Source organism: Thermobia domestica, chromosome 6 (genome assembly GCF_964235325.1).
Source record: "Thermobia domestica chromosome 6, izTheDome1.hap1.1, whole genome shotgun sequence".
Taxonomy (NCBI): Eukaryota; Metazoa; Arthropoda; class Insecta; order Zygentoma; family Lepismatidae; genus Thermobia; species Thermobia domestica.
In genome coordinates this window covers 19333601-19477779 of record NC_137459.1, presented here as the reverse complement: position 1 = coordinate 19477779, position 144179 = coordinate 19333601, and the positions used below count along the sequence as shown (strand labels likewise).

At 36.2% G+C, this 144179-nt stretch overlaps 1 protein-coding gene across 3 annotated transcripts; it reads left to right on the top strand.

Annotated features, from left to right (window-relative positions):
* The first annotated feature begins 35266 nt into the window (after positions 1 to 35266).
* LOC145687868 (FYVE, RhoGEF and PH domain-containing protein 2-like) lies at positions 35267 to 91861 on the top strand. Of its 3 annotated transcripts, none has more exons than XM_081761372.1 (13): positions 35267 to 35674; positions 51059 to 51735; positions 58127 to 58448; positions 58829 to 58997; positions 67002 to 67138; positions 69338 to 69476; positions 77192 to 77397; positions 83232 to 83416; positions 85104 to 85335; positions 86329 to 86514; positions 89714 to 89890; positions 90304 to 90419; positions 91178 to 91861. In XM_081761372.1, the coding sequence occupies exons 2-13, from the start codon at positions 51143 to 51145 to the stop codon at positions 91251 to 91253; spliced, it is 2538 nt and encodes an 845-aa protein (XP_081617498.1). In that variant the 5' UTR covers positions 35267 to 35674; positions 51059 to 51142; the 3' UTR covers positions 91254 to 91861. The 3 variants fall into 3 exon arrangements, with proteins under 3 accessions (XP_081617498.1, XP_081617499.1, XP_081617500.1); XM_081761373.1 differs by lacking the exon at positions 35267 to 35674 and adding an exon at positions 35714 to 36116; XM_081761374.1 differs by lacking the exon at positions 35267 to 35674 and adding an exon at positions 36171 to 36429.
* Positions 91862 to 144179: the final 52318 nt, after the last annotated feature.

Genomic DNA, 144179 nt, shown 5'->3' with positions numbered 1-144179 from the left:
AGCTTGATACACGAACACGTATCTTTAGACAGGCGTGTAAATAAGGGCCCCGCAGACCCCGCATTGCGGGGGCCCCAAATCGTGAAGTGGGACGTAGAAAGGGGCACCACATATGCTGTCTGCGTAAGGGCCCCCAAACCTTTAGTTACGCCACTGTTTTTAGAGCATCTTCCGCCAACGAAAATGGAGAAAAAGAAGGACGGAGAAAACCAAAAGAAAACAAATGATTTTCAAATCATTAGTTATAATTGCTATTTTTCAAAGCGCATATCAACTTTAATCACTTTTCATAATTAGATAATAATAATAATGATAATAATAACGAAAGACAGTAATCACCATTGAAACACTTAAATGGATAACTCACTTTACATATGTACTTTACTTCTACGCTTCTTGTTACTGTCTGTTATTTTAATCGGCTGAATCATTATTATTCCATTTAATGAATGATTTGCAAAATTTGCTTTTTTTCTTTTCCACATAAAAAGTCAATGATCTACACAAGGACAGAAAACAACAATTCCTCGCTTCTTTGATGCGAATTGCATGATCATCAATGACATCATACTCTATAAACATTATATATATATATATATATATATATATATATATATATATATATATATATAATCAGGCTCTTCATTACTATATAATGGTTGACCAGAAATTCAAGCTGTTCATAGTCAAACTTTTTTCTTCCAATATGAACAAGATAATCATACCAGTGACTTCAACAACATTCATAGTACTTGTATTTTTAATCACCCTCTGTCTGCTACACTGTCGACTCCATTCGTCGCGCTCACCAGTAACGAACCGTCAAGACTTGACATTTCGGCACCTATCCCTCTCATAACAATACTCCTATTGATGTGCAATCTACCCAAACAGCTGTTTCACATGCCACCATCAGTGAGTTGGCGTACTTATGTTGAATCCGTACACCGAACCCCAAAAACAACCTATCCCTGGAATGAAATCAAGTGCAGCCCATAGATCCTGCTTGGGCAAAAGAACTACCTGCTTCATGTTTTCTCTCTTGCAACTGTATTTATTATACCAGTCTTTAATGCTTCTCTCAAGTGCTTTAGTGTTCAGCGCAATTATATATATTTAGTGTATATTAGTGTATTCCAGGAATTTTGGCTCACCAATGGAAATTTTTGAAAAATAACCCTCTGCGTTATTTTTTAAAACTGGCCACGGGGTTTAATATTCTGCAAATTGTTCTATTTGCAAACAATCAACACATGTTGTATGTATAAACAACACTACGTGCGTCCCTACTACAAGCTACTACAAGAGGTAGACGACGAGAACACGGGCGCCACCGCTACACAGGAACATCTATAAAATCCAGAGCAGCACTGCATCTGGGATCAGTCTTTGGCTGGTCAAACTTCCCTCTCTTAGCTTGCATGGAGCTCTGAGAGATTCCTAACCCAACACAAGCCTTCTAGCTTAGTAGTATAGAAGCGTATAGTCGTAACACGTAAGCATATTCTAAACTTATTTTCGAGGTCATAAAACGGATGTGAAAGGTAATGACATTAGTATTTTGTTTGTTGGTCACCCCGCCGCCCCTACAGGTTAGTAGGTCAAGTAAAAGTTATTATTTGGCCGTTAGATGGTTAGACTAGTTTCCGGAAAGGATAGATTGTTAGGAGGGATGGCCTAGTTTATAGAAAAAAGGTTAAATGACATATATATATTTTTATTTTTATAATTTATTTGATGTACAATTAAAGATTGTGATTATTTTATTTGTTCGTGTTATTTATAATAACACTCGAGTTAAAATTAGAAGCTCATAAAGAGAAACTACGTTTTTAGTTGGTACGCTTTTTTTGTAGAAATCCTTGAAGTAGTAAGACTCAAACCCAAAATATTTTAATTAATTATTCGAACACTACGTGTGAGCCTACTAAAATAATTTATTTGGTTCGTATTTTTTTCATTCCTTCGCTTCATTGGAAGCTTCTTGTTAAAATAATATGTTTGAACAATATGTGCAATTTTAGTTGGTTAGTTTTTTATTTTTATATTCTCCTAATAAATTAGTCGGAGCAAATTGTATTTGCGAACTTGTAAATAAATCATTTGCATAGCAACTTGTATTTTTTATTCTTTCGCTTCATTAGAAGCTCATATTTTTACGGATCGTATGTTAATTATTTGTTTGTTCATCTTATTTATAATAACATTCGTTGTTAAAATTGGATCGTTTGCTGTGCAAACTCGTTGTTAAAGACGGGAGGGAATAAACTTGATTCATGCAGGACTTTTTAATTTTTTGCTTTATTAGATGGTAATAATTTGAAAGAAGCTGTGTACGGAGTACGTATACTGTTGAATATACAGAGTATGGTTATTGGACGTCCTTTCCTGGTGAACTTAAGAGACGAACTGAAGTTTTGGAAACCGAATGGGTAGAAGTGAAATTTGGTGCTGCACACACATAATAAAAATAAAAATAAACAAAAGAAAAGCGATACCGTGTCGGGTAGACATCACAGAATACCGACAGAGTAACAAAAATAAGTTTGGCGTCGTTATGATTAAAAATAAGACATTGTCGGCGAAGAATACAAAGAAAATTGAGGATTCACTAGGTAAAAATGTTGAAACTTTCTCCTATGCTAATTGACAATAGGAAAGAAGAAGTATGGCGCCGCTGTGATTAAATATAAGACATTGTTGGCGAATAATACAAAGAAAATTGAGGACACGTTAATAGACAAGAGGAAAAGAAGTACGTCGTCACGAATGTTGAACACGTGATTACTTTGCGTGTACGAAAATACTTTAAATACGGAGTAACGCTGGAAAAGATATATATATAGAAACATTATGCAGTCGTATCAGAAGAAGGATCACTGCGATAGCAATATAGAAGCATCATCCTCTGATGATGAAATAGAAATATATGAATCATCGGCAGATGAAGAATATGATTTTGATTTGATAGAATCACCAGTACTATCGGTTTCACCAACACCACCATCATCTCCAGTTGTATTATAAAGAACATTACGATTTTGGGGTTTAGATTGTTGTTGTAATAATCAAAAGGTGGATCATGAATGTATAAAGCAAGATATTGAAAAATGGGGTTTTAATGATACATTAATATGCGACGGATGTAAAGAAGGATCTCTTCATGATTTTGAGCATGATTGTAGGAATGTGCATCCAAAATCGTTGTAAATCCGAGCTTGGAGTATTATAGCAAGTCCTAGTGTTGAAGAAGATGTGTTTTACTTGTATGCAAACAGGCACATTATAGGAATATTTACAAGGGAAAAATTTCATGATGCGTATGTGGATTTATTATGTGATACAGACTATGTACCGGAACTATTGGACATTTTCATAAGAAAAGACAGACGGAAATCGGATATTCCCGAGTAAAAAAATGTATTCAAATAGAGTTAGTGTTTCATGTGTGTTATGTAGTAATGAAAACATTAATGTGAATTGTGTATTAAAAACTATAAAAGTATACTTACGTAACAATAATCCAGTTGTATGTATGGAATGCAAAGTAAATCTTTTTCATGATTGTACACATCTTCATAATATTGGAACATTTGCAGAGAAGTACTTATCTCTTGATAAAACTCTTAGTGAACTTTTTGAAGTTTTTGAACAAGAACATAGTGAAATCTCATTTATATGTTTTATGCATAAAATTTGTGATCTTTTAAATAATACAGAATTTGTTGGACAGATTATTATGTTTTTTATTTTTCATACAAATGAAATTTCACCATGTGTAAATCAGTATATTATTGATATTCAAGGTTATAAAATGTCTGATAACGAATTTATTCGTGAGTTTTGTTTAACTGCATGCGATGATACAGTAAATTTTTATTGCTTGGTAAAATCACCAATAGATTATAACTTATTATCACTAGGTTGTCAAAAACAAATTGATTGGTTAACATTAAATTTACACGGTTTGAAATGTAATAGCAAAACTGGATATACTGTATCATACATACGAAACCTTGTATATCAATTATGTTTAAAGAATTCAACCTTTTATTGTAAAGGTTTAGAGAAATCTCTTTGGATTAAAGGAATATTTGCATTAGATAATGTTATTGATTTAGAAAAAAACATTGTCCTTCATTAAATGAATTATGTGGAAACACATTTAATGAATATTGTAATTTTCACACAAAAATGTTGTAAAGAAATCAGGATGTGCATATCGTAATGCACATCAGTTGAATTATTCGTGGAAATATGAAAGATGAACAGCATTAACTAATGCATTATCAAGATTGTAATGAGGAATTGTAAATAAAATGCATGGATGTAACTTTAAAAAAATTATTGAAAATAAAAAATTCTATATAAGAAAAAAATAAAAATTAATATAAAATAAATATAAATATAAAATATAAAAATATATTTTATATTTATATTTATTTTAATAAAATAAAAAAAGAAATATAAAATATAAAAAATAATAAAAAATAAAAAATAATTGTGTTTTCTTTTTTTAAAAAATTGTTTACATGTTTATAAACGATATCATCATTCTTTTTTAAATTTTTCTTACTAAACATTTTTAAACACTTTTGAAATGAATGAGTGCGAATAATATGGTGCAAAAAATAATACAAAATATCCGCACAACACAGATTGTTGATATTGATGATTATTCGTAAAGTACATTTTAGTGTTTTTGATAAAAAGTTTTTTATTTCCTTGCGAATGTTCATAGCAAGACTGTCAAAGTAATAGCCATGTTTTTTTCTTATCGATGTACACTGCAACCCAATAGGAACCAGCAGAAGCAGATGTATCAAGATTAATCACAAGCGCAGCAGGAGGTTCTACCGTTATAGGAAGTCTGTCAATAGGATGAATCCCTGTAACACTTGCACCAGTTACTTTATCAGTTAGTAACACTTTTAACAATTCGTCACTATACATTATTATTATTATTATTATTATTATTATTATTATTTAATCGTAGTAGGTATGTAATTATCACTGTTATTCGCATGTAACACATAGTCATACACTTTTACATATTCACTATACAGTAATGCTTCATGAACACTGAACCTATATTGTCCAAAACGATGTTTATTATGTGCACATTGATGAACGTGAAAACTTAATGCAGTATACTTTGGACAGTTTATTTCTTCTAAATTTGTAACCTCTCTTTGAAGAATTTCTTGAAGAAAACACTTTCTAGTTATTCCATATGTGTATATGGTTGTAGTATTTGAACAATATGTTTGAAGTATTTCCTTAAGATGTGAATATTCTACATCGCCTTCGTGCCAGATAATGCCATACACATTCTCACTTAGATATTTGTTTGTACTTATGATTGGCTCAGGCAACTTATTTAAAGGAAATGGTGGTTTAAAAATCCAATTTTGTAAAAAGGGAACGTCAGGATTTACAATGGCTAGCTCTTTTATATAAAACTCATCATCTTCGTTATCGTGATACGCCGAGAAGTGTACAACAATCCTCATTGTACGCAAATGATTAAATTAGAAGGTGTTATCAGTATAAATATTTCTATCTTTGTCTACTTCTGCTAATAAATCGAATTGTGCATACACAATACATGTAACAGGTTTCTAAAAATGATACTTTTAAATTTACAGGGGAATCGCATACTACATCCCACGTGTTATCGTCTAAAGTTGTTGTTGGAGATAGAATAAAAGCATACACAGCATATCCGTTTGGATATTCATCAAGAGTAACAGTATGTGAATAATTTTGATAATATATACCAGTACCTGATATCAAAGTATAGTAATTTAGAAGGTATAAATCGGTTTTAAAATCAGGAGTGAGGGGGTTAGGAAAAAATGATTTTGAGTTGCAGTTCGTTAACGTTAAAGTTTTGAAATTCAAAGGGATTAAAATGTGATTTTCCATTGAAGGCTGTATTGGAGATGAAACTAATAACCAGGCCTTTAGGAACATTACCCAAAAAGAGATTATCAATGTTGTAAGACTTTACTTATGCAGGTATAGTATAAGACCTTGTCTCCACTCTCGTTAGAGGTAACTTGGCCGTTTCCAAACCCATTTGTGTATTTAATTGCATAGCTAAATCTGCAGCTACATCAATACGTCGTACATGAAGAATTGCTTCCTCAAGTGCAACTTTATAACTTTTATTTTCAGGAAACATTAAGCAGAAATTATCTTTACTATGGTGTAATTTTACACGTACACTTACTTTGTTAGGGAGCATACGATCTAAACTTACAATATCAGGATGAAGACGACCATACATTTCAAAAGATTTACTATTTTTCACCTTATTAGCACGTTTTTGAAAACCAGCATTTGTATTATCTAATTTATTAAAATGTTTTGCAGTATCTTTATGCCACATGGCACATGCTAAATGTGTTTGACAAGCATCATAAGAATAATTTAATAATATTTCAATGTATGCACGATAAGAATAAGATCCTGATGAAGAACTAATTAATTTATCATTTAATGAAATATCAATTTGACAAAATAAAGAATGTAAAAAATTATTTACTGGTGCAACAGTATCATCTTGAGTTAAAGTTGTACCATCGGGTTTTGTAATTTTACAGCGTACATAAAGATATAGATATGCAGGATGAATACACTTTCCTATTTCTCCCGGAATAACAAATTCAATAGATCCTTCTGAGGTTAATGTAGAAATAGGACGATATTCAGCATTTGTAGTTGCTTCAATAGCTGTTTGTGTCATTGGTATAGAAAAGAAATCAAATTCAGTGGTACAACATTCAGAACTATTTGAATTTAGGAGCGCCATTAAGAAAAGATGTGGTGTATTTGTTTACGTTTTGTTGGTGGTCCAAACTTTACAATTGCATGAGCTTTTCTCTTGTGTGACCGTCTCTTGCCGTTACCAGTTAATAACTGTCCGACTGTATTAAATGCTTTTGTCTTTAAACTATCACCAGCATCTTTTACACATGCACTAACAGATTCTTTAAATGGTCGATTTTCTAACACATCACCCGAAACTTGCATACCGGTTTGTAATGCTTGACGTCCCACAGTTTTTGCACCTTGTTTAAGAAATGTAAAGCAAAACGAAATAATCTTTTAAATAAACTACCTATACCATGTCCCCTTTGATATACATGTCCTGAAAAATATGGTATTCCACGACCACGGTGATAAGTAACACGTCTTGCTCACATCTTTTACTATTTTTATTATTATTATTAGTTAGCAAATGTGGGGGAGCGTTTAAAATGTAGTGTTACGGTCAGTGTCCCGGAACGAAATGGCAAATTTCGCCCTGCATGATCTTTTAATAGTATTTCAATTATGTTAAAACAAAATTTTGCATGTGGCATATAATGAATACCTTCAAAGGTAATTTTTTGAACTTTTCCGTATTTAATATCAGAGATTGTTGCTATACGTAATAATGGTGATTTTGTATCACCTAAGAATTGATATTGTATAATATCTGTATAAATAAAAATTTGATGTGGATATCCAATATCTACGTATGATTGTTTGAATCCATGAGATTCTTTAACAAGATCTGATTTTTCAGAAAAATTTAATTGTAAAGCTAATGTAGGCGACAATGTTATTGATTCTACACGTTCATCACATTTAACATGTACAACATTTGAGAAACTAAAACTTATAAATGTGGATACTGTATTTAATTCCTCTAGTAAATGATGAATGGATGGATAATATCCAACAAGAATTTTACTTTTCATAGGTTCAGCATTTTTAAATTTTTACTATACAACATTTTCACCTTCGGTAACATTATAACATGTTAATGGAATATGTACTTCACTTAATCCTACATGACAATTGGATTCTGATAAACGAATATTATTTTTTAGTTGAAATGTTAATTTTAACCCGTGTTCATCTTTTAAGTTTACTTCTATCGCATCAAAATATTTCTTTTCAACTTTGACATAATGCGGTGTGTGAAACACAAAAGATTTTACATGAATGTGTTGTACATTATATACACTAAGTTTTCGAACTAATGGTCCTATGTTTTGTTGTTGTTTTACAATATCAACGCACACATTAATTGTATTGGGAATATTATAATCTAAATCACATAGAAATTTTCCACGTGCTAATATTAAATCTACATTTCTAACTTTTGCATATATAACATTTTTAAAATCAGTTGTATTTTTATTAATAAATCCAAACATATATTGTAATCCCGGTGTAATACCAATCATACATTGATCTTCTAATTTTAAAAAATGTTTAATAACAATTTGATTTTTATTTTGTAAATAATGTAACATACGAGCATTTTCAGGAATCAACTGTAGAATAGATTCATTTGATGAATAATATCCCGGTGTTATTTGAACATGACAACGTTCTACTTTATCATCGATAACAGTAGTAATTATAATTTCTTCATTTTCACCAACATTGTAAAAACTCCACGGAATATTAATTTGTGTTAATGCAACACTCCATTCTCCATTACTTAAATCAATAGGTTGTGCCAATTTAACTCGGAATGATGATGGTAAAAAGATTGCTACTTGCATTTGAAGGAAGAGTAAATTAAAAGTCGTGTGTGAAGTTCGAATTCATTTTGCAGACTGAATAGAATTTGATTTAATCCACGAATTCATACTTGATGGATATCCCAACCATTTTATAAACATCCACCCATTTTTACCTTTTTAATACTTTCTCAATGAGATATGTTTCCTTTGAATTTCTAATAAGTTTTTGTATTTCTTGTGCATAAAATATTCCTTTAATTTCTTCACCATTCTAAACTTTTAATTTATAAGTGACAATACATTTACCAACAATAAATTTCCTTGTGACCATTTATGTAAATATCCTTTTTCTAATTTATGTTTATACTTACTAACACGAACATAATCACACGAACTAAATTTACAGGTTATATTTTTCTAATTTTTTTTGTTTCCGTCTAATGTTTTCCACACTTGATTCACATTGGAATCATTTACTTGTGCAGGTGCCATTTTAATATTTGAATATTATGAATAATTATAATTATTTACAATTTGATCTATTACTTTTATATAACGATAAGTGTTCTTTGCAGTAAAATAACGATACAATTTTTCTTTTAATGTACGTATAAACCGTTCTGCTAAAGCTCATTTAATTTCGGAATGAACGCTATAATGATTAATTTCATATTCTTTAAACAATTGTTTAAAATGACGATTATAAAAATCACCGCCTAAATCTGTTTGTACGTTAAACACAGGTAACTTGAATTTTTTATTTTTTTATTGCTTTTATCATTTCAAGACGTTTCTTTGTTTTTAACGGTACACAATAAGCATAACGTGAAAAAATGTCAATACAACAAAATATATTTATAATTATTATTATTATACTTTGCAATATTTTGCATATCTGCTAAATCCATTTGTAATGTTTCATTTGGTGCACTAACATAATACTTTTTCCGTTGAAAAACTTTACGAGCTGGTGCGTGTAATGTATATGCATCTTGAGAAGCTAACCATTTTTTAATTTTCTTTTTAGATATCTTTGTTTTACGTTGTAATGTTTGTATACTTGATAAAGAATTAGGATTTGAATAATCATAATATATTTTTGATAATTCTCTCATTTTACATACTATACTCTTTCCAGTATTTAAATAAATTAGCTACTACAGTAGGACTAGCATATTTTTTTAGTTTACGAATACGATGTCTACTACTGCTATTACAACTATTCACTTTTGATGCTGGTGTGCTAATAGGTGTACCAATAAATTCTTTAGGAACATGAAGATCTTCTAATAAATTTTTAAATTCATGAATACCTATAGGATTCTTGAATATTTTCTTGTAGGAATAACATCATTTATTAAATCTATAATATTTGAACCTGATATTGTTTTTCCATGAATACGTACTATACGAAGTTGATGATGATTTTTCTTTTTCTTCTTCTTGAATGACAGGTAAAGTAATAGGTTTATGTGAAGAAGATGTATACTGTAAATAACGATGCAGAGCTTGTTGATATAATTTTCACTTTTGTTGTACACTAAGATCATGACGTTCTAAGATGTTATTCATTTCTTCATCTAAACGTGACTGATGTGAGTGTATGGATTTCAGATTTGATTGAATTTCATGTACAGCATTTTCAGGAACTAAAATCATTTTACGTCATTTTGACATTCTTAACGACTAAAAATACTGCTTCCCGCTGCTGCAAGAAGTGTTCCCAAAATTTATGGTAGAAGCGCACCACCCTTTTGTATTAACAACTTTTTCTTTTTCTTTCATGCAGTGCGCTGCTGAGATAGAGCACGTAAGATCTTTTTATATCTACGTAAACGTTGTTTCTGATGAGAATTTAAAGGGATGTTTCCTTCTATTGTGTTTTTAGCTACTTAAGAAATTGTTATTAAATCCCCTGAAGCATTTTCTAAAATTTGTTTTCGTTTTGTATATTTGCATTTGCACAGAGCACGAAGCGGGTTGTAGTGTTGTTTCATCTTCAACATCTTGATGCAGACTAAACAAAATTTCTGTATGCATGTCTTTTACGTTAGCGTACACATACATGATTTCATTATTAAAAATATTTGTACGTATTCGCAATGCATCGTTTGTTTTTTGCGTTAAGTCAAATAATAAATAAGTGTGAGGATCCGTGTTACTTCATCGAAAACACTCACGATTTCTTTACTATACCGAGGCATAATTTGCCTTGCTAAATATTGTATTTGTAATTTATCACTTGGATTTTTAAATACTATAATATAATGTGCATTTAAACTAATATCACGTGCATGTTTTCCTTTTGGAAATAAATTTTGAATAATAAATATTGCAGTAAGCTTTTTATGATGTGCATACTTTGTAAATAAATTAGCAACACCACCATTAGTTTCTGACATTAAATCATCATATATTAGTCATGAAATTTCTTTAATTTCAAAATTATTCATGTCAGGTATTCCCTCTACAAAACGTATTTTTGCATTTGCATCTAATTTTGGTATTACTGCACCATAACACCAAACAATATCATTAAACTTTATACTAAACATTTGATCACGTTCATTAAGTAAACGATTTAAAAAACAAACTTTACCAGGCCTTGAAAGACCAGCAATTAAAATAGTTGAGGGATGTTGAAACTTTAACATCTTGTAATAAAATGAATGTACACAATAGAAATTTTGCTTTAAATACATACACACTCACACTTATACATTAAATATCGAGATTTCGTAGGAATTTTTAATATTTTCACAAGGAAACTAACGAATACAAAAGCAGAGTTTATACAGTAAACGAAACGGTTAAAAATCACTGGGATATAAGGTTAAAGCTTGAAATGACTATTTCATATATATATATATATATATATATATATATATATATATATATATATATATATATATGTGTGTGTGTGTGTATGTGTGTGTGTTGTTTGCACGGAAAACGAAAATATAAAAAGAATAAAATGAATTAAAGACAAATTAAAAATAATTCAGGAATAAATTAATAATAAATATTTTTACAATCGATGATTGTTCGGGGTTCATTGCACGAAAGAGACATTCATACAAACCACATTCACTCATTTGTGGGCCTATAACCGTAAGGTACACTTGCACGTTTTTGTATTGGTTCATCGTCAATCGCGTTTGGTTCGTCAATACGTTTTCGTTTTTTGTTAACCTCACGGTGTCTTTGTCTCTCTACAGCTAAAGATACGGAACCCCGGTCTACAAACGATGCTATTTGGGTTTTCTATTACTGTGGACTCTAATTGTCCAGACACTAATTTATAAAAACTCTCAAAATTAATTTTTTGAGAGGTCCTATCCTTTAGTGTTATCCCCCTAATTTTGAATATATGCCGGACATTCCCTTGGGCATTTGTTAGCCGCAATAAATAATTTTTGCAGCCTAAACTGATAAAGGTTGTAAACTCCCAACCTTCAGGAATTTCATTTGTCAGATCACCCAAATAGTTTCCGAGCGGTAACAAGGGTTCCTCATCTTTTTTCTGTAAATACATGATGCTGTCAGTATCACAGTAAATTGCTTTGTCAGGTCCTACAGTTGTTAGCAATTCGTAAAGTCTAAGTCTAGCCCACGAAGTAATAAATGCGGCTAGTATCACATTGGAAAACTCTAACGGAACGTTTTCATTTTCAATGTCTCTGTATGTGAGAATAAGATTGTCATCATCAATTGGTATCACACTTTGAATTTCATACCTTGTCGTAGTTAAATACCTAAGAAATTTGACCTCATAACTAACAATTATACTCTGCGACATATCTGTGCGTTGCCCTCACTTTCCGTACAATGAATTGAGGTATAATTTTGCACATTGCCTCAATCCGGGGATCATCCTAATATTGTCATAATTTTATCGTATGCCTTCATGGGCATAATATTCGTTGATATATTTTTGTTTTTCTTCTTCAGTGGTACAGTAAGCAATAAAACCAGAGGCTTCCTGCTTCATCTGAAGGAAGGAATTTACATAGGTTCCGAACAAACCACCTGAATTCCCCTCTTCAGGATCTAAGAGTTCAAATTCCCACATCTCATGTATATCAATTATTTTATAACCTTTTTGCAGAGCAAGGTGTAACTCTGGAGTGCAAAATGTTCCCGTGAGAGCACACTCAGCGTCACTATGGGTACATTCGTTAGTGTTTTCTTCTTCCATGCATGTGCGGCAAAGACCAAAGAGTAATCGACCTCCGGCAACGTATGGTAAGATTGGAAAATAGAGTAGGGATGGCCTTTTTCGAAAAATCTGTTTTTCGATTTTCGGAAATTTCATTTTTCGTTTTTTCGTTTTTCGTTTTTTCGAGAAATATTTCGTTTTATGTTTTTTCGAAAAATTTTTCGTTTTTCGTTTTTCGAAAAATTTTTCGTTTTTCGTTTTTCGTTTTTCGAAAAATTTTTCGTTTTTCATTTTTCGAAAAATTTTTCGTTTTTCGTTTCTCGAAAAATTTTTCGTTTTTCGTTTCTCGAAAAATTTTTCGTTTTACGTTTTTCGAAAAATTTTTCGGTTTTCGTTTTTCGAATAAAATTTCGTTTTTCGTTTTCGAAAAAGCCATTTTTCGAAAAAGTATTTTTCGAAAAAAGTGGCCATCCCTAATCTCAAGATTAAAGAGATTCGCAGTCACGTCCGGATGTGTGCAACACTGGCACTAGTACCCGTAGAGTATATTTTTGATGGTTTGTTGATCAACATGGAGGCTGTCCGATTAGACGAAGAGTCGAAGTCTTCAATGATTACGGAGCAATGGCTGGAAAATCCAAATTTTTCTCCGGAAAGTTGGAATTGTAGCAGTCACAGGAATCGAACAAATAAAGCAGTAGAAGACTGACAAACGCTTAAACAAAATATTATCCAGAACCCCTGCACATTTCCAGTCTTGTGAAGACTATTGAGGGAAGATTCTATATGTAATCATGTTTTCAGAAGAATGGAAATGCTGAGCATTACTCAAAAGAACGGAAAAGCCATGTATATGAAAGTTGACGATAGGATACAGTCAATACTTCATAATTTGAGAGAACATGTTGACCTGAGAAAATGTCTCAGTCGCTTGAGCGATGTATGTACATAACCTTGAACAATTTCCTATGAGGGCGCGGTGGCTCAGTGGTAGAGCGTTCACCTCCGGTGCTTGGGGTCCCTGGTTCGATCCCAGCTCGCGCCGCGTGGACTTTGTGGTTGACAAACACCGTGTTCGTGGGTTTTCTCGGGGTTCTCCCGTTTCCTCCCACTTTCTTCATTTCACTCATTTCTCATTATCACCGTCTCCTTTAGCCTAACCGGCATAACCGTAGGACGTAAAATTCATGTTCATTTCATGTTCGTCCATGATGATGTCTCCTGGCTTGTTTCATTTTAAAAAAAGAATCGTATTCTTTCATATTTCAAACTGAACTTCGTATCCTGGCGTATTTACGTCACATCAATCTGTATTAATTCAGTTTCCGTTACTTGGATTCAAATTGCAATAAGTGTCAGAAAAGGATATGTGCCGCTCCTCATGCTGGAAAATTGTCTCAGCTGTAGACAGGGCACAAATCCCAAGGAAATGGGGGGCCTGCCCCCCAATTTCAATACATTAAATTCGTCTTTAATTATTGTTAGTCTATTTATTTAATTCCTGTAACGATTCCTATAATGCTATTGAGATCATCATCATTTTTCTCAAATAATAGTATTCTTGCGTCATACATAATTGATTTTCTTTCTTCATGGTTTTGGGAAAGTCATTATTTAAGTTATTATAAAATAAGTGTCCTAAAATTTAATGCGCTCTAAGTAGAAGCATACCAATTACAAATATGCATGTATTCAGATCTCAGAATAAGTTCATGGCATTGATTTGTAATACTGATATGTACCACTATTTCATCTACATCGCCTGATATATAATATACAACATGTTCACCTCAGAAAGCAGATTCATCTGAGTCTCATCTGCCCCTTCGCCACCAAAAAAAGCCTTAAATCTGCCCGTCTCCCAATATTGAAGACAACTGTGCTCCCTCAGTTTCTTTGGGAGTCACCTTTGCACCGCCACTGCACTTTATCCGATTGTACACTAATGGAATCTATGACTAAAAATAATGGACATTCACTTTTGCCTAATTTCAATCCGACATTTTGTTCTGGAGTATGGCTGTTTTTGCATTTTTCCGAAAATTTTCGGGTGGTCATCGCTCCGAGGCATTTCTACACCCAGGTTGGTCTATACTTTTCTTTTTATCTTGGAGACAGGAATTAAATCTTCCAAAAGACAGACACACACACACACACACACACATATATATATATATATATATATATATATATATATATATATATATATATATATATATAACGTAATCACGTTTGTATGAGCGCCCTCTTGGTAGACTTGTCCACCGCCCTCATTAGTAAGCCAGCACGGGCCTGGATCTTTGTGGATGTTTGTGATACTGTAGCATTCTTAGTTTGTAACAAAATTTCAGCCTTTTTTATATTATTCTAAAAGTTACAAGAGTGTAAAGATAAATAGTCCACTAAGTGTGTTCGTGTCACGTTATTTTTTTATTTTTACTCTAAGAGTGTCAAACACGAGTGTCCTCTAAATAAATTTTATCTACCCCACTCGTGGAGGGGGCTAGAAGATTCAAATGACACCAATGTACAATCACTTATCTCTGTTTCTTTTGTGGCTCCATCTCTGGATCACCCTCGGCCTCAATAATCTCTTCCAGTGACTGCTATCTTGATGTTTCGTGTATAACACCAACGTGTCGTGATCTTAAATGGTACCACAAGCTAGTCCTTGAATTTCGATTATGGATAATACTTCGACAGTAATTGCATTTTGAAGAAAAACCATCATTTTCACGACTGAAATGTTCCCATATATTCGACTTTCCCATTGTAAATACTTCCCGAAAATATCTCTTCTTGCAGTTCTCTTATATAGTTCGAAACAAGCTCTGCTTTGGTAACTGATATAATGAACTCGGTTGGGTATTCCTCATAACGAACTAATGCTTCTCCCACTAGGCCAATAAACACATCAGAAGTGTTGATATCGTAGGACACGTGTCCTTTCTCTAAACAACAATATTTTATTGTTACCAAAATATTCAGTCACAGCGAATACGAAACCACGTACCGTATCAGCAAAGGCGAGTACGAGATAGCTAGCTAAAAGCAGTCTCAAGTAGCTATTACGATTAGAACACGCCGCATCAGCGAAATAAGATGCTATTCAATTTCAGTCAGGGAGTAAAGCTTATCTGTAAGTAATGATGCGTTTCTTTTCTTTTGTTTATAACTTCAATCAAACCAGGCAGGGAAGGAAATGTTGCTCTTTCCCAACTTCAAATTTCTCTTCAGTTTCGTTTCGTTCCTTCGTGTTCCATCTCCAAACTTTGTCCTTCTGTTTCGATTTTTTTCGTTATTCGAAAAATTTTTCGTTTTTCGTTTTCCGAAAAATTTTTCGTTTTTCGTATCTCGAAAAATTTTTCGTTTTTCGTTTTCCGAAAAATTTTCGTTTTTCGTTTTTCATTTTTCGAAAAATTTTTCGTTTTTCGAAAAATTTTTCGTTTTTCGTTTTTCGAAAATTTTTTCGTTTTTCGTTTTTCGAAAATTTTTCGTTTTTCGTTTTTCGTTTTCGAAAAAGGCATTTTTCGAAAAAGTATTTTTCGAAAAAATGTGGCCATCCCTAAAATAGAGGTCTTTTGCAGGCAAAATAGTGCATTTCACTACACCGTGAATACTTTCCACATCTGGAAAGTCCGGCCTCGTATAAATCTTAGGTGATTTAACCGGCATAGCTTTACGTGTCATCACCATGGATAAAGACTACTTACATCGGCGTAGCCAATTCGCTCATTTTCGAACAATTGACGTAAGAAAGAAAAACCTCCGTGAGACCACCGTTGTAACAGTTCTTAGGAATAAGAAAATCAGGTAAATTAATACGTTCTTGAACAAACTTTTGTACTTCCTTATCCGTCTTTACTTTAATATCCCAAGAACATTCCCATATTTCGTATAGGTGTACACCTAAACTTTTTAGGTACCTACGACGCCGCATGGTTTGCTGATATCGTTTTTCCATCGTATTGTACGAGTCTTGAGCATCGTGCAAAACCGCGTCATGATTAAAGGGAAAACAAAGCCTACAAGGATGTAAATAACATCCATAAAAGTCAAAGACAGTGTTAAGTCCATCGTGCCATCCATCGACCTTGTAACTACCAATATACTTTTCCCCACCTCTCATAGCATGCTGGTTTTCTATCTCTAATTGGTCTTCCATATACATAGGCCATTGCATAGATTTTGTACTATACTTGGTCTTATGATGAAATCCCAACGCGGGAATGATAGCAATATTATTTTTTGGTAAATGCAAGGTACCATATGTCCGCATCGCAAGACTTGCAATGGTGGATGAAGTGATAGAACATTGCAAACCCTCCGTTTTCTCTTCAATAATATCGCTAAATTTAATGACCGCTTCTGTTAGAATTCTAACATCATTCTCACAATACGCCAGCATATCTTTTTGCAGGTTAAACTTTTCGCCACTTTCCACACGTTCTTGGTGCCAGGCATCCAATTGTTTTTTTCTTCGGTGCTTCGCGGCTCAGGGTCATAGTACTCAAGCGGAGGGTAGGGACCGACATAATTTTGATTTTCTTTAGTATTAAATAAATATGGGAAATCTCCCTTCCTTAAATTTTGACTAAGGCCTAATGTTTTTGTTAATTTGGATAGTTTTACGCCAAGGAAAAGGAAAGAATCACGAAAGAAAATACGATTACCTATGTTAATATTAAAAATCTTCTAACCCTGGGTAAGAACACTAAGTACAATATGCTTGTCATCTATTAGAGTTCTAAGACAGAAGAGACCATCGTAGTGACTACCATTATGGGCGATTTCAATTATTTTCTGAAAGACAGGACGCTCTACTAACACGTGGTTAATAAAATCCGTCATTGTCTTAAAAGAAAACGAACGATTTCCATTATTATCACCGCACGTTTTACAAGGCTCATCGATACCTTTCCTTATACAGGTGTGACAAACATGATTACAACACACTAATACAACTTCGTGTTCCCTTTCACCGCGCTCATTCGGTGCTTTCAACATCGTCTCAAAATCATAGGTAATGTACATAGACCTTTTCGTATGAACAGGTCGCTGTCTCTGAACAAAAAATGTATGGTTTGTATCAACATACGCACGACACGTTGAACAAAAATTTTCGCCACACATGTGATCAGATTTCCGCCATCTTTTATCAAAGATGACACCACAATCGATGCAAAACTTTACATTATCACATACAGATCTACCCGCTTTATTACTGTTCACATGGTTCTCAAAACACACACCCTCAGCAAACTCTCTATTGCATGCATTGCATTTAATTTTGTTTGCAATATTATCATGTTTGTGAGTATGTTCGCAAAAAATACAACTAGTTTTACACTTGTGTGTACGATATCTCTCATCAAAAGCTTCCAAACAATAATAACAATACTTTCGTGCCTTAAGAAAAGTTCTAATGTTACGAATGGGTTCGAAATGACCAATACTGTTACCTCTTTGATAAAGGATCAACATCTTTTTTTCTGCAGGTTTTCCCGCGTAACATACTATATATTCTCGGTTCTTTTTTTCATGCTCCTCATAAACCACGATTTGATACTCCCCTTTCAAATATGATTGAAAAATGTCTAAATCTGAAAAATCACAACCGCTCTTTGCCTCAACGCTAACACTTGCCATTTCGCAAAGAACTTCTTCTTTAACAATGCATGTATCGCGATCATCTCTTTTTAAATTATACAAATCATGTTTTGTACCGTGAAGCTTTACTTCGCCCCATACTATAGCCAGAGGTAAACAGTAAATCTTTTTATTTTCAATTCGAATTAATCGCTTTTCCAAGTAATCTTGATATTTAGCATATTTATCAACGGCACTCGTTATATTACTTCTTCCCTGGCCGTGCATACTCTCCGCTATCTGGAATCGAAGCAATACTTCTTGCCCCAAAAGGAGCACTTCATTTGAATTTAATACACGTTCAATTGAAGTAAAAACTGTCCTAGCAGAGAAATTGCCCTTTTTTCTAAATGGAACATACACTAGTTTGTTGTTGGCACTATTACTACTGTCTATGTATAAGCCAATGTAGTCCGAGGGACGTGCATTGGAGATCATATGTTCCAACGCAAAATTAATTAAACTTTCGATATAGGCCTCTGGGTTATTAATATTTCTTTCATCACCCACACGTCTGACGGCAATTTCATCGCCCGTAAGATGAAACTTACGGAACCTTTGTCTGCTTTCTCTTACTACTTCCAAATTACTATTTTTTGATTCTGTCCGTCATTATTGTTATTACTACTACTAATACCACTTGTACTACCAATATTAAAACTACTAGTAGTACCACTTGTTTTATTGTTGTTTGTGTTGCAATGTCCAATCATTGCTGAAACACTAGCATATGACGGACCAGTTTGAGGAGAAAAAAACATTTGGTCCCCATAGTCATAATTATCCTGTACACAGTGTTGAGGTGGATTGTATACAGGATTTTCTCCCTGGACTTGTTGCGCGGGTATAACCACAACATTGTCCTCATTTTGAACCTCATATTATCAACTGGTATTTCAACGGAATTTTGAGTGCCAATCCCATCTACTTCATTTAAAAAAGCTAAATCTTCATTAGTTAATAAATGTAATTTATTATTATTATTATTTTCACTCAAGTTATGACTTTCTTGAGGGGACATGAGTATGGCATTATTTTCAGATGGAATTAAGCACGGTTTCGAAACCAACCGCGAGCCAAAATCAAAAATGTCTGATAACTCTGCATCTTTTATTCTATCCACCTGACCTTCCCCACAAGATAATAAATATAAAAGTTTTATTTGCGCCAATTCATAACTATCATAAGTACGGAAAATCCCATACAAAAATAAATCTATTATATCAGCACTGCTTACGCAATGCTGGACAAGTAGTGTATCATTACCATCAAAGGCACGAAGGGCGACTAAAAGTGCGTCACATCTCCCCGACCCCCGATGTCCCAGTCGCTCTAATTCCATTATGGCTTTCCACGTACTGAAGACTCTCGGGTAGTCATTAAAACCGCGCACCACTTCTTGCAAATAAATTTCGTCCACCATGTTAAGTTTTTCTTATCGGCAGAAAAAATCCATCTAAAAAAACAGAAAAACTATTTTGAGTTATCAAGTTCACTTTAATATATTAGTTTCATAAGAAAAAGAGAGAGAGCATTCAATTACTTTTAACCTATAGTTAAATTATGTTGATATGCAAAAAGAGACTAATCACTTATTGATATGTAAATAAAAAGCAGTCTGTTTAATTTATGAAAAAATAAGTAAATATTCACTGTATATATTTTAATTGTAAACTATTTTTTTAAAATATCCACAAACAAATAAACTCTCTCTATTTAATAATATTAATTAATTGATTAAAAGAAATGAAAAAGTATTTGTAAGTACAAAAAAATCAATAAGCATATATATCATACACACCTTTAAAGTGTTAGTTAATCTTTAACAAGTCCACAAAAAAGAAGAAAAATGGTGTATTCCCCTCGCAATCCAGTTGAGCAAAAATAAAAGAGGTTGTTTTTTTAATATCCAGCTGTTTTTTTAATATCAACAAGGCTTCGTTCGTTCGTTCTCTGAAATGCAATAAGCTTCAATAAATACCAATATAGTTTACTTCGTAGTACTACAATTTATATAGTTCAATAAAAATAGGATTTGCGGATAAGGCAAGCTTCTCTTTAATCTTTATCGTAGGGTAATGTAAAAGAAAATGATGACTGTATGCGTAAAATGTATGTTATATCATGTTCTATTATGTATTGCACACCCACCGCTACTACTCGTGACACCTAGCGGCAAAAGTATAAAATAAAGCTTAATATAGCGAAACCTGTTTTACAGTGAGGACGTTTGACGGACCGTGTCCGTATAATTTTATATACATTTTCAAGGTAAAGTATAATATTGTATATTTCATTTCTTAACCATTAGTTAATATTTAAAAAGACAAAACATGTTTTCCATATCCTCATAAATATATATATATATATATATATATATATATGTGTGTGTGTGTGTGTGTGTGTTTTAATGTTCTTAATAATCACCTCGAGTATTGTGTATCCATACATATATGTTTTGGTGATCTTAATATACACCTCAAGTATTGGTGATCCATACATATATGTTTTGGTGATCTTAATATCCAGCTCGAGTTATGGGGATCCATACATCTATGTTTTGGTGATTACTTTATCCATTAGTGGTCAATACATGTATAAGTACAATAAACATAAATAAACCTACGTTCCTTTAGTAAGGAAACCCAACATCGTTTATTTTCCCTAGTCCTTAACGCTCTTGCCTTTCGGCCAAGCAAATTTGAGTTCAAATCCTGATGCAGTGAATTATAAAGTAACAACTCTTCTTTTTCAAGCTATTCATCCTAAATGAAGCTATCCTACACTTTCATTATTTACAATAGGGAAATAGCAATGTAATACCTTACTTATATATTTTAAACCGCTTTCCAATCCTTTCTTTCTTTCTTTCCTTTCCCCGGATTATGTGCACCCTCAAAACATAACATGGTAAATATCCTTAAATGCCAAAACCTAAAAATCTAAATTCTTTCATTTGCCAGGGGCATATTCCCCCTGTAGCACTATTACCAAAAATAATAAAATAAATAATCTAGGGGCAAACCTCTCAATAAACTAGCCTATCAGTTGAAGCGCCCCTCACGTATTATTATCAAAACACATACTAAATAGTCTTCAGTTATAAAAAGTGTGGAAAAAAATTAGCTAAAAATATAAGCGGGAAAACTCCACCTTTCAGTTGCAAAAATAGTTCTGCATATTCACTTCTCATTGCCAAAGGTACCGTTCAATTTACAAAGGAAATTTCCACCAGTAGCTGTTCATAACATTAGTTTCAATTGCCTATATCTTAAAACATGTCTTACACAAAATTTATAATGGGTAACGCAAATCCTGATTAAAAAACTACGCAGTACATTTTTTATGTTCATTATTTCTTGTATATCAAGCAATAAGCTAGAAATTGTTTTCTTTCAATCTATCTCAAAAAAGCGCGCCTGCCAAAACACTTCCTAAACACATATTAGTAACTAATTTTTAATATAATAATATTTTTTCTACTCGATCAAACTGTTCATGCAAAGTAAGACAAACAGTAAGTTTTCTAATAGAGCAAATTATTTCATAGTACAGTAAATATATAAATATTTATTACACATGTCATTCAGACATATATCAAGTGTCCATATGTGTACCGAGCACATTTTTACCAAATCTAAACCAATATTATTTAGTTATGATTCTACAATAAGTTAAAAAATTCAGTGACGGTTCTTGAGGGACCACATGTTTCCTATAATAGAATACATTATAGAATAGTTTTATTTAGCTCTACCAATATTTCATGAAAAAAGGTTACTCATCAACTATAACGTAACTAAATTAATCTTTCTCTCTCTCTCTCTCTCTCTCTCTCTCTCTCTCATTCTCCCCTAAGTTTTCGTAAACACAAGAAATAGCCTTCACGCAATCTAATGATAATAGTAGGGTCCTCCCTTCAACAAGTAAGTTTCTAATGCAGAAATACAATATATGTGTCCTAGGGAAGCAGTGAAAAAGTACATATTCTAATGCCAAATGTAACTTACGTTAATAATTTTCATAATATATATGTGTAAATTTCCTAGGAATAATTCTCCCTAAATAAATCAGGGGGTCCCCACTTCAATTCCAGTTCGCATCATTTCCCTTAACAAACTCATTCGTAACTAAGCAATTAGCGTACATCCCTTTAACATAAAAACATAAACGCGTGCCGTACGCGTTCGGTACCCGCGTGCCATAACCGGCAACATCCGCGCGCGGGGCGGTAAAACTATCGCGTCACGGTCGCATTTGGCACGCGCGGGGATCCCGGGCCCAGGTCAGGGGTTAAATTTCTAATGAAAACTTATATTGTCCACCTCCTGTGTGAACATAAAGGTCCACGTTTCATAAACTCAAGCAAAAATCTTTAAGTTTTACGTCCCACAATTATGTCAACTAAGCTTGAAATAAAACTCACGCACACGGTGTTTGTTCATCACAACGTTCACTTGGTGCAAACTAAAATGAAACCAAGGTCCCCAAGCATTGAAAGTAAACGCCCTACCACTGAGCCACCGCGTATCCAACAATCATTATCATAACTTAATCGTAGATATATATATATTTCTTACCTTAATCAATAAAACAATTTTGGGTAACACTTTAAAATTACACAAACAACACAAACTTCTACCTCGTTAAGAACACAAGTAAAAAATAATCAAAGAAATATGGTCATTCATATATTTATAACGTGGTTCATTCAATCATCCTTCATTTTCTGCCTATTACGGAAATCATCATTTTCCAATGGACAATACCGTATCATTTCCTGAAAAGTAATCAATACTTTTATCATTTTCCATGTACCAAATACTTCAGTTCTATAAACAATGTTAGCGGGTTATACTAGATAATAGCATGAAGATTGTCTTCTGTCATTTTCTGGGAAAACGTGTCATAAGGATACAACTTTATTTTCATCTTATATTCTCAACAAAATAAGAACACCAAACAGTAATTTTCAAAGCATCATAAACATTGCCTCGTGTTAAATTTTATTCTTGGTAAACAAGAACACCAAAAATGGATATGGTACCGTAAAAACATTTAACAAAGAATTTGGTCAGCATCAGATAAATGTTCAGTGAAAGTCATTCAACGTACAAGGAAAGAGGATGTCAACCATCCACTTTCCAACCGGGAGGGAGAAGAAAATGTCTCCTGTTAACGTCCAGTAACACGCATTCATTGTGTTATTATTAAAACAAGGAAAGTGGTTGTCAGCCAAGTACCTTTCAACTAGGTGGGAGGAGGGGAAAAGATGCATTCTGCAAACGTTCAGTGACACGCATTCAATGTGTTATTCTTAAAACAAGGAAAGGGGTCACCCATGTAGCTTCCAGCTAAGTGGGAGGGAGAAAATGCATCCTGCTATCTGTACAACAAGAACTATGTTAAGAACAGCCAATCGCGTTCAACTTCTTATTAGTAGGTCACTAAAACTTCAGCACTATAGATGGGGGACTTTCTCGCATTTCAAAGAAACGTTTCAACAACATCAAACTATACATATTGTGTGCGTTTCTGTAAACAAAGATTTTCACGTCTCGCAACTATGAAAAGAAAAATCTACATAAATCAAATAAAATAAAATGAAATATACACCAACTAAATAAATAAATAATCATTCCTCCCTCAACCACTTCATCAACTAAATAAATGAATAACCTCTCATCCCATCCCTTTAAACGGTTAGCTTACGTACATACATTTCACACAAAAGGCCTGAGTTCAATTCCCAGGTTAATCAATAGGTTCCCGTCTTACATAGCCGCGCTGCTAAACTTAAATTCAACTCAACTCATCATCACATCTTTTTTCACTCCATTACAAAACAATACCTCTTCTGTTAAAAATACTACACAGTTGGGGCGGTGCGGTAAGGAACGGGTTCAATTTCACGTTAATCAGTAGGTTCACGTCTCACATAGCCTCGCTGCTAAACTTAAAATTCAACTCAACTCATCTTCACATCTTTTTTTCACTCCATTACAGAAAAATACGTCTTCTATTAAAAATACTACACAGTGGCGCGGCGCGGGAGGGGCATATATTCAAATATGTTATTCTTTCACAATTTTTTCAAATGTAATTTCTTCATATTTCTGCAACCGCCTAATATTATTCTTCTTATCCAATTACGTACTAATTAATTGTTCATTAGGAGGGGAAAAGCTTCTAGGAGCTACAGATCATGTTTCAATCAATTTCAAATATGTTTTAACGTATCACAATCATTATTATTAGGGGAAAAGCTTATGGGGACTAGAAATCATGTTTCATTCAATCTAAAACATTTTTTTAATTATAATTTCAATTAAACAAACGTGTAGGATCATGTTTTCAACAGAAGGAGGTCAATATTCACTTCTATATCCTTCTCAATCCGTTTTCTCATCCCAAAAAAATTTAGCATGTCCTACTAACCCTGTAGGGGCGGCGGGGTGACCAACAAACAAAATAATAATGTCATTACCTTTCACATCCTTTCTATAACCTCGAAAATAAGTTTTGAATATACTTACGTGTGACGACTATACGCTTCTATACTGCTTAGCTTGCTTGGAACTCTAGGGCCTCCTGTCCACTTAGCTCGTCTGGAGCTCTGTGGGATTCGTAACCGCAACCACCTAGCTTGCATGGATTTCTATGGTTTTCTAACCTCTCTTTGCTTTTATGGAGTTCTATGGTTTTCTAACCTCTTATTGCTTGCATGGAGCACAGTGCCAGACTGGTGAACTTGAGGGCCCTTGCTGCGAGTTTTTGAAGGCCTCCACCTACACATATATATTAGCGTGTCCCTTATTTTGGATAATTTCCTGTTGCGATCCGCACCCTTTCCCCAAAATGTATTCTATGTGACCATAAACACGCATTAGTGAAATAGCAGCTCTCTACGAGAACGTTAACCTGTGCCGACTTGACGACAAATTCATGAAATGATGTTTCCACATTATAATTTAGAACTTTCAACCGTGATAACGGAGAAACCAAAGGAAACAGAGAAACGAAACTTTGCACGAAGCAACTAGAGAAAGGGCGACATCTGCTCGTGTATTGACAAACAGCATCGGATGTACAGTGTTGCCAATCCAAGACAAAGTTGTGTTTTTGTAAACGGAATGGCCTAAATTGAATATCATCATTAGAAGCAGCAGTAAAAGTAAAGACAAAAGAGATTGTAAAGGCAAATGAGTGTTCCAAACTTTTCGAGAAATAACGAGTAATATGTGTTGGCGCACACAGGGAGTAAGGTACTAACGTTTTGTACACCTTAAATCAGATATTGACAAGAATTGTTTGCGTTGACTCTACGTCTAGAAGCATCCGCTGAACAGTGTTGCCATCAACAGAAGAGAAAAATTGAGTTTGGAAGAGATAGAAAAATTCGGAAAAGGTCACTAGTGCTGTATGCTTTAAAACGTATAATGCAAGGAGGTAGAGCATGAGGAGTAGCACCGTTGTTATGTGAGATCGATTACTGACCGAGATATACGATATCTTGTAAAAACTGACAAGTAATGTTTGTGGAAGGTTGCAACGCCGCACAGCGGGTTGAATCCCAACAACCTGGTTAAAATATGAAAACAGCTTTCGATTTGCATGGGTTTATGTACTCGTGGGCTTTTGAGGACGCTGATAACCATGATGAAATCAAGAGTAAAAAAGCTGCTGCTGTCCAGAGTTGGCATCTTGTACAATCCGCGGCAAAAAACCTGCAACATGAGCATATAAGTTTATTGTGAAATGACGAAGTCTTTTGCTCCAAAATAAGTGTGCACAGGAGAAGGCCAAGGTTTATCCTGGAGTGATTCTTTCCAGTTAGACGTTATGTTCATTCCCTGTGCTGTTAGGCGTAGTTTCACAATAAACTTACATCCTCATGTTGCAGGTTTTTTGCCGCGGATTGTACAAACCTTAGTTCTCTTCTTTAACAAGATACCGAATAAATCTGTCAGTACGTGAGTTATCAATTTCACATAACCACGGTTACTCCTCATGTTCTTCTGCCTTGCATTATAGGTTTTAACCACACAGCACTAGTGACCTTTTCCGAGTTATTCTATCTATTCCAAAATCAATTTCTCCCTTCTGTTGATGGCAACACTGTTCAGCGGATCCTTCTAGACTTAGAGTCAACGCAAACAATTCTTGTCAATATCTGATTTAATGCGTACAAAACGTTAGCACCTCACTCCCTGTGTGCGCCAACACATATTACGCGTTATTGCTCTTAAAGTTGCAACACTAATCTGCATTTACAATCTCTTTTGTCTTTATTTTTATAGAAGATTCCAACGATGATATTCAATTTAGGTCATTCCGTTTACAAAAACACAACTTTGTCTTTGGTTGGCAACACTGTTCATCCGATGCTGTTTGTCAATAAACAAGCAGATGTCGCCCTTTATCTAGTTGCTTCGTGCAAAGTTTCGTTTCTCTGTCTCTTTTAGTTTCTCCGTTATCACGTTTGGAAATTCTAAATTATATTATAATGTGAAAATGCCATTTCATGACTTTGTCGTCAAGTCGGCACGGGTTAACATTCTCGTAGAGACTTGCTATTTCATTAATGCGTGTTTATGGCCACATATAATATATTTGGGGGTGTGCGTATGGCAACACGAAATTATCCCAAATAAGGGACACCCTAATACATACAGTGTGATAAGTAACTCCACCGACAAACTTTGGGAGGTGATTCCTTATATGAAATGAAAGAAGAAAGTTCTAATAAACATGGGACGAAAAACGTCTCCTTTCAGAGTTATGAACCGCCGAAAATTCGAAAATTCACGTTTCGAAACGCTCTGCCTTAGAAAGTACAGGACCGATCCCAAGCGGTTTAAGGAATTACAAAGGAACTAGTATGCGAACTATCTAAATATCCATGTTTTACCATCCTCCGTTACCGGCGAAACGAACTATAAAAAGAAAATTGAGGTATAGGGATACTCCTTTAAGTACTAAGAACGCGTTCGTTTCGCCGATAACGGAGGATGGCGTTTTATACCGTATTTTGCCGTTTTATCCGGTGTAAAGCAGGACTGAAGCCCATTTTATCCAGTGTATATCTGAGCGTCAAGGGGGGGTCTATAGCCTCTATAGCCCTCTTCGATCCGCCACTGTATGGTGTTTAATATGCAATGCAACCCGGACTTTGGGATAGTAGAACTTTTGAACCTGAAGCGATACACAAATAATGGTTATACCAAATTGAAGATTTGTTCAGGCATATATTTTTAAACTAAGAAGCAACGATTGAAGTTCACTAGAAACTCCACAGTGTTTCCAGATGTAACCAATGGTGTAAATCAATTTTTTTTTCAAAACACGTAAATTGACTCATAACTCATACGTATGGATGTTCTGTCGTTACTTTTCAGTTTATTTACTTGCAGTAGCTTGTAAACTACGGAGCAGAAAAAAGAATTGTTCATTTCCACGAATAACTAATCGGATAAGGCCTCTGTAAGGGGGAACTAGGGAAATCGTAGTTTTCATAAATTGACACTCTGAATTGGCAACTGTGCTGATGTTTCAGTGCATCAAAAGGTGTGTTAAGAATCTGTCTACATTATGCAATTCCTAAAAAAAAAAAAACGAAAAAGAAACTTTGTAATTATCGTGATAAAACTTGTACTTACATTCACCTGGCAACACTATACAGCCCGGATTTATATGCAAAATGCATGTTTATAGTAATACGCAGAAACGTATGGAAAGTAATTTTTAATTTCCGGCAGACTTGTAGGGATTCGTTTGTAACACATATGATAGCTCATACAATTGCATATTTTGATTGACAGACGAGGATCCAAGGGGTGGCTATACGGACTATAGCCCCCTTGACGCTCAGGTATACACTGGATAAAATGGGCTTCAATCCTGCTTTACACTAGATAAAGCGACAAACTATGGTTTAGCCCCTCCCTTCATCATATTCTGGATCCGCCACTATATATATACGGAATACAGGAGGCCTTTGCTAAGTATGAAGTTTTACTGGCTCACGGGGCCGTACTGATATGAGCAAGAGGGCCCCCAAGAAGATTTCTTTTGGTAGGCTTCCGCAATGTTTTGGTAGGAAGACTCAAGAAAGCATTTGCGATGGCGAAATTTCGACCAAGGCGTTTGGGCCATTGGCGATTGCCAAGTAGCCAACGTAGCCAGTCCGGCACTGGTGGAGCATTGAGAATGCTAAATCCATTCCACTTAGTTTACCTGGAACTCTGTGTGGTTCCTTCCCTAAGCTGTCTATGCATTGGGACACCCGCTTATCTTATATTATTATTGAATTTTATACTTGCATAGTGAAACTGTGTTACACTGTTGTCTGAACAGGAAATTTTATAATCAAATTGGTTGGGAGAAAATCAGTTTCCATGTACAATTGCTATACCTTCTACCTGCTTCGGCATAATTTAACAATATACATATAATTGTATACATTCCGGGTGCTTGTTTGCAGATGCGAATTGACTTATGTGGCAACGTCGCAGATAAAAAACAGAGTAGACTTACCAATTCATCAAATACTTGCGTTGATTCTTTCCAAATGACACTTGAATTCGGTAAGCTTAGACATTGACACTAGCATCACGTATTAGAGCAATGCTAATGGCACCAACTTTTCCCACATCGTGAAATTTTTGAGTCCTCATGGCAGCTAAAGGAGGTCTCGCAGGAAATAATATTATATAGCATTTTAGCTTTATTTTGGCCTGAATAATAGTGGTCTGTTGTTCGTGGGCGTCATTTTTAGAATATCCGATATACGTATACAGGGTGTTAATGAACTATACCGGTACTGTAAGAGGTTATTACTTACGCTAAAGAAAAGAGAAAGTTTTCATATCGACTTGTGGGGAAAGTGCCTAGTCACAGCTAGGGCTGTCCAAAATCATCAAAAAGCTAAATTTCAGTAAGCGCTATATCGAATTCGAGCAATGGCAATCCACATTAACATAAAGCAGTGGCGTAGCACACTTTTGCAGGCCCCCCTCGCAAAGTATAGAGAAGGGGCCCTAGTTGTAAAGCCGATAGAGCAAAGGTTGAGATTCTACTTCTTTAAATCTTTATTCATCGCAAAGCTTCGGGGCCCCGTACATCTCGCCCCCCTCCCGCACTGCGGGGGTTGCGGGGCAGCTGCTACGCCACTGTCATAAAGGAAGTCATACATACACAATCCAAGAGTGCATATTTCGTCAATGTACGATGGGTGTGGAAGGGATTCTCTACAGGGTATAATTCCCAGACATGCTCTCAAGAGACTTCTCAGATATGCTCTGATTTCATGTAAATTTATCATTATCATCATAGGGTAATTATTGCTTCAATGCGGAAAACTTTCCAGATAGACAGGTGGCCAACTTGCAGAGTAAACGAATGTCTTACGGGAAAATGCAGATTCAAGACGAACCAGGCCAAAATAAGCAAATGGCCAACTTACAAGAGACTATTCCGATTTGGTGAATTCAATTGCTGAAAATGATTGCTAGCACTGGATTCAGCACAAAGAAAAAAAAACAGAGAAAAAGAGGGTGCTTAGTGGCAGACCGTATACAGGGTGGGAGATAAATGAGAGCAAAGTGCGAAGATAGAACGTAGAAAATGTCTAGAAATGTCATGTTAATTTTGAAAAGAGTTGAGGGATTGAGGTCAAATGTTGGATATGAGGAATACATGTAGAGCTCCAATGAACATGCGTAATGTGAATCATGGGGGACATCTAAAAAGCCGTCATGTTGGACTTAGCGCAAGAAGAAGCTATGGGAATGGGGTCAGTGACATATGGTTCTTGACCCACACCGTCTATTGAAATCAAAAGTGGCCAATATAGTTTGAGACCTCTGTAACAAGAGGCGTTCCACGCTATGGAAATGTATCAATACTGTCGTAAAGGTGACGTGAATGAGCAACTAGAGACCTTGTAGTACAGTCTATGATCCCCTTGTATGCACGATTGGTAGAAAGAGATAGAATTGAATCCTGTAACATTAAGAAGAATGTTTGCAACGTGTAACGGAATGAAAAGTAGTTCCACTGGATGAATGCTGGCGTGGTACCTTGCACCAAAATATCTGCCCCATTAAGTTTACGTATATTAATGACCCCCTTCAACAAACCGTGTCGGTTGTAACACTGGTGACTCTTCTTATAACCAGTTACATACAACTGGCAGTTGAAACACTGTCCGCATTACTCCTATTCAGTGGAGCTCTACATGTATCCCTCATATGCAACATTTGACCTCAATCCCTCTATTCGTTTCAAAATTAACATGACATTTCTAGACATTTTCTATGTTCTATCTTGGCACTTTTCCATCATTTATCTCCCAACCTGTATACGATCTGCCACTAAGCCCTCTTTTTCTGTTTGTTTTGGTGCTGAATCCAGTGCTGGCAATCATTTTCAGCAATTGAATTCACCAAATCGGAATGGTTCCTTGTTAGAGAGGTGGCTAAGTTGACAGGTTTTACTGTATAGAAATTTTAATTCCGTCGGCAATTGAGATATTTCCTCACCAAATTTAGTTAAGAACTAGCCAGTGGTTACCTTTAAATAAAGTACCACACACAAGGAGAACCGAGTCTGTCCTGATCAAGCGCGAGCACCGAATAAAGAAATTTTTACCCCCTATACAATAGGCTACTTATTCATCAAATTTGGTTCAGATCCAGCCAGTAGTTACGCAGAATTAAAGTACCACATACAAGGCAAGTCTAGTCGACCCAACCCTGTCCCTGGCCACACTAGCGTGCGCAGGACATTGGGAATGTGCGTGCCAGATCTAAAGTACCACCATATGGAATGTCGTCCTCCCCCCCTCCTTCCTCTAAGAAAAGATAACATCATTGCATCTGACGCTGCGTCGGCGACGCACGGCACAGATGCAGACGGGAAATAATTTACACTTAATCTTTTCTCAGTTTGTAATAATTCTACATAAAAAGTTTGTATAATGGGGGTGCCAAGGCACCCATGGCACCCACGTTGCGCACGCCTGTGCCTGGACAATCCCGACTACCATATGTAGCGATCTTTATTCCTTGGACGATGGGCTACTAGCTTACCGAACTTCGTTCACATCTGACCAGTAGTTATTGAGATATAAAGTATCACATACAAGTCGAGCCAAGCAGAGTCTGTGTCTTGCTAAGACTGACAACCAAATATAACAATGTTGACTTTTTTTGCCATGAGCTATTTTCCCACCAAATTTGGTTTAGATCCGGCCAGTACTTACCGAGAAATAAAGTACCACATTCAAGGAGAGCCGAGCTAGTCTCTGACCAAGCCCAGCTACAAAATATAGCAATGTTTATTTTCTAGACAATAAGCTACTTGCTTATTACCGGCCAGTGATTACTGAGAAACAAAGTACCACATGCAAGAAGAGCCGGGCCTTCCCCTGGCTGTGCGTTTACCAAATATAGCAATTTATATTTCTTAGAAAACTATCTATTTGCCCATCAAGTTTTGTTCAGATTCGGCTAGTAGTTACCGAGAAATGAAGTACCACATACAAGGCAAGCCGAGCCTGCACCTGGCAGAGATCTGCCATCAAAAGTCATCATCATCATAGGTATTGTGCCCTTATTGGCAGGTCACTCGCTGCAGCTGAGAAGCATCCATGCTCCACGGTCTTCCGCTAGCCTGTTCGTCTTCACGTATGATCTATTTGTTTTTATATCATCCATTAATTGTAGCTTCCTTCAACCTTTCCTTCTCTTTCCTGCCACCATACCCTCTAGCACGTCCCTCATGATACAATTCATTCTCAGGTAATGTCACAACCAATTTCTCTTCCTTTTCTCAATAATGTCTAAAAGTGTTATTTTTCCCCTCATCATTTCTAACACCCTCTCATTCGTTTTCCGCTCAACCCAAGTAATTCTTTCCATTCTTCTCCACATCCACATTTCGAAGGCTTCCAGTCGCTTTTCGTCACTTTTACGTAATGTCCATGTTTCCGCTCAATACAGCAGCGATCTTTATTTCCTAGAAAATGGACCATTTGCCCATTAAATTTCGTTCAGTTCCGGTCAGTAGTAACCGAGAAATAAAGTACTAATGCAAGGGACAGTCGAGCTTGTCCCTGGCCGAGCCCGGGCAGCAAATGTAACATGTGTGTGTTTGTGTGTGTGTGTGTGTTTCTTTACTTTACATAATGCTAAGATTTGTTTTCAAAACTATGGTATTTTTGGTTCCATTCTGTACATACATGTTCAAAGTTCATATTCTACTGATAAAATGCAATTCTTAGCATTAAACCAATGTGTCTTTGTTATATTTTCAGTACTTTTCATTTTCTTTCCAAACTTTTGGCCTTGGGTATATATATTAATTTCTGTATTGTGTTGAGCTGGATGAATTCCCAGGCAGTCAATAATTGTCTCCACAGTTCCTGCTTCGAAGTGGGACACGTTTTTTCTTATATCCCTGCCTAAATCATCCCACAAAGATTCAATGGGACTCAAATCAGGCAATTGTGGAGGCCAAACCATTATTGAAAGGACACCTTGGTCTTGTTTTTGCTTCAGGTAATCCTTACAAAGCAGAGAACAATGTTTCGGAACATTCTCTTCCTGAAACACGAAGGGAGCGCCATTCAGTCTAATACCAGATGGTATAGCATACTCCTCTTAATATGGCTTTGTAACCTTGCTTTTGAGAATACCCTCCATCTGGAACAAATCACCGACTCCACACCCAGAAAAACATCCCCAGATCATAATGGAACCCCCACCATGCTTTACCGTGGGCACCACACACTGAGGCAATATCTTTTCTGAAGTTGAACGGCGAACGTAAACCGTGCGTTTTGATCCAAACAGCTCAAACTTTGATTCATCGGTCCACAAAACATTATTTCACTGCTCTAACGTCCAATGTTGATGCTTTGTAGCCCAAGCTAGCCGTTTCCTCTTGTTCTGAGGGCGCAGCAGTGTTTTCTTAATGGCTACACGTCCCTTTAATCCAGCAGAACGAAGACATGATTTGAATATTTGTATATCAATCTTAGTTTCTGTGGTTGTTTCTAAAACTTTGTTTGACTGGGGGTTGTATAACTAATAGGATACTATATTTTTCAGTTAAAATACCTATATCGTATTTCATATTTTATTAAGTAAATTGACAAGACCAACGCAAGTAGGTAGTAGGTACTAGACCTTTGTACTCTTAAATAACGAAAGTGTAAGAAGAGATTTCATTTCTTGCTCATGAACATCTTAAAATTCTGTCTGGAAAATTGTGATCAGATTATTTAATAACAAATTTACAAAACAAATAAATAGAAAGGATAATATTAATCATAGTAATGAATAATGAGCCTTGTTTTGTAGAAGTCATATATGTGAGGATTAATGAAAAACTTATATTTTTTATTCCACACATGCCATTAAATGTATGTTATTACTCTCAGAAAATGAAAGACAGTAAATACTACAAGCATATGCTACGACATTTAAAGAAATATTTTCTTTTGCAACTTCCCGAAACATGTTCGTTGCTATTAGGTGCAGTTTTCACTTTCTTGGAACAAGTCCAAATACTTAGAATCACTCCACACTACAGTTATACAAAATAATCTTAAAACCTAGAATTATGTTGAATCACTAAATTTAATTGTAGCCTATACACACTTACAACCTAAAGACACACCACTTTACTCGTATATTACATTACAAAACAATGTAAAAGGTAGAACTTGTTTCTTATTACGCTCTTTTAAATCAATATTCCTTACTTTAGAAAGAAGAGAAGACATTTTAGGAATTGTCAATTTTTGTGCAATTAAAGAATAACTTGTGAAATACTTCTTTTTTGCGAAATGTCCTCTCAATTAGTTTCAAAGCGGCTAACTAACATTTCGAACCCTTGTAAGAATGGAATATAGGAGCAAAACCTGCTAATTCCATTTTTGAATTCAGTGGTAGAGCGTTCACCTCTGGTGCTTGAGGTCTCGGGTTCAAACCCTGTTCCCGCCAAGTGAACTTTGTGGTGGACAAACACCGCGTGCGTGGGTTTTATCGGGGTTCTCCCGTTTCCTCCCACTTTCTTCATTCCACCCTTTCATTCATCTCTCATCATCACCGTCTCCTTTAGCCTAACCGGCATAACCTTGAGACGTAAAACTTAAAAATTGCATTTCATTTTTTTTTCATTTTTGAATTTTGTCTGGGAACGAAGAAAAAGTGCCGCCCTCATGTTTTCAGAATTGTTGAACAACTTTTTTTTGTTTAGAAGTTGATTTCACTCATTTGTATTAAGTAGGGACCACTAAATAAGAAATTGTTCAACAATTCTGAAACATAAGGGCATCACTTCTTCGTTTCCTGTCAAAACTGAAAATGGATTTAGTATTTTTGGGGATTCATACCTGCGGGTAATTTTCTCTTCAGTTATTCTACTACGAAAATGTATTGTCGGCGGAAGCTCAAAAGGTTCGGATTCCACGTTAATCAGTAGGGCCCGTCTCATATAGCCTCGCTGCTGAAAGGGACGTTGAACTTAAAATCAACTAAATTCAAAATGTATTGCAGCCTCTTGAAAGTTTCAATTCGAGACGTAAACTTCAATAACTCTGAATTTGGATGATATTTCGACATAGTTCCAAGGATTATACAAATGTAAAATGTCTAAAAAGTTATTTTTATTTAGTAGCTATACTATTATTTCATAAAAGTTCGCATTAGTTAAGGACATTACGGTTTGAGGGTGGAGGATTGGGAGAATCCTTTAGATCTACCGGTAGTATGAGTTACCCGAAGTTACGAAATATAAATTAACGAGATTTGAGGTTAAAGCAATGGGATCCCAATCTCCAGCACCCCCTATGGCGGGGTCCATTTTTCGTTTCTGTATCTGTATTATTCCAACCATTAACGCGGTTTTCTCCTCGTAACCTTGACGCATTTTTCATTAGATATATTTTGTTTCAAAACGCGATAGGAGAAACAAAAACGGAAATGAATGAATTACGACATTACGTTGGTATTCTAGTGGTCGTTGATAGCGGAACCCCCTCCCCTCCTAAATGACGTCATCATTGAATTTGTCCGTCTCGGACAAGTTGATTAATAGTGCTGCTATCATTAGAAACATTCTGCCTAGATACTTGGTGGGCGGGTCGGGCAAATGTGATGATACAATGATACGTAAGCGAGTGTGTGTTAATTCCACTTGTTAAAACTGGTTGAGAGTGATCTCCCTGTGTTTTAACATGCTTTGCCAGAGATAGTGAAACTACATGTTGATATACGTGTATATAATTTGTAAATGTGCAGGAAATGCATTTGTGTAGTGGAACGAATAGGTATGTGTATTTCATGAGTAATGTCATAATTGATGTAGTTTTAGCCCTCCTTTTGTTTATTGATTACTAACTTCTTATTCATAATCATCATGTTGATGATAAAGATCTAGAAACCTGTCGATCGTCAAAGAAATACTTTAAAATCTCTCCAATTGGACATTAAAAAAAAAAAAAAAAAAAAAAAAAAAAATAGAAAATTACACCAATACTATTTAAGGTATCCCGTTGCATATTTATAACGCACATGATACCGTATAAATTCCGTGTAACTGTGCCTGTATCATGGCAGATAAAAACTGTACTAATATCTGGGCGCAATATCTACCTCATGTTAATCACCACAAATGAAAAGAATGATATAATTTGCAGTTTAGTATAGGATTAGTCTATGCATTTTCTCAAACAAAATTGATTCATCGGAAATAAGACAAAATAGAGTGAGGTTAGGTTTAGTTATGTTACATTACGATAATTACATAATTAAGTTCTAAACTGTTAAGACATAACTATTATGTTATACATACAGTATTAGTATACATGCCTTACATATGCCTCTATAGTTAAAGTGTAATTACGTTTCTCCCCTTGTTGTATGTATATTGATTTGCGTTTATGTATTTTCCTACGTACGTATGAATCATCATAACAGCCAAGATCTTTAAACTAGGTCTGGTTATTCGAAAATTGTCCATTCTTGGTTTCGTTTTCGGCTTCTGTGGTTTGAAATTTGTTAGCCGCTAGCCTTAAGACATCAGGTTTGTAGAATAACGGATATTGCATATACCGTAGAAAACATTGTCATACGCTATCCGTACATTTTTACTGTTTATTCTTTTCTCGTGAGGAAAAGGGAAGCGTTTGATATGTGGTAGTTTAGTTTCAAAAGGTTACATTATGAAAATAGTGCACATCATACCTTGCCATTTTCCTGAAACTTTTAAATTCTAAAATTCTCGAATAAAGACAACTTTTTAATGGCATTTTTGCCGCTTCGCCGGACCACTGAAAACAAAAAAAAAAAAAAAAAAAAAAAAAGCACCAAAATGTATTGCATTCGGTTATGTTTTGTTGGATTACATTAAGTTATATTAGATTACGTTACATTAGCTGTGCAGTATTACTTTAATACAGATCCATAGTATAAGTATTAGTAGTAATAAAAGCAGGAGCAAGAGTAGTAATAGTAGTAGTATGAACGGGTTAGAAGCCCCGCAGGGGGAAGGTTCTAGATTACTGGTCCCCCATGTAGGTTAGTAGCTTGGCTGGTTTCTTTCTGTATTTAAGATTATACATTTAATTTACACAGTATTGCCGAGCGAGCGTTAGCGAGTGAAGGCGGGTTAGAGCCCCTCAGGGCACGTTGTTTTGTGTCTTTATTACTGCTCAATGGGAAGGGGGCCAATAATCTAGAACCTTGCCCATTTTACGATTTATGGATCCGTAATGTAAAACAAGTGTACCTCTCCGCGAAATAGTCCATCCGCCTCCACATACAGTGCCGCTAACAACATCAAAAACAATCAACAAATATAACCACTTTCGTAACTTTTACTATTCCCCTTACCTGCCTTGTACTTCTTCCTCACAAACTTAAATAAATTCTCCAATTGACCCGGTAAATTTCCTAAAATTGGTCCGGCGATACGGCACTTAATCCGGTTTAATTTGTTGCTGATTTACAATAGGGGACCTGGTGTCACAAGCAAGTAAACTGTGTGTTCCGGTTCAGGGCAGGGTCCGCGCGGATTGAATAGGCGTGGAAACGATGGGTATGTGCGTAAACGAAGACAAATGTGAAAAATACGCACTAACATATTGATACCATTTTTAGCACTAGGATTTATGAAGCATGATATGAGTTCCACCATGTTGCACATACGTGATAGTAACAAGATTACAAAGGGAAGGACAGGTTATTAGCAGAAGTGCAGGTTATTTAAAAAATACATTACAGCGACGCCCATTATTATTATTATGGATATTATTTAGTTTCTCCCCAAATTACTTGGTAGTGATTACGGTTTATTTTTTGTAATTGTGATGAGTATAAATATGGGGGCGCGGTGGCTCAGTGGTAGAACGTTTGCCTCCGGTGCTTGGGGTCCCTGGTTCGATCCCAGCTCGCGCCGTGTGTACTTTGTGGTAGACAAACACCGTGTTCGTGGGTTTTCTCGGGGTTCTCCCGTTTACTCCCATATTCTTCATTCCACCATTTCTCATAATCACCGTCTCCTTTAGCCTAACCGGCATAACTGTGGGACGTAAAACTTAAATATTTCATTTCATGAGTATAAATTCCAAGGTTGACTGGTTTAAACCAACTGTTTAAAAAAAAAAAAAGTGGTTTAAACCAAAAGACGAAAAATGTTAGTAAAAGTGTAAGTGTTCGTAGAGTCTTGATGAATACACATTTGTGAGTTATTAGGTTTCACTCCCGTATATTATTCGTATTATATTGACCTAAATTCCTCATTCATTAATCACAGAGATTATACTACAAAAGCAGCGTTTTTATGTATAAGTTTATGAATGTTTCTTTTGTGATTTTTTTATAGTTTATTATTATTGTTGTGCAATTGCAATCAAATGAAAATTCTAAATATTGTTTCCTTTTAATAATGATTACTATTGATAAAATACATCGAAATGCCGTACTTTTTTTGGGAGGGGGTCATACAAAACCCCACGAGAAGCATTTATTGAAATCAGAAGTATTTTTGGTATCTATTTATGTATAAATGGGTCAGAGCCAAAGTGACAAATAATTCGTATCTGTATTCACTTTTCTTACTGATATGCAAATTAAGTCGTTGTATTTCTTTAATTTGGACTAATAAAAGTCGTAGTAAACTAACGTGGAATAAATTATTTCTTCTGTACTCTGCAGACTTTGAAATTGCCATATGTAATTCTGTATATTGGTTTCACTTGTGTAATTGTTTATCTTTTTGTCCTTCTGATATGACTCTTGACAATTACATAAACAAGTATGTAAAGATCAGTCCAACGTAATTTTATCAGGAGTCCTTCGTGAGTGAGTCGGCAGACGTATCGCATTTGTGGCCAATTAGTCATGGTTTCGAGTTAAGCTGGAGGACAATTTCTCTCGAATGTAAGCCGAGAAGCGGTTTGGATTCCGCTTTAAGCTTATGTGACCCCTTCCAGCATAACCCTGCTGTTGCATAATAACACCAAGGCGAAACCAACTTGTTTCTGTCCATATGTGATATAAATATATGGAGAAAATTATTTAAACAAAAAAAAAAAAATCAATAAAAACCATGGTTTTTGCCAACCCTGACAAATACATACCCTCACAAAGGGCATATGGGTTATATAAAGAATCACACGCTGCGATGTGTATCAAAGATTTGTGCATGGTACTCTTACTTATTGAACAAAGAGACATCTTTAATTACTAATATCTCTCACTCGGCTCTCGAGGCATTAAGAGGTCACATGTATTTTCACGTAAGCTTCGTAATTGTTGGTCTATTGATCTGCTCTACGTATTTGCGCAGCACTAAGGTTATGAAGGACGCTACTTTGTATTTACGTGGATCTAGACTTGAACCTGGGTGAGAGCTCCTCGTGGCTAAGCGGTTAGCGTACGCGCCTTTGGCGTGGGAGACCCGGGTTCGATTCCCGGCGGGAGCTCATGTGGTTCGGATTCCACGTTAATCAGTAGGTCCACGTCTCATATAGCCTCGCTGCTGAACGGGACGTTAAACTCAAAATCAACTCAACTCAATTGAACCTGGGTGAAGTTAGTAGGTGTATAGATCAGGGTTTGTAAAACCATGGTTTTTATTGAAAAAACAAAAAAAAATGTTTTTTGGGTTTAAACTAGTGGTGGGCACAAAAACCGGTTTTTCGGTTTTTAGAAAAACCGAAACCGGTTTTTGAAAATTTTCCGATTCTGTTCGAATTCTCCAAAACCGGTTCGGTTTTCCACCTGATCCGGTTACGGTTTTCTTCAAAACCGATTTCGTTTTTTTTTTTTCAAAATTTGTTCTATTTCTGACCAGAATGGTGTTTCGTTGTTCTCCGGAAACCGAATCCATTTCAACAGAAATAGTTTTGTGTGTTTTCGAAAAGTTTTCACCGAAACCGGTTTCGGTGAAAAACGGAACCGGTTTTGGAGAAAACAGAAATTTCGGTTTTTATAGAAACCGGTTTTCGGTTTTTATTAAAACCGGGTTTGCCCATCCCTAGTTTAAACCCGTTTTTTTGGTATAAATAATTTGCTCTATGTATTTATATCACGTGGACAAAACTAAGTTTGTTTCGCCTTGGTGTTACTATGCAACAACCGGGTTATGCTGGACGAGGCCGCATAAGCTTAAAGCGGAATCCAAACCGTTTCTCGGCTTACATCCGAGAGAAACTGTCCTCCATTTGAACTCGAAACCGGGAGTAATTGGCCACAAATGCGATATGTCTGCCGACTCGCTTACGAAGGACTCCTGATAAAAAATACGTTGGACTGATCTTCACATACTTGTTTATGTAATTGTCAAGAGTCATTTCAGAAGGACAAAAAAATAAACAGTTGCACAAGTGAAACCATTATACTGAATTACATATGGACAATTTCAAAATACTGCAGAGTACAGAGGAATTAATTTAGTCCAAGTTAGTTCAGTACGACTTTTACTAGTCCAAGTTAACGAAATACAACGGTTTAATTTGCATATCAGTAAGAAAAGTGGATAAAGATACGAATCGAGTTCACTTTGGCTCAGACTCATTTATACATAAATAGATACAAAAGATACTTCTAATTTCAATAAATGCCTCTCGTGGAGTTTGTATGAATTCTCTCCCCCCCCCCCCCCAAGTGCTGCATTTCGATGTTTTTTATCAATACTAAACATTAAAGAAACGAAAGTTATTTTGTAGTATAATCTCTTTGAGTAATGAATGGGGAATGTAGGTCTGAATATAATACGGGAGTGAAACATGATAACCCACAAATATGTATTCATCAAGATTTTTCGAACACTTACACTTTTTCGAACATTTTTTTTTTGTTTTGTTTAAACCAGTAGTTTTTTAAACCAGCTGGTTCAACCCACCTTGATTTAAACCAGCCAACCCTGGTATAGACAATTCAAGATATCTCGCGTAAAACAGAATCCTTTCTATCAAGGCGTCGGAGCCCTGGTTCAATTCCTGGCGGGAGCTCATGTGGTTCGGATTCCACGTTAATCAGTACGTCCCGTCTCATATAGCCTCGCTGCTGAAAGGGACAAACTCAAAATCAACTCAACTCACCAGGAGTTTGATTATCCAATCACCAGGAGTTTGATTATAGGACTATGCACGTTATAGGATATAACGGTGATGCTCATTCTAAGCAAAGAATGGTTTTGATGCTGCTAAACTATTTTCAGAATCAGTGCCTTTAGACATCGTCATATCCTATATCACACTTAGGCATTTACGCCCCATATATCGAGTTTAGCTAGGGACCAAAAATTAAGGAGCACAGTAAATAATTGTAAAATAATATTTCTAGAGTGAGCAGCCTTTGATTTGTTATTTTTTTTAAAATAATACATTAATAAGTATACTCTTTTACGCCAATTTTTACATTATAAATATTAAATTAATGAAAAATAAAGCGTGTAACTTTTTGACGTGATGTTGTTCAAGAGCTTTGACAATCTATACATATATATTTTAAAAAAATGCAATTCATATTGGAAGACAGTGTTTCATTATTGTGTTTAGGCTGTAACTTCAACAGTTTAGTATTATTTCTTACACGTTGTCTTGAATTGAAATAAACTCTCGTTAACGACCATGGGCGTCTCTGGCATGTTAAAATTTGGGGGGGAGGGGACGAAGATGTCTAGAATGCTGTTATACCCTAATTAAATTTAAGTCAAAATTATGAGTAAATGTGAATTTAATTGAAGTATGAACTAGCGGGATCCTCATACCTTCACCAATATCATGAACAGGTTAAGTATGCATATTTTCGCTATAATCTGTTTCGTTTGTTTTCGCTGGGTTCCAAAGTCGTGAGCTGCAAATGGAAATTACTATGGTTCCCCATATCAGAACATGTCGCGATCTGGAATGTGATCGCAGAAAATTTACCACACTTGTGCAGAAAAATTGCCAGAGGAAAATAATAATAAAAAGGAAACCCTAGCCAATAGAAATGTATAAAAATATGTCTGCTACGTGTAGATGTCTTAAATGCACGGACGATTCGCATGAATATAGTTTGAACGTACGTACGTACATGTACGCGCGCGTGTGTGTGTGTCTGTTGCAGTAAAGCTAATGATGTTTCGTTTGAGTATACCATTGTCTGAGGCCACATGTGAAAGCTGGGTTCAGTGGTTACTAATGTGATGGAGAAAAGGCCAGCAGCAAAGGATGGACTTAGTGATGATATTGGAACAACAGACTAGGTTACACACATTATCCTAAATGTACTCCCATCAGGATATATTAAAAATATATATATATATAAATTCTTAAAGCTGCCCTCATTACAAAATACCGTATCGTATCATAAGTATTTTAAATCTGCTTCTTTTAGCAAAACTCTTTCAAGAAATGTGACTTCACAAGTTGTAACTTGAACTAGGGATACCGCTGAAAAAACTCTTTCGCCTTGATATAGGAATTACATTTTTAATACTGTCCATCAATTTAATCTTTCTGTACCTTTTTTTGTGATCATATGAACATTAAACAGTCAATAGCTGAAGATTAATCTACCATCGTGCGTTCCTTTCGCACGATTACTCGTGACGGCTGCTCATCGCCAAGGACGTCTTCAGTGGTATCAGGAGAGACGGTAGTGGGAAGGCAAATGGAAGATTATGGTATTTAGTGTTGAGAGTAGTTTTTGTTTTGAACACAGTGACGGACCTGTGCTCGTATATGTAAACTGGTAGGTGAATGGGAAAATCCGGCGTGTTTCTATTTGTCATATAGAGCCTACGTTAGACTTTCTGGTAATTAGTGAGAGAGGGGCCATAAAATAAGCTATATATTCTCTTTCCTTTAGGAGAATATCACCAGTACGTACTACCTTCGTGGTATTGTCAGTACTATCCTGAGATTTTGTCTGCGCAATTATCAGCACAACGCGCGTCCCCATACTGCCAAGTGAATCCATCACCTTCTATCCAGAACACTCCTTCTTCCCTAGCCAACTGGGTCTCTAAACCTAAACCTTATCGAGCACTATGGGACATGGTGGGAAGACACTTGACCTCCAGTCAGGCCCTGTAGTGACCATCTCCCAGATACTTACATCTTCTATAGGACCAGATACGCATTTGAACTGTTGCTTACGTGGATGCTCGGAGTAGTTACACTGGGTATTAGGGGAAGTGCTGTACGTTTTAGAACAGTCTGTATAAAACATTTAGGATCTTCCATGGGTATTATGTTGGGAACAGTACCATCTACAATCACTTTCTTCTTATTTACAATTCTTTGCCAAACCTATGAATTCCTACTCCGAGTTCTTAAGTGCACTTGCAGCAGTGCAGTTTTACAGTTCTCAAATATATTTCAATATTACTTTGCAGATCGACTTTCCATACATTCTGTTCCTTTCTCCAGTCTTTCTTCGTAATGGAATCCAATCATTGCTTGTTAAGCAATGAGGAAAATTGGAACTGCCCGCGGCCGAGAATATTTTAAATAACCAAGAAGTGTAGATTAAAAAAAAAAAAAAAAACTTTCCTTAAAAGTGGCACACGTTTGTTGAACATTTCAGTCACACCAAACTAATACTTAACAGATAATACTTCTTCCATATAGATAAGCATTGATCCATTTCATCTCCACAAAATAATGAGGGGACGCCTCCCCTGCCCCTTCCCCCGCCAGAGACGCCCGTGTTAACAACACCTTTGGAATCGAAACAAAGTTCATTCGCACTATTTGACCAAGCATAGTTTACGCCCTACGTGTGACCTCTAAATAAACTTAATTTATGGGGCGTAAATGAATAATTGCAGAGTGTCTACTGATACTGGAAATACTTGAAATACTGGAATTTAATTTTAATACTAGAAATATTGAAAATATACTGGAATTTTGATCCACATACTGGAAAAATTATCAAATATAGAAAATTATCATTCTTTATAATCTACCCTGTATTTTTGAACTCCAAAAGTCCAGGATAATAACAATCTTGCATTATAACTAGACCAGAATAATATACAATTATTTATACAAGCTGCGTATATAACAATAAAACATTTAGATAATACAAATAATGCCCTTGGCTTACTGGGTCAGGCCTGCGAGCAGAGTGTCTACAGGAGATGAAAGTCATGAATTGAGGTTGTCGGTCAAAGGAAAGTAATGAAATTCATGAGAAAAGATGATTTTATAGAACAGCAATACTTACGTAATACAGTACAGTTACTGAAATAATAGATTGTGTTAAGACGTGACGCCATCTCTCTTGGGGTTACAGATAGTCACTAACTCCCCCTTTCTACTAATATTGTGTTCAGTTTCCGCTTTTATCTTTCTTTCTTTCTTTTTCTTTTTTTTTTTTTTCAGTACCCCACGATAATAATAATGAATGCATTATATTATATGCAATGCTTCAAGTACAGCATACAGGTTGCAAACTAGTCAGTAAAGTTAGTAAAAATATGCGCAGTGATGGAAAACTGAGGGCCAGTTTTAATGTATGGTGTGGATGTGGCACATTGCTTGTGTAAAGATTTCAGCGTTTTCGTAAGCAACTATATATACCTAATCATTTTTATTTCAAAGAAATCAAAGCTAACTAAATTTATTAAAAATAAAATATTCATTTGATGCTAAAACAATTACAAACCTGAAATCATCAAGAGTGTGATTATTCCTTTTAAAAAAAGCTTTAAAAAATCATTGTATTAGGTACTGCAATTTTGCTGATATTTGTACTGAATATACTGGAATTTTGAAATTGAAATTCAGTAGACACCCTGAATTGTGAAATCATTGGTGGAATGGAAAATTAAAAAAAAAAAAATATGAGATTCCTCAGGATGTTCCACGCTTCACAAAGACAATATAGCGTAAACTCTTTATTTAAATTCAAATATGGATTTCCGTTTCGCGGTGCATAGTTTCAGAACTATCGTCTTAACAAATCTTCGCGTAGAACAGTTATGATAGGTCCTAGGGAAATATCCCTTTTGTGCAAGGTGATCTTGCACGATTGTTTGTGGACCATCCAAATACATCAGTTTGAATTTCCGGCGCGGTTGTGAGCCTTAAGAAGTTTCATCTGCCATAACCATGTTGTTAAGTAGTACAAAGAAAGATCAAGAAACTATTGTCGGATGATATTTAGTATCTCCCTCAAATCCATCGACGATTCCGGAGCCGGCACTGTGACTTATAGTGAGCCGTTGCAAACGACCTCGTTTATGCGTATACCCACCTTCGCTGCCGCTCGGGCCCTGCTGTTGCGCTCTTGCTTTGACTCGGTTAAATAGTATTCGTGCTTTTTAGTGGTCACTTAGCACAAGTTGGTTCGTGTTTTATGCACTGTAGTTTTCAGTCGTATGCCATATTTATATTCACCAGTTACAAGTAACGTACCATAATCACTACTAAAAGGGGCCAGAATTACTACCAAGTGATTTTGGGAAGAAACTAAATACTACCTCTATTATAACTTAATAAATAGAGGTATTATAACTAAATAATACCTCTAATAACTAGCGTATATAGGGTGTTTCAAAACAACACAACAACGTTTCGGAGGTGATTCTTGATACTAAGATAAGACAAAAAGTATTGACCAACGTGGGTGCACAAATGCTTCTTTTCGGAGTTATAGGCTGCCGAAAACATGAAAAATTGAAATTTAAAGATCCATAGCTACAAAGCTATGGGATCTACCGTAGTCGGGTCAAGACTTCACTGAGGAACTAGCATGTGCTCTATCTAAATATCCAAGTTTCAGAATCCTGGGGTACGTCCGCAACAATTTTATAAAGGTAGTTGGGGAGTAGGCCTACTTCAAATTATATGCCTCTCAAAAATTGTTGCGTGAGTACCTTAGAATTCTGAAACATGTATTTTTGGATAGCGCACATATTAGCTTCTAAGTGAAGTCTTGACCCGACTACGGTAGGTGCCATAGTTTTGAAACCATGAACCTTTAAAGTTCATTTTGTTTATGCTTTTGGCAGCCTATAACTTGGAATGGAAGCATTTGTGCACCCAGGTTGGACTATGCTTTTTGCTTTATCTTGGTGTAAGGAATCACCTACCAAACATTGTCCGTGTTGTTTTAAAAACCCTGTATAATGAAGTGATCTGGAGTAACTTTACCCCTGTAAAGCAGAGTGAAAGGAACTTCTCTAATATTGACGAATGGAGGAAACAACCGATTATTACACACCAATAACTTTATAGGTGCGAATTTTGATTGCATTTCAACTCAGCAAACAGACTTCCTAAGAAAACATTTGATTCGCCTTGCTCTTCGGGTGTAATTCCTAGTAAGTCCTTTATGTACACTATTCGAAGCGTTGCGTGGCTTTTTTTGACAGTGTTTTTTTTTTTTCTGTCTGAATTGGGGACAAAAATGACAATATCTGAAACCGAACAAAATCGAAAAAATGTTTAAAAACTGCTTTTTCTTAACCTATTAAAATAACATTTCATAATAGAAAGAATTATATTTTAAAGTTCTGCACGAGAAGTAATTGAGTAGATTATATATCCAATTCGGACCATCAGAAACAAGTACTATCATCTGTTAGTTGTGCTCTCCACTATGTATCCTATCAACGACCTTTTCACTTCTATAAATTGCCCTGATTTCTGCACTTCCAGTATAGTTACTGTTCTTAAATGCGTCGTGTGACAGCTGTTTAACATTGAGCCGCTAACTCTCTCGCTTTCGGTGCAAGCGGTCCTGGGATCGATTCCCGGTGGGGGCACTCCATCGAAAAAGTGCGACACGTTTTTTCAGGCCAGCCACCCTGAATGAGTTTTTTCTGGGTTTTGCTCACTGACACCAGGCAAATACCGGGATGGTACCTAACACGCAGGCCGTTTCCTTCCTTCCTCAGTCTTTTCCTCCTTTCCTTTCCCCGGATAGTGTGCTCGCCGAGGGACATCATTCCTCATACGTGACGGGCTAAATGGCCTTAGATGCCGAAAGCCCAGAAATCTAAATCCTAACTCCCTGTTTAACATTGGAAAAAGATATATATAGAATGAGTTTGTAGTAAGAGAAGCGTTAGGTTGATTCAGTAATGATATGTGGCTTCGAATTCTAAACAGAAGCACAACCTCGTGCTGCATCATATACATAGATAAATCACCTAGTTGCAATTAAAAATGGTGACAAGGTTTTAGCCAACGTAAAGTTAGCTAGAGTTTGATGTGAGTCATTACAGCATTATTGAAACTTTAGAAAGTGTTACAAATAAGTTGTGGAAATTCTTGGTAAATGGAATAAAGATCTTTAGTCTTTACTTAGTTTCTATGATAACTAGAAAGCTGATGATTGTGTGATTAAATAAAGTATTATTATCTAGTACCCTCATCTTCCTTGTATAAATATTAACGCTTGTATTAATTTTAAGATTACGGTTTTATATATTTACTAGCTGCGGGTCCCACCCCAGACCCCCGAGTCTGCTCGGCCCACGGCCACGCATTTCTTATCTATCCACCTTTGCATCAACAGTGAATTTCGTGAACATGCTCTTCATATTTCCTGAATCCTCCCATCCGGAAGCTTCACCCCCACACACTGTCTTTGCTCGGACTACGGCCTCGCACCCCTTCAACCCACAATTCTATCGTTTCTTTTCCTATTTCAACTGTCTAAAAGATCAGATTTTGTATCCCAAGAAAACGCCCATTTAAATAGCATGGGAATTTCTTCATCCCCCTGTAGACCCCTAAAAATTAAAAATATTCACTTTTGGCAATTTTCCTGTCGGTTAGTCCTGGAAGGCTACAATCATGCCAAATTTTATGATCGTAATCATGCCGGAAGTGCCTAAACACTTTGGGGTGCAGAATACGTCTCATATAAATAACATGGAAAAGATTTTTCAGTTCCCCATAAAACCATTCTACGGTTGGAAATTTTTAATTCTGATAATTCATTTAGGTAACGCTAACAAAAACGAACATGCATACAAAGTTTCAAATTTTTATTCCAATTCTAAGTACCTAAAACATAAGATTATAGATAAAAAAAAGGCCCATTTAAATAACATGGAGAAATTTCTTCATCCCCTCTTTAGACCCCCTAAAAATTAAAAATATTCAGTTTTGGCTATTTTCCTGTGGGTTAATTCCGGAAAGCTATAATCATGGCAGATTTAATCATTGTAGTCCTACACGAAGTGCTCAATAATTTGTCAGCTCTTGTAGTTTTATATATATAGTTAAGAAATTTTAATCGTCTTTTGTTTTATGCAATACAGACAAGTTTTAAAGTTACAGTTGATTATGAAACCAGCTTCACTCGGAACTTCTAGTATTGTTCTTTCATTAGCATTCAAATAGTGGTGTTATAAAAACAAGATTCGTGTGTAAGAGCCAATTGTCACCTCTGTGCCTAACGGTTTAACAATTTTAACCAGGCTAGAATTTATGTATTTGGAGGCCCTGAGATAAGAATGTTCCGTGGACTCTATTTACTAGAAATATTTAAATTCAGTAAGACAATATCAATTAATCATCCAGAGAAGTTTTACAAAGTAATAATGAAGTTTTTTTTCTTTCTTTCTTTTTTTTTGCTAGTTGTTCCATATTATATATCTGTATATACAGGGTGTTTCAAAACAGCACCGACAACGTTTGGAAGGTGATTCCTGACACCAAGATAAGACAAAAAGTATAGTCCAACCTGGCTGCAGAAATGCTTTCTTTCGGAGTTATAAGCTGCCGAAAACATAATAAAAAGTGAACTTTACAGGTCCATAGCTCCAAAACTATAGGACCTACCGTAGTCGGGTGAAGACTTCACTTAGGAACTAGTATGTGCCCTATTCAAATATCCAAGTTTCAGAATCCTGCGGCACTTCCTCAACATTTTTTATAGAGTTAGTTGGTGAGTACTTCAAATTATATGCCCGTAGCCAAACTGCCTCTAAAAAGAAATTGTTGCTTGAGTACCTTAGGATTGTAAAACATAAATTTCTGGATAGGGCACATATTAGTTCCTAAGTGAAGACTTGACCCGACTACGGTAGGTCCCAGAGTTTTGGAGCTATGGACCTTTAAAGTTCATTTTGTTTATGTTTTCGACATCCTGTAACTCCTAAAGGAAGCATTTGTGCACCCAGGTTGGTCTATACTTTTTGTCTTATCTTGGTGTCAGGAATTACCTCTCAAACGTTGTCGGTGTTATTTTGAAACATCCTATATAATTCATAGTCAGGTTCAGAACTTTTTCATAGTTAAAAGACTTACCATAGTCAGTAAATAAGCGAATGTAATTTAAAAGGTTATATTAATAACTTAGAGAGAGAGATAAAGTGAGATAAAGGAAGAAAATGAGAATGAATGAAAAAATATGATTGAGTTTTTTAATTACTGTAAAGACTACAAATATAACTCCTAGAAAAGGAGTCAATATTGCAGGATCTTTAGATGTAAATGCAATAAAAAGTCACGTAAGTTAAAGGAAAGTGAGAATCAAGTAAATAAAATAAATAAAGTAAGGGGCCAAGTAACGTGAAGCATTTTCGTGTAGAGTGTCTTTTATAGCCTTTCCAGCCTTTACTGTTAGGTGTAACATCTGACCCGAAAACAAGGGCACTGTCATGTTTAACTCCTTAGGCCGTAAAAGAAACAAAGTTTTATCGAACAACTTACAAGTAGTCTGATAATTGACTCTTTCCATTATTTTTGACGTTATCAGAAATACGTTGTACTTGTCCAGGGCAGGCGTCTTGGAATGTACCATCCAGAACATTTGCAGCAAAACTGCCTCCTCATCTGTGGTTTTATCAATGGAGACGAACTTTTTCTTGTTCCGAAGTTGATTGCGAATCCTCCCCATGGTCTCCTTGTATCATGTGCGCAGAGTGGACTTGTCAGGAAAATTTCGTCTTATACATTTTTTTCAGGGAACTGACGTAATGCCGGGTTTTTCATCATCTTCAGCGGGATGTTTGCAGAAATCATACCTTCGGAAAGATCCTGGAAAAACAGTTTTCGAGTACACATAAGTACTTTGTCCGAGGAGTTGTTGAAAACAAGTCTCTCCCTCTCTCTTCCGCCCGCGCTGCTATTTTCAAATGTTTTTGCGTCCGTACATGTTACTGTACTGTGAAACGTTTCTCCGCACTTACCTTTACCTCACAAAATTTACAAAATAATACACTGCTGTCTGTCCGAAATACCACATGGCTCTGTATTCATTCAGGAGTTGACGCAACAAACACACTGTATTCTATTTTGCTTTCGACATGTTTACACAATACACGACTTGCAACTGTTGAAACTCTAGAACTGGTGTGGAGGTGATTGACTTTAGCGCCTATATATTTCGGAAAAATTTCGCTAAGACCTGCACCACGAGCCAGTCTAGTTTCAAATTATTTCTTATCTAATCTTATGTGCCGGTTTCAACCTGACGCCTGGCATTTTCTGCTTGACAATATAGAAGCAGAAACTAATATCTTCAGTTCGAATCTTTTGTTCATAAATCGTTTTTATTTGTGTGCAAAATCTCAAAAACAATACTAAAATTAAGAGAGTGACAAAAAATAATAAAAAATTGCCGAAGCTTAAGATAAATAAAAAAATCACCGAAACTCAAGTAAAATGACCTAAAAGCTAACAATTTGCGAGATATGAAAATAAATTAAATTTCCATTTTATTTTTATTTTATTTTTTTTTTTCAGAACGAAGTGTAATATCATGTGTATTTTGATGGGTACTTTATCCACGATACCAGAAAAATGTTGACATATCAATTTTCACCCCTTATTATATATATGGGAGCTAGTATATTCTGTTACTTCAACATTTTGTGGATTCCTTGACGGGGAAATTCCATCCAGGGGATGAAATGTTAGATGTTTTTTTTTTTTTTTTTTTTTTTTCAAATCTGCTGGGAAGGACTGAAATGAAACTTATATGTGTATCATTTGAAAGATGATGAAGACTTGATTCCATGATTTCTCACTCGTAATCAGGAAATCTCAGAGTAACAGAAATGCAATTACAAGATTTTCTTTAAGAAATAATTTTCTTTTGCTTTACTTTTGTTTCTTTCACTTCTTTTGGTCTTAAATTTTGCAGACGCAACTAAAATGATTTGTGTCAGCATTTAAGTAGGCAAATACCTTTTTTTTTTTCCTTTGCTTGATACTTATTTTAATAGTATAACATTTTTGTTTGTTTTTCAGTGTTCGAAGAATGGTTTATTATGACGTGTAGTAGTTTGAAGTAGACTCAATAAACAGGAAATTGAGTAGTGAGTTTGATAAGCGATGAAAATGGAGGATCATTTGATACAAGAGAGGTTTAATAAAATGACTAAAGAATCGAAAGAGAGGTTTCTTCAAATGGCGAGCAAACTTGATACAAATCTCTCAACGAATTCAATGCTAATGAGTTCCCACGGAGAATTTCGTCAGTTCTTTCAGGAAGCTTTTGGGAATTTCGATCAATCGAGTAGTGCGATGTTTTCTAAGTTCGTGAAAGAGCACCAGCAGCAGATGTCAGTGAGGACGCAGAGTGGATGCTCTCAGTCAGTTCGATCTTCATCTATGGATTTCGATACCGAGGAATGTGAATTACGAAATGATTTCGCCCGGAGTTTCTCTTCAACTTCTGGGTTTAACGGCAATCTCTCTTCATTCCAACAACATCAGACAAACTTTCCCAAATTTACCCAGTTACAAAGTAGTGGTACTTTCACACCCACTGCGAGCTCATTTCCCAGATTCAGGACTTACAGTAGCATCCCTAGATTTAAATCATTTGTCATAGCATCACCGATGAGTATGAAAGGCGCAGGGAAGATTCAGATGCAAACTTCGAGAAGTACATTTGAGTGCTACAATATAAATAATTCTTTCAGGTAAAATGTTTTCTGATATACACCTATTGCCACAGTTCTAATTAATGTGTGTCCTTGTTAAAATTCTTATCTTATTCTATGTAGTTAGCCTAAGAATATGTTTATTTATTTATTTATTTATTTTCAGCATCACCTTATAGCTCTAGCATGTAAAAATAATCTTTGAATGAGTACTTTTCTTTTTTTAACATCCTTATTCAAGTTGATTTATTAAATTGATGTGCATTCCTTATGTAAAATCTACCAATCGCAATTTTTCTTGCTCTTCTTCTATTATATACAACATGATTGTATGCTGACGTTAAAAGATACTGCAATCCTTACACTTTAAGAATCACATATGTATACTAGTATGCGAATCTACAAAATGCATTGGTAGGCTAGTATTTGTTGGTCTTTCGAAAGTGTTCATTACAACTTCAATTACATATTTATATGTAGGAGCTAGGGTAAAACTCCCATGTTTACATGTAGGAGCTAGGGTAAAACTCTCATGTTTATATGTAGGAGCTAGGGTAAAACTCTCATGTTTATATGTAGGAGCTAGGGTAAAACTCTCATGTTTACATGTAGGAGCTAGGGTAAAACTCTCATGTTTATATGTAGGAGCTAGGGTAAAACTCTCATGTTTATATGTAGGAGCTAGGGTAAAACTCTCATGTTTATATGTAGGAGCTAGGGTAAAACTCTCATGTTTATATGTAGGAGCTAGGGTAAAACTCTCATGTTTATATGTAGGAGCTAGGGTAAAACTCTCATGTTTATATGTAGGAGCTAGGGTAAAACTCTCATGTTTATATGTAGGAGCTAGGGTAAAACTCTCATGTTTACATGTAGGAGCTAGGGTAAAACTCTCATGTTTATGTGTAGGAGCTAGGGTACAATTCTCACGTTTATATGTAGGAGCTAGGGTACAACTTCTCATGTTTATATTGAGTGAAACGTCCCGTTCAGCAGCGATACTATATGAGACGTAGACCTACTGATCAACGTGGAATCCGAACCTGGATCTCCCACGTCAAAGGCGCGCACACTAACCGCTTAGTCACGAAGGAGCTCTCTCATGTTATATGTAGGAGCTAGGGCACAACTCTTATGTTTATATGTAAGAGCTAGGCTACAACTCTCATGTTTATATGTAGGAGCAAGGGTAAAACTAATGTTTATATATAGGAGCTAGGTAAAACTCTCATGTTTATATATAGGAGCTAGGTAAAACTCTCATGTTTATATATAGGAGCTAGGTAAAACTCTCATATTTATATGTAGGAGCAAGGGTAAAACTAATGTTTATATCTAGAAGCTAAAGTACAAGTCATGTTATTCCTAGGATCAGTGCAGGATTTACATATAAGCTAAATATTCTATAGCTTATGCCCCTCCCCCCCCCCAAAAAAAAAATTAAAGGAAAACCCACAAGTGGTTGTACATTCCCAAAATATAAGATAAATAAATTGTAACTTATACATCAACTCTGCCTAGGAGTCAGTGTACGACTAGGCTATAAAATTGCAATATTTTTGGACGTGAGCCTGTAAATGCCAGCAAATAACCTTATTCAGGCCGCCCATCAGATACTTAATAACTTTCAAACGAATAGTCCATTTGCAGTACAGGTTTTTCTGTGACTTCTAGATAATCATGGTTTTTCTATTTGAAATTGTAGTCAAAATTTGTTCCTTTAGAAGTCCTTGGCAAAGGAACATTTATTGGATGGGAAGGCACTTTTGCTGAAATTGCAGGTGTAACTTCACTTCTGAAGCTTTATTAGACTCCTCGGCAACTTTAATTTTAAACTGAGTTTAAAGGAGCGCTAATAACCAATAAATGGCACCATGTGTCCGCTTTTTTTCTAATGTATTTTCAAGGGAGAGAGAAAAATATTTCAATTAAATCCCAGAGTTAAATATTCAGACTTCATACAGAGACAAGTTGAATAAGTAGAGACACGATTTTGTGGTAAATAAGAATTCATAATTTCGTTATAAAAATATGCGTAAAGCGGGATAAAATCGGTGAATAAAAATTCAATGTAAGAACACTATTTTCCTTGGCAATTACAATTAGTTACCTTTTATATCACCTTAATTTCCACTCATCAATCATCATGACATGAGCTCACCAATATTTAAGTTTTTAAAAAATAACACTAAGCATCCTCATTGAACAAAACTATCATTAAAAAAAAATAATAACACAAAACATTAATAAAAAAAACTTCAGTGTTCACAGTTTATTTACGCAAACAACACGTAAGCATTGTTTCAGTGTTTTCTGGTGTTAAATTTATTCTTTTCTTGGTAACACAAAACAACCTCTTTTTGTGATTTTCGCCTTCATTGTGCTTCACACATGAATCGCGTTGCTTCCAGGCTATAGTACTCGCGCCGAGTCATGAAGCTTGGGCTCTAAACCAATCATAGAAATAATTTGTTTGTGCTCCAACACATCGGAAAACTTCGGTACAATTCGTGAAGCCGCTTCCCGAGCGCACACTTGGGGAAACGTCAAACAGCTGAAATTCACCAACAATGTTGCCAAACTTTGAAGAGATAGTAAATGAGTATTAAAAAAAAAGCATTTTAAAATTAACAATGCACAACATAGCCACTGTAACAATTATTGTAAAACGGTAACAGTAACGCAACAAAAAGCAACTAACAAAACGGAATTTGACGCCAATCCAACAATGTACTCTCGGGAGATGTTTTCCGTATAGCGCGAGAGAAGACACTGACAAAATTTGATGGGTGGGGGTTGACTGCCAGAACACACCCTCGCGTTCTATTGGGTGGTGAAATCGGTAGATCTAGGTCAAGCTTCAGGACTCGGCGCGAATACTATAGTCTAATATTACAAAATTTATACACAAATAATTTTTAACGTGCATCTAAAATGTAGTAACCATGATCTTTAAATTCTTGTGCTCTATCAAAACTTAAGATTTTGGCATTGTTCTGGTTGCTTCGCCGTTCAGAAGGACACGAGGCAAATGTGGGGCCACACTCGTTGCAGCCAAGAAAAACTGAGGGAAGGCTGGCGCCAGACATCTGGCAGTCCCATATTTCATTGTGGTAGACAAATGACGAACTAGTAGCGTTTACTGACGGCCAGGTATGCAGAAGGGAGAAATAATCGTAATGAATAAATTGAACAAGCATCGAAAAGTCGTCACTTTTGCGTAAATTTCGTAGAATGTTGAGACTTGTTGCAAATTTCGTTAATTCGACAGAATTTCGCGTTTAATCGCGAGCATTATATGGCCTAACAAATAGTGAAATATATATAATATATATATATGTGTGTATGTGTGTGTGTGTGTTAGGTACAAAACATTTTCATACAAAACTGATAATTTTCGCGTGTCACCAAAAAAAAAAAAAAAAAATGTCTCTCTATGAATAAGTAATGAGAGAATAAGCCGTGCAGTTTTTTTTGGTGTCTTCTTTCTTTAATTGTTTAGAAAGCTTTATTATTGGGAACATATTTTTGAAGAGTAAAATTAAATGCTTGGGACAATGGAAGAGCCAAATAATAAATTACACGAATTATTGTTTGGTTATTTATTCAACTTGTGTTTGGATCAAGTTTGAATATATATTTCTCGGATTTGGTTCAGTTATTTTTAATTTTGTCTCTTCCTTCAAAATACGCTGGAAGGATAAGGGACTAAGGGACACATGGTGTGCCATCTATTGGTGATAGTCGAATCTTTACAGTTACCTTAATGAAATGTGTCTAATAGGTTACTTTTGTTTCTCGTACTGGTGATGTGTGTACATTTTTCAGAAAAAGTGATTTTAACATGATTTTCGTTTTCATACAAGTATTCTCTTTATTTTCCAATAGCTGTAAGCACCCGTTGTTGGCCGACCTTAATTCAGAACCTCAATAAATGAGAGTAAGAAAAATATTTCCACAACCATTCCATTACCCGGATGTTTATCTGCTGTTATGTAAGGCCGCAACATCAAAACAATACTGGTTGCGTACAGCCAGTCGTTCTTAGAAAACAGCCAACAATGTGAATTCATTTTCACCTTGTCCCGGGAAATCCATCGGAGCCAAAAATCGAAAAAAAAGGCCTTCGTACACGATTAGATCTAGTAAAAATCTATCTGTGCACCAAATTTGGTGGCTCTAGGTGACTCCTTTCTATCCGAGAAGCTGATAGTACATTATTTTATTATTATTAAAGACAATCACTTGCTAACTTAGATCTGTTCAAGAAATATCCCAACAAAACTGATCTCTTTTTCCTTTCTGAACGGGTATCTTAATTCTCACTTCCCCATTCATGTCTGCTCCTTTCTTGCAAAATTTTAACTGTGTTGGTATGCTACAATAGATATGCACGTATTTTTAATGTTTCATTATATGAGATATGTTGGGAAGGAATGAGTACCTTTCCGGGCGGTGGACAGGAAAATTTAATAAAAATGGAACTTTTCGCCCTCTTGTACTTTGCTGAAATTTGTCTCTTGCTTATTATTAAATGTGATTCTCAAGAATTACATGTGAATCCTATTACACGAGCTGAGCCTTCTTTGTGCATTTTATTTAATTCTTTTACTTCTCTTGGAATGCATGTTCACCGTTCTTCCACAGTTGCTAAATCTAAATATGTGTATTAAGAAATGACAGACAAAAGCTTGGCTAGAGTGATATAGAGTTGTGCTGTCTTTTTATTAGAATTTTCAAAGGAACTAATTTAAAATACGCTGCAAGGACGACTCTTTCACCGTAGCTATGCTTTATTGATACGAACCTAATAAGATTATCCATAGAAAGTGTAATTTTAAAATCCCATAAGATACTGTACTTTTGCATAAATTTTGAACTCACCCTACCGGGTTAGAAAACGCTCATGAATCATTGTGATTTGATAATAAAAATTTTGAGGCAGAAAGTATGTTCCAAGATTCGTTTGAAACGGGTAACCCGTTTTTCACTGATGTGATTACAAACAACAGACGACATTTGTTCCAATATGGCGAAAAAATGATAGAAGTTGCATCCCCCCCCCCTTGAAACCAGAGTTTTGTAAATGCTAAGTCATGTGTCCACTTATTTGCAATTAAAAGTTTATTTACAGATTTTTCATCTTCCTAACTCGAGAGTCTCATGAAATACTCTCATTTTTCTCATAAATTTTGAACCCTATACTCCTTTAGGATACGCCCTTGAATCAAAGTGGTTAGTTGAAACCTATAGTACAGAAGGTATAACGTCGTTGGCTTCCCGCGAAAAGTTGTAGTGACGTTTATGAGGAGTTGTCAGCTTGGTTACTCGTGGTTCGCTGAGCGCAATGAATGTTGGGTGGTGATTGGCTACCCTCTTACCACACCCCCAGTGACGAGCAGGTCTAAGCGCGGGAAGCCAACGACCTTATACATTCTAGACTTTAGCTTGAGATAAACAGAAACTATGTTCCAGAATTCACAAACAACAGACAACGTCGCTTTCAATATGGAGGGGGAGGAGAAATGCCCCTTTTTATCTTAATACGGTGTTTCCAAAAACGAATGGTGGGGTTTGGTTGGGTTATTGTGAATCGTACGTCACACGATACAGTAAAGTCGGGATTACTTTTTTTGCATTCAGCAGTTCAAACCGTGAACTCCATGTTCTTTACATGATCCCACAGGAAATAAAATCGGATTAGGTCTGGACTTCCCGTTTCCCAAGGAATGATCTCGGGGAAGTGATTATCCAACACACGTCGCACAAGTTTCAAAGTGAAGAGACACACTTATCTCTGTGCGTCTTATACAGTTGAAAGATTACAAGAAATATGTGTCTTTCCAGTTTGTCGGTCTTCTTAGCACGGATTGTTAACGGAGAGTTTGTGAACGTCGTGCATCACACAGGCCAAAAACGTAGGAAATGTCGCCGTAATTCAACTACTTTCGATGCTTCCATATATTGTCCCGTGTCGTTTGAAAAATCCTTTCCAAACCCAACCTTTCTTTTTAGGAGACCATAGATTTGCTTAGAGTATAGGTACGCTTTAGAGTATCGTCCTTGCAATATACTTTAGTTACTGTCTTTGCACAAATTTCTGTTTTTAAGTTGTAGTTTTATACGGCAGAATTGTGCAATATTGTTTAATGAGCACGGCTTCTGCCGTGGCTAGGACAAGGATATCAAAGGCAGGCGTAGTTATTCCCTAATAAGGTCCGTAATTAACAATAAAAGAAATTGTAGAGGAGAATCATGAAAATAGATAATTTTGATAAATGACAGAACTTCTATAGCAACCAAAGCTTTCGACGTTATAGACTTTTTCAGATATGAAGCTAATTTTTCTTCCGATTTGCGTATACAGTTCTTGTTTCAAACTCGTTGTGGCAAGTGAATAGTTTCTTTAATCGTTCTCTTTGTATTTTAGAATCAGTAGTGAACATGTAACTCAGTCCTACGAGGAGACCTTTGACGTTTCCGAAACAGACAGTGATGATGAAGATGATGTTCACCCCGTCACGGGTCTTTCTTCCCCGTCACGCATCACCGCACCTCCACGAATGCTTAGTATTGCACCGAGCGAAGCGGATGATACTGGTTCTATAACCTCTTCGGATACAGAAGCTTTTGGTTCGGTACTGGCAATTGAGGCTCCACCAGATCCCAGGAAGGATCGAGCTTACAAAATAGCGAATGAGCTGCTCACAACAGAAAGAAGCTATGTCGCTATTTTGCATCTTATCGACCAGGTTAGTCATCTTATATTCTTTCCAATTGGATTTCCTGAATCTGTGTAGATATACTTTATTTTAAACTACGTTAAGGACCTGAAGGTAGCTGAAAATATGACTAAGTACTCGAATTCTTATTTACAAAAGCATTTGACTGTACAACACAGATCACCTCAGATCTGTCTATGATCAATTCCTTAACACTTCTGTGTCCTACGCCATACGTATGATGATACTTTATTCCCAACATATTCTTGATTCTCAGTTATTGCTTGTTAATTGTTATAAGTAATTTCTCTGGAAACTATTAACTATCATATATCGTAGATAAAGATGATTATTATTATTTTAATAAATTGTATGTAGATAGCTATCTTGTTAAAAGTACTTTGTTTTAGGTATTCCACTTCCGTGTGGACCAAGAGAATCGAGCTCATGCTATGTTTTCACAAGAAATGATTCCTCAGATGTTCTCCAATATTAAATCCATTTACAAATTGCACAACGACTTTCTCTTGCCGCAGCTGGAAGAAAGGATGAACAATTGGGAGACGCAGAGGCGAATAGGTAAGTTCTAAGTTAAATATTTGTTCACGGAGTCCCGAGCGCAGCTTTGTATGAGGCCATTTTACACTGAAAGTGTTAACGGGGCATGAGAAGTTATCAGAAATTGACCACAGCGTATTTTATGAAAAGATATTCGTAGCAGTCGCATGCTGGGTGAAGGAAAAAACTTTGTCAAGACAGCCGACCTGGGATTTAAACCCCGCGATTTTAGCAATTACGAAACAAGATAGCTGTTCTGTGACATATTTCAAATGTGTAATATAAAGTCCTGTTTTCAGGGTTATTTATTTTATACAGGGTGGTGTGGAGCCGACTGACACATTTCAAACTTGAATCTTCCACAGGCGTAATGACTTACATTGGTTGTCGGGGTGGGAACTGAAAAAGGAAAGAACGCCACGTTATATGGTCAGTCGCAATCAGGGTTTGCCCAAGTGGGTCCAGCCCGAAACAACCTGCTGGGTTTTTTCGGGTTGGACCCACCTGGAAAAACCCACTTTAAAACCCACCTGGGTTTCTGAACTTTTTGTTAGTATATTATTGGTACAACTAAGGTGATCACATTGAAAGTTATTATCAGATTTTGAACTTTCATTGGACGAATTATATGCTTTCACGTTAAAGTAGACAACATCATTCAACATAAGACCTTTATAAAGTTCTGAATGCACTGAATGAATGAATAAAAATCTCACCTTAGATTGATATATTTATAGAAAAAATTAATGTATGGATTATGCTTATAGCCTATTTGAAGTAAAATATGCAATTTTATATTTTAGAAAATACTTTCCGTGAATAGTGTGTTCCCTGGGCGCCGCCGAGGGACGTTATTCCTAATACATTGACGGGTTTAAGGTCATAGGTACCGGTACTAACAGTAAATATGTAAATACATTAGTAAAACTATTAGTATTATTTCTTACCTTTGATGGTAACAAAAGTATTCAGTAAAATTTGGTTTTCCAACAACAGTAGTTTAGTTCAGTCATTTGTTGCTACTCTTCAAATAAGCATTCTGTAGAATCAACACCAGCAATAGCGTAAAAATTCTTGTCAAATTTAAGAAGCTTAACGCTCGGAGTTCCGAAAACTATGTAACCCTACTATTTCAGGTGCTGAATTCAAACTTCAGTATTAATGGAAGTTTCGATGTACAGTAAAACAAGCTGCATTTTCAGGGAAAACCCGTCGTGAAAGAAGTGTTCGGGAAATTCCCGCAATTGAACCCCCAAAGCATCGGAAGTGAATACTTCAACAATAAAACTATTTACTTTACGCTGGAAGATATTTACTTTCATTTATGACATTTTGAAACATTTACTTTAATAAAATATGAATTATAGGCCTATCTTTGTTAATTGTTTTAAGTTAATTTTCGGAAAAGAACCGTCTTGCAAGGTGCTCGAGAAATTCCCGTATTTGAACGCACAAAGCATCGAAAGTGAACTTCAACAATAAAACCATTTTTGAAAAATATTTATTTCATATAAGACATTTTGATGAATTATGTCTTTGTTTTAAATTAATATAACTATTTGGTATTCATATTTGGCGAACGTCACTGAGGCTCCTGGGATGACTCGATCTACATTTGTTCGTTTGTCTGTCTGTATCACACAGTGTTCAACTTTTGATCGTTTAAATTTTCAGGATACAATCCGGAGACACTCTAAATTTCCTGTAAGGTTTTAGCAGTATACCAACGTAAAATTACAAAATGGATCTTTTTTTTTTTTTTTTTTTTTTTTTTTTTTTTTTTTTTTTCATAATAGTGGATATTCACGCAACAAAGCGCAATTTTCGGACTTTCAAGTTGAATTTTCAGAGTAGAAGCACGAGAGACTAAATTAGCTGTATATATTTTGGCGGCATAAAATTTCAAAATGGCGGGTATCCATGCTACAGAGTGCAATTTTCGGACATTTTAAGTTTAAATGTTCAGGGTAGAAGCACAAGACATTCTAAATTTGCTGTATAGATTTTTTTGGGCGATCTAATATAACATTTCAAAATGGCGGCCATTTTTTCAAAACAGCAGTGAACAGAAAATTATTGCAAGCTGTGACAATGACAATCTTGAAATGTAAATCATGTTTTAACATTTTTACCCTAAAAGACATTAAATTACTTCGAAAAAACCCCAATTAAACCCAAAAATACCCGAAAAACCCACATGGGCCCAAGTGGGTTGGGTTTTTTAAAAAATACCCGGGTATTTTCAAAGCCTGGTCGCAATAAAGTATTGGAGCACAGTACATCACGAATATCACTGTCACAAGACGAGACAAGACAGTGACATTTGTGATGCATCAAAAATATGCTAATATAAGCAAAACTGTGTGTATTGTGACAGTTGCCTCATATTCATTTTTCATTTAATTTTAAAAATTCATTTGATTTAATTATGCATGTGATTAAAACAACTTTAGTGAATTGTCATTTTAAATTTTGTGGAGGAAACAAAAAAGCAATGGGAACTGAAACAGTATTCTTTATTTTCTTTCCCTATCCAAACGCAAGATTCTTTTATTATTATTATTATTATTATTATTATTATTATTATTATTATTAATATTATTATTATTATTATTATTATTATTATTATTATTATTATTATTATTATTATTATTATTATTATTATTATTATTTGTATACCTCTTGTGGCTGCAAGAAAGGTAGGCTACCTTTCTTTTGTTCTTATAACCATGCCTACGCTGAACGTCTAAGCCACGCGACCACACCCACACACAGAGGGCCGTTCATGAACCCAAGCAAAGAAACAGAAGAGCTTTTAACATCCTTCTGTGGAAAAGGAGAAAAATAGCAAGGTCTACTCAAATTGAATAGAACCGAAGTGGAAAATAATCCCTACGAATTTGTTAAACGCAGATTCGAGTCAGGGTGTCTCCAACCAAAAATTAGATAAGATTTTTGCATATCTATTGAAATCTATCTAAAAGCACAAACCCAACGACAAGACTCCAGATGAAATTCCATTAAAATGTTAGATACAACTTGTGAAGTTTAAAGAAATCACGTACTTTGGAAAACCGACGCTCGAGCACCGTAAATGGGCGGATACGAAGAAACTAAAATTGAGGACGAACAAATAATTCGACGAATGAGAGAAAAAAAGAGGAAATCAAAAAATCTGTTAGAGGCGTGACCCAAAAGATCGGCAGGTTGAGAATTCAAAATTTTAGAAAGTTGGAAACAGGAATTGGAAGTGAGTCGCAAGCATTTAGTGATACACCAAATTTAACTCACACAACAAACTAACATATACACAACACGTTAAGTACAAGATAAAAATGAGCGGCTAATTTAGAGAACAGCCCAGTGTACGGTCTTCGGCGACACTAAAATACAGACGTTTTATACGTAAATTTTCTTGAATTTAAACTCAGAAAAACATTAAAGTATTTGCATACATTTTTGTGTGGGTGATACAGTTTCACGTATATAAATATATCTAGAAACATTCCAGACAACAAGCGTCAACGGACTTGTTTAACTAAAATTAATAAGGAGTCAGGAAAACAAACTTAAAAGTTGCTGACACATTTCCAAAAAGCATTTAAACCAGCCTTAAGAATACACGATTAGCTTGCATTACAATGAACACTTTAAAATCACTTAAAAAAAAAAAAATAGTCCGTGCAACACTATACACAGTAATGTTGGTACAGTGTGGTGATCGAAAGTGCTTGTGCACAAAAGTGCATAATGAAGAAATGGATCAGCGGAAGCCCTGTTCCATTGGAGAAAGGCCAGAGCTCGTCGCCCCTTGCAGATTATGAGGAAGGCGCATCAAAAGTCCCTCGAGAGAACCCAGCATCCAGAAAGATCGTCGTGCAGGCCTGAAACAAGGAAACGCGAGGACCTCTGTGTATGTGTGGTCAGCGCAGTGGTGACAACGAAAGGTAGGACCCACCTAAATTATTTCTTGGTCATGAGATTTTTGGCATTAAGTAAAGATGCAAGACATTCACTGTACAGAAATTAAAGCCACAAATAGCTGCTATTTCAAGAACTTAATTTCATCGCATTGAAAGTAGGTATTCCATTTCGAACCTTAGATATCAAAGAGTAGAATTTTACTTTGAAGTTTGCTTACATTGAGCTATAGAGACACTTTAGCAATTTTATTTACATATTTATGTGATATTAATAATCGCAGCGTCTTAATTAAAGACATATTAATTCCTATAATTTTGTTTTTGTCAGATATGATTCAAAATTGTGGATAAAGAAAGATCAACCAAATGTAAACTAAATAACATGTAGACTTTTAGTAGCTCAAATTCTGAATTTTTTGATAAAAGAAAGCAATCAAATTATTTAAATTAAAATGCTTAAATTTGCATGGAGTGAAAGTGTGTCATCAATGCTGTTGACAAGCACTCTTTGGATGTAAAGTAATTAAAAACAAAGCTTGATATATATTTTCTAGAATTCCATTTAGTGCATTGTTTAAATTGTATAAAACAGCTATGTTTATAAAGTTATTCATATAATAGTTGGCAACCTAATGAATCTACTTCAATCAATACGCTAATAAGAGCTTAGTGAATAATCTGTAGTAATGTTCCAATAAAAGCACATAACGTGGAGAGATTAAAAGCTAATCAGTGATTAGAAAACGCAAATAATCCCAGAAGCAGTTCTTTGTGTTAGAAGTACGGAATCCGTCGATAAGACAGAACAGACATTATATTCTGTCCCGACGAACACGTATTGATAAGTAACCAAAAAATAGGCTAAGCAAAGCCGCATTCAATGTATCATTCTGATCCTTTAAACAATAGAGAGATCAAATTCTATGCGCATAGATCACAATAATGGCAACAGCCTACTGCTGTTGTAACATAAGAAAAACCATGGAAAAAAGCACATTTGTCTAAGAATTTTTTTAAGTAAAAGACATCTTTGCACTGAATATGAATATTTAAGTATTAATTGTCTTCTATGTATGCATGCCTATATTTAACTCTCTTATCGAAGTCATGACTCATTTCACGTATTCAAGGTTATTCCACTTATTTCCTAAATTTCACTCAACCTGAACCGTATGTATTTAAATTCAGATCCCATAAAACTATATCATTCTTAAATTCATAATTCTGGTAATGTCACTAATTACGAAGTATCAGCTGATCAACGTTAATCATATGTTCATCATCTCATATCACGTGAATAAGTATTGCGAAATGTAAGGTTGTAAATTAACCATTTTTATATTGTACATGATTATGAAAGCTCATTATGTAAGGATAAACAAACATAAATTTCACTTAGGACTGGTTATGAAAAACAATTTCATTACTTTGTGTGTCAGATCACTTATAAAAATTCATTCAAGCTATAGATGAAGATGATGATAAGAAAATATAATTTACTTAAATCGATATTGGTGCTAAGGCCTTATGCCTTATTTCTCATCTTTGTTATTATAAATTCCAGATTCAGTGTTAATTTTCGTCATGCTTGACTTTTTGTAAATTTTTGTTTCATTAAAGCTTTTATTTCACTGTTAACCTAGATTCGTGAACTTTCTCTTTGATGAACAAGTTGTATCCCTGGCCTCAAGAATAACATTTGTTTTTAAGGGTTTGTTAGACTAAAACAATACGGCAATGCAGGCAATTTTCCAATTCAATCTACCATGGACTGAATTGAATTGATTTTCGTGACTTTCAGTCAAAATTTTAAATTCAGGATTATTGTTTACTTGTATTTTAGTTTTTTAAATTCTATTTTTTAAAAAATTAAAATTAGTCTAGTTCGTCCCTACAAACCAGAAACTAGAGCAAAAATTCTTTTTCAGCATTGCAGCATGTCAATATGCGGATACTTTAAGGAATAAAATCTTCACTTGCTCTTACGGTGTAGGAAGATCTTATTTTCCTAAAGCCCTGGAATACCACAGGGAGATAGGATTTTCTTTTACCGTGAAATCAGTCTCCAATTTTTCTTTCATTATTACACAATACTTTAAATAAAAAGGGTCGTAGGTTCGAAACCCAAACGGGTCACGTACCCTTCGAAGTCCGATGCTTCTATGGCAAACCTATTTTTTTGACGTCATATCCAGATCGGAAACAATGGCGTATCGGGTCATAAACCATTTTAGCTCGAAGAACGGAGACTTTAACGGTTGTGATAGTAGGTAAATTTTAGTTCCCGGAATCTGAACCATGCTTATATTCAAACAAGGAATAGCACACCACAATCCTTCTTCTCCACACCTTGTCACAATTTAGACTTCTACAATATGAATTGTGTTAGCTTGTATAATAACTTCCTATGTACTTAAAGAATATGTGACTAATGTTTCCGCTTTTCGTAAGAAGCTATTTAACCTACTTCCTCTAAAATGCTATTACATTGTTAAGAAATATTAAACTAATTCATTAAATGAAGAATTAGTAACAGATACTTCTCTTCAGTACATGCCAGGTGTGGTAGAAATGGTCCTAATTAACATGTAAATGGTCATGTTTATATACTTAATAAGAATTTCTATTTTATGGTTTTATATTTTATTAGGATGCATAAGTGTAATATTATGTATATCTTCCGTTACCTGATAATATTTTCTATGTATTTCATTGACAACTGTAATGCTTACTTGAGAATTTCTCACGTTTTGTAAGCTAATGAAACAGGCAAACAAATAAGATGAAATTGAATTACATTCCCAAAAGTAAATAACCCCTTATAGATATTTCCATAAGAAATAAATTACGAAACATTATAGGTTATTCATAAAATATGAAGGAAATTGAGTTGGTTTTGAAAAAATGACCTAAAAGTTTAACCCCAAGAGTAAACTACCCCTTGAGTATTTTTTAAGGGTAAATGATTTATGACATATTGTCAGGTTAGTAATGGAATATTGATCTATGAAATATGAATATAATCGCTTGAGTCGTTTTTGAGATAATCGTTCTAGAAGAACTCGCCATTAAAAGTAAACTAACTCTTCTGATTTTTTCCGAGAGAAGTGACTTGTACACTGTATACGGTTGTTAATGAGATAATGATATATGAGATTTAAGCAAAATTGTTAGAACTGTTCTCAAAAAATTGTAATTTGCAAATTTCATCCTTCAGTAAACTATCTTTAATTTTTGGGATAGGAAGAAAATTGGAAAAACGCCCCTAGGGAATCTTACAAAAATCTTAAGTTTAAGGTTTGGTGGGGATACATTGATCGATACGGCATCTAGGCGAGTGAGCACATTTATATTAGGACGGACGGACGGACGGACGAACAGGCAGACACAGACATCGAAAAATCACTTTTTCGGTATGTAGGGGCCATGAAATGTAAATCCTTTGAAATCTCGAATTTGTTTTTTGTTTTCTCGATCAATATACATAATTCTCACCTTTCGTGGCTCGAAAGTTCAAATATATATATATATATATATATATATATATATATATATATATATATATATATATAATAAAATTTGATATATTAAAATTACGTATTTATGGGAGCTTCTTAAAACAGTTTTTGATTTAGTTTCTTGCTGTGACATTACAGCAATACTTTTTGGTAGGTGCAATTACAATAAGTTCTCCAGATTACATAATTTTAAGCACTCTTGCAAACTGTAACAGTTTTTACCATTTCTCGAGAACAGTTTTAGATCCCAAATTGCTGTAAACGGCATTGTGATTTTCACATTTATTGAAAACCATAATATGGCATTTTCCGCTGACAGGAGGCTTATCTTAAACGGAAGCTTATCAGAATATTACATACAAATACAATGTCAACACCTTTCACACACACAGTGATACTTCACTACTACACGGTTATGGAAGTAGGTACTTGAATATGCCTGTATTTATACGTTTGTTTATTATTTTCGGCAGCATAAAAGCTGCTATCTTCAATGCAACAATATGAAAGTTTTGATTTAAGGTCAAAGAAATTAGCATCATTGTTGTGTGTTTGTAACCGTGCCAAATTATTTTGTTTTACAGGAGACATAATGAAAAATTTCGCCCCTTTCCTCAAGATGTACACGGAATACGTAAAAAATTTCGACAACGCAATGAATCTCATCAATGTTTTAGCGGCTAAACACCAACGATTTGCAAAAATAATGGAAGAAATCCACGTAAGTTCTTTCGGACTTGCTTGTAGATTGAGTAAAGAGGGGCAGTACTTAGGTTAGTTACTTCATTGTTTTAAATTTGTATAATTAAAAATGTTTCCGACTTACACATTTCAGATACGATTTTTTTTTTACTCGGGTTGTAATCTTATTAATTAGTAGAGTCTATAGGTCTATTGTGATTTATTATACGGTTTCTTAACTTTATTCTTTCTACACTGGTTGGTGTGAATGTGAGCTAATTCCTCACCAGATATTTCTTCGTATACTGTCTCTATTGAATTTGTAAAATAACTGGAGTATTCGGAAGTAAGGGGAAATTCAGTTGCACATTTTTTTTTAAGGATTGTTCTTGTAGGATTTCATGTATTGAATAACTAATTTTAATAAAAATACAATTTTGAAGGCAGTGGAATGTTCTGGAATGCCTACATGTGCATTTTTCTTGTTGGTGCGTAAGTTGCAAATGTATAGTAATGCATTTTGGACTCAACTATGTTTCTAATATGTGTGTATACATACTCAGGAGCAGTTGAATTAGGGATACCGGGCTAGTAGCGTAGTACGCTCTTGCCTTGATGGCGGCGATGAGGTGTGGCATGGACTCCACAAAACACAGGAAAGATTGGGATCACAACTGATCCATGTTTACTGCACAGCCTTCCATATAACCCACAGAGATTGGTCGGAGCAAGATTCAGGGCACGCGCAGCCTTCTCGACAGCTTCTCCTATGTTCAGTGGGATTGATATTGGGGTTCCTCGGGGGCCAGGTAAAAATCTTTAAGCCTGTAGAGTGCTCATCGAACCAAACGGCAATAAATCCGCAGTGATGGGCTGGATCATTCTCTTTCTGTTGGTACAGATCGTCTGTTTAGTACTGAGGCGAACAAAGGTGTGAACCTTCGTCAATGAGAGACGTTGGCAGATGTACCAGAAGTCATTTCATCCCACGAGAATACCATTATCACCGACGTGAACTGTACTCAGCTGCCAAAAGGAATCCGTTGCCTTATTTGTTGACGACGCACTTGTACACGACCATTGGCATGTACATCGAATCATCTATTCTTTCTACCGTTTTCCATGGTGGTGTTCTTTTGTCCATGTTAGTCATTGTGACTTGTGACGGGTGTTGATGAGAGGTGCTCTGGTAGGACGCTTCTGTACCCCATGGCAAGGAGATTGTTTTGGATGCTATGGCCTCTCATACGTCGTTGTAGTCGAGCATTAAACTGATGAGTCATCTGCTATATTGTGACAGGTCTATCTGCTCTTGCCATCCGAGCCAGCCGACGTCGACCTCTGTCATCGACATGTCGTACATTACGACAGCTGACCCTGGTGGTAGTGGTTTTGCCCGATTCCATGCACTCCCGTACACTCATGATACGGTGGTCCTTGGAAAACTTAGTGCCTGCACGATGTACAATATGGTCGCAATCAAATGCGCTGTGGTCTTATGCATTACTCGTCCTGTAGTCAGCCGGTATTCATACAGCTCGTATGAAATCTGATGTCCTTCCTCTTACATGATACGCCCACTTATTACATTCGCCGGGTCGAACACAGCGCAATTTCCGCAGAACGGCAGCTATTTCTAATTCAACTGCTCATGAATGTGTATAGTTTGTGTATGTACGTGTACGTATCATAATACATTAACTTTATGTATTTCGAAAATGAAATTCAACAATAAATCAGAAGTAAGTTAAAGAACTTCTTCTAACTCTCATGTAAAAGACAGAATCATTTGTTTCCTCTCTGAATAATGGACATAAGTGTTTCAGTTCTAATTGTTCTTGTCTGTAAATCATGTTTTGGGATGAAAGACCTTATACAGTGCAGTATGTAGTCCAGTGAAATGAATGTGTTACGGAAAAAAACAATGCATTCAATTCGCTTCGATTTCTTGTATTATCTATCACAATGATATGCTTAGGATCCTAATCTCTTTATGTATTAAAATGTATCTGGCGTATTTTGTCATTTTCCCCTCACAAATACGTTCCGCTAAGATTTTTCACCAATCGCTATGCCATGAATAACGTAATATTTTAAAATTGAACACTGATTTAAAAAAAAAAAAAAAAAATCCTGAGATATAAAATCAAAATAACACACTCCTTAATGTTTGATACACACACTTATCTAACTCAGGTTCAAAGTTGATCAATGTTGCATGTGTATTTTATTGCTTTAGCAAATGGCGGAATGTGGGAATTTGACACTTCCTCATCATATGTTGAGTCCCATTCAGAGAGTTCCACGTTATGAATTGTTACTGAAGGATTACCTGAGGAGATTACCTGAAGACTCGTCAGATCGAGAAGATACGGAGAGTAAGTCGAAGTATATTATTCTTACAACAGCTCTTACCATGATATTTATAACAAATCCTTTAGTATTGTCGTGTGTGTTGTAAGGTATGTTTCAGCGGATGGAAAAATGTGCTTTAAGACATAAGTATTGAAGAAAAGATTATAATAAATTTCAGTATGTTTAGGTAGATATGAAGACAGAGGATAATATTTATGTAGATTGAGATTTGAAGATTACAGTAAATATACATTGTTTCAAATAACTATTCATACACGCAATTTTTACATAGGTGTATGGAGAAAAGAAAAATATTAGTGTTCCATTCATATGGAAATACACATCATTTACTGTTTTCTCGGAAAACGTTTTATCAATATAACAAAAATGAATTTTACTATCTTACGTAAGGTATTTCTTCAACTCAAAAAAGTATTAATACAGAAATGAAAAGAACGAATTGTTCTATAACAAAGTAACAAATCAGCGATTCCCTATTGTTTCGTGTGCCGACTTTTAGCACAAATTATTACCTCAAGACGCCTGGGAATAGACTAAATCAACGTTTTGTTCCTTTAGTTTGGAAGTTTTGAACCACTCCTCCAAACAAAGTTTTTGCAGAGCTTCCTTGCTCAAAGGGTGATGTTTCTGTACTTTTTTTCCCCCAAATAATCCCACAAATATTCCAGGATTTATATGTAGGCACTGTGAAGGAATTAGAAGCTTATTGTGTAGGCATTTATACTATAACCACTTCCTACTTTTTATGACAGTGTGTTTGGGGTCATTGTCTTGTTGGAAATGAAAGTCCCCATCTAGACCCGGGCTTCTTAATAGGTTATTAGCACAACAAATTAATATATTTTATTGGCATTCGTGGTACCTTTAATAAAAGCTGAAAGTTCCCCACCGCAGATAATGCCATGCACCCCAAATCATCACATATCCCATTCCGTCTTTTACTGTAGGATGATGTGTTGGAGTTGGAATTCAGAGTTAAGCTTTCGCCATATTCACCTTTTGCTAACTGATCTAAATATATTAAACTTCGACTCGTCTGGAAATATCACATAATCCCGAAATTCGTTAGACTTTTCACGGTATTCGTTAGCAAACTGTAGGTTCTTTTGCCGGTTTACTTCTAAAGTGTTTTATCTTTGCTGTCCTAGCATGGAAATTGACACTATATAGAACATTTCGTACTGTGTGAGCATTCAGTGTGTGTGTGGAGGTTGCGATTTCTTCAACCAGCGACATTGCACTTTTAAATGGTTCGTTTCGTGCTAAATAGGAAGTTTTCGTCGTTCGCGGCGTACTAAAGCTAATAAAGAGGATTTTTGCGATTGCACGATAACTATTGCCTTGCTTATTAAGTGTTAATAGGTCCTGGGTTCGATTTCCGGTGGGGACACTCGGTCGAAAAAGTGTAACAGCTTTTTCAGTCCAGCCATCTTGAGTGAGGTTTTTCCTGAATTTCCCCTCATTCACACCAGGGAAATGCGGAGATGGTACACTCATGTCCAAAATTATTGTCGCATGTCTATAAACATGTTTTTGTAGGTATATAATTTGATAACGAATTCGCCCAGTATTTCTTATAACGTTAGTATGTGTAATAATCGGCAAAGACATGTATGTGGCAAATTTCGTGTCAAAAGACCTGTAAATAACAACAATAAAACGCAAATAAAATTTTCTTGTTTGTTTAGCAACATTTCATTTTACTCATCAAAATTTTCGTATTTATAATTCTTTTCCTATGAAATTTACCACAAATATACATTTCCCGATTATTCACATAGTATCTGTGTTAAAGTACCCTGCAAAATCATTATCAAAGTATATTCTTACGAGAAGACAGTTATAGATATGCGACAATAATTTTGGACATGAGTGTACCTAACATCATGGTCCTAGGCCGCTTCCTTCCTTCCCTTTCATCGGATAGTGTGCTCGCCGAGGGACGTCATCCCTCATATACGTGACGGGCTAAAATGGCCTTAGATGCCGACAGCCCAGAAATCTAATTCTTAATCCTAAAGTATTAATATTCCGCGTTGCGTTAGAGAAAAGTTTACACCCTCCCTGCATGTTGACCTCTAACACACTTCTTAATCAGAGAGACAACTGACATGCAAAAAACCCTTTCTGCGGATACAAATGCTGGAGGTGGACAATACATGAGTTCAGAACAGCAAATAAGGTAACACCCCCCGCTGTATGAATATATATATATATATATATTTTATATTGTCATTCTCACACAATTCAAATTACGTGTTCCTTATCACTTTGGTGTGTCTTCAATTAGAACAAGGAGCCGCACTGGCTTAATCGTAGAGCGTTCACCTCTAGTGCGTGGAGTTCGATTCCAGCTTGCGCCAACTAAGCTTTGTGGCGGACAAACACTATGTGTGGCTGTTTTCTCAGGATTCTCCGCGTTCTCTCGCTTTACTCAATCCACCATTTCATTCATTTTCATCATCCCCGTCTGCTTTAGCCTACATGGCATAACCGTGAGACCTAAAACTCAGATTTCAATTAGTGTAACAGTTACTGCTATTCTAAGTCTCCTTTTAGTGATACGTTGGCTTTACGATCTCGTATAGATATGAATAGAAATAACAGTATGTGAATTCTTTTTTTGAGATATTATAGTATCTCAAAAAAGAATTCCGCATTCAGGCTTTGATACTGAGTGCATTTGATACCAAGAAAATACTAGGAAGTTTCTTTCGTATAGGAATATGCTCATACAGTTTATACCTTTAACAAAGTAATTAGAAAGACCAAACAGTTACCTTTGATACTGAGAAATCATATACTTCAAGCTTGATAGCATTATGGTTATCGGTGGGGCCACTCGGTCGAAGTCACCCTGAATGAGGTTTTCCTCATTCACACCAGGCAAATGCCGGGATGGTACCTAACTTATAGGTCCAGGCTGCTTCCTTCCTTCCCCGATCCTTTGTTCCTTCCCTTTCCCCGGATTATGTGCTCGCCGAGGGACGTCATCCCTCAAAAACGTTGAAGGGCTAAATGGCCTTAGATGCCGAAAGCCCAGAAATCTAAATCCTAAATCGTAAACATTATGGTTATATGGAGTTTCGTATATATATATAACCATAATATATATATATATATATATATATATATATATATATATATATATAATGTTGTTGGAAATGGTTGATTTCGCAGAGTATACATATATGCTGAAAATACAGATTAAGAAGCTAAAGGGTCTATCCGGTTTGCCATAAGGACCAGACTGTCACGTGATCAGTCAAAAGTCACGTTGCGTGCTAAAGAGAGTTTGGAGATTCCAAATCCAGATGTGAGATATTTTACGTACGGAACCTCCGCGTGGGGCGCCCTGGGTAATTCGAAGAAGATGCATATACTTTATTATTGATTTTACTCAAACAACTTGACTTTTGACAATGTTCTATCCATATTTACCTTACGTGCTATGCATAGTTTTTGAGATACGGGGACGACTTCATTTTTTTTTTCTTTAATTTTCCATTGACTTTAATGTTCATGTTCCGTGCTTTTTTTAAAAAATACCATGTTCCATCTATTTTAGGACAGTTTCTTTTTTGAATATAGAATCTACGTAATCCCTTCTTTATTTAAGCTGAATTTCAGTCATCTTCCTGTTTTGGTTTTTGAGATAAGTGAAGGAATTATTTGTTTTTCATTGATTTTCCATTGACATTAATGTTAATGTTTCGTGCTTTATGACTTGTTCTATACATTTTGGGACAATTTGCCTTAGGAATATAGAATCTACATAGTCTCGTCTACAGGGTGCCTCAAAAGTAATAGTAAAAAATAAAACCACAGATTCCTGGCATCAAAAGGAAAGGAAAAAAAAAAGTTTATATGACATAGTCCGGAAGTGAACAGGAGCGGAGTTAGACAGCTTCGAATGTAGGGAGAAAACTAACTTCACACTTACGGAATGAAACTTGCCGATTTACAAAACCGCATTGAAGATGCGTGTGAACAGTTACGCAACACACCGGGAGTGATGGAATATGCATTCGAAACTCACGATTAGCACGTTCGCATGGATGTGGGAGGACAGCACTTTGAACATCTGTTATAGGTACTTTCATTGTTAGCACATATGGCGTAGTAGTTTGTAGTGCTATTTTATGTAAGATACTACGTTACAAATGCAGTTCGTCGTTGTGAATTCTGTCTGTTATTTCATTACGTGACACGACTAGTTACACTTGTTCTTATTTCTACCCCTCTCTCTGCAAGTTTCTATCTGGTATACCACTTTCCATTGCCCCCTGAGATTATGCAAAGATGCTGAGTGATCTTTGCTTTGACTCCCATTTTACATGTGCGTGCAATCGTACCATGGATAACAAGTTCCTTCTGTATGGTTTCCATCTTTACTGCACCGTTTCATTACCCCTGCCGTACAGACATTCGGTGAATCCTAAATAACGTATAGAGAATCTCTGGTGCATTTATGTAACATGCGAATAACATGTCAAGCCGATATGATTTTTATGTCTTGCTGAACCCCTTTCCTAGCTCCTATCATTATTCCGCTGGCAGATGTGAAGTTCCTTTCCCCCCACATTCGAAGCTATCTATCTCCACCCCTATCCATTTCCGGACTATGTCATATAAACATTTTGTCTTGTTTTGGTGGTCGGAATCTGTGGTTTCATTTTTTACCATTACTTTTGGGACACTATATATTTGAGCTGAAATTCAGCTATCTCCCCGAAAGTCTGTTCTCATCCTTGCAACTGGATAGGCCCTTTGGCACGTTTCCAACACAGTCATCGTATGAGACTTGTACGAACCACATTCATCCCCGCAGGAATCAGACCTACGATTATACCTGAGCCCAAACCTGCAACTACATTTAAGTATAATTTTTACAAACAAGAGAAACAACTTCTGTATTGAAAAACATGTATTGTTCGTATTATTTGTTTTAATAAAATCAAGAGAACTCAGGCGAGAAATACTTAAATAATTATATGATTTAATAATAATTAGGTAATTTAACGTTTACTTTTTCTTTAGAAAGACTTGAAAATAATAATCGTTTGCATTATAATGGTACTTATTCGAATAAGGTAATTTCGTTTGACTACTGTTTGAAATATCAGCACGAGTGAATGTGGGGAACATTTATTTATTTTTTTAATATGTATTCATAAATCAATATGCATGCATGTATGTAGTACACCCCACATAAATTTACTCTCTTACTACTGATTTTGCATTTTTTATTATTTTCATGTGGTTACACAATATAGCACGGTAGACATCATAGTACAATTTGATGTAGATGTGTTAGATATAACAAATTCTATGTTGATATTTTGGTGAATTCATTGCTTGTATGGTAGTTGTTGAGCATGCGCTGTATATTGATTCTTACACCCTTTTTATATTCTTTTTCAAGTAGTCTGCATTTTTCTCTTAGTTGATTTACCGTCAACGTTTTTCTCTTTCTTTTTCTTTTTTCATTTTTTTTTCTTTTAAGTTAAAATTTTTCGACCCGTGACTGTTCTGTTACGCATTTCTAAATATCAAAGTTCTTGCAAAGATCGTTACTATAGGATTTTTTTTTTTTTTTTTAATTTTTGCTATGATAAATTTTTGCTATTCTACCACTGTTGTGACATTTTCGTTTATTTGATTTTTCCCTTAAAAATGGAGGATAATATATATCGTATGAGTTCAATCTAACTGAACTGATCGGGATCAAGTTTTGCATAATGGTAGACCTTAACCTGCTACACAAGCGTGTGAAATATTATCGCATGCAGGTTGTGCGCCCTGCACAATCATAGTTCGAAATTAATTCATTAAGTATAATAAAAACGCAATAAATAGTATTTAAATAGTAATTAAATGTCAGTATTGGCCAAAAAAATTCAAAGCAAGGACTTTTTTTTATGACTATATGTATTTTACTTGTCCTAAGAGCCATTACATCTGATGATGCATGTACTAATTAATAAATGTACGAGAAAGAGTGACATGAAAACCTCAAGGGTACGTTAAAGTTTAGAAAGAAGACAAGATTTTGTGTTTAAAGTAGTAAAAGTGATAGCTGTATGCATTGATATACAAAGAATGGGAAATGCAAGACTTCAACCGAGAATCGCTTTGATTTGACTGGATTTTGAGTTTAACATCCCTTTCAGCAGCGAGGCTATATGAGACGGGACATACTAATTCACATGGAATCCGAACCACAAGAGCTCCCGCAGGGAATCGAACCCAGATGTCGAGCTCCTTCGTGGATAAGCGGTTAGCGTACGCGCCTTTGGCGTGGGAGACCCGGGTTCGATTCCCAGCGGGGGCTCATGTGGTTCGGATTCCATGTGAATTAGTATGTCCCGTCTCATATAGCCTCGCTGCTGAAAGGAACGTTAAACTGAAAATCAGCTCAACTCAGCGAACCCAGATGTCCGTGCTGTTGCGTTAACTCTACACAAATCTCTTCCTGAACAATCTAAATTCCATCACTGAGTGGTTGAGCACCGAACTCAAGAGGGATGGAGTGTATGGCTGTTTCAGAACCGGCGGCACGATAAGCCAAAGATCCGGGTTTGATTCCAAGTCTCTGGCATCTTTTCATTCTTTGTAATTTATATAATGTAATTCTCACTTAAAGAGGAATTAGTGTTAGATAAATTCGGGCAATTCGTGCATTTGTTATATGTAATGATAGTCCTAGTTTAAAGAAGAACTGACGGATAGCGCAACCAATTTTGAATTCTAAACGAAGGCGGGGCAGTAGTAGCAAAATGGTGGCACTATTTGCAGTATGCTTCAAAAAGTACAATTTGTCGCAGTTTCGAAACTTCTTAATGTATTCGTACGTTGGCCGCAATAATAGACATGCATCGGCATAGTGCATTTTTTATTATGTAAATTCCGATAGATTTGGCCCTTACGCATAGACCTAAATTCTCTTCATCTTGTGTGCGTACTGCCACTGATGCTGCCATCTGTTGGTCACTTTTCAAACTGTATCTATCATTGATACATAGTTTGATTACATTTGCGTACTGTTGTTAAGTTTCAGGTACTTTCAATTTTTTTTTATTTATTTATTTATTTTTTTTTTTATTTTTTAACTCTTTGACTAAGAATGTAACAATAGTTGTTGAAATTTAGTGGAATACAATACAGTTGTTAAATTTAAGTCTCGCTCGTTAAACACACACACATACACACACACACATATATATTTACTTAGTTTGGAAACATTTACGTATGTAATTTAAACAACCGCATTTCAGATTCTTGAAAATGCACATCTTCGGCATTGAGAGTAGGAATTTTGTTCTAACTTCCAGCACGGAAAGTGTTTCAAATTTAAAGTGTTAAAAATAGTCACGTGATTTTGAATTTGGTGGGAAGTATTACTTGTACAACGTATTCATTTTTGAAAAGCAGATTTGAAGGGTAAGGGGAAAAAACAAGGAATGTCCATGTGTGTGCTTTATTGGGTGCTTTGTCCTATCTGTTGGTGACTCTTAGTACTATTTGACAGTATATGCCATGCATGCCTAAATGTCGAAATGTCCATGTAAAACGGGGCAAAAGATTTGACTACCCTATTCTTTATTACGCGGTTTGAAATATAAAAAGCAGTTTTCTGCCAGTTTTGTGACATTCCTCCTTTTTTTCTCCTTACCCTTCATTTGTAATCTACAGACATTGTGTATGAATCTTGCAGAAGCCCTTCATTTGGTTTCAACGGCTGCAAACCATGCAAACGAAGCAATGAAGAAAATTGATAAATTCAAGAAGTTGTTAGAAATCCAGGAGAATATTTCTGGTGTGATAGATCTTGTTAGTCCAACGAGGGAATTGATCAAAGAGGGGAAAATCATCAAGATATCGGCCAGAAGTGGAGATCACCAGGAAAGATATCTGTTTCTGGTAAGTATATTCGGGTTAATGACAAGATTTAAGTATATAGGAAAAAAAAATATTTGAAAAAAAAATGTCGCGGCAGGGTTTCTCAACATGGGGGTCGCGAAGATAAGGAACAGACACATATAATCACACTCTAAGGTCGGAAAATATTTTTAAATATTATTTTGAATTTTATTCTGACAAGGCATATTTGAATTGCCATAGATACTGTTAAGAACAAGAATTTTAAGTATCATAAAAAAAAATATCATCAAAAGATTGCGATGTTGGCCAGTAACTAGTTTTTGGATCAGAGGCCACAAATTTTTTGAACGGTCGGTTGAATGGAGTTTTCGTATGTTTTTACGGAATAAGCACATCATACTGAGTTAAGTGATAGTTACGGTTTGGCTACACACTATGTAGTTTTCGAGATATAAGGCCTAGAGAAAACTTTTTGCCTGAAATATATTGGATCTTTTGATCCAACAACTAAAAGTAGATCTACTAAACTTTTTCAACACATAGGTGCAGAGTTGTTTAAAAATCAATTTATATGAAACAGATACGATATGAAACTAATGGGAACTGCATGCCAGAAAAATACAAATGCAACAAAACATACATATTGAAATACAATTAAAATTGAAATGTAATGAGATACGTGAGACACGTATATGTGTGAGCGAATAGTCATTTTTCCAGCAAATTACTAGGATGAAGGTATATTTTTGGTGTGGGATTTTATTTGTTTCCTAAATTTTAAATGTAAAACCTTTGCTATTAACAGTTTTTGACGATACTGAATACATACACAACAATGAATCAAATTTACAACAATATCAGCTAACTCAAAATGGCGGCCTGTCGAAAATTAAAATACTCAATAACTTTATAAACAAGTGTCCAAGATTTTTTAATCAAAATTAGAAATCACTTTGTTTTTATCATATGACCCAAAATTAAGGGAGTTATGAAGTTTTAAAATTTTCAAACGGCCTCCATTTTGAAACAGTATGACGAAACGGATTCGATATTTGTAATATGAAAGAACTGACCAAATTTGGTTTTAATCCATTCGCTTTTGGGGAAGTTACTGTATAAACTATATGCAAGAAATGGATTTTACTACTATAGAAATAGATGAGTATCGAGAAATCTCCGCAATAGGTATAATAAAAATCTCGCACAAGCTTATTACAAACCAGAAATTATAAGGAGGTTGCTGGCAAAAGGATATGATAAAATGGGGGGTAGTTGAGTTGAGTTGATTTTGAGTTTAACGTCCCGTTCAGCAGCGAGGCTATGTGAGACGTGGACCTACTGATTAACGTGGAATCCGAACCACATGAGCTCCCGCCGGGAATCGAACCCGGGCCTCCCACGCCAAAGGCGCGTACGCTAACCGCTTAGCCACGGAGGAGCTCCAAAAAAATGGGGGGTCGTGATAGGAATTAGGTTGAGAACCACTGCCCTATAGACTAAAGGCTAAATTCAAGGAAATGATTATTGGTGGAAAAATTAGTAGAATGAGGAAACAGGAGCACTTCGAGAAACCTCCTAACTCAGTTCAGTCTAGTATATCCTGAGAGATCCGAGATTGAAACAGGGACTACAAATACTAGGCACGAGAAATGAGCACCTTGCAAACTCTTGACATAGTTATTGGTACGGAGAATAGCATTGTTAGGCTTTCTGAAACCTGTTTTGCGTGCTAGAAGATACATTTGCGAGTATAGTTTTTAAAAGAAATGGGATGGTTGTGTTTTTGAAGGTAGTTGTACACTGAAATTGAAAATCTGATGATTCTGTCTGTGTTTTAGTAAATAGTGTATAATGACTTGACTGATTTTAGGGTATTGTTTCCCCTTGTTGAAGAGAATTAGTTGATGGAAAGTCAAAGGATGAAAATGTGCATCTGGAGTGGGAATTGGATTATGGTCTTGGGCTAAACCGGGGGCCACGGTGGCTCAGTGGTAGAACGCTCACCTGTAGTGCCTGGAGTCCCTGGTTCGATCCCCGGGCAAGTAAGTTTGTGGTGGACAACATCGTGTCCGTGGATTTTCTCAGGGTACTCCTGTTTCCTCCCACATTGTCACTTAAAACCAATTCTGCCATCATCATTCACTTGCCTTAATCATCGTTTTCCTTAGCCTCAACCGCATAATCGTGGGACGTTAAACTGAAATATTTCATTTCCATTTTCAATTTGGACTAAACCGTGGCTATGCGCTATTATTACTCCACTTTGGCCGCCCCTGACCAGCCAAAGTTAATTGTAATAAATGCTACCAAGTCTTAAAACCCCGATATTCATTTTGAAACACCTTGTATTACGTGGCGCAGGCTTTGTGTTCCTGAGTTACCCACAATCGAATTTCTAAATGATTTGATATTACATAAGAAATACCTTTTAATTAGCTATTAAAAAACTCAGTTTTGGACAGAAAAACTATAATCTAATGAAGCATGACTTTTTATAACTGCATGCTTCACTTGTACTCGCACAAGTACCATGAGAAAGCAAGAGTCGAGTCGCTCCCACAGTCAGTCAGCTTTGCCCATCTGTCAAACTTTTTCACTTCAGCTAATGGCTGAGTCCCTGGTTTTCTCCTAACTACTGCCAGAGATAAGAGCAGCATTGCTAATGTAGTTCTTTTCCTGCTAAATCTAGTCTTTTTCGAAGGTTATCTAGTTGGTAAATTAATGTTTTAGTTCTATTATATATATATATATATATATATATATATATATATATATATATATATATATATATATATATATATATATATATATATATATATATAATAATGCTTTCCTTTTAAAAGTAAATTTTCGCTTTTATTCAGATTTCGGGAATTTCAAGTATTGTACAAATACGTAAGACACTGTGTCGTGCTCACCTAACCTGCTTTATTTTACTAACCTAAACTAACTCAACCTTCTTTACTAACACCATACCCTATTCTACTACAGTGTGTCTACTGATACTGGAAATACTTGAATTATACTGGAATTTAATTTTGATACTGCAAATACTGGAATTTTGATCCACATACTGGAAAAATCATGAAATGTAATTTGTCAACAGTACTTTTCTGTAATTGTTTTAATAGTTTTAGAAACAATTTTGTGTCCATTGAGATTGTTTTTCCAAAGCAAGAGTTGTGTACATTTTGTAATTAGACATTTAAAGCAATGGGTGGAGTGGAGGGCTGTGAGGGGAGTTGGGAAGCCTTTAAAAAATGTTTAAAAATAATTGTATTTAAAAGAAATCAAGGTTTATTAACTAAATTTATTAAAAATAAAATATTCTTTTGATGGTAAAACCATTACAAACCTGAAATCATCAAGAGTGTGATTATTCCTCAAGAACTTTTTGAAAAAAATCACTGTATTTGGTACAGGAATTTTACTGAGAGTTACACTGAATATACTGGAAATTCGAAAATGAAACTTAGTGAACACCCTGTACTAGCCTACCCTATCCTACTGTATTTTATTCTACTCGACACTAGCACACTAATTATTTTCTTTTTTTTTTTAATCACATCAGCTTACATGTATATCATTAATCTATACGCAGTTATTTGAGCATGCACCAGAAAAATAACAGAGCAGAATGTCTTACACAGTAATTTGAAACCATAAAATTGAAGTAAAATATATTTTTAATTTGATGACCTATTTTAAATCTGCACGATTATTAATTAGTATTATTTACGATACCGAACGATAAAATAAAATCTGGCTCTCTCTATGCTTTTTTTGTTAATACTCAGAATCTGGTTGGAAAATAACATTTTTGTTGACAACACTGGACGAGAGCCGAGTGTACCCGAGAGACCACGAATCACGCCGCCACGTGGAATCTATTAGTTTCCCGCACGCTCTTCGCTCCACGACTTTATACTGACAATATGTTACTTGCAGTGTTCTACAAAGTTTTAAGATAGTTTGTTCGTCGTAATACTATTTTAACACACTTCCGTATATTTTGTTGCTCGTCATTAAATAAGGTGTGATGTGTGAAGATTACGAATTAAAGAATAGTGTCATTCTAATTTTGTTTTGTGTAATTGAGATTTCTGTTGTGCTTAATTTCTGAGTGCCGCCATGCTTGAATTTCAGAATGATGCATTTCAGTATTTTATCAAGCGTGACAAATGCTGAAATACTTTGTTATTAGTATGTTCTTTATTTGTTTCTACATAGAGCATATCCCAGCCTTATTATATGTCGTGGAAAGGCAAATTTAAGACATTTGTGTGTCCACAGTGTATGGTAGAAAGAGACTGTCTTGTGATGTTGACGTACGAATTGTGTTATCGGGCATGACATGAAGCTTCATCAACGCGGGATCGTTGGTTCAGAGCCTGAGAAATGCCCTAACAAGGTCGTTTGTTGCAAGTTTATACTAGTGTGAAGTCCCTGTTAACGTAGCTTAAAATTGTTGCTGAGCTATTCGGGAACTTCAGCTACATTTATCAAGTAAATTTTGAACATTTTCGTTTGGTACGATATCAATATACGTTATTTTCTCGTGAGGTTTGGTTTGTATGTTAGTTAATGGTAAACACTAGAATGTCACAAGAAGTCAATTTTCAGTTCAGATTGAAGAGCACAAATAAGTGAAATATCTTTAAATTTATTAGAATTGGACAGAAATCAGTCTGCAGTTATACAGGGTGGCCATGAAGTCTTTTATATCTGCAGTCATGAAGACGTTTCTGTGCCGCTAACTCCGATAAATAGCATATTCGTCAGAAAAAAGAATGCACTTCCGAGCAGGAATGATGGGGAAGGCCTCCATCAAGATCATGCATGTTTTCCTGGCGTCTTTTGAAGTCATCGTTGGTTAGTTCATTGATGACCATTGGCCGGAATGTATACAGGCGTAAGTCCATTTTCACGTGGAACTGCATTGTGTTGCTTGCAATTACGCACTAACTTCTGCACATATTTTTCTTTCGGGTTGATAGACGACGAAAACGAGGGGCATGCAAAACCCTTTCCAGGCGAAAAGCTTTCTTCTCCCACGTGATCAATGTCTGACGAACCGTTCACGAAACCTATCCATGACCTGCGGCATATTTTTGTTCTGCTTCCGTTTGTGGACCCTCACACTTGCTACTGAGCGCTCTTCCAAAGTGAAGTCACTGGTATCTGCTATTGTTGTTCACCAAACACGGAAAGACGAGACAGTGAACTGGTTAACCCACAGACTTTATTTTCCCTGCCTCCCCGGCCAGTTCACGTGACAATTCACTTAAGGCCCACTGTTACCATATCAATGATCAGTATGGGAGGATCAAAATTAAATATCTTAACTTCTTAGATTGTTACACCCATTTAGTTCGGATGTAAAGAGAATTTTGTTGCCACTCTGTAGCCGTATAGCAGAACATGCCGCGATTTGTGATATGGTGGCAGAAAATTTGCCGCGCCTGTGCAAAAAAAATTGCCACATTAAAAAAAAAAAAAAAAAAAAAAAGCCAACAGAAAAGTAAAAACATGCCTGCTATGTGTAATGTCTTAAATGCACGGACTACTCGCATAAATATAGTTTGAACTGTTTTTTATGTCGCGTAAAGCGTATTTTTAACAATCACAAGTGTTTCTTGTGCAGAAAATTTTTGCAGAATTCCTGCAGAAAATTTTTGACTTACAAAAGCTCATCGCAGAAAGACAAAGAAATTTCTACCATCAGGCTCTGTAGTTTCATATATAAAAATTGTCCCACAAGGTGAAAATACAATGACTGTGTGTGTGTTGTCTGTTATTTACTTGGTCTATTTGTGCTAATGATCTTCAACTATACTATAATTTGAGATGTTTTTATTATTTTTTGTTTTCAGTTCAGTGATATTCTCCTTTTATGCTCACATCGACTCATTTCAAATCGAGTAATCTCAGGGCCATCGTATCGATTGAGAGCTAAATTTGATGTTGACAGCATACAGGTGTTGGAAGGTGATAATCTGGAGACAGCGAATACCTTTTACATAAGGGATAATCACAAGAATGTGGAATTGTATACACAGTGAGTATTATTGTTGTTATACCTTTCATTTTCCTTCCCATTTAAGATTAACAAAGCTTGCTTGTTGCACACTATAGTGAAAGCATCAAATTTCTGCTGGAATTATTACCATCAATTTCGCCTTCCAATATGGTAAGCTAAATTACACGACAATTGAAGTTCTTTTTTCTTTTTCTTTTAATATTTCCTTTTTATCAGTTACAATAATCAGAAGATACTTTGAGGTTTTTCGATCATTGATGAGTTGTTGTACGAGCATAGGAAGGAAGGAATAAATATCGTATACGCCCATGTAAAGGCCCCAACTTTTTCCCCGGTGTTGTCTTCAAATTTCAAGGGTGGAGCTATTACACGAGTCTTTCAAATTGGCTTTTTCTTCGCGACCACAACGTTGTTCAAGGAAAAAGCCATTACATAAGACTTCACTACTTTTTAGCCTGAGGATGCGGGGGCAGGGGGTACATCATTTTAAAATAGTTCTTAAATAGGGATTCATTCCAGTTTCTCAAAAATAGCTTATCAGTTCTCCCGCACCTACTCTCACATCCAGTGTCGACAAGATCTCTGTAAAATGAATTATGATACAATAAAGAAAGTGGTTGATTAACAGAATGACCTTGGAGAATTTCTGCCTCTGACTTTCCGATGTGCAGTACGGAAGTGAGACGATTCATCCTTCATTCAACAAACAGGTTTTTAAAACTCGAGGGTTTTATAAAAGCAGGAAAGAGATGGGTTTAAACGTTAGTTCGTTTGCCCCCCGCCTTTACTTGTCTCACCGTGATTGCTTGAATCAACAGCACGTTGTTTACTTGTGAATAGGTCTGGATCGGTCACAAGAATGAGTAAAAGTTTCTTCCGAACATTTAGTTGCTTTCGTTTTACACGGGCAGTTTGAAAATTAGGAATGAGGGGGGAGGGAGAAATAGGATGAGAGGCCGTTACATGGTCGAGGCCATTTTACGGATGTATGCGGTACGTAAAAAGTAGAAAATATTCAGTTGTCATGAAATACAGTGTGCTAGATTCAATTAAATAAATAAAACACAAGTTGATTAATTGATTGATTTTGAGAGGCAACGAGGCTATATGAGACCTGGACCTACAAGTTAACGTGGAATACGAACCACATGAGCTTCCGCCGGGAATCGAGCCCGGTCTCCCCTCCAAAAGCACGTACGCTAACCTCTTAGCCACGAGGAAGCTCAACTAAAACGTAAGTGTTTGGTATAAGTGTTGTACGCTTGTACTTTAAAATATATTAACCGTTGCATATTTTGAAAACTAAAAGTCTCCTTTCTGTTGTTGTAAGCTAGTGTTTAGGTGTTGGCAACAAAGCTAGCGCAATCCATAAAATTGTAGGTGTTCTGTTCTCGTTACACTCCCCATGTGGATTATGAGTTTACAAGACTGTCTCGGCTGAAAAATTACTGAGATTTTAATAATTTTGTTAGTATTTCACAAGAAAATGTTTCATTAATAACTGCAGCGCATTATGATGTAGTTTAAGGAATTGGAGCGAGATAGTTTAGTGTGGTGACCTGTACCTTTTATTCTTTAGTTTGTAACCCATGATATTTATTCTGGGAATAAATTTTTTTTTATAAGTTTTTTATGTGAATAAATGACTGAATCATTAACTTAAAATAAATTGAATTTTAGTAATTGTTGTTTTCTTGTTGTACAGAACTACAGATGAGAAAGCGTCATGGTTAGATGCTTTGTGCCAAGTGATTCAGGACCTTTACACAAGAAAATCATCCTTTAAAATTAGTTCCGATAATTTGAAGCCTATAGAATCTGATATTGGAAAGCGTGCACCGAAGTTAATTAAAATGGAAGGTGTGACCAAATGTATGGATTGCACGGCATCGTTTGGCGTTATGAAGAGGAAGCATCATTGTAGAGCCTGTGGAATTGTAAGTTCAGACTTTACTTCTTTCGTATATACTTCTGTATATAAAAATAAAATTTAGAAATGTTTGACGGTTAACTCCTCCTACACCGTTCAACCTTTTTTGCATGAGTGGGTCATGGTCTATTTGTGGTTTTTGCCACATTATCGGCATCGGGGGTTGGAAGGAGTGAGGAGTGGACATTGGAAGATGGTAACATGTAAAAGTAATCGGAAAGGACCGAAATTAATGTCTAATCCATAGTTTTCGGCGCCACTGAAATTAATAGTGGCTTTCCCGATAGCATTTATGTCCAAATTCATCCCCTATTGATATAGGGTGAAGGGAAGGGGTGACATGTAAAATAATAATAATAATAATAATAATTGAAAACGTCTGGTATCAATGTCTAATCCATAGTTTTCGGGGTCTCTTAGACGAATAGTGATATATCCCGATGTCATTTAAGTCCAAATTCGTCCCTCATTGGCATGGGGGTTGGAAATGAGATGAGATGTAAAACTAATCGAAAGTGAGTGATATTAGTGTCCAATCTATAGTTTTCGGAGTCACTGCGATGGATAATGACATCTCCGATGCCGTTTAAGTCCAAGTTCATTCAGCTCCCATCGGCGTTGGAGGTGAGGACAGGAATAAGAAGGTTTGATATTACGCACTTTTTATCATTACACTATCATTGAAATGAGTATCCTAAAGGGGAAGAGGTTCAAATACTTTCGGTAAAGCTACTCTCCCCGTGCAAAGAACTGGCATTTCAGCTAGTTTCTTATAAAGTGTAATTGTGGGACGTTAGTTTCACTTTCATTTTCCATTCATTCCCATTAATAGCCATAGGGAATTTGTCATCAAATATAATGTCTTACAAAAGGCAAAATAAAAATACGTAATTTTGCAATAGCGTATTATTTAATAACTCGTATTTATTACAGTGGTAAATGTGTAACTTAATTCTATGCAAAACAACTCAGATTCATTTTTGTAATTTTATGCTGACAGGTAGTGTGCAGCAAATGCTCAAATCACAAATGTCCACTGCCATGTGAAGACAATAAAGTGTCGAGAGTTTGTCGTCAGTGCCATGAAATTCTCTCCCAGAGATCGCCAGACACGAGTCCAGATTCCGAAGATGCTGGAAAGGAAAACTTCGATCTGTCATTCAGCCGCGGAAAAGGATTGCTGGAAGTAAGTACTTGGAAATCATCATCTTTTTCAACTATAGCGTTATTGATTTTGTTACGAAATTCATGTGAACAATTCGCGTTCTCGCTTCGTAGTGAGGTCCCGGATTCAAAAGCAGCGAGAAGATAGATGACTCGGATTTTCACACCCTGCCAGTCGAGTGTGGGGTAGTTAATTTGAGTATATCAATGTAAGTGGTCATTTTTATGACAATTACTGGTTCCATAATATCAAGGTAAAATTTTATTAATATATAATTATTTAAATTCTAATCCATCCCTATATGATCATTTATATACAGTGTGAGTCAAAATAACTGTTACAAGCCAATATCTCGTGGACTATACATCAAATAAGAAAAATGATAAGAGTCGGTTTACAATACAGAGGGGACTAAAAGATGAGTCAAATACGACGTAAATAGGGAGGGGGTGTACGCAAAATTTTCAAATGAAAACATAGGTCTAGTGATACCTCGTTCGAAAGAGCTTGGAAAATTGAACAGTTTTTGTAGGAAACAATTTTTGATATGGGGCACCGTTTTCAAGATGCCTTCCCCCCCCCCCCCCCAATGGTCCTGTATCAGATAAAATTTCCAGTACTTATAAATCAGAAACGGTTAAGTAGAAAAGGATGAAACAAAAAAAGGAAAGAAAAAGTAAAAGCCATAGGCAACGTGGAATGGTGTTGTCGCGGTGTCCACAGGGACCCCATCATGGGGCCCCGGGACCAACTTGAAAATTTCAAATGGGAATATAGGTAGAATGATACCTTGTTTGATAGGATCGTGGAAAACCAATCAGCTTAGTACAAAATTTGTTTTGATTTCGGGCAAGCCGGTTTCAAAATGGCCGCCGAAACTTTTGTACTAAGCTGTTTGGTATTCCACGATCTATCAAAGAAGGTATCGCTCGCCCTATGTTGCCATTTGACAATTCTACGTTCACTCCTCCCTCTAAAATGGGGGCGGGGGGAACCTCGTGTTTCACCCATATTTTAGGCCGTCTGTATTGTACGTTGACTCTTTAACACTTTTCTTATTTGATGCATAGTTCGCGAGATATTGGCTTGTAACACTCAATTTGAACACTGCGCTTTGTATCTGAACGTGGAACCATTTTAGGCGGCCATTTTGAAACAGGCTTGCCCGAAATCAAAACAAATTTCGTACTAAGCTGTTTGGTTCTCCACGGTCTATCAAACAAGATATCACTCGACCTATATTCCCATTTGAAATTTTCAAGTTGGTCCCGGGGCCTCATGATGGGCGCCTTGGGGACACCGCGACAGCACTATTCCACGTTGCCTATGGCTTTTTCCCTTTTTTCTTTTTTTGTTTCATCGTTTTCTACTCAACCGTTTCTGATTTGTAAGTACTGGAAATTTTATCTGATACAGGACCACTTTGGGGCCATCTTGAAAACGGTGCCCCATATCAAAAATTGTTTCCTACAAAAATTGTTCAATTTTCCAAGCTCTTTCGAACGAGGTATCACTCGACCTATGTTCCCATTTGAAAATTTCACTTACACCCTCCTCTCTCCAAAATGGGGCGGGGGGAACCTCGTGTTTAACCCATTGTTTAAGCCCCTCTGTACTGTACATTTATTCTTAACATTTTTCTTATTTGATGTATAGTTCGCGAGATATTGGCTTGTAACACTTATTTTGACTCGCCCTGTATATATAATATATGGGTAATAATATTTATTTATTTGATATATGTATATTCCTATCTGTATTTTATGTATAACCTTTATTCTTTTTATTTAGCCTTTATACTTCATATATATAGAGAAAAAACTCTTTTAGCCTTTTATAGATAAATAGAAACACTGGGCAATAAAATAACTTTAGTTTCAGACCGAATGTGTGGATAAAGATAAAAAAAAAACGCAAGGGAGAGGTTGGTTAGCGTCCTTTTTGTTTAAAAGTTAATGTCTTTTCTTTATTTTCGCTTGAAAACTTTTGCCGTGTCAGGACCCCGGTGACTCAGTGGTAGAGAGTTCTCCTCTGGTGCATGGGGTCCTTGGTTCGATCCCAGATTGCGCCAAGTAAAATTTGTGGTGGACGAACACCGTGTGCGTGGATTTCCTCGGGCTTCTCCCATTTCCTCCATTTTATTCATTCCACCATTCCGTTCATTTCTCATCATCACCGTCTCCTTTAGCCTAACCGGCAGAACTGTGGGACGTAAAACTCAAAGATTTCATTTCATTTTCCAAATTTAATCTTATTCCATAGCGATTAATTTTACAAGTGCAGAAAGAATTGAAATTTTCCTCGCGACGTGATTTTAGTAAGTGTTCTCGGTTTATCAGTCAGGTGAAGATATTGACATCCGACGTTTCGAATGCAGACATTGCATTCATCTTCATAAAGACCACTTTTACCTGCACACCCCGATGTATATTGTATACCATGTGAATGTGGCAGATCATATATAGGGCAAACTGGACGTACCATTCAACAACGATTAAACGAACACATCTACGTAAGACTTCAGCAACCCGAAAAGTCAGGACTAGCAGAGCATAGCTTAGAGCTGGACCACGAATTGATTGTACAAATACCACCATAGTAGCCAAGTGCAGCAATTTGTGGGACGGAATAATAAAGCAAGCCATAGCTATCTCATGTGATACAGCCTCAATAGAGACAATGGGTTCCAACTCAGTCCTATCTAGTCGGCCCTTTCGAGGAACAAAAAACAGCCATTAAACAAAGGCATTTCTCGTAGGCACAACAACAGCCAATCAGGAGCAGCATATCTCAGCTTATCACGAGCCCCCATTCATAGCTCTGCCCCTAAATAATCACTATATATATATATATATATATATATATATATATATATAATATCCCTACGTCTGCAGTCTGGTGTCTGCATTCGAAACGTCGGATGTTAATGCCTTCACCTGGTTGATTGTCCGAGAAGACTTACTAAAATATACAATTTCTGGTACTTCGAGTTAATCTGTAACTCTTCGTAAAAGGGAGATTTTTTTTTTTTAATACAAACGTTGAAGAGGGGAAAAGTGAAGCTTATAAATTGGGAAGTTGTTCGAATTTCTAACTTAGCCTCCTACGCACAGCTGAGGTAATTGACCATTTGTAATGAACTATTACCCATTATTGCGAAAACGTTTTAAGTAAGGCCAGTGAAATTCAACTATAATTTGCTTTCTTTTGTGTTTTCCAGGTTTCTCCAGATGCAGCTTGTGTTTTAAATGGATACCTTCAACTGAAAACTCGAGGGAAATCGTGGGTTAGACGTTGGTTTGCTCTGCATCCGGACTTCGTTTTGTATTCATTTCGCTCGCATACGGATAAGCAAGCGATGACTGCTACACCTGTACCTGGATTCACAGTGGCTAAGGTAAGGAGACTTAGAGGTCAATAAATTAACCGAAGAATAAGTACGCTCAAATTATTCGCTGAAACTGCAAAACTTATATATATAATCATCTTATCAGTTTTAAGAGAAAATTTCAGTTAGTACCATTTGAATATGGAGTTGAGTTCCTTTGTATGCTTAACTGATACAAGTGAATTGCCAAGTATACTTATTTAAAAAAAAAAAAAATGTGAGCGTTCTTTGAAATCCCTACCAAATTCTCATGGCTATTAACATACTAAAATTTATTTAAGAATATGTTGATTTTGAAATATGGTAATTTTACGTTCAAAGTTTAAAAATATTCTGCGATTTAATCCACGATGTAGTTGCTAATGCACTTTTTCGAGTACTCAGTACAGGTTGATTATATGGTATTCCTTCTGTTTATTTAGGTCACTGATTTAAAAGGGGAACCGTTTAATGATAAGGAAAAGGAAAAAGTGTTCAAGATGTATCATGCGAGGAAAATGTACTATTTTCAAGCCGACTCAAAGGATGAAGCTGATAAGTAAGTTAATTTAGAAGTCTTTCTGATAATTGTCCATATGTCTTAAACGTATATCGTTTTATTATACTAGATCTGGTTCTACAGTATATTTCAATCGAAACTTTTCGTGTAGGCCTTATATCTGGAGAACTACATATAATGTAGCCAAACCTAAAGTATCACTTAACTCAGTATGATGTGCTTATTCCGCAAAAAATATGAAAACTCGATTTAGGGACCGTTCAAAAATTTCGTGTCCCCTGATTCTAAAACTAGTTATTGGCCAAGATCGCAATATTTTGATACATTTTTTTGGATCATCCCTAAAATTCTTGTTTACGTAAAGAAATATGGTGAAAAGGGTTTTGTAATTTTTAATCCTTTTTCCTTGAAAGTTAAAATAATGCCAATAAACCCAAAGGCACACACTTTCATTCCTCCAATTTCTTATATTTTGGTTGAAATAGGAAGTACGGAAATTATTTTTTTAAAATTTTTTATTTTATTTTATTTTTATTTATTTATTTATTTATTTATTTATTTATTTTTAGTTTTCGTACTCCGTATTCCGACCAAAATACTTTTCCTTACTTAGCTCTTGGAAATACTGACAATTGTAAGCGAAAATTCGATGTTTAGTATAAATTTTCTAACGATCTATAGCAATTTGAAGGAGCAAAAATTAGTACGTTCGAGTTTATTGATAAAAATTTTCTTCATGCAATTCACATTACAATCAAAATAGTGTATTTTCTAAGCTTAAGATATTTGTTTTTCAGATGGGTCCAGGGCTTACAAATGGCGGCGAAGGCAGAACTGCCGCAAGAAGTCACAGGATACGTGACTGCGTGTTAGATACGAGTGCCATGATGGAAAGTACAATTCTTACATATCATTGACGAATGTAAAATAGGAGGGAAGGATATTAAATATTTGAGGTGAAAACATGTAATTCCATTTAAGCGGTTGAACAGCTTCTTCTTGTACATATTGGAACTATTTAATAATGCGTATTGTTTGTATGTTGCTTATTTTGCTATAAATATTGAAAGTTGAAACCAAGTATTTTCCATCACATAGTGTGGAACTCCGGCTATGGTTTTGCAATTACATCATATAAGAGTGAAGTGCAGTTAATTTGCATTTACTGCTAATGTAGGGTTCCAAAATAGAGAGAAATTTCTGTTAATGTAGCTAAGTTGTGTCTTGTTTGAAGGTATTTTTTTTATCGATTTTATTGATTGTTGTTTTTCTTGCTCACTGTTACGTATTTTACTCATTGTTTCAGAAACAAACGTATTTATTCTAATGCTAGCTAGACTTTAGTTTCGTAGACCAATTTCAGCAAGGTAAAAAGAAAAAAAAAATCATCACAATAAAAGTATAGATTGCGAGCGAGGTTAATAATCCCAATAATAAACAGAAAGAAAATCTATCTTACTTACTTAACTATTGGTTAGGTTCTCCAGGCACCATCTGATTTCTACTTATTCAGATCAATATCGTCATCTTTGAGAGACCAGCGATTCACGCAAGTTGAAGATATACGAAAATGGCTTGATAACTATTTTGCTTCGAAACCACCAAGTTACTATCGCGACGGCATTCATAAGTTACTAGTAATGGCGAATATTTCGATTATTAATCTTTGTAATATTTGACCCCAAAGAGCCGAGTTTCTACTTGCACACCCAATAAAAGAAATTTTCGAACATCACGATCCTTATTATCAACTTAAATAAGTCTTAAAATGTTAAACAGTAAAATTATGTGGAAAGGTGAAAGGTAATTTCAAGCAGCTGTACGACTTCGTCACAGAACACTATGGCAAATGAACCATCGTTGATCACTGCTCATTGTTGTTGTTCTTTCTTTCCAAATGGCGGCAAATCGCTACATGTAAGGTTAATTTCACATTTGTCCAGATTAAGTCATCGTCTTTCTTTCCCTGTTTTCCCACTTGTGTGAAGCCGACGTTTCTGAGACTTCCCCAAAAATTCAGGAATTCTTTCCCTGTTATACCATTTTGCCTAAAGTCATTCTTAACCACATTTATCATTTCCTTCTTGATCTCTCTCTCTCTCTCTCTCTCTCTCTCTCTCTCTCTCTCTCTCTCTCTCTCTCTCTCTCTCTCTCTCTCTCTCTCTCTCTCTCTCTCTCTCTCTCTCTCTCTCTCTCTCTCTCTCTCTCTCTCTCTCTCTCTCTCTCTCTCTCTCTCTCTCTCTCTCTCTCTCTCTCTCTCTCTCTCTCTCTCTCTCTCTCTCTCTCTCTCTCTCTCTCTCTCTCTCTCTTCTTTCTTTTCCCATCCCTTCTTCGTTGCCATTACTCTTCTCGCCACGCAGTAGTTTGTTCTTATTAGATGGCCATATAACTGCAGTTATTTTCTCTTGGATCTTCTTACGTATCGCAATACCTTGGTTATTCCCCTTACACTCTCATTTTGCACTCTCTCTTGTTCTTGTCTCACATACCCAGCGCAACATATTCTCATTTAGATAACAATCTTTTTTTCCTGTACTTTCTTTATTAGCCATATTTAGAGCGGGGAGATGGAACTAAAGTTTTTCCTACAATTTACTTCCAAACTAACGTTAATATTTAACTCACTAGAAGTTGTATATAAGTATGTTTGGAGTTGATCAGAACTCGAAACCGGAGACCAGCGAAATATGGCCTGGCTTCTCAGACCTCTCGGGCTCTCAGCCACCGACAACAACAGTTGATCAGTAAATACAGATTTTGTTATTCAGAGTAATCAGATACACAGCAACATCGCTTTTACATTTGTATCTGGTCTAATAGTAATAATAATGCATACAAACCTTTTGCTTTCATTTTTATATCAAGACAACAACTCTAACTGTTCATCTCCTGGGATCAGTGGTTGGATTTACCATATTCTCGTATTGACGTGGATCACCAGAGGAAGCTTCAATATACATACTTTCTTTTTGCCGACTGGGGTGAACAGCTAATGCTCTATATAGCGAAAGTGGACCTGCCGCTAAGCAACATCAACTGTTGCATTGTTTGTAATACCTTTCACTCCACCTGGGTGCACACAGACTTCAACGTTTGGCTTTATTCCAATTATCGTTTAACGAAAGTCAGTAATTATTGAAGAACTGCAATAAATCGACCTCAGTCCTGCCCGATCTGAAGAGAAAGCATTGTTGGCCCGGCCCAAAGATTTATCGGACCTGACCCACCTACGCCAGGCCCGTTCAGGTCACTACACTATACAGCAATTTACAGCTGTGTCCTAGCTCCCTTGGCGGCACGGTGGCTCAGTAGTAGAGCGCTTACCTCTGGTGCGTGGGGTCCCTAGTTCGATCTCCGGCCAATTAAGCTTGTGGTGGACAACATCGTTTCTGTGGGTCTTCTCGGGGTGCTCCCTTTTTCCTCCACATTATCATTCCACCAATTCTTCCATCATCATTCACTTGCCTTAACCATTCGTCTCTCTCTCTGCCTAAAGGGCATAATCATGGGACGTTAAACTGAAAGTTTTCATTTTACTTCCTAACGCTCTTGCTTTTTTACGTTTCGATCTTGTTTCTTGCACATACAGGGTGTCCAGCTTTCTTCTTTCCATCACACCTGTAAGTGCTACTCTCGACGTTGTGTTCCCACTCTTATGGGTTGCTTTACACTGTCCTTTGCACGTGGCATCTGCCAGTTGGTCGACATTTCCGTGTCCCACTCTTTCCAGAAGCAATTTAAGAGATTCTTCTTTATTGTGGTATGTGCTGAAGTGAATCACTTCCAAGTCTTTTCTGTACCCAAAATTCTTATGCGCATATTGTTCATAACGTCGCTGTCTGTCTCCAAAACCGCCAGATGAGAATTTAGCAGATTTTGCAAAACATTCACAGAATTCTTGGTATTCATGTAACACATCGGATGTTGAAGTTCGAATCTTAAAGCTGAAGTTGTGGGACTTGTGAGGAACTCACCAAGCTATCCTCGTCTTCTTCCAGATCCATAACTTTCAACGTGATTTTAGATACTAATACGTTACTTCTACATGCTCAAGGCCCACGACATTCATTCCGAAGATTTCAAAAAGCTTTACACACCACAATTGAAACTCTCAAAGAATCATATTCTTCATGACCCATCATACTTTTATTACTTTCAGGCAGCTCAAGAATTCTGAATCAGGTGTCCTCATTTCCAAATTGTAGTTCTGTAGAACTAGGTAGATCTTTTCATCTAAGCTTGAATGATTGTAAATAAATTTTAATTAGTATATAAATCACGGGAAACAGATTAAAGAGGGAACAAGACACATTGAAAATAGCACAAAATAATCGAAAAGTATTTAGAATACGTAAAATCTTAATAAAGACAAAAGTATGTTTTGCACATGTTGTGATGGAAAATATATATAATTGTATGATCTGAATCATGTCAAGTTTATTTTACATCTCAGGTTTTTATTTTTCCCTAATTTTTATGAACAATATTTACGCACATCATGCAGTGATGTGGAACAACTTGAAAATACTGAATAAACCGTACTCAAGTATTCATTTATACACAATTTTTTATATTGAAGTATTAATACGTATTTAAGATTCTATACTACTTGGTACCTTTATATGGATATATACATAATTTAAAGCCGAAACTATTATTCTGCTGCTGCTGCTATATATTACAGAATAGCAAAATGACAACAAGTCACTTTTTTTTATGAGAATTTAACATCAGTACTTTCTTTCGTGTGAGTAATAGGAAGGAAATAGCAGACATGGTTACTGTAGTACGGTCATTATTATGAAATAGTAACTCATTCATACAGGAGTGTCAACCCCTGGGAACCTTCACGTTCTAACTACGTTGATGGGTAGAAGTTAGAGAGTTCGAAACGAACCTGCATCATAGTTAGTACAGGTATTACGCTCGAACTATTTTCTTCCGAACACAATAACTAGAAGGGCCGCGGTGGCTCAGTGGAACAGCGTTCACCTCTGGTGCTTGGGGTCCCGGGTTCGATCCCAGCTCGCGCCAAGTGAACTTTGTGGTGGACAAATACCGTGCGGGTGGGTTTCCTCGAGGTTCTCCCGTTTCCTCCTACTTTCTTCATTCCACTATTTCACTCATTTCTCATCATCATCGTCTCCTTTAACCTAGCCGGCATAACCATTTTTTATACAATAATCAGAGTCAATAAGACTAAAGAAACAGATATTATATTGATAGCATTGATATTAAAGCAGGTACACAGAAAACAGTTAATATAAAGAAATACGAGAATAATAATGAAATGGGCTCCGATGATTGGTTAAATAAATAAATGTGCTTTATGATACTTGTTTACTCCTGCTGTTTCTGCTAAATATATTCTTCCTACATTGCTTCTTCTTTTGTGGGTTTTACATAGTCACTTGGCATATACTTGAGATCTCATTTTTTCTTGGTAGAAAAAGTGTTGGTAAATGCCTTTAACCCGTATTGTAAATCTTACATAAACATGCAAAAAGTTATTAGTTCAGTTATCACCAGAACCAGCGCGTTTACTTACTAACATATAAAAGTGCAAATTAAGCTTGTAGAATAGGAGGCGCAGTTGTTAGATACAAATAATAGTAGTGAGGGGATTGTAGCTAAAATGAGTAAGTATAATAAAGGGTCAAAGAAAAGGGCAAACCAAGAAGCATATAAGATGATGAGAAATGTGCGAACTGAAGAAAGCACAAGAAAAACCGATGTCCATCATATGGTTTTAAATCTTTCGTTTGCTATCGGTATAATTACTTTGCCAATGGGAGTCCGAAACGGAGAAAGAAGTCCAAGCAGCCGAAACTATTGACATCCGAGAGCGAGCCAACTCAAGGTCAGGCCAAGTCATTGGAAAGACACAAGTAATTCATCAAAGACGATATAAGAATTTGAAGGTAACGTGAAGAAGAATTATCCTCTTCAGGCTCTGTGTGTCGTATACGACTCAAAAATATAACATATTTCAGTAAGCTGAAATGTTTGACTGAAGTGTATGCTTGCAGGGCTAATGTGTCACATACGATACACGCAATTCTCGGGGTCTCAATTTTCAAAATTTCAACTTTAGTGAATTTTTAGTACTAAATGATAATAATTAACTACATACAGAAGATTCGCCATAAAAACATAAAAGCTTCTGGGAGTGGACGTGAAAAGGTTATATGAAGAATATAAGTAGTTTCGAAGGCGAGAATAATGACATGGGCGGAAGATGGAAAAATCCAGTGAAAGTTCAAAAGGTAAGTGGAGTGAGTATCTGGAAACCAAAGAAGCAAGGAAGGAGAAAACTAGAACAAAAGGAAACGAGTGCAGAGTACAATGAAGGAAAGGAAGATCGAAGGAAAGTTGAGACAGAATAGTAAGACATTAGGCGTATAGAAGTAGAGGAAGATAGGTAAAGAATTTTGAGGCTTGATACAGTTAAGACTCCGCACAAGAAGAAGGCGGAGAAAACCCTTGAATTGAAAGTGGGAAGTTAAGATGATGGATTTCGAAGTCGATTCAAGACAGGGATAACGGAAAATTTTGGAAAGTTGAAACTTGTACCAACCAAGCACCGACTATTTTATGCGGAGTGATTCGAGTTGAAGGTAATTAAAGAAAATAATGTAACTGTAGAACTAAGTGGAAAGAAATCCTTTTTTACCTATATTTTTGGTGCGTCATAAATTAATGACCTTGGTATTGGGGCGCAACTGGTTGGATCAGCTTCAGCCGGATTGGAATACGTTATTTGGAACAACGGAACGAATGAGCATTTCAAAATGGAATAAAGGAGTGGAAGAAGGGAGAAGGTAAAATTGTGAGGGAAAGATGGAAGAAGAAAAAAATAAATAAATTAAATAAATAAAAAACCGATGGCGAGAATATTGTTGGAAAGTAAACTAAGGAATGTGTGATAAAAGAATAAAGTTCGTGACACATTAGGAATTATTTTAAAAGAAGAAATATAACTTGGGTTTCTACGTGTATTTGTTTATATAACTTCAGAAGTTTATCGAGATTGGATGCTCATCTGTAGAAAGTATAAGTTTACAAGATTACTGTTTGTGTAAGTGTTGCAATATGAAGTAAAGGTATTTTCAACAGTCTGCATTGCAGGATGACACAATACGAGAAAGAGAATTCGTTCCTTAAACCGAAGAAAATTAGGTTTTTGCTGCCTCTTTGATGGTAGCTGTTCTGCTCCCAATTGACAACCATGCAAATTGTCCGACCTTTGATTTGCCGTTCGCACTTGTTTAGCGGGTTAGTTAGAATGTAAGAAGGAACCATGACGTCACAGATTGAGTTGGAAGTTAGTGTAATCAAGGCTCCACATTTATTATTATTAATTTATTTATTTATGGAAACAACTTTTTAGGGTGCACAGCAAAAGTGAGTGTACCCTTTTTCTTTTTCCTTTCTGTGGATCACTGTACAACCAATCAATTTTAGGTGAATTGTGCAGTTCTTTAAAATTCACCGTATTTCACAAGGAAATATTTTGTAATTATTAACCCAGCTGTCACGAATAAACAGAAGATGATGATGATGGATTATCATTACTTTATATATTGAAATGTTTTTCGGTAGAGTCAATAAATAGTCCAGGATAAGCCCCCTCACCAATTTATTATAAAAGTAAGTTTCTATAAACAATTTACAAAGTTCTTTATAATGTTAATAAAAGCGTTCCAAACTTTAGTTATATCCTTAGCACCAGCAGTGGCTTCGGATATTTAAGGTATAGTTAGGTTTGTAAGGGAACCCCTTTGCTCAGAGCAGCGTCCGAGGTTGGTTTGTTAAAGGAGTTTCCTTTGTCCGTAGCGACCTCGGAAGACGGTTTATAAGAAACTTCCTTTGTCCATGTCGACCTCAGGAGGCAGGTTGTAGTTAGGATATCTCAGGGTGGCCTCCAGAGATAAGGTAAGGTAGGAACTCCCTTGTCCAATGCGACCTCAGGAGCAGGTGCTGTTGCTAAGTTGATCAGTTGTGAACTGATATCTTGGTCCTCTAGCTGTGCTCTTTTATGGGTGTCTTCTGGGAGATTCGTGCATCTTCGGTTTCCACCGTATTGGGTTCTCGTCTTTTGTTTCCTCCTACTATCGTCTGCTTGTAGCTTTGTTGATAAACAATAGCACGTGCTTACAGTTGTGGCGTGTGTTCGTAGAAGAAGCACATACTAGAATGTGGTGATCCGTACAATATTGATATAATCGAATTGTAATCTATAAAAGAGTAAATCCACTGCCCCAGTCAGTGATTTACTAATCAACAGATCTTCGGTCCCTAAGAGTGAATAAGGGGGATTGAATGATTTTCTGCCGTTCGCAAGTTCTCTGAAACTATAAGACGTGAAACCTTGAAATTTCGTGTAAATGTTTTTCGTGCACCCTCTGCTTTAAATAACACGAAGTTTCAGGAATTACGTGTCTTTAGAGGGATAAATGGGCTTAGTTTTGGTTATTCATTTGCATTCAATATCGAAGACGAAGAGAAGTGGGATGCAGAGAAAGGAGGAGATGTAAAATATTATTCGTGGGAACACGCTAGTAATAGGTAATCTATGAGGATTAAAGTACTGGTGTTAAATTCTTAGTAGATTAAATACTTGGCTAAAAATGTATCTAAAAAATGACAAACAGTTTTATATATATACTGTGTGGTGGTTAACATATACATACCTGATGTTTTAGAACTACTTATAAAAATGTTAACATGAAAAGTTTATAGGGGCCAACAATCTTCCCCTCTTTTATGTGCTTTTGTATGTCAACTTCTACAGTATTAACAAATTTTGCTATTTGGTGCTGTTGTATAACGTAATTTGGCTATCAATAAGCACATTTTTGTAGAATAATGTTTGTACATTTGTTTTATAGTTGCATTTACTGTTATTTGTACAGAGACTTATTATATACGGATATTACAATCAATGTGCTTGTTTCTCTGAAATACGACCACTTCTAGCAAGTGAGGAAACGTATTAGATAATAAGTGTGCCATGAAAAGGGAATTGACATCTTTGATTGTTCATTGTTGATATTATCAAGATAGGTGATTATTTCCTTCAGAGGGTTAAATGCTTGTTAGAGAATATACTGTTTCTGTTGGAGTATTGGTAGGGAAGTTGCAAATGCAGATGGTCATTTCATGAGAGTTTTAGTCTTTGTCTGAGACGCATATATTTCAATCACCCTCGACCCTGTGCATAGGAGTTAAATACACGGTTCTGATTGGTTGGAATTATCAGTTTCTCGCCATGTAGCATACATATAGCACAAATCAAACGCCAGATGCTGTCAGTCCACGTAGCCAAGCATGCTAGCAAGTCGGCTAGTAATGGAAATCACTTTTGGCATGGGTTCAAACCCGACCCAAGGAAAGTTTTTTTTTTTTTTAATTTCATAACTCCTTTATCATTAAAATAAGATGAAAATATTACTCATTTGTCCTTGTACGAAATATATAATGCATAAAATGTGCTTTTTCCCCCATTTACCTAGAGATTTTTGATAGCCCTTATAAACAATGACGTTATAAACCAACAGGAGAGTAAGAAGTGGGGCCCTCGCGAATCGAGGGGCTGTAGTGGGGAGTTAGAAAGGGGACAGGTGCTGGAGGCACCAGGAGGGGGAAAGGCAAGTATATGCTTCCTTGGGATGTAGTTAAATTTACATTGACGTTGCACCATTCGGTTGTGGCGTAATATCACGTGTTAATTAGTTCACTTTTCACACACAACTTTATTGACGAAAGTTGATTTACTTACGTTAGGAAACATACTTGAGCGAGCGTCAGCAAGCAAAGGGGGTTAGAAGCCCTGCAGGTCTCGTTTTATTCCACCTTTGCCTCCATAATAATACCACGTGACATTACGTCACACTCGGGTGGTGCAACTTCGATAAATATGTGTACTACGGGAGCGGGCCAACAGATAACTCAACCAATCGGAAACTCGTATTTAGTTTCTATGGCTATTGTCAAGCGCGAAAAAATATGCGTCTGTGACACCTGTAGTGATAAATATTCATTTTATCGGTCCTTTATATGTATGTATGGAGAGTGAAATATATCCTTTCGAGCTACAACTAAATTTAGTACAATAAATTCGGTGCAACAAAATTTAAATATGTTCCGTACATACTTTATTATTTAATTCTATGCAATTGCATAAAGTATATTTATATTGAGTTTTAATGGTAATATTAATAAATAATGAACATTCTAAACTTATCCTGAAATTTTGGGCATTAAATTCTTGTCTGCTGTGATAATGAAATAAATATAACAATTACAATATGTTATATTACTTTCAAAATGAAGCTTTTTAGGTAGACTCGTTTAAAGTTTATATTATGGTTTGTGATTTCTCACACTCACCGTATATATTAAAAGATTGTGAAAAAGAGTACTATGCAATTGCTGCGTAGTGTTACTATTTTTTGGCAATATTTTAAAATAAAAAAGAAGAAAGTTGAAATATGTATATGAGAACCATAATTAGATTGAAATTAAATAAGTTTGTTTGGTGGTTGTTAAATTTAAGGGAAAAAAACTGTTTTGACTACTTTTACTGGAGAAAATACGAGGAGTAGTCAAAAAGTTCCACTAATTTGGTTAGAGCTCTTTATTATCTCAGTGTAAGTACACATTTACTTAATCGCCTTAGGCACTTTCTGAACACACACACACACACTTGTTCCATCGCTGTTGCAATTTGGGGAAACCCCGACGAAAGGCTTCTTTTGGTATCTTCCGAAGTTCATCCGTCACATTAGTTTTGATTTCTTCTTCGTTGGCGAAACGGAAAGGGCCCATTTCTTATCTTTGGGAAGATCCAAACATCCGATGGTGTTAAACTGTCTTTAAGGCTATCAAAACCTAGAAAGTAAATCTTCCCCAATTCGCACATGAACTTGATGTTTGCGCGTTGCTCAATCTGTGAAATTGCATCAACAGATCACCACACACCCCTCTGTTCAGCTACATTTCTCGTACAATCCCTGTTACGACGTGTTAAAACTTGTCAAATTCATAATTAGACAACCTAAAGACTGTATCGCACAACACTCATTGTGGTTGCATCGCAAACGCCAAAACCAGAACAACATTCTTGGAACTTTTTGACTGCCCTTCGTATGGAAATATTTGTACTCCACGCACCTCATTTTTCCAGTCTTGTTCGCCTAAACAAATAAATAAATTTTGATGTGTTTTGTAAGGTTTTCAAGTAAGGAAGTATGCCACACTTCCTTTTTTTCCTGTTGTGTTATTAATTAGGGAAGGTATAGTATACAAATTCAGATGGAAGTAGTAGTCTGCCATGTTGATACAGTAAAAGATAAACGATTGATTGCGAGTGTCCAGTTGGAAGAAGGAATGTCCCTTGTATACATTTTGGATTGGTAGAATGAGATCTTCCGAACATGCCAAATCGTTACCAATCGAAGTTATACTAGCCTACATAGGATATTGTTAAATTACCAGCAAACTCATGTCAATATAAAAGAAATAATCATTGTGTAGGTATATATATTGAAGCTTAATAGAATGGACTAGAGATCTTGTTATCTGTAATACTTCATACTGATAGAGAAATCATGATATCGTCTATGTAGTTGCTAGGTCGCAACAATACTCACTTGAAAGTCTCCTTCGCAGATTCTCACCATTGGTATATTGGCACTCTCTTTATATTTTGTTTCTGTTCAGTAGGACAGTAATTGACATTTATAGCATTTGTATTAGATTATTCGGAGTTTCAATTATACACAAAGCATAGTTCTATCTTGTGAGTATAAAAGAGTTGAAATTCTATGTCGAATTCAGAAAATGGTATGCAGTAGCTGTGCTAAAGAGATTTCTTTTGTATTCTCATATACATTGAATGTCAGAAAATACAAAAGTCACCTTCTTTATACTTTGAATCAGGTTTCTGATGAAAGAGATTTGTATGTAGGTTATTTTCTGAGTCTTTCCTTTTCCTCTTGTTACTTAGAAACAAAAGAAAAATAGACACTGGTTTAATGTTTTGATGTTAGGCCAAAAACTCTGAACGAAAGATGGACAACTTGCTTGTCCAATTTTGATCGATGTTTAATAATATTGGTGTTGGCAATGGAAAGCATGTTTTCTTTTCTCTTTTTCTTGGTAAAGAGGCAGTAGTGTGTGTTCATAAGCAAAGCTTACGGTTTGTTTTGTTTGTTGGATGAAGCTTGGCATTGTGATATTTTCTAGCGAAGATCATCATACCGTCCAGTTTGTAGCATATGATTGCGTTGGACGGAATACATGGTAGAAGCTAAAGCAAAACAAGACAGCCATAACAGTTGCTAGATTTGTGCTGAGTTTCAATTAAGAAGAATGCCCTGTATTCATGCTTTTTATGTTTCACTTTTCAGCTTGATGATAGAAGTCTTCACGTGTGCCTCCTTCCCCTTTTCACATAGCTCAAAATATTGCAAAAATCAAACCAACAAATTGCGTTTATAGTACTCAGATAATGGAATCAAATTAGTGTTCTGGCATATTGCTTAGAGGCGAGAAATCTCTCTCTAAATGAGTGACGGAGCTATTGCAATCCTTTCATAATGGATATAATGGATACTGCCTTATTTCTATACATTTGACGTTTATAGTCGCTGGCAAGATTTCAGACAGGATGAATACGTTCTTTCTTTTTCTCCACATACACAGAGAGCATAACTCTTTGTATATTAAAGAAAACTGTACTCAGAGTTGATCCACTGTTTCTGAAGTTATTTAACAAAAGAACATGGGGGTTGGGGTGAATTTTGCGGCTAACTACATTCTTCTAATGATTTGATATCCCTCTCTCAGCTCAGTACACTCGTACAATCAGTTTTTAAACCTGCTGGCGCTACAGACAACAAAGCGGTCGAATGGATTAATTTCCATTGCTTTCTTTTCTTTTCTTTTCTTTTTTTTTTTTCTACATCAAAGTTAAACACGTTTTCTCAAGTACTTCCCCAATTGCCTCACTATACTGGATCAACGCTGAACATTCTGTGTCCCTATCGAGAATCAAGTCCGCAACCACACGCGTTAACCATTCGGATATACAAGAACACACAATTTGTTTTCACTAGTTAAAAATTGCTATGATAGCAAACATTTTGACTTGAAAATTGTAAGTTTCAGTTCTAAATGTTGGTTAGATTTTAAAAAAAAAAAGTTTGTGAGAACAGTTTAGAATACCGTAAATTGTTGACTGATCTGTAGTAATGTAAATATTCTTTAAAAGAAAGTTTTTTTTTTTTTTTTTAATCGATATCAGTGTTATGAAAAATGTGAAAAAGTGGATGTAAAACTAGTGAAAGCCCATATTTGTTTGAAACGAATTGGGTGTGGTTGTATCTTTACTTCATTACATGAATTTTTGTATGGTTTTATTCGAGTTAGTTTTTCCAAAGGCTATGCTACTTCTGTGTTAAAGTATGTAAAGAAGCAAAAGACCAGTCATCGGCTTTTAAGTTTTCCGTACTGTCTGCTGTGGATGAGCTTTCCATGTTGCTAAGAATATTCTAATCTTATTTTCTATTGGCTTTTGTGGCAAAAGAAATAAAGAAACGCAATGTAAATTGTGAAAATTGAATAAAACAGGAAAAGCGTTAGTCAGCGTTCTTTGTGCTTACTTTTGCATAAGCGTAGGGAACAGAAAATCATTTGTTTCTGAATTTGCTTCTGTTTGAACGGTTGTTTAACGTTTGAGAAGTTTGTCAATCTTTGTATGAGTGACTGTTTACTTACTGGTGTTTTGTATATGACTTTTTTTCTTTCTTTTCAAAACAATAGCGAAGTCAGTGTAATTTACAGTGTACAGAAAGAAAGGCATGTTAATATTTTGTGAACTAATGTGTAGATTATCAATAGATTTGTTGAAAGATTTGGGCCTGAGATTTATTTTCCTTTCCAGATTATATAAACCATCAAATGGTAGTAACAATAAAATATATGTACTTTCAACAATGATATAATGGTTCTAACAAGTGGTTTTCGTTGGTAGAAACAAAAACAAAATAATTCTGTAGCCGTTCTCCGTATCCTATCATATCCTTACTACATGAATTGACAAAATAAAAGGGTACTTTCGCTTGACGTCGAAAGTTAAAATTTGGCATGATTGTAGTCTTCCGGGACTAACTCACAGGAAAATTACCAAAAGTGAATATTTTTAGTTTTTAAGGGGTCTAAAGGGGGGATGAAGAAATTCTCACGTTATTTAAATGAGTGTGTTGTTGGTATACAAAATCTTATCTTTTAGATAATTGAAATACGAAAAGAAACTTGAAAATTGGTAGACTTGTGGGTTTAAAAGGTGCGAGGCCAGAAGCCGAGTAATTGCGGGGGGTCAGGGGCCGAAGCCCCCAGCTGGGCCTAAGGTTAGTTGGTATATAAAATATAAAGAAAATCGTAGAGCCGTTTTCGAGGGGAAAAAAAGAAAAGCAAAAAGTTACGTATTTTTATTCTTTTATGGGAAAAGGGATGACGAGACCACTATTATGATGCCCTTTAACTTCGAATCACTTAAATACTCTACACTGATATTTACTTCAGAAGGGGGAGGAAGTATAATTTAGAGGGATTGGTGATTATCCAAGACTGTGATGAATTCCACTCATGCCCAAGATTGTTCTACTAGCTCTCCAAGCGGATTGAAGAGATGTGCCTTAACTACCACAATTGTCTTAACAGCTTGACAGTGATCTCACAGCCGATGAATAACTCAGGAAACAATTCAACTTCTTCAGCAATAGAAAACCATTAACCACTGTTTTAGCGCGTTTTCACTGTGTAAAATATAAACGTTCAACACCACTGCGCTATATTCATTAGGCCTATATGAAAACTGACCTAACGAAGTTGCTGTACCGAGCAAGTACACACATACACTTTCCCTGAGAAATACTAAGTTTCTCAGCATTCGGTTTGGACGTTATCAGTAAAAACTGGAAAATTCTAGTCTATATAGTAACCTACTCAAGATGTTACTAATAGACGTGAAAATCCGGATATATAATACTAGCAGCGTTCACCCCGCTTCGCTGCGGTCACCCCGGAACGCAATAAACTTTGTTACTTAGATAATTTTTACTTTTTCGCTTTCAAGTGATATGATAAAAACCATAGAAGATTGCAGTAAATCTTAACATTATATCGCCTGTCATTTATGTTAACCCGCGCCGCTTCGCTGCGGTCATCCCGCTGCTGGCATATTGTAAAAGTGTCTGTAAAAATAAGCAAATCAATTAAAAAATTTTAAACAGAAGATTCAAGCTATTTTCCGCTGTATATCGCCTGTCATTTATGTTAACCCGCCGAGTGACACGGCCATGCGGGTTGCATATAAATACGTTTATTTTTACCTATGATGAACTAACAAAGGATTTGTGGACACCTGAATGGTCAATTATCTCAAGACACTGGTAATTAAAAATTAAAGTGATATGATAAAAACCATCTAGGGTCCAAATCCTAATAACCCCCCAAAAATGAAAGAAATTGGTTCAGCCGTATTAGCGTGATGAGCGGACAAAGGATTTTGTACGTTCTCTTTTATATATATAGATTTCTATTCCACAGCTGCAAATCCCGGGGGATGAGCGGGGCATGTCCCATCAATTTTGGAACTAGGGACTGTCTCCCCAATAATCATATTTGATTTTTTTTTGGGGGGGGGGGGAAATGTGATGATTTGTGTCCGACTGCCACAAAGGAAAGTGAGATGAAATGTCTCTCTTGCTGAATAATATACAGAACAGATTCATCTCAGAAATCACTCATCTACCGTAATATGATTCTTCTCTCCCCCCCCCCCCCGCCCCGCACAATAAGCCTCAAATCTGCCCGCCTCCCAATGTTAAAGACAACTCTGATTCTCCACAGCATTGTGGTTCACTTATATATATATATAGTGTGTCTCAAAAGTCCCCTGACATAGGGTAACTCGGTTATTATTAGAGTTACAACAAAATGTACTGTTTGGGCTGTACACTCTTTATGCTCCCAATGTTAAATACAAATGCAATGTTGCCATTTACCGGTACCCACAACATAAGGGAATGAAGTTACTGTTTGAAAAGGGGGCTGGCCATCGACATGTTTGCATAAAAGACAGTAACTTCATTCACTTATGTTGTGGGTCCAGGTAAATGGCAACGTTACAGTTTCATTTAACATTGGGCGCCTAAGAGTATACAGCCCAAATGGCTTAACCGATTAAAAAAAAAAAAAAATCCTTCACTTTAGTTTGAAAACATAAACATTATAACGGTTTCCCCTCTTACATTTTTTTGTAAGTCTGATAATAACAGAGTTACCCTATGTTAGGGAACTTTTGAGACACAGGGTGTTAATGAACTATACCGAAACTGTAAGAGGTGATTCCTCACATCAAAAAGTTCTTATGAACCTGTGGGGAAAAGTGCGTAGTTTCAGAGCTAGGGCTTTCCAAAATCGGGAAAAAGCCAAAGAACAACCGAGGTACGTCTGATTGACTACTCCCGTTTCCGCCATGATTGTTAGCTTGAAACATTGCGATCTTAGTGGCGCGGAGTAGGTGTGGCGAAACTGTGACGTATGACTTCACGATTTTATTGTATGGGCAGATCCTCTATTTTATAACATCCTTGGTCTTACCCTTCCCCCAATGTTGAAGACAGATTTTTGCCGATGTCCTGCTCACTCCTCTTTCCTCTTTGCCCCGTATAAAGAAAATATTTTTAAAATTTTCATCACTCAATCTCACTTCTTGCTCGAGAAAGGAAAAAAGAAGGGATAGAAAACAGAAGAAAAGTTTTAAGGCCACATTCTTCCTTCCCTATTCCTTTTTGCCTTCTATCTTCCCTTTTGCTAATTTTTCTTATTCTTTGTTTCTCTCTCCTCCAATAAAAGAAAAGAAAATGATTTTGAAGTAAAGTTCACCATACTTGAGAACATAATTTATGATGTGTTTAAGTTGTTTGATAACAGTTGTAAACTTTGCTGACTGATTAGTGTAAAGAACAACAGACAGAAATTTGGTAGTCTGTGTTATAAATCTTATCTAATGGTTTTGACTGTCCGTCTAGGTATCAGAGTCAAAATGATTTTCTGTAATCGATTCATTGTCCCAAAATTAGGTTTCTTCTTATCCTTTAACTCTATTTAAACCGGAAGTGGTTCAAATTAGACTTCCGGTTTCAACGTTTATCACCATAGAACAAAAATGGTAATAGATAACGGTAGGTCTAACCAGTTTTCTGCAATCTTGTCAGTGCCTCAGGAGAGCAAATTGACACAACCTGCAACACATTGCCAAAACGAAAACGGTTAAAATTTGCTACTTCCGGTTTCAATACTGATTTTCATAGAGCAAAAACGGTAAGAGATATTTATATGTAGCTTTTTGTAATTGATTCAGCATCCCAAGAATAGGTTAATTCTTGGGATGTTAACCCTTTATTCAAATCAAAAGAGCTTCAAATTAACCATTTCTGGCTTCAACATTTATCGCCATAGAACAAAAATGCTACTAATTTCAAGCAGGTTTTTGCAATCGATTCAAGGTCTCAAGAAAATACACAGTAACTCCATGTGACACTGTAACAGAATCGGAAATGGTTGAAATGTTCTGCTACTTCCTTTTTTGATATTGATTTCCGTCAAGCAAAAAAGCAAAACACTCAATTGTTTATAAATGCCTTGCCTCAGGACTTACCACAAGTTGCTCGACTCCTTAACCAAGATCTTAAGGCTATCAGTAACTGGTGTATTGATAACGGTCTTGTTATTAAGACTGTTCTAGATTCCGCTAATCAACTTAATAAAATTGCTCCTGACAAATTAGGATTACAAATAATGGACTCAAGCATTAGCTATTCACCTTGTGTTAAAAGTCTTGGAGTACAAATTGACGATAAACTTTCTATGGATAATCACGTCTCTACACAGTGTTCAAAAGCTCTAGGAATACTAAGAAACTTGTACAAAATACGAGACTATCCGTCCAAAGATATCAAGCTACTCCTGACATAAACGCTGATACTGTCTTTGTTTGATTATTGTGATGTTCTGTATGGCCCGCTTCTAACAAAAACCAATGCCATTCTGATCCAAAAGATACAAAATTCATGCATCCGCTTCTGTTACAACATATGAAAATTCGATCATATTTTGCCTATTCTGAACAGCAATAGCATTCTGACAATGTCCAGAAGACGACATTTGCATTATTGCTCTCTCATTTATAAAATTCTTAAAACAACACGTCCCGCATATTTATACAAGAAACTCACTGCTAAGTCAACTATTCACACTCACTTAACACGCAAAAGAAATACGTTTGATATTCCACACCATAGACTCAAGCAATCTACTGCGACATTTTCAGTATTAGCACCAAGATCTTGGAATGCTCTACCAAATGTAGTAAAAGAAGATAAACGTTTAATTCTTTCAAGAAAATGTTAACAATTTATTTACTCAGCCAACAAAATTGAAGTTCAGGTACCCATAATTTGTATTCTATCACTTGAACAACGTAAATGAAATCAGACTTGACTTAGTACATATTCTTTATTAAATAATCATGCATTGTAAAAACATTTCATCACCCTCCTCCCTGCATTGTGAATCACAAGCATAACTTATTTTGTCTCTATGTTATTGATCGGTATGTGTTTGTTTTCATGTTTGTATTTGGGTGGTGTTTTTCTTTCTTCACTTGTCGTACTTGTGCATGTCTGTGTGTTTTGTTAGAAGTACCACTTTTTTCTTTTCTTTTTTTATCATCTTAATGTACACCTGTATTTTTATTGTATATAACCGTATCTTTTCACTCAATTGTATGTTTTGTGTATAACTCAATGTATCCTCGTCGCCAAAAGTGCCTTTACCTCGCCTTGACGTGTATGTGACCGCGCAGTACTCCAAGGAAGGGAGGGTTGCGTAAGAAATTGTGATTAATTTTGAAGAGTTTTTGTTTTGACTAGGGAAATAATGTATGTATAAGAAGTAAAGGCATAGATTTGAAGCATCAGCGCACTGCCATGTCTGAAAAGATTCGTATTCTTAGTTTTTCAATTTATTGTCTTATATGTTAAGTTAATAACTGCTAACAACTGCTACTAGCGCTTTTCACTTTTCAGAAATTTACTACATGTTCGCATGACAATTTTCTAAGTCCTAAATGTGTGCGTGAATTATTTCATTCGGCTCACTGTAATTATTTGAGAATGGAAACTGGTTGCGCTGAACGTGAATATGTTTCGCCGTCGTAAAGCAAGGGCCGTAATAAAAGTAAATAAGGTTCTTATTATTATATAAAACACAGAAGTATTTATTCCGTGTATAGAACAATATAATACAGTAACTAAGCAACATCACAATCACTAACGCCCGCAGGATTTTTTCCAACAGGGAGGGGGCAAAACACCGATATAGTGGTTTTCGTTTTATTGCCCTACATATGTTGGTAAAAGTCATAACATTTATCATTAATAGCGTATATCGTCTTTCGACGCTGTAGCCTATTAAAAAAAATGAAATCTTTCAGTTTTACGTCCCACAGTTATGCCGGTTAGGCTAAAGGAGACGGCGATTATGAGAAATGAATGAAATGGTGGAATAAAGAAAGTGGGAGGAAACGGAAGAACCCCGAGAAACCAACGAGCACGGTGTTTGTCCACCACAAAGTTCACACGGCGTGAGCTGGGATCGAACCAGGGACCCCAAGAAACGGAAGTGAACGCTCTACCACTGACCCGCCGCGCCCCCCACTATAGCCTATTACTCAAAACATTCATCTCCAGACATGATGTTGAGAGAAAGAAAGGGATGGACAATGGCGTAACTAATTTTACTGCGCCCTAGATCGATCGATCATCGATTTACTAATACCCGCCGTCTGCTCCAGGCATTTCAGCTGCTGTGTTATACATGGTGTTTCAAAACAACACCGACAACGTTTGGGAGGTGATTCCTGCCACCAAGATAAGACAAAAAGTATAGATCAATCTGGGTGCACAAAAGCTCCCGTTCGGAGTTATAGGCTGCCGAAAACATGAAAAAATGAACTTCAAAGGTCCATAGCTCCAATACTATGGGGCCTATCGTAGTCGGGTCAACACTTTACTAAGGAACTATGTACTAAGGACTTTACTATGCTCTATCCAAAAAAAAAAAACATGCTTCAGAATCCTTCGGTACTTCCGCAACAATTTTTATAGAGGTAGTGACTACTGCAGATTATATGTCCGTAACCAGACTGCCTGTGCAATTGTTGTGTGAGTGCCTTAGGATTCTGAAACCTTTAAAGTTCATTTTTTCATATTTTCGGCAGCCTATAACTCCGAAAGGAAGCATTTGTTCACCCAGGTTGGTCTATACTTTTCGTCTTATTTTGGTGTCAGGAATTACCTCTCATATTTTGTTGGTGTTGTTTTGAAACACCCAGTATATATGGTTCCATGTCAGAAGGGCAAGACAAAAGGGCAAAGATAGAAAAGCCCGAGTCAAAAGGGCCCTGCGTCAAACGGGAACGGGATGAAAGTGGCCTCACTACAAAAGGCCCGAGTAAAAACGACCCTATGTCAAAAGGGCTCGAGTCAAATGGTCTCTGCAGCAAAAGGGCAGAAGTCAAAAGGCCCTGAATCAAAAGAATCCTCATCAAAAGGGTCCCATGAAAAAAGGGTCCGAGTAAAAAGGGACCAGCCTCAAACGACCCCGGGTTGAAAGGTGCCCCGCTGCAAAAAGGCCCGAGTCAAAATGGCCCCGTGTCGTAAGAGCCCGGGTAAAAAGTCTCCGCAACAAAAGGGCCTGAGTCAAAAGGACCCGAATCAAAACATCCTTCCTAAAAAGGGATCGTTAAAAAATGTCCCACGACAAAAGGACTCGTGTCCAAAGGCCTTGCGTTAAACGGGCACGGGTCAAAAGTACCTCGCTACAAAAAATTCCGAGTCAAACGGCCCAGCATCAAAAGGGCTCCGTTCGAAAGGTCTACGCAAAAAAGGCCCAAGTCAAAACGCCTTTCATTAAAAGGACCTGGGTCAAATGGATCCCACGGGAAAAGGGCTCGAGTCGCAAGGGACTTGCGTCAAACGGGCCCGGGTAAAAAGGAACCTCGCTACAAAAGGCCCCGAGTCAAACGGTCCCGCGTGAAAAGGACCCAAGTCAAAAGGGGCCAAATCAAAAGACCCCTTATCAAAAGGGCCTGGGTCAATAGAGTCCCACAACAAAAAGCCCGAGTCAAAAAGGCCCTGCGTCAAACGGCCCTGGTCAAAATGGTCCCGCTACAAAAGGGCCGTAGTCAAACGGATCCACGTCTAAAGGGCCCTTGTCAAAAGGTCTCCGCTACAAAAGAGAAGAAGTCTAAAGTGGCCCCGCTACGAAGGGCATGAGTCAAAACGGACCCGCGACAAAAGGTTTCAGGTCAAACGTCTGAGCAACAAAAGGGCAGGAGTCAAAAAGGCTCGAATCAAAACGACCCTCATCAAAAGAGCCGGGTCAAAGGGTCCCACGACAAAACAGACCGAGTCAAAAGGTACCTGCCTCAACGAGCCCGGATCAAAAGGGACTCCGCTACAAAAGGGCCCGAGTCAAATGGCCCTACGTCAAAAGGGTCCGGGTTAAAAGTTCTCCGCAACAAAAGGCCCGAATTAAAACGTCCCTTATCCAAAGGGTCCGGTTCAAAACGGTCCCAGGACAAAAGGGCTCTGCGCCAAACGGTCCCGGGTATAAAGGAGCCCCGTTAGAGAAGTGCCCGAGTCAAACAGCCCCGTGTCAAAAGGTCTACGCAACAAAAGGGCAGGAGCCAAAAGGGCCCGAATCAAAACGTCCCTCATCAAAAGGGGCTGGGTCTAAAGAGTCCCATGACAAAAAGGCTCTGAGTCAAAAGGTCCTTGCGTCAAACGGCCCCAGGTGAAAAGCGACCACGCTACAAAATGCCCAAGTCAAAACACCCCGCGTCGTAAGGGCCAAGGTAAAAGGTCTCCGCGACAAGAGGGCCCGAGTTATAAGGGCCTGCATTAAAAAGGCCCGGGTCAAAAGGATTCCGCGACAAAATGGCCCGAGTCATAAGGGCGCTGCTTCAAAAAGATCCGGGACAAAAGGCCCGAGTCAACAGGGAATTGCGTCAAACGGCCCCGGTCAAAAGGTCAGTTCCACGGTAAAAAGCTTGTGATCAAAACAAGAGTGGAGATCAGGCATGCACAAGGGGATTGTGTCCCCTTAGTAAGTTGAAGTGTTTGTACAAAAGAAGGAAATATATCTGTTGTTATTAGTAACAAATAGGAAATTTGAATGGTGATATTAGTTTTGTTTGCTTGTTGATTGTTTTGCAACAATCGCTATAGCTTAAGTCGTTCTCCATGAAAGTTTGCTTGCACTCCCGTCATAGGCGGACTGGGTGTATTAGGGTCTAGGCCGCGGTTACCATGGAGGGCACTCAGACTATAACACCAATTTCTAAAATAACGTACAATCAGTGGCGCAACCAGCTATGAGCTCGGGGGGCCATGCCCTCCCCGAAACAAACCTGGTCTATGATATACAGTAGCACTGCTGACAAATTTTGGTGAAATTTCAAAATAGATCAATGCATAAATGAATATTGAATTAAGTCAAAGCACTGTACGAAAGGAGAAATTCCCAGTGAAAACCCCTACATTACTTTCTTAGAGTAATAAATGTTTGTAAAGAGTGCGTTATTTTATGCAAAAATAAAGATGTACTCCCATGCGCAAAAAAATTGCGCGTATACTGTAACTCAAGATTTTTCGCATTTATTACATTTTCCTTACGTTTATGGGTAAAATTCAGTTATTAGTATGTGGAGATAATAGAAAGCAATTCATCTAAGGAGATATTTCCAAAAAATATAATAAAATAATAAAAATATAAGCAAAAAACAAAATTATGCTCGGTTTTGTGTATACTGGCAACGATGATTTCTAGCGATTTTTTCAGTAGCAGATCACAATTGCGGAGGGAATTCAGTAGGGGAATCGAGAAGTTGGATCAAGAAATGGATAGTGGACTAAAATGTTGCATTTATTGGTTAAAACCTAGTGTGTAGATTGCCTGCCAAATATAAATTAGCTTCTGTAACTAAGATGTCGTACGAAAATATAGAATTAAACAGAAAAACTCTTATCTTAAGGTTCGAAGCGATACGCACCATGGTGAAGATAATTTCTTTAAAACAAGAGCCAACACAACGTAGCCTCCGTGGTTAGGTGGATAGAGTGGCGGAGTCGTAGTTATTTTATTATTTTGACACCACATCGAATCCCATCACATCCCTTTTTTTTACAAAACATTATAGGAAGTGTTTAATTTTGATGTTAATAAGAACCGAAACAATATAATAATGAAATAATTTATTGGTAGTATCCTTTAATCGACGTATTTATTCAGTATTAGAATACGTGTACTATTGGAAACAGTTATTGTTTTCAGTTTATAGTCTTGCATGTTACTTCCCGTTCTTGAACAGCAGACAACTCACTTCGGGTTTGTGTGTCAGGAAGAACATACGCGACCTTGACAGTCTGCCGTCTTACCCCTTGTTACATCGACCTGATGTTAAATGATCGTTTATGTGTGTGTGTGTGTGTGTGCTTGTTTTTTGCTTTTTAGAGTATTGACTTTCTCCCTCTTTTTTTTTTCATATCCACAAGTGCAAGAATGCTTTCGTTGAACGTAACTAAATTATACAGATCTATGTATACGGAACACGAATATTTCCAAATATAGAATGAATATGAACGATAATCATACCATATTTCTACATTATATAGTAGCGTGAAAAACTGATATTAAAATGATATAACAAACAGGCATAAGCTTTTTTTCTAGCATGGCAACACATTAAACGTAACTCATTAAATTTTGGGAATTACAAATTATCACCTTACGTGTCGTTGTATTCCTATTCTTTTTCACGTTCAAGCGACGAAAGAAGAAATTGTAGTAATAGTGATAAAAATCGAATTCGAGATTTCAATGAATTCAAGTTTCACGCCCCCACATATCGAAAAAGTTATTTTGATGTCTGTCCATCTGTTCGTTTGTTGGTTCGTCACGCTTTTACATGCATTCAAATAGAGGCCATACTGTTCGACGTATCTGGACCTAAGTCTAGACATGAAGTTTTTATAACACTTTATCGTTTCGAATTCTATATTCTCCGACACATAAAAATAAGGGTAGTTTCCTGAAGGATGAAAATTTAAAATAATTAAATTGTTTCAAAAATAGCTGTAAAGATTTTGCTTATTTTTTTTACAAATATAGTTTGAATCATTGCTCTGAAAAAATACGTAAGGTGTAATTTACTGTATGGGATGCGTTTTTTCGAACAATTTTCTCAATCACATTTTATAAATAAATGTATCATTAATAACGTAACAATATGACACAACTCGTTCGTCCTGTAAACATTCAGAAGGGTAGTTTAGCCTACTCTTCGACGATTTTCCCATTAGCGCCTGACCCAATTTTGTTCATATTTCATAAATAAATGTCACATAAATAACCTAACGATACGGCATAATTCCATCATCCTAAAAAGCTAGAAGTGGTATAATACTTTTCGGAGTAAGATTTACCCTACGATTTTGTGGAGAACGACTCAGGCAATTTTGTTCGTATTTCATAAATAGCATAACTCGTTTGTCCTGAACAGATACACAAGGGATATTTTATTCTTGGGGATGACTTTTTTGACGGTTTCTCAGAAAGTACTCAGACGCTTTTGCTCATAGTTCACATACAATTATTTCCTTAATAATTCTAATATATGGCATAAGTTATTTCTAACAGAAATATGACCAATGGGTACTTTACTTTTGGACATAAGTTGCTTCGAACAAAGTTTTCCAAAACACATTATTTTATTCGCATTTCCCAAATAAATGTTTCAGTAATAGCTGCAGCCTAACACGAGTCAGTTTAAGAAATTCGAGCGAGAAAATTCAGTGCGTTTCATCCGTACCCATTCTTAAATATATTTTTAAATGTTACACCTAATCACAATTTTCCTAACAAAATCGAAACTTCTATTTAAATGTGCCTTGTAGTTGCCAAATGGTTCAAGTCCATTGGTTCTGGATTTGATTCCCGGTGAGGGCTAGTGTATTTTTATCCAACGTTAAGGTATAGGTAATAAGTAGGTGCAAAGAAAAAAGTGTTGAAACAAGCCTAACCAACCTAAGAAATAATACAAAGAAATAATACAATATTACGAAATTATAGAAGAAACGTTGTTAATATTAGATATTTGCGTGTGAGATTGTCCAACCGATGACTGTCAACTCCAAAGGTAAGAAAGTGAAACATCCAATATTTTTTTCTACCAGGTTAATCAGTGGTCTCTAGGTAAACCTATCCTACTAGGAAGTGATTGAGATACCAAAAAATGTTGTAATCGCTGGGAGACATGTTAGGAGAATACATTGGGTGAGACACTTTAATTCATGAATAGTCTGCACCTTCGTTGGTGTATTGAAGTGCGTAGGTGGTGTGTGTTTAGCACATCGGGTTCCTTTGTTGTTAGTCCCAGCTTTCTAGACCGGATGCAGTTATTCCCGGTAGAAAATACAAAAAATATATATATACATTTCTATTACTATTAAAGTAAATAATTACACTCATTCCCTCAATGTGATACTTGTTTGTTTAATTGTATACAGAGAGCTGATCCGTGGAAAAATCGTTCATAATAATACATAAAATAAACTCGACAAATATTCTTGTAAATAATAGGTAAAAGTTTGCGTCACACTGTTCATTTTGCTGGGAACGTCAGTGTGCCACGTTATCCGGTTGTGGCACACTGGAATACAGGGTATGGCTTTCTAATTTTTCCCAACTATTTTAACTGCTTCAATTGAAATGGATTTATAATAATAAGAGAGTGAATTTAGTCTTCTTACCCTTCGATTTAGAAATAAGGTCCGCTAGAATTGTATATATAAAAAATAATAATACTCAGAATTTTATAGAGTGGTTTGCTTTTTTCGAAATGACATACTTCCTGCAACTGTTTGGGTTGAAATTATTTGAAATCAAATCTTTAAGTTTTACGACCCACGGTTATACCGGCTAGGCTAAAGGACACGGTGATGATGAGAAATGAATGCAATGGTGGAATGAAAAAAGTGGGAGAAAACAGAAGAACCCCGAGAAAACCCATGCACATGGTGTTTCTCCACCACAAAATTCATTTGGTGCGAGCTGGGGTCGAACCAAGGATCCCATGCACCAAAGGTGAACGCTTTATCACTGAGCCACCGCGGCCCCTCTGAAATTATTTATAGGAGAGAGTGACTACTTTTATGAAAACTTGATATCGAACACATTTGTTTAAAAATACCAGCTTTTTGTGAAATATTGCTAATATTCAGGAAAACCTAAGTCAATAAAATAATAATAATAATAGTTATTATTATTATTATTATTATTATTATTATTATTATTATTATTATTATTATTATTATCTTAAATTAAAAACTCTCTGGACTTAGTGCATTGGCACAATTCCACGAATCAAAAAGAATGTGTTTACTTATCATATAAGTGTAGAAGGACTTAATCCCTGTTGCTTTCAATATAAAAAGAAAGTGTCCAACTGTCAAATGATATGCTACATAAAATGTCCTATGCAACATAATGTAGTATAGAGTCATCATTCCAGGTTGTCTAAAGAACACTTTCGTTTTAGCAAGAAAGGAAGAAAATAGAAAATACTGAGTTTTAACCTAGTAGAAAGTTTGCAGATTTAAGGGAAAATGCACAGAGTTGTTGGATATAAAATGTAGTTCGGATTAATGGAGTAAGACACCGTAAATATTTTATTGTTTGAAATATACTAGGAGTGACCAAGCCATTACATATGGAAATATCGAAAGAGATACGTTAATGGTGTTAGTTGCAAACTTTTTTAGAAATGAAAAAATTAAGGAAATCTCTAAAACTCTGATATCACAGATCCAAATTGACTGACTGTTAAGTAAAACTGCTAAATCTGAGTAAAGCAAAAAAAAAAAAAAAAAAGTATTAGTGACCTGTGTTAGTTTCAGACATATCATTCTGATATCAAAACTACGATAGAAGTAAATTATGAATAAAGGTGAATTCACAGTTCTGGAATACTAACAAATGATTTTGCTAGATGTAACTTTTCAGAAAACTTTTTTATAAGGCTTTAGATTTATTATTATTATTATTATTGTTTGTTTATTAGCTTCCCCATGCCGTAAACGTCGCCAACTCCTAGTGGCTCACTTGCCGGTAAATGGCGATCGTCGATATAGCGACGCGTCGAAGGATTGCCGCTAACGTGCCACTAGTGGCAGGGATTCGTCGAGTCGAAGCAGATATCTAGAATCGGGGGTATTGAAGTTACCACAACGTAAGAACGAGGACTTCATTTTGGTCCGCGCTCGTTTGATTTGTCACGGAGAATCGTAAAGGGACCAACATGAACTATCGCCAGTCATGTGCATGCGGTTATTATTATATATTATTTTTCCCTGACGAATTGTTATTATAAGGACAATATTTGAGCTCCGGGGGTCAAGAGTAACTCCTGCCTTTACATCATGAAGTGAAAAATCTTGAGGTGGGTGCGTATAATTGTATGAATTTAGTTGGCAACTATCGCCGATCACTAGCAAGTGAATATGGGAGAACTATGAAAAAAGTAAATAGACGCTTGTCATTTTGTTATAAAATTACATGACGAGTGCATTTGATTTGATTCCGAACAGTTGTCTTCAAATATACACGGTTAAAGAAGCACTCTGATTAGAAATATTAAAAAGACTTCAACGATTTATCACTCTACAAGCTGTGTTTTCATAATCGCCTCCGTGACGAATTCGGAAGAACACGCAATTAGTAACCCTAAGGTTGATGGTTCACGCCCAGCTCAGGGCACTTTCGTTTTATTTTTTAAAAAATGTTTTTAGATTCATCTTGATGCAAAGAAATTACGCATATAGGCTATTTAACGTGTTTTAGGGGAATAATTTTGTGGTTCGTTGGCGTTCCGTCGCTTCTCTGCCGGTGGTGGTATAATTTTCAAAACGGAAGTGGGACCAATTTTTGGCTGCGGGACCGCCAATTTTTGGGGACATCTCACTAGTCGCCTATCGGTGGTCCACCGACGCTTACGGCATGGGATTGTCCCCTCACGAGTGAGGCAGATTGTAATCGACCAAGAGTGTTTTGGAAAAATGGGAAACATCTTCCGACTTCGACTTCTGAACAATCCGTTTAGGATCAAGTCGAATCAAGGCTGCGCCATGGGAAGGTAGAACAAGTGAGGCAATCGTTCCAAGCACTACGCTCGACAGCTTCCGTCTCATTCACGACTTAGACTCTTCAGGAAAAGTAACAAGTTTATTACTTGTAATTTATTCTTTGAGTCAAAGTATTTTGCAATAAACCATCGTTTTGTAAGATATTTTTACGATTGTATACTATTAATTTCGAAAATTGTACTCATAATATAATTTCCCATCATGGATTTGAAAAAAATCAAAGTTGGAGCAAAGAAAGATCTCCGATCCACATGTCTCTTCATGTTTGATATGGAAGCCTCATCTTCATTATTGACCCTTAATTTATTTTAGTCCTAGGCAACGCGAATCGACGGGATGGCTCTAAGTGAAAACATTCATTTAGATGGTTAAGTAATCAGGAAATTCCTGCTGTTATTTCACGAAACACAACAGATCTTGAGGAAAAAAAAAAAAACAATTTTGCTTACCAGGGGGAGGGAGTAAATCATCTGCTTACGTTTGCTTAACTAGGAAGAAGGCAAGGGCGCCGATCCTGCGGGGCCGAGCCCGCTCAAAGCTCATGTAGGCCTCCTTTGTATTTATGAATATACAATATTTGGCATTATTTGAGTGTAATTTGTCTTAAAATCCTCATATATATATCTTCTGAGTTTGAATGCCCCCCCCCCTCCAAATTAAAGAGAAATTGGCGTCCTTGGAAGTTCTAGTGAAATGAATAAAAATGTGATAACGTAATACTTGAACAACTCTATCTAATGGAGGAAAGTAAATTAGTATTCAACACTTCTTTCAGTTTTAAGCATTTCAAAGATTCTCGTAATTTAGTAGCGTCCCGGATTTGCATTTTTGAAGTACGGGAACTTTATCTATACCTTAACGTGGGAATCGGTTTCGGACCATGCACTTAAGCCTCTTTGCCATAAGAGGCACAAGGAGTTTTTCTTTCGATTTCCTCAGGAATATTGCGAATGGTATAACTTTTAAAACTATGTTTAAAAAAGAATACACATTGACATAATAAGATGATAATCTGATACCTAGGAAATATATTGAATTGTTTTTAATTTGTTCTCACGCTTCCAAATCAGTACTTATGCTTTTTTTTTTATTCAGCCTTTTAATATAAGCATTTTAGACTATTGTCTGTTCTAGGACGATACAATTCTAGTTCATGTATATGCTAGCTTTGGAAATACAGTAGAGTTTCGCTTATCCGACATAAACAGGCAGGCAGAACGCTGGATAATATGGATGTGTTAAGAAAAGACCTATTAAAAGTAAAACTTATGATATAATTTTACATATTACGCATCTAATAATAATGTTTTATAACAAATAACTCCACTGCACTGAATCAGGGACCTATCCAGCGTGAGGGCCTGACAGCTGTCTCTGTCCGAAACTCAAGCACTTTTTAATAAACTTGCCTTTACCCTTTTGAGGTTCTTTTATATCAGTTTACTAGTAGTCAGTGTCCAAACTTTGGACAATGTGCTGTTAATTGTTATAATTCTAAGAACATACCATAATGCCATTATACCAGGTGCAGTGGCGTATTTAGGGGGATGGCTTCCGGGCTTAAGCCCCCCACGAAATCTTACTTAGTATAGTAAAGTAAATGAAATCTTGCAGAATTTTCACATTTCCAGGCAAAGCCCCCCCCCCCCGAAAGTTAGCAAAGCCCCTCCCGAAACAAAATCGTAAATACGCCACTGACCAGGTGGAATTAAAGAACAGTTTTAAATAGGATTAACATTTCGTTTCCGTTCTGTTTTTAACTTTAATATATTAGAACGATACACTCCATGTCTTCTTGCTATTTTTGTTATGTGATATACGTAGCAGACAGTTTTCTTTAGTTACATTTCTCTCGAAAATATGTTTCATTTTGTTTGTGCTATAATGCAGTTTCCAAAATAAACCGGTTTATAAATGAAAAGTAGGAAAAAGTTTAAGAGAGGTACAGAACTGTTGCATTATTATTATTATTATTATTATTATTATTATTATTATTATTATTATTATTATTATTATTGATATTTAAAAACATTAGAATTACGTGCTTACGAGGATTCGTGTTGGGTCCCCTCCGAATAGAAAACCTGGATACGTGTCTGCACTGAATGATAGACGTATGAGTCAAGGTGTAGACGGGCGCGCTAGGCGATAGACTCCACAGCATGAAAAATAGATTAAGACCACAACTTGCAGATCTTCTTGCCGATTGGTGCTATTTGCAATGATATATCGGATCATATGGTATGTGGAACAAAGGATGGTCGGATAAGCGAGACCATGGTGTATTGGTGTTTCACGCACCTAAACCTGTAAAATGTTTGTATAAACAATTATCTTTCACTCCCTAGCTAAATTTGTGGGTATGATCACACACCTTGCCTCATAAAGTATAGTCTTATAAAGAAAAACATATTTTTTTAAAGCTAAATCCTAAAGAAAAGCCAACTTCATTTTTTTTTTTTAAGTAATGGCAAACTAGTCCACTTCATCACGATAAATCACGTTTGGTACTCAGATGTCTTTTTCTGTCCGTATATATCCTTCACACTTCGTTGGAGACAAAATTGTTTTTCCCCAAGAAACCAGGATGAGAGAAACTATACAACAGCATGAACAGAAAACAATAGCTATTAACAATAGTTCTCTAATCCTCGATAAATACGTCATTACAGCAAAATATCAGTAAGTTGTCCTTATTATATTGCTTCGGTTCTTATTAACATGAAAATTATAATGTTTTGTAAAAAAAAAGAAAAGAAAAAAAAGAAAGAAAAGAAAAAGAAATGGGATGGGATGGGATGGGACTCGATGTGGTGTCAAAATTATAAAATAACTACGAGTCCGCCACTCTACCCACCGAACCACGGAGGCTACATGGTGTTAGCTCCTTTTTTTAAAGAAATAATCTTCATAACCATGGTCCGTATCGCTTCGAACCTTAAGATAAGAGTTTTTCTGTTTAATTCTATATTTTCGTACGACATCTTAGTTACAGAAGCTAATTTATATTTGGCAGGCAATCTACACACTAGGTTTTAACCAATAAATGCAACATTTTAGTCCACTATCCATTTCTTGATCCAACTTCTCGATTCCCCTACTGAATTCCCTCCGCAATTGTGATCTGCTACTGAAAAAATCGCTAGAAATCATCGTTGCCAGTATACACAAAACCGAGCATAATTTTGTTTTTTGCTTATATTTTTATTATTTTATTATATTTTTTGGAAATATCTCCTTAGATGAATTGCTTTCTATTATCTCCACATACTAATAACTGAATTTTACCCATAAACGTAAGGAAAATGTAATAAATGCGAAAAATCTTGAGTTACAGTATACGCGCAATTTTTTTTGCGCATGGGAGTACATAACAATAATTATAACGCAAATTTAAAAACTTGTAACCGTTTATGATAGGGAATTTGTGAATTGGAATTTTCATTTTAAGGTTTTTAGCATGCTAATGATAAGGATAACTAAATTGCTTGTAATGAGGAGAATTAGAACTTTCAATTTTGTCCATATCAAATGGTGCAGCACGTCGTTTGCACACTACTGTACTGGATATTCCTGGCCCCTCCCGAAATAAAATCCTGGTTGCGCCACTGCGTGCAATGAACATCTGGAATGATCCATCGCGTTATGCAGTTGTAAATTCGTTGTTACTTGACAGTTTTTGCAAGCTATGATTTATCATTGGTCATTGGAAATTTGATATCACAGCAAGCACAGGATTTCCAGAATCATAAACTTTCAGGAGAATATTTTATAATTATTGTTGTATTGCCACACGGGGTTTCTAAAAAGTCCGTTGACATAGGATAACTCTCTTATTGTCAGAGTTACAACAAAATGTAAGAGGAGAAACCGTCTCCAAATATAATGTTTTTAATAGACAGTAACTTCATTCATTTATGTTGTGGGTCCACGTAAATGGTAACCTTGCATTTTCATGTAACATTGGGCGCATATAGAGCGTACAGCCCAAACGGCTTGTCCGATTCCAAAAATCCTTTCACTTTAGATTGAAAACATCATATTTGGAGACGGTTTCCCCTCCTACATTTTGTTGTAACTCTGATAATAAGAGAGCTACCGTATGTCATGGGGCTTTTGAGATACTCTCTATAGTAGCTGACACACTAAACAAATAATAGCCAATAACTTTTCACTGTGGAATGAACAGGACAGCTTACTGAAAATTGTAACACTAAACAACTAATAGTAAAATTTTCAGTAAAATTGTAACACTAAACAACTTTTGACTGTGGACTGAACACGACAGTTTTACTGAAAATGAAAAATACTGCTGAACCACTAAAGAACTAATAGTTTTTAGAAAGTTAAGATTCTTTTCAGTTCAGCTTATGAATTGCAGAGTTCCTGAATAACTTCGTTCACAGACACTAAATTTGACATGTCTTTTTCCATATTCATTAGTAAAAGTGTGTCCAAAATGTATTCACACAAACTAGCTCTGATATTTGTTTAATCTCTAACTTTAACATTGAAAAGCACCTTTCACATGTGACTTGCGTGCATGGTAGAGACAACGCATATTTGTATACAATGTATAAATTATTAAAACAACTAGACTGACAGAAATTGGTACAAAATTTTTCCCTGCACATGACAAACAATTTTTACACAAGGTGTTTGCAGCATCATTATCACTCTTGCCGTGAATCCCGTCCAAAGATGTTCCATCTCCCATAGCATGCTCAGATGCATAATCATCATCATCATCTACGGATTCAGGGACATCATTCTCTTCAGGATCATCAAAAACCAGAATGTATTGAGACAGAGTGTAATACACAACAGAGAACTGCTGGAGCTCTTTGTATATTTCCTCCTGTTTTATATTTAGTTTTTTTTTTCGCAAGAACGCTGAAAGCTCCTGTAGACACACCATTCTTCTTGATTTCTGTAAAGTGCTTGGGATCCAGCATTTGGAGTTCTTTTGGCTGCTGAAATCTATCACTGACACATGTAACAGCTGTATTCACAATTTTCGTTGAAGTTTTTTATTCTGAATATATCATTTTCACTTATATTTAAGTTCTTTCCCAGTTCATCTCCCGCAAGCTCTCTTGACATTTTCTTCTTTAAGATTCTTCTAGGCGGAAAGTCTTTTTTCATTGGTATCTCTACACCAGATTGCGCAAGTTGTTGATTTATTTTCACACGAAATATTTTTGTATTTTCGTAAAGCATTAAACAGATCTTTTGCCTCTGTTTTCTTCTGAAGCTGCTGCTGCAAATTGTCTATAAGTCTCCAGATTGTAAGATATGGACTATCTTACAACCTGGAGACTTGTAGACAATTTGTAGAAAATACCGTGTGACAAATTCGACTTGTAGGCAAAATACCGTGAGACTGCAGATAGTTTGAAACAGACTCCGTTTCTGTAAACAAGTCCTGAAATACAGAGCACATCATTACAGTGTTAAATTCTGTCCATTTATTCAGCAAAGTTTAGCTTGAAATTTTTATTTCGTATTATAACTCCTCTCCTGTACATCACCATTGAGGAGCAATAAAAATTAAAGAAATTTTGATGATGATAGACAGTCGTCCTCGTCTTGGCTTCATGTTTCGTAGCGAAACTCGTTAGTGCCTTGTTTCTCCTCCACCATCGTGTTGCACCAACTTGTTGAACTTTTCGTAGTCTGTCATGTCCCTCGTGGCTTGCATCAATCATTTTCTTCCAAACATCCTTTCTTTTGTAGTATACAGACAGAACACGGCACTGGTTTCAACCACACCAAATAAGTTTGCACCTTCAGGGATCTACTCAGTCGAATTTGTCATAACCAAATTAAGAGCATGAGCCATGCATTGGGTGTAAATGATTTCAGGATTATCATTCTTCAGTAATGTTTTAGCTCCTTTATAGCATCCACTCAAGTTAGCAGCACCATCAAAAGAGCAGCTTACAATATCAGACATCAAAACATTGTTAGCACAAAGAACTTTTTTGATTTCATTATAAGTTACCTGTCTTGTAGTGTCACTATTTACAACAACTGCTAACAGCCTCTCAAATACTTGACCGTTTATAACGTAGAGAATTACTATAGCCAGCTGATTAAGCACTGAAACATCCTGGATAGAATCAACCATTATGCTGAAAATGCCCGCTTTCTTGGCGTCTTCCATTATTTCTCCTGCAATTTTGTAAACCTTTAAATAGAAAATAAATTTTTAAAAGTGCGCTGTTTTTCCATTTTTGAGTTATCAAATATAGACCTACAAGATGTATTAACATCCATAAAGGACCAATCAGCCTGTGCTTAAATATGGACCCAGCTACAAACCAGGCCCCAGTCTTCAACGATGAAGGGTCCCCAACTGCCCAACAATGAAAAAAGGTTCCAGGTCCCAACAGCTCAACATGATGAAAAAAGTGCCTTGGACCTCAACTGCTCAACAAAATGAAAGGAGGACCCCAATTGCCCAACATAATGAATAAAGGGCCCAGGGCCCAACTGCTCAATGGAATGAAAGAACTCCCCAACTGTGCAATATATTGAAAGAAGCGCCAAGGCCCCAGGTACAAACTAAATCACAGTTTCTGATAATAAAAGACCATACTGAAAGATGGACCTAGCCACAAATCCAGTAACCAAAGAACCCTATTGAAAAAGATAACTTACTGATTGATTGAACGATGGAAGGAGTTGGCAGCACAATAACAGTGATTATTTAGCTTTCTTCTGTTTTAGCTTTTCTCTCTTTCTCTTTCTTTATTGTTTCATTATTTTTTCTGAGAGCGCCTAGGCCGCGATTGCGGCCTAACGGCCCTCGCCAGTCCGCCCTGACTCCCGTCTTTCTGAGTTTGTATTCTCGTGACATAGCCCAATCAAACTTTTTCTGTTGTTGATTTTCCCCTTACTTCTAAAATTCCATTTTTGCCGTTGGATCAAAGTATAGTATGAAAAATATTCTGTGGAAAAGATTAGTTTAATTTTGCTGTGAGAAGACATATGTATATGTGTATACAGGGTGGAGGAAAAATACATGATACAAATGGTATTATTGCAAATAACTGCATTGATTTCGAGTGTGGTCACCATGGAAGGCACCTTGAATTCCGCCATATTGCGTATCACACAATATTGTTTTAAATGTAAAAGGTTATGATTTTACACTTCAACCTAGGCTTGAATATTCCTACAAATCAGAATGTGAACTCATTTTTGACACATCATCTGTTTGAGACAGAGTGTGCTATGTTTGACATATGTATCTAATAGAAAAAATGTATCATGATAGGGCAGTAATAAAGAGACGCATAGACGGAGGAAAAGCAAATGCTACAATTTGGCATTGGCGTAGAAACTGCGTTAAATTATTTAGTGTACATCATGGTAGCCCTCTTGAATTCCGCATATTGTATACCACACAATATTTTTAAATAGAAAGAGGTAAGTGTTGAGTTTTGATTTTGAGTTTAACGTCCCGTTCAGCAGCAAGGCTATATGAAAAGAGGTACTGTTTGTGTGTCACATAAATTGATGCTAGAACCTTCCTACAAACTACATTCATCGTCTGTTTCAAAAGCATCGGAGTCTACATTATTTATTATTTCCGTAATTTCTCCGGGCGTAAATACGCCACTATCATAAGAATCACGACTTATCGCGCTGTTTTTCATAGCCAAAAGCTCAACTAAAAAGAGGAAGTGAATCCTAAGCAAACTACGCCATACGTGATCTGTACGCATGAAGGTAAAACATATTCGTGAAAAGTAAACAGAAGGGACTAGTTGTATGCTGCTGTTGCTTTCTAACAGTCAATTCCGTGTTCAACTGCCGGAATTGACGTTGATAGGTACGCCTTGACTGAACATCTTGTAACAAGAGGGCAACTATAATTACCCATGGGCCACTTGCGGCTATACAGAGAGCTGTGTGCGTTCTGCGTCACATTCTTTCTACCCCTGACTGTGTTTGCGAAAATGTTGCTTGCTTTCCATGCTTTGGGGTAAGGGATAAGACACCCTTGCACACCTTGGGAGAATGGAAATGAGTAACATAAAATGATCGAAGGATGACCGATGTTAGAGTTCATAGTTTCGAGCAGTGGCGTATAGTGCTTTGAAGGCATGGGCTACCACTGACCTTGTATATTATTATTATTATTATTATTATTATTATTATTATTATTATTATTATTATTATTATTATTATTATTAATGATAATAATAATAAAAGTAATATAATAAGAATAAGAATAATCAACATCAAAATATGCATAACAATGAACAAAAAGTGGTTGATATGTTTTGTTTGAACTTTTATTTTGAGACCCAGTGGCGGCGTAATGGCGGGGCGAGTGGTGGCTCAGCTCTGGGCCCCACTTTGTGAGGGCCCTCGACGGTAGGTAAAAAATAATTACTAAGGAACCTTGTTAGCATGAGCCGTACAATGGCCGTCAAGGTTTATAATCCACACCTTCCCTAAATGTAAACGCAATTAATTGTCAATCAATATTACACCAAATAACGGATGAAACAACAGAAATATTTGTCTAATAAAGATAATCAGTTCTGGATTTCCGTACAACCTAAACAAACTATAAGCTTCGGGCCTCACTTTCTTGGGGACCCGAAAGAAATTTTAAAATAATACTGAATGTAGATTAAAAATAAATAAAATAAAAGTTTCATTATCTTGGAGGCTCCCAAATAAATTTAAAGGAAAAAGCTCTGAATATAGGTGAAAAATAAAGTAAATGTTTCATACTCTTGGGGCCCTCCAAAGAATTTTAAAGGAAAAGGCTGAATGCAGGGGAAAAAATAAAACAGACATTTCACTCTCTTCGGGCCCCCAAGAAAATTTAAAAAAAAAGATGAATGTAGGTGAAAAATAAATAAAAGTTTTATTCTCTTGGGGCCCCAAAGAAATTTAAAGGAAAAATGTATGTGGATTAAAATATGAATAAAATAAAAATTTCTCCCTGTTAAATGACAGAGAAATTTAAAGGAAAAGCTGAGTGTAGATTTAAATATAATGAAAGTCAAAGTATATTGTGTTATTTACATTCTAAGGTCTTATGATGCAAGTAATGGGGCCCCGTCTGCTAGCCTGCTTCCTAAACTATCACTGTTTATTTATTTATTTATTTATTTATTCATATATCAGTTCAAGAGAAGAATAGAAAAAAGGGATCAACGTATATAATGCTTTATTAGGGTACTAGCATTCTTTCCTAATTAAAAGCTCTTTGGTGCAGACGCTATAGTCACTGATTCACTTGTTTTCCTTCTGTCTTTATTCTTTTGTTCTTTACAAGTCGAATTTTCAGCGAGCGAGACCCTTTTGCTTAGCTGGTTTCTCCATTTCTGCTCTTGTTTTTTCGCGTATGAATTTACATTTCAGCCCACAAATTTAGAGTGAAGAAAATGTTCAATAAGAAAACAAGTGTTCAAATAATCAACTTCAGCATTATATTTAATTCAACTCTTGATTGTTCTCATATAGAACACTTCTCACAAATCATTCGATTTGTTGACATACAACGTGATTCTGTTCATGTTCGGGAAGCATTTATTAGTTTCACCTCTGTCGAAGGAAAGACTGCTGAGAGCATTTCTGCTGAAATACTGAAGAAACTTCAATGTGATAGGCTTGGTATTAAAATTCCAAAGGCCAGTCTTGTGATAATCAGGCTACAATGGCCGGGCAATATTCTGGAGTTCAAACTTTCATACGAAATATAAGTCCTTTGGCCATTTTCGTTCCTTGTAACAATAATTCATTGAACCTTGTGGCTTACATGCTGCGCACGTTAACGTTCTGGCGGTGAGTTTGTTGGAAGCAATGGAACGTTTGTTGGTATTCTTCTCTAGATCTATTCACCGATGGAATGTGCTGCAAAATCACGTAAAGATTGGTCTGAAACGTGAAAATGACACTAGATGGAGATCAAAAGCAGAAGCTTTGAAGACACTTTCTAGTCAATTGGTTGAAGTAATTGATCCGTTGAAAGATCTGCGTGACACTTCGATTGAATCGCTTGATACTACAGGAGATGCTGGTCGTCTTCTTGCAAGCATCCTGTCATTTAACATCATCACTTTAATATATTTATGGTCTGCAAATCTGTCATATATTGATTGGATCCAAAAATGCCTTCAATCTCAGGATATGAGTTTCAGTCAAACTCTTATTCAGTTACAGAGCTTGGTTAACACCATTAATATCTGGAGACTTGAGCTGGACAAGGAAATCATATCCACAGCTGAAAGAATTTGCAGGGCATGGGACATAACTGTGGGTACACACAGTAGAAGGAGATGCATGCTTAGAGAAACAAAGAATGAAACCTGACTGCAAAGGCCGAAGTGAAGCGCTCTATCAATGAAATTCTATATGAGATGAGGCAACAAATGATCATTTTGCTCACATGCATGACCTGAACGACAGATTTGGATTCCTGTGTTCTATGGCCAACTTTGTGCAGCAGCTAGATGATGAGAGCGAGGAAAGGCTAAAAACATGTTGCTCTGATTTGGCTTTGTTCTACCCGAATGACCTGGATGGCCAGGATTGTAAGGATTTAATCCGATCACTAAGGTGTGCTCAGAAAGCTAAATAACAACTTAACTTTTCACCACAAGGTATCCTGAAATATATATATATCTTCAACGGGGCTTCAAATTTACTAAAGTTTGGCAACCGCTCTTCCGGTTTTGATAACACTGCCCGTATCTGTCGCATCATGTGAAAGGTTTTTCACCAAAATGAAATTGATAAAGTCATACTTGCGTTCCACAATGAGTCAGGAAAGATTCACGAATCTGGCCATTCTTTCTATCGAAAATGAAATAGCATTCACTGGATTCTGATAATATAGTTGAGACTTTCGCTGCTACCAAAGCAAGGAAGGTATCATTCTGAATGTTGGTGGAACATAGGCTAATATGGTAGTGGAACCACTGTTGAAAGTAATTTCATGTTTCAAGTAAAGGCAATAAAAATACAAAAGTACCACAAGAAATGAAATCTTTGTTTTACGTCCCACGATTATGCCGGTTAGGCTAAAGGGGACGGTGATGATGAGAAATGAATGAAAAGGTGGAATGAAGAAAGTGTGAGGAAACGAGAGAACCCCTAGAAAACCCATGAGGACGGTGTTTGACCACCACAGAGTCCACACGGCGCGAGCTGGAATCGAACCAGGGACCCCAAGCATCGAAGGTGAACGCTCTACCACTGAGCCACCGCGCCCTCAAAAGTACCAAAAGAGTAATAGAAAAACTGTCAAGATTTGTTAATTGACTGGTGATAGGTGGTAATGAAAAGTAGGATGGTATAACCCGTAGTAGAATTCTGTGCTCACATATTTAATCTATAATATCCCCAATTATTCAATACATTCAGGATTTTTTGTTATAATATATTCTAATACTAAGTATGTTAGTAAATGGTAATGGAAATAGTCATAAGTGACAGAATATAAACATGACTGAATTATTAAATACAAAATAATATAACCATAAAACAAGTGCGAAATCTGGAAACAATAGTAAAAAAACAAGCAGAAGAGGGATATATTCTAGTGCTTAACTTTTCATTGAAATTTCGGCAAAAGCAGCGGGACTAAATAGATCGTATATTATCATTGGAGAGAAACCGAATGTTAAAGTGAATGGGGCTAATTTTAGGAAGAAAAATCTAATCAAATAAAACCCATCTAATGTAAATTCAGACAGGTGAGAAACTATGAATAAACTTAACCATATGAGAAATTGCGCAGGAGAAACACCAAAGGCGAGAACCTAACAAAAATATTCTAGGAAACATAGAGCTTACATTTAAAAATCGCATCGGTTATGTTATTATTTCATTTTTTGCAATATCAGCTCATTGTTACGTTTTGTACGTAAATTTGTCTCTAACTGTATTATTAGGAGCATTACTTTCACTAACCCATCGAATTATAGTACGCGTTGATACTACGATAGTACAGGTGTAGGATAAATTCTGGATTCTTGATTGTTACGTTTTGGATTGTTATTTCTGTTGTGGGTTGTAGTTTTCGTTACACTTGTATCCCTAATTCTTTTTCTATCGTGTACTTTGTTTAAAAATGAATAAAAAAGAAAAAATATGCAATGATAATCGTGGTCCAGTCTTATTTGTAGATACCAGACTGAAGGCGATTCTAAGTATTTAAAAAATAGACATGGATGCTGAATGTCAGCCCTATTTGTTTAATATATCCCAGATTATAATGATCTAAACACACACACCAACGGCAAAGGGGGAGGAGCAGACAGAAAGAATGATTATGTAAATGAATATCAAAAATAGAAGTGTGTAAATCACGATTGTTTGAAAAGGGGCCCCAATCTACTTCACTGGCCCCGGGCCTCAGTTTGCCTTATGCCGCCACTGTTGAGACCATTAATGTTTTCCACCGTAAATGAAATTCCATCATACATTTGCTCAGTTAACATCTCGTGAAATGCATTCGTAAAATGTTAATTTTACCAATGTCACCTCCCTCAAGAGTCGTCTCTGTTACTGACGTTGGTTGTCATTCCGTACCAGTCTTCGCAAAAATTCTGAGTAGGCCTATGGCTAGATAGTAACGTAACGCAAAAATGCAGACAGTTATATATTATATTTGCGTTAATAAACGATTCTTGGGCTCTTTTGTTGCGGAGACCTTTTGACGCGGGCCGTTTCGATGAGGGGCGTTTTGATTGTGGCATTTTGTCTCGGACCCTTTTTTTGTGGAGACCATTCGACCCGGGCCCTTTTGACGCAGGGCCGTTTGACTCGGGCCCGTTTGATGCAGAGCCTTTTGACTCGGATCCTTTTGCCGTGGGACACTTTTGACCCGGGCTCTTTTTATGAGGGGCGTTTTGATTGAGCCCTTTTGACCCGAGCACTTTTGTCGCGGGGCCGTTTTTATTCCGGCCCTTTTGCAGCGGAGATCTTCTGACCCAGGCTCTTCTGACGTGGGACCGTTTTGACTCGGGTCCTTTTATAGCGGGGCCCCTTTCAACCCGGGCCCGTTTGACGCAGGGCCCTTTTGACTGGGGACGTTTTGACTCGGGCCTTTCTGTCTTTGCCCTTTCGTCTGGCCCTTCTGACATGGATCATATATATAAGGCAGTAGCTGAAATACCTGGGGCAGGGGGCCTGGGGGGTATGAGCAAATCGATGATCGATGGATCCAGGGCGCAGTAAAATTAGTTACACCACTGTTCATATATCTTTCTATCCTCTCGACATCATGTCTGGAGATGAATGTTCTGACTAATAGACTACAACGGCGAAAGATGATATACGCTTTCAATGATAAATGTTACGACTTTTAACTTAATATATATAGGGAATAAAACGAAGAACTCTATATCGGTCTTCCCAGTTGGAAAAAGTCCTTAGGGCGTTAGTGATTATGCAGTTGCATACGGAATAAATACTTCTGTGTTTTATATAATAATAAAAACCTTATTTACATTTATTACGGCCCTTGCTTTACGACAGCGAAACATATTCACGTTAAGCGAAGTCAGTTTCCATTGTCAAATACAGACAGTGAGGCGAATGAAATAATTCACGCACACATTTAGGACTCAGAAAAGTGTCCTGTGAACATGTCGTAGTAAATTCCTGGAGATTGAAAAGCGCTAGCAGCAGTAATTAGCTCAGTCAGTCCCTTTGTGAATTACATAAATCGTACAGATGTTGTATCTCTTTCTTTCTCTTCTCTCTACATCGTATCTGAAGATTAATGTTTAGACTAGGGGCGTCATTTAGGGAGGGCAGGAGGGAGCAATTGCGTCCCCAAGAGTTTGAGGAATATATATATATACTTTAATCGATTGTCTACTAATATACTAGTACAAAACCGTAAAGTCTTATGTCTGTGGTGCTTTTGGCCCCCTCAAGCGAAGTCTGAAATGACGCTCCTGGTTTAGAGAAATAGGCAACAGAGGCAATTTTAAAAAGTAAGATGATCTACGCTATCAGTGATAGATGGGGTGATGTTTAACTTAACATATAAGGCAATAAATTGAAAAACAGAGAATACGAATCTTTTCAAAGATGACAGTGCACTGATGCTTCAAATCTGTGTCTTTACTCCCTATACCTACGTTATTTTCCTAGTCAAAATAAAAACTCTTGAAAATTAATCACAAATTATTTTGCAACCATCCCTTCCTTAGTGTACTGCGCGGTCACATACCAGTCACGGCGATGTAAAGGCACTTTTGGCGACAAGGATACTTCCTTGACAAGGGTTAGGTGGTAGAGCAGCAATATGCTGAACCTCGCCCGCTTGAATAAAGCCTTTTTCAATTCAATTCAATTCAATTCAATTCAAAAACTGTAAGAGATGTCGATGTGCGGTTCTTTGCAATCGATTCAGCTTCCGAAGAGTAGGTTCTATAAAGCTTTTCCAAAACTGGAAATGGTTGAATTTTATTACTACTTCCGGGTTTTTGCAATTGATTCAATTTTCTAAGGATAGGCTTCGCTTTCTCCATTTACTTTCTAGTTAAATTGTCAGTGGCTTAATTTAACGATTTCAGGTTTCAACGATTATTGCCATAGAACAAAAATGGCAATATATAGCCACATGTGGTTTCCTGCGATCGATTCAGGGTGTCAAGACTACCATATATGCCGAGACTAGTTATAAGCCGGTGTTACTTTGCACAAAATATGAAAAAAAAATCACAATTCTTTGTCGGTAAAACTATGAACTGTAAAGAGAAAGTTTCAACTGTCACCGTAAGATGTAAGATCTAACTGCATTTTGGCTATAATGTTGGCGGTTAACATCAGTTCTAATTACCCGAAGGGTTTGTTGTTGTAGATTATGGAAACCAGTCACCGTAAAGGCCGATAAAATTTGAAAGATATCACCTACAAGAATTTCTGTCAAAGTCAAGTCAGTTTCGTAGAATACTACTGTGTATAATGGGACTTTGAAGCAATAGTTGAAATTGAAATGTAAAACGTTTTAAAGTCATAAAAGATATAAAACTGGGGAAAGGCGGTTTCAATCTCTAATTGGGGTTAATTTGCACCGGTCCAAAGTAATCCTTTAGATAGAAAATTATTACTGCTCGTACCACCTGCCTTCTAATTTCAGGTAAATTTTCTGTTTAGGTAGGTGCCGGAATGGATTTCGTTTGAAAACAAATTACAAAGAGTGGTGGATCCAGCCAAAATAGTTTGATAGAAGTTTCACTCAGAAAAGCGTAGTTCTCTCTCCCTCCCTCTCTCTTTTTCTAGAAATCGCTAGACTTTTGGAGGGGGGGGGGCTTGAAGCTTATACGCATAAGAACGACTAATATTAGATGTTTTTAAAAAGAAATCATACATGGGTGGGCTTCAGTCTAAAAGCCCCGAACCCCGTAAATACTCCATGATTACGATTGAGTGATATTCTTGGACATAAAAAGCAACCAACGCAAATCAGTTCACGGGGATTTTTCTTCTGTTCCTAAGTTGGCATTTTTGTGGGACATAGGCCCAACTATCAGAATGTGGTTTCTGTGCCGGTATCAGAAAATGCATAATGAACTTTATAAATATCAATAATTCATAGTAAGTACTGACAGTGGAAGGTCGGACAAAGAGAATAACTTAATGTGTTTGACACTATTGTTGGATAAGTAAGCAAGCTATCAACTAAATATTTACCAGACTACTTCTTTAGACCTTGGTCTTACTAAAACAGAAGACATTAAAATTATCGAGGGAACGAATGCAGGTTTGTAGCACGAAATTCAGATCTGTTGTATTCAGTGGCGTATTTTGTGGGATACCGGGCCTACCGGTGCAGCGGTAGCTCTAGAATGTTACAAAATAATGAAAATATAAACTAATTTCTATTGATAATTTTATACTTTAGTATCTTCTTTCAGTGTTAAAGGTTTCTGCGAAATATATGTATTTAGGAACATCCACTGACTTTTTTCACGCACTCTATCTCGCTTCCTTACGAGATTTTCAATCTGGCAACGCAACAGGAAACCTTCTCTAGCTAGGCCTCCAATACATTACGAGATAAATCCTCGGAAATATCAGTGGCGGATCCAGGGCGGACTTCTGGGAGGGCGGTGGATTGTAATACTGCTACTTAGAGCTATTTTTAAGAGCTCCAAGCTCTGGGATGGGTTTTATTTATATATATAAAATAAGAAAGTTTCCTCTTCTGGGGAGCAATCGCCCCCTGGATCCGCCACTGGGAAATATCTTAGGATTTATCTTCGGAAAAAGTTGATATATCTCGTAGAAAATCTTACCGTTTTCTATCATACACGTGAGGAGTTTTCCTGTCTGACCGAATGACGTTGTTCAATATTATAAAATTGTTCTATTTAATAAAAGTACAAAATTGATGAATTCATATGCTAACTACACTGCACATCCAACTAATATTAATACCAAGCTCTATATTGTTAAATTGGATACCTCTTTAAAAAGTATAAAAATCAGAATAGTGCTGCTGTACTTTCCGCGCAACACATTTTAGAAGATTTATATTTAAAATTCAATACTTTGCCTGAAAAGACCTATTTATAAAGAACAAATTTCTGCAAGCAATATAATTAAATACAAAGTAATACACCTATATTTTGCGTTTACTAATGTAAAATCATTATAAGTGTTTTACTACGGATAAAAAAAGTGAGGGACAATGTTTAGCAGAAGGGGTCCAGCTATTTTTTTCTAAATGTTACAACTTCGGTAGTTTCTGTTCACATTAGTTTAGTTTAGGTTAGTTACGGTTAGATTAGCTTAGATTATATTACAAGAGGTCCAGCATAATTTTCAAAAAAAAATGATAGAATTGCGCTTTGTTTTCTATTAATATTAGGTTAGTTTAGCTTCATTAGGTTAGGTTTGGTTAGATTATGTTAGGTGTAAGTACTTGCATCTTCCAAATCTCCTGTAAATTTTGTATTTTTTTAAGTTCTCCTGGGCCCTTTCTGCGAAACATTTACGTAAGTGAGTGCATATAAAAGATGACCGGTGATACCATTTTCCATTACCGGTGTATTCCTGCACAGTTTACAGAAGCTGTAATTTGTGTTTACAAGTGAAGCGCTACTAGTATGATCCAATGACAAGTGCTATTCAAACTCGTATCACTGCCAAAACCCACTCGTTTTCACTACCTTCGCTGACGAGTCTCCTTCCTTCGAATGCACCCGCTCGGGCTCCGCTTCGCCACGCACTGACACGGTTAGATAGTATCCGTGCTTCTCAGTGGCCATCTAGCACAGGTTGGTTTGTGGTTTTTCCACTATAATTTTTATACTATACATCCGGATGCCGTATTTATAGGCAATTCGTAAAATAATTGTAGTGTTTCAATAATTGCTTTTCATTGTCCCCTTGAATTTTATCTATGCCATGTGAGATATTTTCATCTGCTCAGCGCAATTCATTTAGGAAATAATAAAGAAATGAGTGATAAATTATAATTTTTCAACAATTATTTCGAGTGGTACACCAAAAGTAAATCTGCACGATCGGAAGATAAATTAGGAAAACATACAGCATCAGTTGTCTGTTTGTTTTCACTTGTTCTCACCTGATGTCGCTTAAATCGAAATCTTACGAATTTCCTTTTCCAAATAGAGCGTACTCTAAACAAGAGAAATCTCATAGGATCGTTCAAAACACAGGAAATGACATGCGATCTGATATCACTGATGTCATACACGTTGAGATTTTGACTCTAGGACAAATCGTAAGAGATTACTAGGATCTATCCTATAGTGTATAATCGGCCTTATTCAACTGCAAGAAGAATTGTGTAGTTATCAGCGCATTCTCCTTCCCTCAACCTCCACCCGCATTGTACGAACGGGCTAACAGGTAACACCAGTTGCCTCTAGAGTAATCGGTTTCTTGGGCGTGAGCGAAGGTAAAGGGAAGTTATAGGCCTACAAGACTGACAGCGCATTTTGGGAGTCTCTGGAAATTTTCTCGGACATATTGAACCTCATTCCATAGCGGTTTGAGCCAACGCAATGCCAATTTTGTGTTTTTAAGTATTTTGCGATAGTCAAAGAAATGGATTTCAATTCTTTTGTCTGTGGTCAGTACATTGGCTTCCATCATCTTTAATTCTGGTAGTAAAAATAATTAATTTTACTTTTCGTTTAGATATAAATACTCACATTTAGTTCTTACGAAACAGAGATGATAGTGCAAAATATACTATAGCATTACATTTCGTTACATAAAGAAATGAAAAAATAATACACTTGTACTTGTAAATGTCGAAGATAAGATGACAAATATTATGAACAATTCTATAATAGAATTAAGCAATGGTTTATAATAAAATAAACTGCAATGAAATGCAGGGTATTTGAAGTTAGCAAAAAATATTTGCCCTAATATGCTAAAACACAAGTTTCTTTAGTAAGTACATAGGGAAACCACCTTGAATACACACCACGAATTTGATTCTGGATATAATCTGAAATATGTTAGGAACTTTGACGAACGCAATCTTGAAGAACGCAACACAAGTTTGACATCCCATGGTTATAATATTGTCGTTACAAACTAACTAAACTAGCGATAAATACAGGGAACAACTCACTGAAAAAGCTCCTCTTTTCCGGTTTTTATATAAATTAACGTATTTAACACCGGATTTTTGGTCAAAAGATATTTTTTCTTTGCATATATTTCAGGAACATGTAACGTCAGCATTTCATTAGCAAATGTAGCAACTGATCAAAATACTTTGCCTGCTAGAACCTACTTTTGGTGGGAGTTCGTACATCATTTTTTTTTAGGTGTTTGAATACTTCGGAAGGTTTTACAGAATGCTTGTTATTATACATATATATTTGTTTGTTCTGTTTATTCTGAATATTATTAAGAGAAAAAAAAGTTTATTATGAAGAAAATGTTCTGCAGATCTTTCTAGAATGTCCGTTATTAGTTGTAGTAGTTGATTTGATTTTAGCGTTTCATTCAGCAGTGAGACTATATGAGACATGGACTTAACTTGAGACAAAACGTCGTCATACACGCGGAGAATTTGCATGATACTGTTAGTAAAACTTACATGTTTTCTGCTGGTCTAGTGGCTAGCGGGAGCTTTTTTGGTTCTTGTAGTCTCTTGTTCGATTCCCGTTAAAGGTGAATTAACATTTTACTTTCACTGGAATTTATTTTCATTAATCATCTTTCTCTTTTAGCCTAAAGGACAAACGTTGAGAAAAGTATATGGGGAAAATGTTAAATACTATACATGCAAAAGTCAGGTGCCAGTGTTTTGTAATCTATTGACAAAATAATAGAAAGACAGGAAAGAAAGTCTCTTGAGAACTGAAACTGAACAATGTTTTAGCATTCATGCTTAATTTGCTATAAATATTACACACAACATTAGCTACTTCACTGTTGATAACATGGAAAATGCTAGGCATTGTTAAACATTAAACGTAACACCTCATTTTTTTATATCAATAAATAACTTAAATACATAAATAGCAAGACAGCAACAATACTATTTCTCTATATCTACATAGTATATAAATGAAAAATACGTTGTCTATCATAACGAAAAATCGCTAAACCGTTTGAAATGAATTTTATTAACATAATTAACACCTACCTCGGACTGGGTTGTTGTCACGCCATTTTTATTGAGATGCGTATCCTAACAGAGGAGACGAGGTTAAAAATTTATGCAAAAATAGAATATCTAACGTTTGTGAAATGAAACTTGATATATAAAAACCTTATTTAAAACGAGTGTGTACGTGTCCGACAGTGTTTAGAAATTTCGGTATTAAGTGGAGAATAGCGGCAATTTGTACTATTTTTGATTAATATTTAAGAATGATGACATGGAGGTTGTGTCTTGTCATATCATATTTAGCATTTGGCCCAGTCGGGTTTCTATAATTCGTTAACATGTACGTATATTATAAGAGGAAGAGATGGACATAAACACCTTACTTTAAGATGTGAGATCCCATCTTCCATTGTTCTTTAAAATCCGCTTTTGACGGGAAAAGGGGCCAAGTTCTAAATACGTGGTCGTTATGTAAAAGTGACATCGTGATTGTTTGTCTGATAGCACGGAAATCGAATGAGCCGTTTGAAATGAATATTTGAATACATTTAGTACTTCGAAGAAAATGGTTAGCTGACGTCCACTGGAAATTTGACAAAACTTCTATACTATTTAAAGGATGGTTAACTATGCCTAAATAGAACATCTCAGGTGGAAGTGAACACGAGGAAAGAGGTAATAACGAATTTAAGTTTAGCATTGGAAGTCACTAATAAAACAGAATGTGATGCGACCAAACGAAAAAAATGTAACTTTTTATAAGGTTTTAAGACATGATTAACAGGAATCGGACCCAGGACCCTCCTCATGGGAGTCGAGGATCTTCCTAACCCCGCCTCTTGATAACTTTTCGAGTCGTGTCATACATGCAGCGAGTTGGAATCTTTAAGACGCTTTTCCCCACTATTTGTAGCTATTGCGCTTCTCCAGTTTGTAATATTAACACTTTAAATGTGCACTACTGCTTCGCGAAGGATGGCCCAAAAGTTAATTTACCAAAGTCTGCTTTCCCCTTGTTAGTTAACCAGGGGTGTAGCCAGCAGGTTTGTGTAAGGGGAACCCGTCGTTTTTTAGGGGGGGCCAGCTACAATATACAAAGTAAAAAAAAAAGTGTTGCTGTTAATGTTTTGGGGGCCTGAAAGAAAGGAAAATTTTGGTTTTCTTCTGGAAAACTAAAAACACTATTTTAGCTTATTATTATTATTATTATAATTATTATTATTATTATTATTATTATTATTATTATTATTATTATTATTATTATTATTATTATTATTATTATCCATAAATTATATTCAAGATAGTTTTTATTATGCTTATTCAAGAACTACTGCCTGGGACCAAACGCTATACTTTTGTGCATAAATATAAAGGTAACCAAGAAAGTTCTGTCCCTTTTCGTGGAGGTCTGTGTTCAATTGGACCTCACACCATGAGTTGAATGCGAGTGGAGATAAGGCGAACGTCAGTTGTTGGTGTGGGTATATCCAACATACTACCTGGTTGTGGCAATTCAGATACACAGTGAACTTACATAAAGACAGAGGAAACATGGAACATCCACAGAGCGTCATAAGAGCATGTATGCTGAACGAGTTCAAATGGAGGTCAAACGTCGCTGTAGCGGGACAGAAGATATGCCAGGCCTTTGGTGAGGGTGTCGTAACTACGCGGACATTGCAGCGATGGTTTAACAAGTTTAAGGACGATGACGAAACTCCCGAAAACACCACGTGCCAAAAGACCAACACATGTACAGAGAGGAACTGGGGCTACAATTCAGTATGTGATGAAACCATTCGGTAGCACATCCATCAACTTGTGAAGCACTACAATTTGGGTGGATGGGTCTCACATATTTTGACTCCGGGACAGAAGGCAACGCGGCAGTCGCCTGTCTTTATTTACTGTTTCGGAGCCATTTCTGAACAGGGCGTTGACATGTGATAAAAAGTGTGTCTTATACGAAGCTCCACGGCGCCGTCATCATTGGTTAGCATCCCATGAACCGATTTCAAAACAGCCGAAACCAGCACTGTATCCGAATAAGGTCCTTCTGTGTATTTGGTGCATCGTGCATCGGGGACTGTTACCAGCTGGTCAGAAACGAAAATGAAATTTTTGAGTTTTACGTCCCACGGTTATGCCGGTTAGGCTAAAGGAGACGGTGATAGTGAGTAATGAATGAAATGGTGAAATGAAGAAAGTGGGAGGAAACGGGAGAACCCCGAGAAAACCCACGCACACGGTGTTTGTCCACCACAAAGATCGAACCCGGGACCCCAAGCACCAGAGGTGAACGCTCTACCACTGAGCCACCGCGGCCCTGACCTGGTCAGAGTATCAATGCAACTGTGTAGTGTCAGCAGTTGAGCTGTGCTCAACACAAACTCAAAACTCTGGAGCCATCACTTCTGAATTGCAAATGTGTCCTCGTTTACAGGACAACGCTTAAGTCCCACGTGGCTAGGATGACACAGGACACCATTTTCCGCCTTGGATAAGAAACAATATTGCAACCACTATATTCCCCGGGTATTGCACCGTCCGATTATCACCTGTTCCATTCTTTGGACTATCACCTTAGAGGACGCCAGTTCAAATCCCTAGTAAAAGTCCAAAATGCACCTGATACTTTCTTCGTTTCACGGCCCACCAAGTTCTACCGCGATGGATTCCATGGCCTTCCAGAATGTTTTCAGAAGGTCGTCAATGCTGATGGGGACTATTTTTAAACTTCCAGGTTAGGTGACATATCGATGTTCGAAGGTGGTGGGTGAAAAAGCAACAAAACTTTTCTTGGTTGCCTTTATATTTAAATTTAAGGCCTTGTATACAGAACCTATCTACATAAGATTGATTTTCTTTGAAAATTCACTTAATTTCTTTACGATTTCCTGACAAAAATATTTGTTTATTATTCGTGTCTAAGAAAAACATTTTATTACACTGAGTAGAAATAAAAAACAAAGCGAATGAAATTCAAATTGAAAAAAATCATTGTTTCTCACCAAATTTTCCATCCTCTATGTCTTTTAAAACACTTGTTAAAGCATATAAAAATAGTACCTTTGTTGTATGGCTGTATTTGTAATACCTTGTTAAAATGTTTGTCTTCAAACTGTCAAATATAAATCGCAGTAAATTGTGTAATCTGCTGTCACAAAAAAGTATCCTATTTTTCGATCGGTATAAGGAAGAAATACTATACTATTTTTCGATGGGTATGGAAAAAGCAATATTCCTCCATACTATTTTACCATAAATTATTAATTGTCAATAAACTTTGTTACTTTTAAATGCATAAAGCGAGATAATTTTACTGTGATGTTTTAAAAGCTGGTCATTTGGGGGGGGGCCAGGAAACCATTTAGGGGGGCCCGGCCCCGATGGGCCCCCCCTTGGCTACACCCCTGTAGTTAACTCTGGCCGGGTTTTTCTCATGTTACTTTCATACAATACATGTTCTAAGCGAGGAAAGAAGTACTTATTAAAAATATAATCCAAAAAAAAAAAGAGTTTCTGACAAATCTTTCATCATAGGAAGATGAATCTCGGTATTTAAAGTTCATATATCAATTCAACTTACAAGACAAACACCAAAATTATTTAAAAGCAAATTAATAGAAGTTTCATATATAAGAACTTAACTTTTTTCCGAACACGCCTTTTTCCGTTTTTCTCACACCATGTGTCATATATCACTATCAGAAGAACGTTTCCACTGACAAATGGAAGCCACATTCCTTGCTTCTCACATACTTCTCGCTTGTCGCGCTAGTGTATGTAACTAAGGAATTATTAACATTATTCTCTTTGCCCGACGTTCCTCTACCAGTATCATCAGTCTAATATCAATATTTGTAGACTGCATGCAGTTTTGTGTAGAAAGTGAAATATATAAATACTGAAGGGAAAACATTGCACAGAAATATTATGTTCATATGTTGAACATACTTTTTTGTATGTTGTGCAAAGTATCCTCACTTATGGGATAACTTTACACCAAAGTTTATATTTCAATAACTATAGTCATACTGAATGTTTACTAATGCACTTACACGAATGTTTTCCTTATATATTTTATGTTCTATGTTTAATATACAATGTTCTAAATCTTTACGTTTGTAAGTTACATAGACTTTCTTTAAAATTCCTTAAATCTAGTGCAGAGTAACCTCACCTTAAGGCACGTACAATCACAACTCGTAACACACTTGCAAAACAGGAAGTGGTTGTAATTTGTTACTACTACCGGTTTGAATACTGGTTTCTGTAGATCAAAAACAGTAAGAGATATCGAGATGCGCTTTCTTGCAATTGATTCAGCTTCGCAAGAGTAGGTTCATTCTCCCTTAACTAGGGATGCACGCGAGACGAGACGAGACGAGAAATGCAAAAGTCTCGTGTCGTCTCGCAGCCTCAAATGTTGATCTCGTGTCGCGTCTCGTCTCGTCTCGCAAATGTGAAGTCTCGTCTCACGTCTCGCATAAAATTTTGAGTCTCATCTCGCGCGAGACTTTCTCGTATGGTCTCGCAATCTCGCATATATTCTGGGTAAAAATTTTGCAATGTGTTATTCTATGGCTGTTAATGAATGATGATGTGATATTGCGTCCGAAGGCAGGTATTTGACCTAAAAGTCCCTTGGCAAGGTGAATCCATGGTGGTTTGCCATTGCTTTCCATGGGATGAATGTTCATAACATTCTAAGGAGACGGAAGCTAGAGTTCAAAATGGTATCCGAACTTGTGTCCCCTCCGCTCCAAATTAAAAGAAAAGTTGTGCTGGAATTTAATTGCTGGACCATTAATTTTCGTCAAATTAATAGCATAATATACAGCAAAACCAGCATCAATTGTTGCTGGATCCAACATTGTTTTCCAGCTTAGAGGTCTCCAGCAATATTTTCCAGTATGCCATGCGGGCACATTTTTGCCCCGAAAAAAAGTCGCCAATTAAAGAATATAACGTTTCGGTATATGTTTTTCTGAACTCATTGAACCAAACCCGGATCCTTTTACTATATATATATGTAAATTTCTTCGTCTTTATTTAACCGAATTTCAACCTTGTCTTTACCTGCTTCTAGTCCGAGGAATGCTCTAACGTCACAATATCCAAAATTAACACGGATTGTTCCCTTAGACTAGGTTTGAACTTTCTTTTCAGAAAATCAACCTTGAATAATAATAAATCTCATAAAATGCCTATTGCCCCAATCAATTTTTTGTTCCTGGAGACATTAACGTTCAACTTATTATCGTCCAGTCTCGCAACGTTCAACTTAGAAAACTCAATAAATGTAAAAGCACTAAATATACAATTAAATGTAATTCATAAATGTTGCAAGACTTCTCGTGCGAGACTTAACCGAGTCTCGTCTAGCGTCCCGTCTCGCATGGTTTAGTCTCGTCTCGCGTCTCGCATAAAATTTTCACTCTGGTCTCGTGTCTCGTCTCGAAAATGCGAGACGAGACGCTAGACGAGACTTCTCGCGTCTCGCGTGCATCCCTACCTTTAACCATCCATTTAATTCGGAAGTGGTTCAAATTAACGATTTTCGGTTTCAAACTTTATCACCATAGAACAAGAATAGTAAGGCATAGTGATTAATGGCTTTCTTACATGAATTCAGCGTCCGAGGAATAGGCTCTATTTTTTATCTAAATGTTCTGTTGCAAACAGTAGTTATAGAGGTGCTACTTCAAGTTTGGGCGTTGAATTATCATAGTTTGGAAGGCTACTGTAGTTTACTGTACAGGGGTTTTGGACATTTTCACGAAGCCCAAACCTCAAATATGATGGGCAGTAGCTCAGAAACCATAAATATACACATCAAAAGTTAACGAACTCTCACTAAGCTGA

Coding starts and splice junctions, on each gene's coding strand:
- LOC145687868 (XM_081761372.1), top strand. CDS start 51,143: ATGAAAATGGAGGATCATTTGATACAAGAGAGGTTTAATAAAATGACT. Junction 58,998..67,001: donor GGAGACGCAGAGGCGAATAG/GTAAGTTCTAAG, acceptor TTTGTTTTACAG/GAGACATAATGAAAAATTTC. Junction 77,398..83,231: donor AGGAAAGATATCTGTTTCTG/GTAAGTATATTC, acceptor TTTTGTTTTCAG/TTCAGTGATATTCTCCTTTT.